At 43.9% G+C, this 113,523-nt stretch overlaps 1 protein-coding gene across 1 annotated transcript; it reads left to right on the top strand.

Moving 5' to 3' along the window:
* The first annotated feature begins 8,660 nt into the window (after positions 1–8,660).
* LOC139530289 (forkhead box protein O1-A-like) lies at positions 8,661–92,471 on the top strand. The gene is made up of 4 exons (XM_071326540.1): positions 8,661–9,902; positions 80,879–81,070; positions 81,356–82,830; positions 82,989–92,471. Exons 1-3 carry the CDS (start codon positions 9,306–9,308, stop codon positions 82,793–82,795), a joined length of 2,229 nt encoding a protein of 742 aa, XP_071182641.1. The 5' UTR covers positions 8,661–9,305; the 3' UTR covers positions 82,796–82,830; positions 82,989–92,471.
* The last annotated feature ends 21,052 nt before the right edge of the window (positions 92,472–113,523 follow it).

Here is a 113,523-nt window from a genome sequence, read left to right as displayed (position 1 = left end):
GGCCTATAACAGTTAGGATCAGCTTGATCTCCCCCTTTAAATAAAGGACGAGCCGTGGCTGCCTTCCAAGCAATGGGAACCTCCCCAGAAAGGAGAGACGGGTTAAAACGTTTGGAGATATGCTTGGCGATGATAGGGGCAGCAACCTTAAAGAAGAAAGGGTCTAAACCATCTGACCCAGATGGTTTTTTGGGGTCAAGTTTCAGGAGCTCCTTTAGCATCTCGGACTCAGTGACTGCCTACAGGGAGAAACTTTGTAGCGGGGCAGGGGAAAAAGAGGGAGAAGCATCGGGGATAGTCGCATTAGAATGGGTGGGAGATGAGGAAATGTTGGACGGGCAAGGAGGCATGGCTGAGTCAAATAGGAATCCTGACTTAATGAAGTGGTGATTAAAGAGCTCATCCATGTGCTTCTTGTCAGTAACAATCACATCATCAACTTTAAGGGACAAGGGCAGCTGTGAGGAGGAGGGTTTATTCTCCAGGTCTTTAACCATTTTCCAGAACTGTTTGGGGTTAGACCCACAGAGAGAGAACTGCTCCTTAAAAAGTAGGTCCAAGCGTCTTCAACAGAGGGGGTCAAGCTGATTCTATACCATTTTACAGAGGCCAGTTCATGAAGGAAGGCTTGCTCATTTAAGTTTTTTAGCAAGAGTCTATGACAAATCAGGACAGGTCTTCACTGAGCAGCCATTACGAACACAGACTGTAAAACAGTGATCACTAAGGTCTTTACAGAAAACACCAGACTGATACCTATCAGGATTATTTGTGAGGATAACATCGAGGAGAGTAGCCTTTTCTGTGTGTTTGGAGTCATACCTTTTGGGATTGGTAATAATCTGAGAAAAATTTAGGGAGTCCCATTGCTTTAGGACTTGCTCAGGTGGTTTAAGCATGTCCCAGTTTAGGTCACCTAGCAGGACAAGTTCAGACTTAGTGTGTCACGTTCCTGACCTTATTTCCTTTGTTTTGTCTTTGTTTAGTATGGTCAAGGCGTGAGTTGGGGTGGGCATTCTATGTTATGTGTTTCTATGTTGGGTTCATTTTCAATTAGCCTGATATGGTTCTCAATCAGGGGCAGGTGTTTTACGTTTCCTCTGATTGAGAACCATTTTAAGGTAGGCTGTTCTCACTGTTTGTTTGTGGGTGATTGTTCCTGTGTCTGTGTTTGTGCCACACGGGACTGTTTTCGTTCGTTCGTTTCGTTTATTTCATTTGTGTGTTCCTTCCTGTTCGTGCGTTCATGTTATATGTTCACAAGTTCAGGTCTGTTCACGTCGTTTATTGTTTTGTAGTTTGTTTAAGAGTTATTTCCGTCTTCGTTATTATTAATAAACAAATATGTATTCAACCCACGCTGCGTTTTGGTCCGATCCATGCTCCTCTTCAGAAGAGGAGGAGAACGAGCGTTACATAGTGTAAGGGGCCAGGAGAGAGCTTAGGGCATGGTAATACCTCCAATATGGTAATAGCTCCATCTTGTCTTCTGATAGGCTAGGTTGAAGATTCACTATATTTTTTATACCAATCACCTCCTCTCATATCTCTACAAGTGCATAGGGTATAGACTCTAGGGGTCCATTTGGGATTGGACCCAAATACTACACTGAGTGTACAAAATATTAGGAACACATGCTCTTTCCATGACATAGCCAGGAGCACCAGTTTGAGTGTGTCAAGAACTGAAACACTGCTGGGTTTTTCACGCTCAACAGTTTCCAATGTGTACCAAGAATGGTCTACCACCCAAAGGACATCCAGCCAACTTGACACAACTGTGGGAAGCATTGGAGTCAACAAGGGCCAGCATCCCTGTGGAACACTTTCGACACCTTGTAGAATCCATGCCCTGACGGCAAAAAGGGTGTTCCTAATGTTTTGTACATTGGTGTATGTGTGCAAGTTTAAGGACCAGAGGCAAATACAGGTTCAGATGTCTGACACAGGTTAACTATTTTAGCCAATGGTGTAATTGCCTGTGTGAGGGCAGTAGAAGTCACAAGGACAGACAGGTACCACTTGTATGGCAGGCTGAGTCCCAAATGGCAACGTATTCCCTACATAGTGCACTACTTTTGGCCAGAGCCATAATCTGCCCTGATCAAAAGTAGTGGGGAATAGGGTGCCATTTGGGACCTAGAGTCTAGACAGGATAATGTGGTCAGACAGTGTGCTCAGGTAATTGCTCTTTGGCAGTGGTAATGTTAGGCCTTATGAAAGATTTTATGCTTACTGAATTCTCTGAGTCAGTCCCCTGTATTCAAGCCTGAGTGCCAGTCTGTTTGCGTTATCATGCCAACTCCTTGTCACTCATTGTCATGCCAAAACAATTGTTTTGAGCAATGGAGTTTGCAAGAGCACAAACAGATCTGGAAACAGGCTAACTGTATTCCCTTTTTTTTCACTCTCCTGTACTTCCTCTTGCTGTCTTACTGAAGAAACCGTGCCTCCAGACTACTACGCTCTAAAAAATGCTGGGTTAAAAACAACCTAATTTGGTTAAATATTGGACAGAACACAAGTTGGGTTATTTTGACCCAGCCAGTTGGGTTACAAACATCTCATTACCATGCCCTGCTCAGATCAGAAGACTGGAGGCGTGGCTTATTAGGGGCGTGGCTTTCAGGTAGTTTTTTGGGAGGACCACCCGTGATAGTAAATGTCATTCCGGTGAATCTGTTCTGTTGTAATGTCAACACTTGTTGTGGTAGAGCACTGACACTTTTATAGCTTTAATAAGACGTACACAAAAGTACGAGTTCCAAAGTGCCTATGCATATCCCAAGCCCCCCCCCCCCCCTTGGATTACCCAAACATGGGTTAATTTAACCATCAGTATGATATTTATTCACTTTCATGCAGGTTTGACCCTGCAGATGGGTATTTTTACAATGTAATCCATAGGTTATTTTCAGGAGGCGTGGCCTACTGGGGTTGTGGCTTTCAGGTATTTTTGGCCACCCGTTATAGTAAATGTCATTACTGTTTATTATGTTCCATTTGTTCACTGCATATTGAAATTGCCCTTCATTATTTTAACCTTTTCACGCACGTGTTTGAAATATCTCTTATGGTCTGAGAGCACGAGTTTTTTTATGTGCTTGATGTCAGAAAGCACTTGTTTCAAAATGTGATTGTAATGCAACAGTTCAGTTATCCTGCACTGCCCTCAAACCAAGGCATGCTGCCTGCTAATTATCTATAGGCTATGTTCGACTTACCAATTTAAAGTTGTTTTCAAACAACAGTTTTATTTTCAAACAACAGTATGAAATGAGGAGGAGATGGCTGCCGTTGTACGGGCTCCTAACCAACTGTGCTATTATGTTCGTTTTTTCGCATTGTTCATCACTCAATTTGTACATAATGTTGCTGCTACCATCTCTTATGACCGAAAAGAGCTTCTGGACATCGGAACAGCAATTACTCACTTCGAACTGGACAAAGACTTTTCATGAATGAGTCCAATGCGAAGAATATACAGCTTTGTCAAGACAAGGCCCAAATTCCTGTCATCAGCGAGAAGAAAAGACAGAGAATAAGGGGGAGGGGGGTGGGGTGCCTTGTAAGAATTTGCAGACGAGTAGGTAAACCACTACTACCCTCGGTATTATTGGCTAACGTGCAATCATTGGAAAACAAACGGGACCATCTACGATTAAGAAAATCCTACCAACGGGACATTAAAAACTGTAATATCTTAAGTTTTCACAGAGACTTGGCTGAATGACAACACGGATAATATAGAGCTGGCTGGCTTCTCAGTGTTTCGGCAGGACAGAGCAGCTACATCTGGTAAGACGAGGGGCGGGGGTGTGTGTCTATCTGTCAATAACTGCTGGTGCGCAATGTCTACTATTAAAGAAGTATCAAGGTATTGCTCGCCTGAGGTAAAATACCTCATGATAAGCTGTAGACCACACTATCTACCAAGAAAGTTCTCATCTATATTATTCGTAGATGTCTATTTACCACCAGAAACCTATGCTGGCACTAAGCCCGCACTCAACGAGCTGTATAAGGCCATAAGCAAACAAGAAAATGCTCAACCAGAAGTGGCGTTCCTAGTGGCCAGGGACATTAATAAAGGAAAAGTTACATTTGTTTTACCTAATATCTACCAGCATGTCACATGTGCAACCAGAGGAAAAAAACTCTAGACCACCTTTACTCCACACACAAAGACTTATACAAAGCTCTCCCTCGCCCTCCATTTGGCAAATCTGACCATAATTCTATCCTCCTGATTCCTGTTTACAAGCAAAAACGAAAGTACCAGTGACTCGCTCAATACAGAAGTGGTCAGATGACGCAGATGCTACGCTACAGGACTGTTTTGCTAGCACAGACTGGAATATGTTCCGGGATTCATCCAGTGGCATTGAGGAGTATACCACCTCAGTCACCGGCTTCATCAATAAGTGCATCGACAACGTCATCCCCACAGTGACCGTATGTACATTTCCCAACCAGATGCCATGGATTACAGGCAACATCCGCACCAGGCTAAAGGCTAAAGCTGCCACTTTCAAAGAGCGGGACACTAATCCGGACGCTTATAAGAAATCACGTTATGTCTTCAGACGAACAATCAAACAGGCAAAGCATCAGTACCGTACTAAGATTGAATCCTACTAAACCGGCTCTGATTCTTGTCGGATGCGACAGGGGTTGAAAACAAATATGGAATACACAGGGAAACCCAGCCGAGAGCTGCCCAGTGACGCGAGCCTACCAGATGAGCTAAATGCCTTTCATGCTCGCTTCGAGGCCAGCAACACTGAAAAATGCATGAGAGCATCAGCTGTTCTGGATGACTGTGTGATCACACTCTCCCTAGCCGATGTGAGCAAAACCTTAAAACAGGTCAACATTCACAAAGCCAGATTACCAGGATGTGTACTTAAGGTATGCATGGACCAAGTGTCTTTACTGACATTTTCAACCTCTCCCTGGCCAAGTCTGTAATACCAACATATTTCAAACAGACCACCATAGTCCCTGTGCCCAAGAAAGAGAAGGTAACCTGCCTAAATGATTACCGCCCCGTAGCACTCACGTCGGTAGTCATTAAATGATTTAAAAGGTTGATCACACCATCATGCCAGAAACCCTAGACCCACTCCAATTCACATTCCCCCCCCAACAGATCCACAGATGACGCAATCTCAATCACACTCCATACTGCCCTTTCCCACCTGGACAAAAGGAACACCTATGTGAGAATGCTGTTCATTGACTACAGCTCAGCGTTCAACACCATAGTGCCCACGAAGCTCATCACTAAGCTAAGGACCCTGGGACTATACACCTCTCTCTGCAACTGGATCCTGGATTTCCTGATTGTCCTCCCCCAGGTGGTAAGAGTAGGCAACAACACATCTGCCACGCTGATCCTCAACACGGGGGCTCTTTAGGGGTCCGTGCTTAGTCCCCCCCTGTACCCTCTGTTCACCCACGACTGCGTGGCCAAACATGACTCCAACATCATTATTACATTTGCTGACAACACAACAGTGAAAGGCCTAATCACCGAAAACGACAAGACAGCCTATAGGGAGGAGGTCAGAGACCTGGCAGTGTGGTGCCAGGACAACAACCTCTCTCTCAATGTGAGCAAGACAAAGGAGCTGATCGTAGACTATAGAAAAAGGAGATTTCTTCTCAAATTTCTTGTTAACAAACTATAGTTTTGGCAAGTCGGTTAGGACATCTACTTTGTGCATGACACAAGTAATTTTTCCAACAATTGTTAACAGACAGATGATTTCACTTAACATTCACTGTATCACAATTCCAGTGGGTCAGAAGTTTACATACACTAAGTTGACTGTGCCTTTAAAAAGCTTGGAAAATACCAGAAAATGTCATGGATTTAGAAGCTTCTGATAGGCTAATTGACATTATTTGAATCAATTGGAGGTGTACCTGTGGATGTATTTCAAGGCCTACCTTCAAACTCAGTGCCTCTTTGCTTGACATCATGGGAAAATCAAAAGAAATCAGCCAAGACCTCAGAAAATATATTGTAGACCTCCACAAGTCTGGTTCATCCTTGGGAGCAATTTCCAAATACCTGAAGGTACCACGTTCATCTGTACAAAAAATAGCACGCAAGTTTAAACACAATGGGACCACGCAGCCGTCATACCACCCTGCATACCACTGTTGGCTTGCTTCTGAAGCTAAGCAGGGTCGGTCCTGGTCAGTCCCTGGATGGGAGACCAGATGCTGCTGGAAGTGGTGTTGGAGGGCCAGTAGGAGGCACTCTTTCCTCTGGTCTGAAAAATATCCCAATGCCCCAGGGCAGTGCCCTGTGTAGGGTGCCGTCTTTCGGATGGGACGTTAAACGGGTGTCCTGACTCTCTGAGGTCATTAAAGATCCCATGGCACTTATCGTAAGAGTAGGGGTGTTAACCCCGGTGTCCTGGCTAAATTCCCAATCTGGCCCTCAAACCATCATGGTCACCTAATAATCCCCAGTTTATAATTGGCTCTTTCATCCCCCTCCTCTCCCCTGTAACTATTCCCCAGGTCGTTGCTGCAAATGAGAACGTGTTCTCAGTCAACTTACCTGGTAAAATAACGGTAAAATAAATAAATAAATAAAAAAAAATACCGCTCAGGAAGGAGACACATTCTGTCTCCTAGAGATGAACATACTTTGATGCAAAAAGTGCAAGTCAATCCCAGAACAACAGCAAAGGACCTTGTGAAGATGCTGGAGGAAACAGGTACAAAAGTATCTATATCCACAGTAAAACGAGTGCTGTATCAACATAACCTGAAAGGCCGCTCAGCAAGGAAGAAGCCACTGCTCCAAAACCGCCATAAAAAGCCAGACTACGGTTTGCAACTGCACATGAGGACAAAGATCATACTTTTTGGAGGATTGTCCTCTGGTCTGATGAAACAAAAATAGAACTGTTTGGTCATAATGACCATCGTTATGTTTGGAGGAAAATGGGTGACACTTGCAAGCCGAAGAACACCATTCCAACAGTGAATTACGGGGGTGGCAGCATCATGATGTGGGGGTGCTTTGCTGCAGGAGGGACTGGTGCTCTTCACAAAATAGATGGCATCATGAGGGGGAAAAATTATGTGGATATATTGAAGCAACATCTCAAGACATCAATCTGGAAGTTAAAGCTTGGTCGTAAATGGGTCTTCCAAATGGACAATGACCCCATGCATACTTTCAAAGTTGTGTGCAACATGGCTCAAGGACAACAAAGTCAAGGTATTGGAGTGGCCATCACAAAGCCCTGACCTCAACCCTATAGAAAACGTGTGGGCAGAACTGAAAATGCGTGTGCAAGCAAGGAGGCCTACAAATCTGACTCAGCTACACCAGCTCTGTCAGGAGGAATGAGACAAAATTCTCCCAAGTTATTGTGGGAAGCTTTTGGAAGGCTTCCCAAAACGTTTGAGCCAAATTTAGCAATTTACTCAAATACTAATTGAGTGGTATGCAAACTTCTGACCCACTGGGAATGTGATGAAAGAAATAAAAGCTGAAATAAATCATTCTCTCTACTATTATTCTGACATTTCACATTCTTAAAATGAAGTGGTGATCCTAACTGACCTAAGACAGGTACTTTTTACTAGGATTAAATGTCAGGAATTGTGAAAAACTGAGTTTAAATGTATTTGGCTAAGGTGTATGTAAACATCTGATTTCAGCTGTATATAGGCTTTTTTTTACTATTTTTTTTACATTTCTCTTTTTTTATGTATATATCTAACAACAACAGATTAGACACATTTTGGCCAAGCTATCTGTGGAATAAGTTTAGAGGGTGTTAAATATTATTACATTGCATTATATTTTATATCTTCAGTTTATGTTCTTAACCCTGGGCAACATTAATGCACTGTAATGTAAAGCTAAAATCCTGAGTTGCCTCATGAGCATAGTTCAACTGTTGTACCCCATCAGAACCCAAATTGTAAGCTTGTGAATGTAAACAAACACTGTATAGCCTCAAAACATTGTTAAAAATATAATTTCGATATCATTGGATGGTCAGTCCTTGCATCCATAGTTCTGTCTATGAATTTGAGAGTGTTTATATTTCTCCAGGCCCATCCCTCAGCTTTTTACTAAAACAGAGGCTTGTAGAATTTCAGGAAATTAGCTTGAAAACTGCAAAAAAAATTCTCTTATGCCAAGAGGTGGGCTTTTAAAATCTTCCTTCCCTGGTCTTAAGACCTGGTTCGTCCGGCCATGCACTGCCGAAGTCATAGTAAAACTCCTTGTATGCTATTCCTATCGCACTCGAGTTAGGGGATCCCTGATGAATTTGCTATCACAAAAGGGGTCCCTGGCCCCAAAAACTTTGAGAACCCCTGCCATAAGTCATAGCAAAATATGTAGAATTTCAGGAAATTAGCTTTAAAACGGCAAAAACGTCTCTCCACCCCATTGCAAAATGTGTAGAATTGCACAATATGTGCTGTAAATTTGCCAATATTTCTCTCCACCCAAACCAAATCTCACTTAGGGCCCCCAAAAGGATAGAGCCAGCCATTGCTATGTGTTATAACTGTTTATTACATATACCATTCTATAAAATGTTTATTACATTTATAAGCTATATATAATAAAGAAAATATAACAGTTAATAGTATATAGACTTGATTAATACTTTTATAAATCCAAGGCTTGTCCAACATTATATAAAGTATCTTAGGCCTATACTTATTAACATTGACACGCCAGACAACTTTCCCCTAAGAATTAGGCAAACAATGTTTTGACAGACATAACTCGAAAACACATTGTTCTAACCCGCTTGCACTTCTTCAACATTTTCCATGTTTAAACGTTTTAATTGCCCTGGCCCCCGTTTTCAGGGTGGGAAATATTGTTCACGTTAGAATAAGAACAGAAACATGTATTATGTCAAAACCAAGTCCTGTTTACCTTATACACATACCATTGGTGGCCGCTGACTGTCACTCAAGGTCTTAGTGGGTGTTACCAGTTGACTTCGTAGGACTTACGAACGTAATAGGTCTGTGATTGACAATAGACAACGACAGTCAGGCGCGATAGACGAACAGAACACAGATACAATCTGCCTGTAACCGCGCTGTTTTAGATAAAGGACATCCAGAGTGAGTTGTATTTTTTATTCCATCATCGCAAACAACCGGTTATCAACTAGTGCCTTCAATCAGAGTTCATGAAGAAGTGACGACGCTTTTTACACTTTTACATTTGGTGCCTGGACGGGACGATTCATTGAGTGTCTTTATGTGACAGTTGAGCTATTTGTCCGTTTACTTTAGAGATGGCAGATTTACCGCTGCCGCAACAGTTGGTTGATATAGACCCGGATTTCGAGCCGCTCTCGAGGCCCCGGTCATGCACCTGGCCTCTGCCTCGACCAGAGTTCATCGAACCGGCTTGCTCAAACACATCTTCACCGGCGCCTTCAGTCAAGCAGGAGCCTGTCGAATACATCAGTAACCTCAGTTTTTTAGAAGAGTCAGAGGACTACCCGGAGGATCAGAAACCGCTCGTTTTGTGCAATGATTTTCAGTGCCAGGGGAACTGCATCCACCCGCAGCAGGAGCAACAACATCCACAGCAGGTACAGCATCATCAGCAGCACCCGTGTCCTCAGCTGCCGCACCAGCAACAGGTGCCCCCGGTTTCATCCCCCGTCGGTTCGAATTCGGTGGCCGCCGCCGCAGCCGTGCAGAGGAAAAGCAGTTCGTCGCGTCGGAACGCCTGGGGCAATATGTCCTACGCGGACCTCATCACCAAGGCGATAGAGAGCTCACCCGAGAAGCGACTCACCTTGTCTCAGATCTATGACTGGATGGTGAAGAGCGTGCCATATTTTAAGGATAAAGGAGACAGTAATAGCTCAGCAGGTTGGAAGGTAAGCAATAATTATCAGTTCTTACGTGATATATATATAACATTATGTAGGCCTATTTTTTAACCAACTCGTTTTTGTAATTAAACCCTGTTTAATTTTTCAAGTCAATAAAATTACGAGGTTTAATGCCAAGAATGGCCCACTTCATTAATTCACTGTGTGCCACAATGTCCTGCAGTGCAGCATCGTGGATAGATAGAGTTATTTGGGGATCACGGAGCAGTGATAAAAGACAAAAACCAAATTGTGTATAATTATGAAGGACGGCTGATATTTCCCCCACCTGTTGCTTGTACATGGTGCCGCGGTCTCACCCAGTGAGTACGGTGAGGTCGGTGGCTGGTTAGGCATAGTCTACTTTATCAAAGCCAGATTTATTCACGAATAAACCTTGATGAAGCCCAAGTTCACCATACAACATATAACTCCAACAACCAGAGTGACATAGGCTATTCACCGAAATCGACAAACAATTTTCACCAAATGTAAATACCAAATGTAAATGTCAAGCTATACAAGAAATAGCCTCTGATGGCGGCATATTTCATAACATCCAACAAAATGACACACTGCTCAACTCAGGTCAGTCATAGAAGGATGTAGCCAATACAGTGCATTCAGAAAATATTCTGACCCCTTGACTTTTTCCACATGTTGTTATGTTACAGCCTTATTCTACAATGGATTAAATCGTTTTTTTTCATCGATCTACACACAATACCCCATAATGATAAAAGCAAAAACAGGTCTTTAGAAATTTTTGCAAATGTATAAACCCCCCGAAATAACTTAATAATTTATATACAGTACCCATCAAAAGTTGGGACACACCTACTAATTTAAGGGTTTTCTTAATTTCTACTATTTTCTACATTGTAGAATAGTGAAGACACCAAAACTATGAAATAACATATGGAATCATGTAGTAACCAAAAAAGTGTTAAACATATCACAATATATTTTATATTTGAGATTCTTCAAAGTAGCCACCCTTTGCCTTGATGACAGCTTTGCACACTCTTGGCATTCTCTCAACCAGCTTCACCTGGAATGCTTTTCCAACAGTCTTGAAGGAGTTCCCACATATGCTGAGCACTTGTTGGCTGCTTTTCCTTCACTCTGCAGTCCAACTCATCCCAAATCATCTCAATTGATTTGAGGTCGGGGTGTTGTGGAGGCCAGGTCATCTGATGCAGCACTCCATCACTCTCCTTGGTCAAATAGCACTTACACAGCCTGGAGGTGTGTTGGGTCATTGTTCTGTTGAAAAACAAATGATAGTCCCACTAAGCCCAAACCAGATGGGATGGCGTATTGCTGCAGAATGCTGTGGGAGCCATGCTGGTTAAGTGTGCCTTGAATTCTAAACAAATCACCTATATTTGGGGAGTTTCTCCCATTCTTCTCTGTAGATTCTCTCAAGCTCTGCCAGGTTGGATGGGGAGTGTTGCTGCACAGCTATTTTCTGGTCTCTCCAGAGATGTTCGATCGGTTTCAAGTCCGGGCTCTGGCTGGGCCACTCAAGGACATTTAGAGACTTGTCGCAAAGCCACTCCTGCGTTGTCTTGTCTGTGTGCTTAAGGTCATTGTCCTGTTAGAAGGTGAACTTTCACCCCAGTCTAAGGTTCTGAGCGCTCTTGTGCAGGTTCGCTACGTTCTTTGCTCCGTTCTCCCCCGATTGCTCAGTTTGGCTGGATGGCCAGCTCTAGGAAGAGTCTTGGTGGTTCCAAACTTCTTCCATTTAAGAATGATAGAGGCCACTGTGTTCTTGGCGACCTTCAATGCTGCAGAAATGTTTTGGTACCCTTCCCCAGATCTGTGCCTCGACACAATCCTGTCTCAGAGCTCCAGGGACAATTCCGTCTACGGACAAGGATGATCAATGGAAACAGGATTCCCCTGAGGTCAATTCGAATCTCATAGCAAAGGGTCTGAATACTTATGTAAATAAGGTATTTCTGTTTTTTATTTGAAATACATTTGCAAACATTCTAAAAACCTGTTTTCACTTTGTCATTATGGGGTATTGTGTGTAGATTGATGAGGGAAAATATGAATTTAATCAATTTTAAAATAAGGCTGTAACGTAACAAAATGTGGAGAAACTTAGGTGTCTGAATCATTTCTGAATGCACTGTATATGGCACATTTCTTCCCACTAGTTTGCAATACAAACACCATAGACAGGTTGGTTGTTTAGCAACAAAGGTCGACCGATTATGATTTTTCAACTCCGATACCGATACCGATTATTGGAGGACCAAAAAAGCCGATACCGATTAATCGGCCGATTTTTATTTTATTTTATTTGTAATGATGACAATTACAACAATACTGAAGGAACACTTATTTTAACTTAATAATATAATACATCAATAAAATCAATTTAGCCTCAAATAAATTATGAAACGTGTTCAATTTGGTTTAAATAATGCAAAAACAAAGTGTTGGAGAAGAAAGTAAAAGTACAATATGTGCCATGTAAAAAAGCTAACGTTTAAGTTCCTTGCTCAAAACATGAGAACATATGAAAGCTGGTGGTTCCTTTTAACATGAGTCTTCAATATTCCCAGGTAAGAAGTTTTAGGTTGTAGTTATTATAGGAATTATAGGACTATTTCTCTCTATACCATTTGTATTTCATATAACTTTGACTATTGGATGTTCTTATAGGCACTTTAGTATTGCCAGTGTAACAGTATAGCTTCCGTCCCTCTCCTCTCCCCTACCTGGGCTCGAACCAGGAACACATCGACAACAGCCACCCTCGAAGCAGCGTTACACATGCAGAGCAAGGGGAACAACTACTCCAAGTCTCAGAGCGAGTGACGTTTGAAACGCTATTAGCGCACACCCCGCTAACTAGCTAGCCATTTCACATCGGTTACACCAGCCTAATCTCGGGAGTTGATAGGCTTGAAGTCATAAACAGCTCAATGCTTGAAGCATTGCGAAGAGCTGCTGGCAAAACGCATGAAAGTGCTGTTTGAATAAATGCTTACGAGCCTGCTGGTGCCTACCATCGCTCAGTCAGACTGCTCTATCAAATCATAGACTTAATTATAACATAATAACACACAGAAATACGAGCCTTAGGTCATTAATATGGTCGAATCCGGAAACTATTATCTCGAAAACAAAACGTTTATTCTTTCAGTGAAATACGAACCCGTTCCGTATTTTATCTAACGGGTGTCATCCATAAGTCTAAATATTCCTGTTACATTGCACAACCTTCAATGTTATGTCATAATTACGTAAAATTCTGGCAAATTAGTTCGCAACGAGCCAGGCGGCCCAAACTGTTACATATACCCTGACTCTGCGTGCAATGAACGCAAGAGAAGTGACACAATTTCACCTGGTTAATATTGCCTGCTAAACTGGATTTCTTTTAGCTAAATATGCAGGTTTAAAAATATATACTTCTGTGTATTGATATTAAGAATGGCATTGATGTTTATGGTTAGGTACAGTCGTGCAACGATTGGGCTTTTTTTTCGCAAATGCACTTTTGTTAAATCATCCCCCGTTTGGCGAAGGTGTCTGTCTTTGTTAGGAAGAAATAGTCTTCACACAGTTCGCAACGAGCCAGGCGGCCCAAACTGCTGCATACACCCTGACTCTGTTGCAAGAGAAGTGACACCATTTCCATAGTTAAAAGAAATTCATGTTAGCAAGCAATATTAACTAAATATGCAGGTTTAAAAAAATATACTTGTGTATTGATTTTAAGAAAGGCATTGATGTTTATGGTTAGGTACATGTTGGAGCAGTCCTTTTTCGCGAATGCGCACCGCATCGATTATATGCAATGCAGCACACGCTAGATAAACTAGTAATATCATCAACCATGTGTAGTTAACTAGTGATTATGATTGATTGATTGATTGTTTTTTATAAGATAAGTTTAATGCTAGCTAGCAACTTACCTTGGCTTCTTACTGCATTCGCGTAACAGGCAGGCTCCTCGTGGAGTGCAATGTAAAGCAGGTGGTTAGAGCGTTGGACTAGTTAACTGTAAGGTTGCAAGATAGAATCCCCGAGCTGACAAGGCAGTTAACCCACCGTTCCTAGGCCGTCATTGAAAATAAGAATGTGTTCTTAACTGACTTGCCTAGTTAAATAAAGGTGTAAAAAAATTAAAAATACAGATTTCCGATTGTTATGAAAACTTGAAATCGACCCAAATTAATCGGCCATTCCGATTAATCGGTCGACCTCTAGTGTGCGCAACTATGGTTTGGACAGGGTTGGCTTAAATTGTTGACAACCTGTAAACTATGTTTCATCGCCGATGTTTATTGAAAACATAAATACATTTGCACAATTTGCACTTGTTGTCTCTCAAATACATTGTAACTGTTAGCTATACGGCAAATTTTAGCCGTATTAGCATTGACATGAAATCAGTCAAAACACCTCAAAAGACATGAAATCAAGAACACGATGAAACTAGCTTAAACAAGTCACTTACAATTCCTCACATGGCAGTTTCTTGTCATTGTTGCTAACTATCTGGCCATCCAGAATCACAACAACACACTGACTTTAAAACATTTAAAACGTCAAAAGTGTCATCAAAACAAAATTCCAGCTTGATAAATCAAATGCATAAAAGCGATGTTGTCTATTCTCATGTTCATTCACAATTGAGAATAGTCTATGCTCAGGCTTAGGCTACAGACCTTTTTTAAAACACCTTCTTAGGATAGAATATTTGGGAAATAAGCTACTGTTAATAACTTTAACTTTAATTTAAGATTTTATGATATGCCTAGTAGGAGGATAGGTTATTGGCCATTTGGTTTTCAACCTTGCGTGGAGGGATTTTCCCGGCCCGCATGGGTCATTATTAAGCCTAAACTTGATTAAACTTGTCATTAAATGTTTCTATAGGCTATTGATATGGTTTGTTCTCTCTAGTTATTAGTCCCATTGCTACCTTACGTTTTTAGGCTATTAAAACAACTTTTTGAGTTCGAACTCTGTTACATTCACAGTTTGATTGGGAGAAAGTCATGCATAAAACAATAAAAGACTAGCCCAACCCGCAACCAAAAATGCATTCGTAAGTCTTTCAGGTTGAACTTCTATGTGATAAAAATGATCAAACCTAGCTTTCATTTGAACACTGATATTGTAAGAAACGACATTCCTCTCATCTCTGACCGGCTGCCTGCTCCAGGTTGCTGTGTCTGTCAAGCCGAGTGTGGTGCCTGCGATCTGATGATATTCTGTCCATTCCTCTGATGAAGGTCAGGACGATACAGCTAATTAGTGACCTTTTTAGTTCATCAATCAAGTACGAGGGAGGAACAAAAATCCACAGACACTCAGCAGAATGACTTTGACACATGTACAAGTGTGTAGTGTATTGTGTAGTGTATTTTTTTTAAACGTATCCTACTCCCCCAAATACACCCTTAGATAGTGGGGTCAAAACTAGGGACCAGCCATTATTGGCAGCAACCCTGGAGCAATTATGATTAAGTGCCTTGCTCAAGGGCAAATCAACAGACTTTTCATCTCGTCAGTTTAGGGATTCAAACTAGCATTTCAGTTATGGGACCAACACTCTAACCACTAGGCTGCCAGGGTACACCAGCACGGAGGCCTAAAACAGCACCTAAAACCTTACCATGCCGTCACGTTAATCTGAGAGAAGTCGTCTGACCTCCCTGTAACGCAAGTCCTGCTAACATGCCCCGTACAGTCACACTAGGCTGTGAGGTCACAGTTTGTCTTGGGATTTAATGATCAGTTTGACGTATTAAGTCTTGTGTGGCCTCAGTGTGTCTGGTGACTGCTACTAGGAATCACAGATTCAGAGGTGCGGATTCGACCAGTCTGACGGATTCGACCAGCCTGACCAGGGATCAATAGCATTCTTCCTGCTTTATGGCTCTCTGGTTTACCATGATGGTTAGCTAGATGGTCATCTTTAGCTCAGTTGGTAAAGCACGGCACTTGCAACGCCAAGAGAGTGGGTTTGATTCCCAGACCACCCATACGTAAAAACATGATGCATGCATGACTGTAAGTCACTTTGGATAAAAGCATCTGCTTAATGGCATATACTGTATGATAATTACATATATATTGTAATTATCAGGGTCTGAGTCAATTCTGAATTGAGTTGCAAATTGCTCTTTTTTTTAATATATGTAAAATACAAATACAATATGTAAAATACATATTTGTATATTTAGCGTTAGAGAAAATGTGCATATTTTCTAAAGTTCTCTCTTGATCAAAACGTTTGCCCCCATTGCTGTCAACGTCTCACAGATATCTAGCTTGGCTTCCTGAAGCCATCTTTTTTAAAATATATATTATTTTTTACCCCCTTTTTCTCCCCAATTTCGATCTTGTCTCATCGCTGCAACTCCCCAACGGGCTCGGGTGGCGAATGTCGAGTCATGCGTCCTCCGAAACATGACCCAGCAAACTGCACTTCTTAACACCCGCCCGCCTAACCCGGAAGTCAGGCGCAACAATGTGTCGGAGGAAACACCATTCAACTGACGACGAGGTCAGCCTGCAGGCACCCAGCCCACCACAAGGAGTTGCTAGAGCACGATGAGCCAAGTAAAGCCCCCCCGGCCAAACCCTCCCCCGATGCTGGACCAATTGTGCGCTGCCCTATGGGACTCCCGATCACGTCCGGTTGTGATACAGCCCTGGACCGAACCCGGGTCTGTAGTGACGCCTCCAGCACTGCGATGCAGTGCCTTACACCGTTGCGCCACTCGGCCTGATCTCATCTTTCATTTCATATTAATCTCTTCCGTCTATGACAAACAGAAAGTGTTTTTTTTGTTTAAAATCGATGAATTATTTTAGATTACTGACAAGAAATTGATCTCTGAATGAGCTACAGCAACGAAACCACTCTAGCCTGCTGCGCTACGGTGTAAGGATTCCAGGCATATATGTTGTTAGTGGCTGTGACTATATTTCAGCCAGGAGTTGATGGGACAGTCGGAAGAGCGAATGAAATGGCAGGAGGGACATCCCAGCTTCAAGTAGTGTCAGATTTCACATCCTGCTTCACATAGGCAGAAGAGACATACTCCTGTGTCTGTGAGAATCAGGGCTACCGCTCAATGCAATCAATTTCGAACTATGGTGTCCAAATATCAATTTTAAAGTGAAAATCTCTATCGGAACCGGTACCAGAACCCAAAACAGGCGATTTTACATATAAGAGAAGTTACATTTTTTATTCAATTCAATTCAATGAAATTCAAATGACTTATTGCCATAGTAATGTTTATTTTGATATGTAGCATAAGGTCATTTTTAAAAGTCATTCTCCTAAAACAGTTTTAAATAATTAAAGTGGTCTGGCAACATTCTAAGATCATGTTGAGGGTTCAGTTGTATATTATAGTTAATAATTCCTTTAATGTTTTGAAATATATACGTTACATATACAGTGGGGAGAACAAGTATTTGATACACTGCTGATTTTGCAGGTTTTCCTACTTACAAAGCATGTAGAGGTCTGTAATTTTTATCATAGGTACACTTCAACGGTGAGAGACGGAATCTAAAACAAAAATCCAGAAAATCACATTGTATGATTTTTAAGTCGAAATTGAGCTCAGGGGCATCCTGTTTCCATTGATCATCCTTGAGATGTTTCTACAACTTGATTGGAGTCCACCTGTCTATATAAGGTCCCACAGTTGACAGTGCATGTCAGAGAAAAAAACCAAGCCGTTAGGTCAAAGTAATTGTCCGTAGAGCTCTGAAACAGGATTGTGTAGAGGCACATATCTGGAGAAGGGTACCAAAACATTTCTGTAGCGTTGAAGGTCCCCAAGAACACAGTGGCACCTAAAGGACTTACGGACCATGAGAAACAAGATTCTCTGGTCTGAATATACCATCAGACCAGAGAATGCCAAGCGTCACATCTGGAGAAAAACTGGCCCCATCCCTATGATGAAGCATGGTGGTGGCAGCATCATGCTGTGGGGATGTTTTTCAGCGGCAGGGACTGGGAGACTAGTCAGGATTGAGGGAAAGATGAACGGCGCAAAGAACAGAGAGATCCTAGATGAAACCTGCTCCAGAGTGCTCAGGACCTCAGACTGGGGCAAAGGTTCACCTTCCAACAGGACAATGCCCTATACACACAGCCAAGACAATGCAGGAGTGGCTTTGGGACAAGTCTCTGAATGTCCTTGAGTGGTCCAGCCAGAGCCCGGACTTGAACCCGATTGAACATCTCCGGAGAGACCTGAAAATAGCTGTGCAGCGACGCCCTCCATCAAATCTGACAGAGCTTGAGAGGATCTGCAGAGAAGAATGGGAGAAACTCCCCAAATACAGGTGTGCCAAGCTTTTAGCGTCATACCCAAGAAGACTCAAAGCTGTAATCATTGTCAAAGGTGCTTCAACAAAGTACTGAGTAAAGGGTCTGAATACTTATGTAAATGTGATTTTTAAGTTTAGGATTTTTTATACATTTGCAAGAAATTCTGAACCTGTTTTTGCTTCATCGCTATGGGGTGTTGTGTGTAGATTGATGAGGGGGAAAAAATGATATAATCAATTTTAGCATAAGGTTGTAACATAACAATGTGAAAAAAGTAAAGGGGTCTGAATACTTTCCGAATGCACTATATTCATTAGATCAAACACTGCTATACGGAAGGGAACAATCTAATATCTCATGACAAAGAAAAATACTGTTTGATATATTTGAGTTGTAAACAAACTAATATTTGAAATGGTATGTGTATTCTTTGCATTAATAAGTGGCATATATCCTTTCGATAAAATATTTGCCAAATTAATGAGATTTTCATGTTTTATGTTGAATTGGTTTGAATTGCTTGTAATTAAATTCAACTTCCTTGAATTCAAATTCAATTCAAATTCTGCTTACTGTGGGGTGGGATCAATTCATTGTTTTAATTGAAGGAAATTTAGAAATTCCGAATTAACCCCAACATTGATAATTATATATTTTTTATTTTTACCCCCTTTTCTCCCCAATTTCGTGGTATCTAATTGTTAGTAGTTACTATCTTGTCTCATCGCTACAACTCCCGTACGGGCTCGGGAGAGACGAAGGTCGAAAGCCATGCGTCCTCCGAAACACAACCCAACCAAGGGTGCATTCTCAGGGATGTGAAACACTCTGATCACCGCAGATAGAAATAGATTGAATAGAGCCAAGACAATTCCCTATTATATTTAGTTGATTCTGTCTACACATTTCTCACAGCTGATCCTTTCCAGTGAAGAACACGTTTCTCCATTATAGGTGAACCAACTTGCTTATCATAAGTGGTTCATAGAATATTCATTAACTATTCAAATGTACTACTTGGGTGCTTCACAAGTCATACAAAAAACAAATGGTAATAAAATGTACAATAAAGCCTTTACAAATGGTTGTTTGCTTAAAGCTGAATCTATGGACAGGAATGGATGCCTACTCACAGGCACAGGTAACTAACTGTGTGTTTAGAACTGCCTCTCATTCACTCCACTACATAGCTGACGTTTTTGCTTATCAGTCTTGAGGCTGTTATGTTACTCTTATGGACGTCAGGCACCCCTCCCTTCTTCAGGCTAAAAATAGCTGTGGAGGATTACCTGGATTTACCAGCGAGACAGATACTCCAGAGGTGTGTTTCAAGACGTAACAGTTATGGTCTGCCTACACGTGCCGCGAAAAAACATCTGCCCTCATTCTCCTCGTTAAAGGTCGGTGTCAACGTTCCATGCGGTCATGGGATGTTTCTTCAGATCCACTTTTAAGCTTTAGCTGTGGGTGTGTGTGTGTCAGAGAGAGAGAGAGAGAGAGAAGAAATCGAGAGAGACAGAGAGAGAGAGAGAAGGAAGAGAAAGAGAGACAGAGAGAGAATAAATAGACAGAGAGAGAGAGAGAGAGAGAAGAAATCGAGAGAGACAGAGAGAGAGAGAGAGAAGGAATAGAAAGAGAGACAGAGAGAGAATGAATAGACACAGAGAGAGAGAGAAGAAATCGAGAGAGACAGAGAGAGAGAGAGAGAAGAAATAGAAAGAGAGACAGAGAGAGAATGAATAGACAGAGAGAGAGAGAGAAGAAATCGAGAGAGACAGAGAGAGAGAGAGAGAAGAAATAGAAAGAGAGACAGAGAGAGAATGAATAGACAGAGAGAGAGAGAAAGAGAGAAGAAAGAGAGAGTAGCATCATTTTTGATTCAGAAAAGACAACCTGCTGCTTAACACTTCATGTTTTTCTGAAAGTTGTGCTACTGCTGTTGTGGTTCACCTTGAGGCAGAGGTTCTCAAACTAGGGTCCGCGCATTGATCTCAAATAATTACAAAAATAAAATAAAACGTTCTATTTTTTATTAATTAATTAAAATAAAATAAAAATAAATAATAATATTACTAACAACAACAGACAAAACACATTTTGGCAAGGGATCTGTGGAATAAGTTTAGAGGGTATAATACAATAAAATGCAATGTAATATTATCAATCGACAATTTATGGTCTTAACCCTTGGCAACATGGGCCTGGGAGGCTCACGGGGATATTGGTAACCACAGTACTCCACCAATTATACATTTTTCAACTCAATACTTGTTGTATTCTCTTCTTGTTTTATACTTCTTTTTTATTATTACATAAATGCATTGTGTTTTAATCTTTAAAACGGCAAAGTCTTCTCTCTGTCTCATGACAAAATGTGTAGAATTGCCAGAAATTAGCTTGAAAACTGCGAGAGAGAAAAATCAGCCTTGCCCAGAAGCCGCTTTTAAAATGTTCCTTCCCAGGGCCTGAGACTTGGTTCGTCCGTCCATGCACTGCCGAAGTTATAGTAAAACTATGAGTGGGTCCCTGATGAATTTGCTATCACAAAAGGGGTCCTCGGCCCTAAAAAGTTTGAGCATCCCTGCTCTGAGGTCCCTCTCTAGTATAGAAAGGCTATTGTATTATGGTCTTCTTTTCATTCCAGCATACAGTTATGATGGACTCAGCTCAGCCAAGACTGAAGAATAGTTTCTCTCCATCATAATAGACTTGCTAAAGAAATGTCCCAAAGTCATTTACACCACCTATACTGTATGCACATTTTATTTCAGAATATTGCATTTACTGTCCTTCTAAAGCAGAATAAATGCTATATTTTCTTAGATAATCCCTTTTGACCCAATTTAACTATGCCTATAGACACAGTGTCTATGATGCTATGGTTTGTTTGTGTGTCAATCCTGAATGTTTGGTTCCTTTTAAGCTCTAACACAAAAACACCTCTGTTTATATTAGTAATGTATTACTCTGTGTACTTGTCCATATTCCTCAACAGCACTGTTTATGTAGCAAAATACCCTGCTGCTGGTGGCTGTGCAAATGTTTATCAGTCAGCATTGATGTGGCTGGTTGCTGGATGAACCTTGGTACCCCAGCAACTTTTGAATTCCAGAGGAGTGAGGGAAGAGAGTGGAGAGATTTCCCCCTGTCCAGTGATACAGCACGTGCTTCAGCCTCCCTCCTCTCTGTCACTCATTTGACTGACTTCTTTCGAAACAAACACGACCTAGAACCTCTGTCGGAAAACTAGAGAGAGAGCCCCGTAGCGGACTTATCTGAAAGTAAACAAAACAGAACACACTATCGGTCGATGCACATGATGATATTGTAGGAGAAGAGGAGCACAACAAACAGTGGAGTGAGTGTGTTCAGAGTTGATCACGGAAAGATTTGGCATTGCGCTGCAGGTTATTGGCACCCAAACGCACTGCCCGACTCTCGTGGACACAATGACACAACTGTAACGGTTTTCTTCCTGGGGTGAAGGAGAGGACCAAAATGCAGCGTAGCCAGTGCTCAACATGTTTAATTAAACAATAACCGTGAACACTTAACAAATAACAAAATAACAAACCGTGAAAACCGAGACAGTCCTATCTGGTGCAGAACAAACACAGAGACAGGAAACAAACACCCACAAAAGCCTACTGCCTATGGCTACCTTAAATATGGCTCCCAATCAGAGACAAATGAATGACAGCTGTCTCTGATTGAGACCCAATCTAGGCAGCCATAGACATAACTAGACAACCTAACAAACACTATCCCATACACATACAACACCCATAGACTAACCAAACACATACAACATACAATGCCCACCCCAACTCACGCCCTGACCAACTAAACATAATCAAAATAACATAAAAATAGGTCAGGAACGTGACATAACCCCCCCCCTCAAGGTGCGTACTCCGAACGCACCACCAAAAGTCTAGGGGAGGGTCTGGGTGGGCATCTGTCCACGGTGGTGGCTCCGGCTCTGGACGCTGTCCCCACACCACCATAGTCACTCCCCGCTTCCGTATCCCCCACCCAATGACCACCCTCCAACTAAACCCACCTAACTGAAGGGGCAGCATCGGGATAAGGGGCAGCACCGGGATAAGGGGCAGCACCGGGATGAGGGACGGCAGCTCCGGGCTGAGGGACGGCAGCTCCGGGCTGAGGGACGGCAGCTCCGGACTGGCTGGCGGATCCTGGCTGGCTGGCGGATCCTGGCTGGCTGACGGCTCTGGCTGGTCATGGCTGGCTGACGGCTCTGGCTGGTCATGGCTGGCTGACGGCTCTGGCTGGTCAGATCTGGCGGAAGGCTCTGGCTGATCCGGTCTGGCGGAAGGCTCTGGCTGATCCGGTCTGGCGGAAGGCTCTGGCTGATCCGGTCTGGCGGAAGGCTCTGGCTGATCCGGTCTGGCGGAAGGCTCTGGCTGATCCGGTCTGGCGGAAGGCTCTGGCTGATCCGGTCTGGCGGAAGGCTCTGGCTGATCCGGTCTGGCGGAAGGCTCTAGCGGCTCCTGTCTGGCGGACGGCTCTAGCGGCTCATGGCAGACGGGCGGCTTTGCAGGCTCATGGCAGACGGGCGGCTTTGCAGGCTCATGGCAGACGGGCGGCTTTGCAGGCTCCTGGCAGACGGGCGGCTTTGCAGGCTCATGGCAGACGGACAGTTCAGACGGCGTATGGCAGACGGGCAGTTCAGGCGCCGCTGGGCAGACGGGCAGTTCAGACGCCGCTGGGCAGACGGGCAGTTCAGGCGCCGCTGGGCAGACGGGCAGTTCAGGCGCCGCTGGGCAGACGGGCAGTTCAGGCGCCGCTGGGCAGACGGGCAGTTCAGGCGCCGCTGGGCAGACGGGCAGTTCAGGCACCGCTGGGCAGACGGCAGACTCTGGCCGGCTGAGACGCACTATAGGCCTGGTGCGTGGTACCGGAACTGGAGGTACCGGGCTAAGGACACGCACCTCAGGGCGAGTGCGGGGAACAACAACAGGGCACACTGGACTCTCGTGGCGCACTCTAGGCCTGGTGCGTGGTACCGGAACTGGAGGTACCGGGCTGAGGGCACGCACCTCAGAGCGAGTGCGGGGAGAAGGAACAGTGCGTACAGGGCTCTGGAGACGCACAGGAGGCTTGGTGCGTGGTGCCGGAACTGGAGGCACTGGGCTGGAGACACGCACCATAGGGAGAGTGCGTGGAGGAGGAACAGGGCTCTGGAGATGCACTGGAAGCCTGGTGTAGGCACTGATGGTACTGAGCTGGGGTGGGAAGGTGGCGCCGGATATACCGGACCGTGAAGGAGGACACGTGCTCTTGAGCACCGAGCCTCCCCAACCTTACCAGGTTGAATGGTCCCCGTAGCCCTGCCAGTGCGGCGAGGTGGAATAGCCCGCACTGGGCTATGCAGGCGAACCGGGGACACCACCTGTAAGGCTGGTGCCATGTACGCCGGCCCGAGGAGACGTACTGGAGGCCAGATACGTTGGGCCGGCTTCATGGCATCCGGCTCGATGCCCAACCTAGCCCTCCCAGTGCGGCAAGGTGGAATAGCCCGCACTGGGCTAAGCACGCGTACTGGGGACACCGTGCGCTTTACCGCATAACACGGTGTCTGACCAGTACGACGCCCTCTCACTCCACGGCAAGCCCGGGGAGTTGGCTCAGGTACCCAACCCGGCTTCGCCACACTCCCCTTTAGCCCCCCCCCCCAAGAAATTTTTGGGTGAGCCTCTCGGGCTTCCAGCCTCTCTTACGTGCTGCCTCCTCAATCCACCGCTCCTGGGCTGTGGCTGCCTCCTTCTCCCGAGAGCGGCGATTCTCTCCAACCCTTCCCCAGGGTCCTTTTCCGTCCATGATCTCCCAAGACCATTCCTCCTGTGTCCAGTAGTCCTGTGTACTGGGCCGCTGCTGCTCCCCGTTGCTACGCTGCTTGGTCCGGGTTTGGTGGGTGTTTCTGTAACGGGTGTCGTCTTCCTCCTCCTCGGACGAGGAGAGGAGAGAAGGATCGGTAGACCAATGCGCAGCGAGGTGTGATGACATAATGATTTATTGAAAAAAACAGACGAACACTGACACGAACTAGACTTCAGAAATAAAAAATAACAAACGGACAACGTAGACGAAACCTGAACATGGAACTTACAATAAAAGACACGAAGAACTCACGAGCAGGAAACAGACTACATCAAACGAAATAACACCGAAACAATCCCGTGTGGTGCGCAGACACAAACACAGGGACAGGAAACAAACACCCACAAAAGCCTACTGCCTATGGCTACCTTAAATATGGCTCCCAATCAGAGACAAATGAATGACAGCTGTCTCTGATTGAGACCCAATCTAGGCAGCCATAGACATAACTAGACAACCTAACAAACACTATCCCATACACATACAACACCCATAGACTAACCAAACACATACAACATACAATGCCCACCCCAACTCACGCCCTGACCAACTAAACATAATCAAAATAACATAAAAATAGGTCAGGAACGTGACAACAACTCCCTGTTGTTGTCAATTCTACAGTGCTCTGAGTTTGTGGTGTCTTACAGACACCCAGGCAATCAGAGAAAGCTTCACTCAGCTCTATTTCTCCACTTAGTGTTGGGTCACACGTGAACGGCAGACAGTGACACTGCACTAGACTAGACGGTTGTAAAAGTACCATAAGCCTCAGTGGAGCTGGTCTGGCACTAGGCCAGTTCAATAAGAGCTATCATAACGCTGGCACGGGAAGTTCTCTCCTTTACTACAGCACTGTGAGCTGAGAGCAGGCTTGGACTCAGACTAGAGGCCATATGTATCAAGCCTTTCAGAGTAGGAGTGCTGATCTGGAATCAGATCCCCCCCCCCTGACCATAACATCTTATCCATTGTGATCTTAAAGGCAAAAATAATCCTTAATCAGCACTCTTACTTTGAGACGCTTGATAGGCTACATATAGCCCCTGGACTAGGGTGATTGACTGCTGTAAGTGTGTGGTTGGAAGAGTAGAGAGAGAGCGAGCAATGAGAGAGCCCAATGGATATTGCAGAATAATAAGAAGAGCATTGCTTTGGGGATTCGTCATAGAAGAATTCTCCTCCTCGACGTTCGCCAAAGACATTCCTTAACGGCTTGTTTGTGCTTTTTAAATAAAATGCCCCACCAAGGTTATTATAGTACACTAAAACGGCATCTTAAACTAATCATGAATAAACGATTTAGTAAACTGAAATAAAATAATGAAGAAACCTGTTTGAAAAAATTAAAGTATACTGAAACTATTATCTTTGAATCCAAAATGAACTAAAATGAACTAAAAAACCATCATGAATTATATTCAGTTCTAGTTCTTTGGGGAACAAAAATCGAATGGGGGTTTCAGGCACATTGAGATTTACTTCATCATTTAAAGATAGACTCAGCGAGATGACGTTGCCACAAGCAGCACCTCAAGATATTGGGAGCGTGTTTGAGTGGTAAGGTTAAAGCAACCGATGGTACACGAAAGCTGAGGGCTGAAGTCGGGGGAGGTGCATCTGCAACAGCTGAACGTCAGAGACTAATGTGGTTTTCTAACAGCAAGGCTCAGATCAACATGGCAGTTTTTGCAATTTTTTTATAAAGAAAATAAATATTATAATGTCGAATTTAACATGTATCTAACCCCCATATCACACATTACAAACTGAAATCATAATATAATATTATGTGTGTACACATTGTACAATCAGTTGGTGAGAGGGAGCTTCCAATATCAAATATTTTTGTATATATCCACTGTACACATAAATAATGGCAAATTGGTTCCTGTTTCAGTCATGGCTTTGCTCACATTTGTGTGGATTAAACAAAAACACCAATGATTGGTTGACAATAGAGCCTTCCACAATGCAGGCGATGGCTGCAGGAGGAAATTGGTGAAGAGCAACTGCAGAAACATGCAGTCGACTGCAGTCAAAACTTCATGACCTTTGATCCCAGGATTTTTGTAAAGTTCCTGCAGTTGAGATGTAGGCGCAAGTCTGACAATTTTATCCCCAGAATGCAACACACTTTGAAATGCTGACTTGACAAAAGTGATCTGCTCAAAGGTGCCCATTAAAGATTGGTATACAGAGTATCTGCGCTACAAAGTGGTAGCCACAGGACCAAAATGTACCCACCACTACTGTTTACTTCATGCATCTATGTCATCTCGCTGAGTCTCCTTTTCAACCTCACCTGACCTATGACCTGACCCGTCACCTTATGCATTACTATCACAAAAAGAACCAAAGCTACACAACACAGGCTCCTAGCCTCCCATGTATAGACTACTTTATGTCCCTAATGCTAAAACTGAAACGAAATAATATAAAAACAAAATATGAATGTTTTTATAAAAGCTAAACTAAATAAAAACGAGTCAAGTGGATCTGAAAACTAACTGAAACTAAACTGAATTTCCTATAGAAATCGAATAAAACTAATAGAAAGAAAAACGAGTATAAAAACACAAAACTATAATAACCTTGGGCCCCACATACTCTATTTTGGGACTCTAAACCAATTCCTCTGTGCAAAAGGAATGTAAAAAAAAATATATATATATAATAATGCACAACAATATTCTTGTATGGACCGTCATTTTCTTTTTCAGTCAAAACACTTGGACTCTTACAAGATCTAATTCATGTTGTTTTTATTAGGCTATCTTGCCAGCGCTGACTGAGGCACAGCCGTGGGTAGGCTATGTGTTAATATGGATGTGTGAGTTTAGATAGGGTTACTTATTATAAGAGATGTTCTGCAACAAAAATGTACTGGAATTGGAATGCCCTGGGCCAAAGTCTGCTGTTGCTGCCGCGGTAGTTAGTCAGCTCAGTGGTGATGATACAGGAGACGAGAGCCGGGGAGAACCGACTCGGGAGGTGAGGAGGTTATGTGAGCTGCGCTACTAATTAGATCAGATACACAGACAGATGGAATAACAAATAGAAAAGGAGATGCAGACGCAGTTAGAAATACAGAATGACAGCTAGCTGTAGACTGACAGACAGTCAGGAAGACAGGCACAGATACGAACATGGACTCATAGAGATTAAGCCTCGCATTTCAACTCATCTCACACATCTTTCTGTGCTTTACTTGTTTTCAATGTACTTTCTGCAGTAAATACCTAGTAGTTGAGTGTTAAGGAAGTTAATGTGCAGACAGAAACACTTCTCAGCTGTAGCACCTCCTCTTTTGTGAGATGAAACGCCAACCTTATGTCAGGAAATGCCTGCAGAGCTATGTGTGACTGACTGGCGTCCGGGGCTGAACAAAATCAGTTTCCCTTGTATGAAAACCGTTCATATACAAAACGGCTTCGACACTGCATGAATTACTGCCCTGTCTATAAAACAGCCCTTTTCCTCCTAAATATGTCTGAAATTCTTCGACATAGCCTGGAGGTGCATCGCAGCAAGGGTAGGGTAGGGACGCTAGGCGCTGCTAGTAGCCACAGACCTTATTTTTAGGCCTGAAAACCATAACTCAATTAAATGTTCTTCTCACCTGCTAAAAAAACAACAGTTTAGACCAGCATATATTTTAAGCTGGTCGGATGCATGTCAAGCTGTTGTGACCAGCATGGTCTAACTGGTGCTGCTGGCCGACCAGCCTTTGTTGTGTTTTCCGCTGGTGATTAGTATTTGCTGTGTTCTCAACACTGGTGACCAGCATTAGCTAGAACAAAACTAGCATCAAGTCACATTATACAGCCTTATGAAGTCATGATTCATTCCTGTTGAAATCCAACCAGCGTGGGTCCCACAAACTGCATTCAGAATGACTGCCAGGATTAGAAAAATACATGAGACTACGTAAACCCAACTAAACTGGAACAACCATTTCAGTAACAGGTGAAATAAGTTAAACTAACACCTTAGATTAGTTTAGAAAAATGTATGTTATTTATATTTGTGTAGTATAAGATACATGAATTGATTAATTAATCAATCAATGTACAGTACATGCAGAACACAGATATTGAAACAAACAATAAAAAAAAATCTAACTGCAATAGAGCATGCTGGGAAATATGAAAATGACAGGTGTGGTTTTGCAGACCAGCAACATTCTGATTACTTGGGAGTCAGCCTCATTTGAGATTGGATCTCACAACTTCTCAATTTCCTGCTTGATAGTAAGTTACCGGCTACAGAGTTGAATGTTGAATGAAGGCGTTATTGTTGTAAAATTACTTTCACTGCTCTTACAAATGTAGGTGAGGGCACTGTGGTGGCTGGGTCATATTAGCATATTTGGGGGCATGGTCTAAAATATGTTATATTTGAGCCAACCGTTAGTGAAAGTGTTGCACCAGTTTAAATGGTTTTATCATTATGTTGATGCAAGTCAAGTGCCTTAGTTGACCACGCTCAGGTCTACAGTCTTGCTAAGAGCTTGTGATAAGAAAGCATTATACTGTTAACCTTTCTGGCGCAAGCGTTCCACTAGCGACCCACCTCGACAACATCTGGTGAAATTCAAATTATAGAAATATTTAACATTCAGGAAAATACAAGTGTCATACATCAAAATAAAGCTTAACTTCTTGTTAATACAGCCGCTGTGTCAGATTTCAAAAAGGCTTTACGGCAAAAGCATACCATGCGATTATCTGAGGACAGTTCAACCAAAAAAAGTTCAACCAGGCAGGTTGAACAGTCAGAAATAGCGATATAATAAAAGCCTTACCTTTGAAGATCTTCTTCTGTTGGCACTCCAAAAGGTCCCAGCTACATCACAAATGGTCCTTTTGTTCGATAAAGTATTTCTTTATAACCCCAAAAACTCTGTTTATCTGGCGCGCTTCATTCAATAATCCACCGGTTTCCCTCCTTCAAAATGCATACACAATGAATCGCAAACATTACCAATAAACTTCTCCAAACAAGTGAAACAACGTTTATAATCAAACCTCAGCTACCCTAATACGTAAATAAACGATAAAATTTAAGACGGAGAATCGTTATTGTCTTTACCCGGAGATAAACAACAAAGAACGCGCTCTCATCCACGAGCATGAAAACACTACAGCCAAAATGGGAGTCACTTAGAAAAATAACAAATTCTAGCTCATTTTTCAAAAAAAAAGCCTGAAACTCTTTCTAAAGACTGTTGACATCTAGTGGAAGCCCTAGGAACTGCAATCTGGGAGGATTTCGCCTCATAATAAACATGACAGCCATTGAAAACAGTGGTAGGCTGAATATTTATTTTTTGGGATGGTTTGTCCTCGGGGTTTTGCCTGCCATATCAGTTCTGTTATACTCACAGACATTATTTTAACAGAAACTTTAGAGTGTTTTCTATCCAAATCTACCAATTATATGCATATCTTAGCTTCTGGGCCTGAGTAACATTCAGTTTATTTTGGGCACGCTTTTCATCCGGACGTGAAAATACTGCCCCCTAACCCAAAGAGGCTTTAGATAACTTTTCATTTTCCAGTAACTTGTAGACATTTTCTATTTTGAACTGAAGGATGTTCAGCTTATGTTTTGTTTCAGGGCTGGGTTTTATTTGAATGTTACCACCTACCAGCGTAGTGCTGTTTATCAATCAGAAACAGCTGCAAAGTTATTCCTCTTTGTGACTGAGATGAGCCAAACAGCCTTGTATCCACTTGGCAACACATTAAAATAGGGGGTGTAAACTTGTATTTACACCTGCACTTTTTTTTACCTGAAAAATATCATAAACCATTGGATAATTTGTAAATATTCATTTTTTTTAGCTATTTTGTATGTAAAAATGATGTATGACCATTTTATAAATTGTAGCCACTGGGATTTTTGCCCATTATTCAAGGCAAAACTGATCCAGCTCCTTCAAGTTGGATGGGTTCCGCTGGTGTACAGCAATCTTTAAGTCATACCACAGATTCTCAATTTGATTGAAGTCTGGGCATTAACTAGGCCATTCCTAGATATTTACATTTTTCCCCTTAAACCACTCGAGTGTTGCTTTAGCAGTATGTTTAGGGTCATTGTCCTGCTGGAAGGTTAACCTCTGTCCCAGTCTCAAATCTCTGGAAGACTGAAACGGGTTTCCCTGTATTTAGCACCATCCATCATTCTTTCAATTCTGACCAGTTTCCCAGGCCCTGCCGATGAAAAACATTCCCACAGCATGATACTGCCACCACCATGCTTCACTGTGGGGATGGTACGCTCGGGGTGATGTGTTGAGTTTGCGCCAGACATAGCGTTTTCCTTGATGGCCAAAAAGCTACATTTTTGTCTCATCTGACCAGAGTACCTTCTTCCATATGTTTGTGGAGTCTCCCACATGCCTTTTGGCGAACACCAAACGTGTTTGCTTATTTTTTTCTTTAAGCAATGGCTTTTTTTGGCCACTCTTCCATAAAGCCCAGCTCTTTCGAGTGTACAGTTTAGTGGTCCTATGGACAGATATTCCAATCTCCGCTGCGGAGCTTTGCAGCTCCTTCAGGGTTATCTTTGGTCTCTTTGTTGCCTCTCTGATTAATGCCCTCCTTGCCTGGTCTGTGAGTTTTGGTGGGCGGCACTATCTTGGCCGGTTTGTTGTCGTGCCATATTCTTTCCTTTTTTAAATAATGGATTTAATGGTGCTGCGTGAGGTGTTCAAATTTTCTGATATTTTTTTTATAACCCAACCCTGATCTGTACTTCTCCACAACTTTGTCCCTGACCTGTTTGGAGAGCTCCTTGGTTTTCATAGTGCTGCTTGCTTGGTGGTACCCCTTGCTTAGTGGTGTTGCAGACTCTGGGGTCTTTCAGAACAGGTGTATATATATACAGATTATGTGACACTTAGATTGCACACAGGTAGACTTTATTTAACTAATTATGTGACTTCTGAAGGTAATTAGTTGCACCAGATCTTATTTAGGGGCTTCGTAGCAAAGGGGGTGAATACATATGCACGCACCACTTTTACGTTTCTTATTTTTAAGAATTTTTTGAAACAAGTCATTTTTTTCATTTCACTTAACCAATTTGGACTATCTTGTGTATGTCCATTCTTTGAAATCTTGAACTATTTTGTGTATGTACATTAAAGCTAGGCCTCAAAATAAAGCCTTAACAGATATTTAAAGTATTGTCATAAAGAGTTTAATTATAACTTTAACATTTGCCTAGGAGCTCACTTGATGAAGGCCACAGGTCTGAAAATTAACAAATTCAACAACCATGTCTCTGTCACTAACAAGTACAGTCATGGGTGGTAACTCCACAATTCACTCAAAAGGGGGGGGAGGGCATCAAACATCCTCGAATTCCAGAGTTGTGTGCTCATATCCCTGCCTTGTCCGTGTCCTCTAGAGTTTCCTGAGCGGATGCCACTGCTTGGCCTTTTAGGTCTGCATCTAGTGCACTGCTTTAAGGGCCCTCGGAGTGTGGGCCCTCGGAGTGTGGTGTCAGGAAAATAACCTCACACTCAACGTCAACAAAACAAAGGAGATGATTGTGGACTTCAGGAAACAGCAGAGGGAGCACCCCCCTATCCACATTGATGGGTCAGTAGTGGAGAAGGTGGAAAGTTTTAAGTTCCTCGGTGTACACATCACGGACAAACTGAATTGGTCCACCCACACAGACAGCGTTGTGAAGAAGGCGCAGCAGCGCCTCTTCAACCTCAGGAGGCTGAAGAAATTCGGCTTGTCACCAAAAGCACTCACAAACTTCTACAGATGCACAATCGAGAGCATCCTGTCGGGCTGTATCACCGCCTGGTACGGCAACTGCTCCGCCCACAACCGTAAGGCTCTCCAGAGGGTAGTGAGGTCTGCAGAACGCATCACCGGGGGCAAACTACCTGCCCTCCAGGACACCTACACCACCGGATGTCACAGGAAGGCCATAAAGATCATCAAGGACAACAACCACCCAAGCCACTGCCTGTTCACCCCGCTATCATCCAGAAGGCGAGGTCAGTACAGGTGCATCAAAGCAGGGACCGAGAGACTGAAAAACAGCTTCTATCTCAAGGCCATCAGACTGTTAAACAGCCACCACTAACATTTAGCGGCCGCTGCCAACATACTGACTCAACTCCAGCCACTTTAAAAATGGGAATTGATGGAAATTATGTAAAAATGTACCACTAGCCACTTTAAACAATGCCACTTAATATAATGTTTACATACCCTACATTACCCATCTCATATGTATATACTGTACTCTATATCATCTACTCCATCTTGCCATCTTTATGTAATACATGTACCACTAGCCACTTTAAACTATGCCACTTTATGTTTACATACCCTACAGTACTCATCTCATATGTATATACCGTACTCTATACCATCTACTGCATCTTGCCATGCCGTTCTGTACCACCACTCATTCATATATCTTTATGTACATATTCTTCATCCCTTTACACTTGTGTGTGTGTATAAGGTAGTAGTTGTGGAATTGTTAGGTTAGATTACTTGTTGGTTATTACTGCATTGTCGGAACTAGAAGCACAAGCATTTCGCTACACTCGCATTAACATCTGCTAACCATGTGTATGTGACTAATAAAATTTGATTTGATTTGATTTGATTTGATTTTTGACCAGAGCCCACAAGTAGTGCACACCATAGGGAATAAGGTGCTATTTGACCAGGAGACCAGGCCCAACCAGGCTCTCTCTCTCTCTGAGAAAGAAGGGCTTGTTGTTGTATCTTTTCCTAGAACTTCCCTTCCCTCTCTGGTTTTACTGTATGAAGAGATGTCTGACTGTATATGTTTAAAGCAGTAAGAGTAGTGTGCAGTGGTTTGGGTTTGTGTAGCATATAGCTTTATTGATAATAAAAATAACAGAGATCTGACAATGCTGATAAGCAGATGACAGTCTCAATGGTGGACTCATGATAATTTTGATTTATTTTTACATGTCTATAATTTGACCTATTTTGTGTATCTGTAACTGTCTGTAACTTGTCTAACCCATCTTTCATAATACATGTTCGATATAACAACATCATGCCTGTATGTCTGCAAATGCGGCCATCTATGTGTCTGACTGTCTGTCTGTAGTGTGTAAGCTGCTATGCGACCAAAAATCAGTACAAGACTCAGTTTAGCAGTGGGACAATCTTGGGGGGTTGGGTGGGGTAAGGGAGTTTGTGTGTGTGTGTGTTTGTGCGCGCGTGCATGCGTGTTGGCCATGGGGTGACAGAGTTGGAGTGTGGTATTGCATGTAGTCACCATGAACTCTAAGGATTGGAATCAAGCACTTTAACCACTCATGACCACAAAGTCTCCTGTCTGAGCATTTAGCCATCAGCCTTGTCCTGCAGTAGAGGACCACTCATATAGGACACACAGGGAGAGCTGCAGCCTGAATGTTTGTGTGGGTCAGTCAGTCTGCTGTGCTGAGAAATCCTTGGCATGAACTGAGGTCATGGCTTTGGTACTACTTTGTTGTCAACAACCAATATATAAAACACAAGAATACTGCTATGACAAATATCGCATAGATTGTGGTTTGAAATATACAAATGTTTGGACACACCTACTCATTCAAGGGTTTTTCTTTATTTTTTATTATTTTCTACATTGTAGAATAATAGTGAAGACATCAAATCTATGAAATAACACATATGAAATCATGTAGTAACCAAAGTATATTTTATATTTGAGATTTTTCAAAATAGCCACCCTTTGCCTTAATGACATTGTTGCACACTCTTGGCATTCTCTCAACCAGCTTCATGAGGAATGCTTTTCCAACAGTCTTTGAAGTAGTTCCCACATATGCTGAGCACTTGTTGGCTGCTTTTCCTTCACTCTGCGGTCCAACTCATCCCAAACCATCTCAATTGGTTTGAGGTCGGGTGATTGTGGAAGCCAGGTCATCTGATGCAGCACTCCATCACTCTCCTTCTTGGTCAAATAGCCCTTACACAGCCTGGAGATGTGTTGGGTCACTGTCCTGTTGTAAACACATGATAGTACCCACTAAGCGCAAACCAGATGGGATGGCGTATCGTTGCAGAATGTTGTGGTAGCCATGCTGGTTAAGTGTGCCTTGAATTCTAAACAAATCACTGACATTGTCACCAGCAAAGCACCCCCACACCATCAATCACACCTCCGCCTCCGTGCTTCACGGTGGGAACCACACTTGCGGACATCATCCGTTCAACTACTCTGCGTCTCACAAAGACACGGCGGTTGAAACCAAAAATCTCAAATTTGGACTCAACAAACCAAAGGACGGCCTCCCGGGTGGCGCAGTGGTCTAGGGCACTGCATCGCAGTGCTAGCTGCGCCACCAGAGTCTCTGGGTTCGCGCCCAGGCTCTGTCGCAGCCGGCCGCGACCGGGAGGTCCGTGGGGCGACGCACAATTGGCATAGCGTCGTCCGGGTTAGGGAGGGTTTGGCCGGTAGGGATATCCTTGTCTCATCGCGCTCCAGCGACTCCTGTGGCGGGCCGGGCGCAGTGCGCGCTAACCGAGGGGGCCAGGTGCACGGTGTTTCCTCCGACACATTGGTGCGGCTGGCTTCCGGGTTGGAGGCGCGCTGTGTTAAGAAGCAGTGCGGCTTGGTTGGGTTGTGCTTCGGAGGACGCATGGCTTTCGACCTTCGTCTCTCCCGAGCCCGTACGGGAGTTGTAGCGATGAGACAAGATAGTAATTACTAGCGATTGGATACCACGAAAATTGGGGAGAAAAGGGGATAAAAAAAAATATATATATATATATATATATATAAAAATAAAAATAAACCAAAGGACAGATTTCCACGGGTCTAATGTCCATTGCTCGTGTTTCTTTGCCCAATCAAGTCTCTTCTTCTTATTGGTGTCCTTTAGTAGTGGTTTCTTTGCAGCAATTCAACCATAAAGGCCTGATTCACGCAGTCTCCTCTGAACAGTTGATGTTGAGATGTGTTTGTTACTTGAACTGCAATTTCTTAAAATAATGATTGACTGTTGTTTCTCTTTGCTTATTTGAGCCGTTCTTGCCATATTAGGGACTTGGTCTTTTACCAAATATGGTTATCTTCTGTATACCACCTCTGCCTTGTCACAACACAAATTATTGGCTTAAACGCATTAAGAAGGAAAGAAATTCCACCAATGAACTTTTAACAAGGCACACCTGTTAATTGAAATGTATTCCAGGTGACTACCTCATGAAGCTGGTTGAGAGAATGCCAAGAGTGTGCAAAGCTGTCATCAAGGCAAAGGGTGGCTACTTTGAATAATCTAGAATCTAAAATATATTTTGATTTGTTTAACACTTTTTTGGTTACTACATGATTCCATATGTGTTATTTCATAGTTTTGATGTCTTCACTATTATTCTGCAGAAAATAGTAAAAATAAAGAAAAACCCTTGAATGAGTACGTGTGTCCATACTTTTGATTGGTACTGTATATCAGGTGATTATAACCTGTTAATAACATAACAACCACTAAAGAAAATGCTGTTTTGTTTGGTTGACTCAACTGCTAGGTGTTGGGTCACTTAGTTGTTTTTTTGGGGGGAGGGGGTATTTTGATCCATTAATATTTGTATTTTCAAAAAGTAAACATTTAAATGAAACAAAGTGGATAAAAATGCATATTTCTTTTAGTTTATCATACTACATTAATCAAAATGTCATAAATTTTAACCACTTATAAATGGACATACAGTGCCTTCAGAAAGTTTTCACACCCCTTGACTTTATCCACATTTTGTTGTGTTACAGCCTGAATTTAAAATGGATTAAATTGAGATGTTTTTGTCACTGGCCTACACACAATACCCCATAATGTCAAGTGGAATTATGTTTTTCGAAATTGTTACAAATTAATTAAAAATGAAAAGCTGAAATGTCTTGAGTCAATAAGTTTTCAAACCCTTTGTTATGGCAAGCCTAAATAAGTCCAGGAGTAAAAATGTGCTTAACAAGTCGCATAATAAGTTGCATGGACTCACTCTGTGTGCAATACTAGTGTTTAGCAGGATTTTTGATTGACTACCTCATTTCTGTATCCCACACATACAATTATCTGTAAATTCCCTTAATCCAGCAGTGAATTTCAAGCACAGATTCAACCAGAAAGACCAGGGAGGTTTTCCAAAGCCATGCAAAGAAGGGCATCTATTGGTAGATAGGTTAAAAAAAAGAAGACATTGAATATCCCTTTGAGCATGGTGAAGTTGTTAATTACACTTTGGATGGTGTATCAATGCCAGTCACTACAAATATATATTTTTGTGATATCCAATTGGTAGTTACAGTCTTGTCCTATCACTGCAACTACCGGTAGACTCGGGAGAGGTGAAGGTCAAGAGCCGTGCATCCTCAGAAACACGACCTTGCCAAGCCACACCGCTTCTTGACACACTGCTCGCTTTCCCCAGGAGCCAGCCGCACCAATGTGTCAGAGGAAACACTGTACAACTGGCGACCGTGTCAGGGTGCATGCGCCCGGCCCGCTACAGGAGTCGCTAGCGTACGATGGGACAAGGACATCCCGGCCGGCCAAACCCTCCCCTAACCCGGACGACGCTGGGCCAATTGTGCACCGCCTCATGGGTCTCCCAGTCGTTGCCGGCTGCAACACAGCCTGGGACTTAATCCTGATCTGTAGTGACACCTCAAGCACTGCAATGCAGTGCCTTAGACCGTTGTGCCATTTGGGAGGCCCGTTGCTACAAAGATACAGGTGTCCTTTCAAACTCGTTTGCTGGAGAGGACGCAAACCGCTCAGGGATTTCACCATGAGGCCAATAGTGACTTTAAAACAGTGACAGGGTTGTGATAGGAGAAACCTGAGGATGGATCAACAATATTGGTGTTACTCCCCAATACTAACATAATTGACAGAGTGAAAAGAAGGACGCCTGTACAGAATAAAAAATATTCCAAAAGTTGCATTTTATTGTCAACAAGGCACTAAAGTAATACTGCAAAACATGTGGCAAAGCAGTTCACTTTTTGTGCTGAATACAAAGTGTTATGTATTCGACAGAGCTTCAATAATTTTTTAAATAATAATGGGCAAATGTTGCGCATTCCAGGTGTGGAAAGCTCTTAGAGACTTACCCATCACAGCTGTAATCACTGCCAAAGGTGATTCTAACATGTTTTGACTCAGGGGGTTGAATACTTATCTAATCATGTAACGACCTGGGTGTCGGGGGGTGTGAAATCAGACGCAGGAACAGCAGAGCTTCAATACGGTGATTTTTAATTCCCAACCGGCAAACCAAAATGTCCAACACGGACTTACTGGGTGTCATAAACACCTGTCTACAAACACGGGAGACAAACCCAGTATACAATACAATAAACCACTCCCGAAATCCACAGCTACAGACGAACAATCCCGCACAAAGAAGCCTACGGGCTGGCTGACTAATAAAGCCACACTAATTAACAACTTAACTGAACACAGGTGATACAAATAAACACATAAGGAGGGGGAGGAAAAAGAGTCAGTGGCAGCTAATAGGCCGGTGACGACGACCGCCGAGCGCCACCCGAACGGGAAGGAGAGCCTGCCTCGGTTGAAGTCGTGACAGTACCCCCCCTCTGACGCGCGGCTCCCGCAGCGTGCCGACACCGGCCTCGAGGTCGACCCGGAGGACGAGGGGCAGGGCGATCCGGATGGAGGCGATGGAAATCCCCTAACATAGATGGATCCAAAATGTCCTCCACCGGTACCCAGCACCTCTCCTCCGGACCGTACCCCTCCCAGTCCACGAGGTACTGCAGGCCCCTCACCCGGCATCTCGAGTCCAGAATGGCCCGTATCGTGTACGCCGGGGACCCCTCGATGTCCAGAGGGGGGGGAGGGACCTCCGGCACCTCACCGTCCTGCAGGGGACCAGCTACCACCGGCCTGAGGAGAGACACATGAAACGAGGGGTTAATACGATAATAGGAAGGGAGTTTTAATCGATAACACACCTCGTTTATTCTCCTCAGGACTTTGAAGGGCCCTACACACTGCGGCCTCAGCTTCCGGCAGGGCAAGCGGAGGGGTAGGTTTCAGGTCGAGAGCCAGACCCTTTCCCCCGGTACAAACACGGGGGCCTCACTGCGGTGGCGGTCAGCGCTCCTCTTCTGCCTAGTAGTAGCTTGTTGGAGGGACTCCTGGACGGCCCTCCAGGTCTCTTTGGAGCGCTGTACCCACTCCTCCACCGCAGGAGCCTCGGTCTGGCTCGGATGCCATGGTGCCAGGACCGGCTGGTACCCCAACACACACTGAAAGGGGGACACATTAGTAGAGGAGTGGCGTAGTGAGTTCTGGGCCATCTCGGCCCAGGGAATGTATCTCGCCCACTCCCCTGGCCGGTCCTGGCAATACGACCGCAGAAACCTACCCACCTCCTGGTTCACTCTCTCCACCTGCCCATTACTCTCGGGGTGAAAACCGGACGTCAAGCTGACCGTGACCCCCAGACGCTCCATGAACGCCCTCCATACTCGGGACGTGAACTGGGGGCCCCGATCAGAAACGATGTCCTCCGGCACCCCGTAGTGCCGGAAGACGTGAGTAAATAAGGCCTCCGCAGTCTGTAGGGCAGTAGGGATACCGGGCAACGGGAGGAGATGGCAGGACTTAGAAAACCGATCCACAATTACCAGAACCGTAGTGTTTCCCTGAGAGGGGGGAAGATCGGTCAGGAAGTCCACGGACAGATGAGACCATGGCCGTTGTGGAACGGGGAGGGGTTGCAACTTCCCTCTAGGAAGGTGCCTAGGAGCCTTACTCTGAGCGCATACCGAACAGGAGGAGACATAAACCCTAACGTCCCGAGCTAAGGTAGGCCACCAATACCTCCCCCGAAGGCTCCCCACTGTCCTCGTCACCCCAGGGTGACCCGAGGAGGGTAGGACATGAGCCCACCGAATCAGTCGGTCCCGAACACCAAGCGGTACGTACTTACGGCCCGCCGGACACTGAGGAGGCGCGGGTTCCGCCCGTAGCGCCCGCTCGATGTCCGAGTCCACCTCCCATACCACTGGCGCTATCAGCCTCGAGGCGGGGATGATGGGAGTGGGTTCGGTGGTCCTATCCTCCGTGTCGTAAAGGCGGGACAGTGCGTCAGCCTTTACGTTTTGGGAGCCGGGTCTATAGGACAACGTGAACCGAAACCGGGTGAAAAACATGGCCCACCTTGCCTGACGCGGGTTCAGTCTCCGAGCTGCCCGAATATACTCCAGATTCTGGTGGTCGGTCCAGATGAGAAAGGGGTGCTTAGCCCCCTCAAGCCAGTGTCTCCACACCTTCAGAGCCCTGACCACCGCTAACAACTCCCTATCCCCCACATCATAGTTACGCTCCGCTGCACTGAGCTTACTAGAGAAGAAAGCGCAGGGGCGGAGTTTTGGTGGCGTACCCGAGCGCTGTGATAGCACGGCACCCACCCCAGCCTCGGACGCGTCCACCTCCACTATGAATGCCAAAGAGGGATCCGGATGCGCCAACACGGGAGCATCCGTGAACAGAGCCTTCAACCTGTTGAAAGCTCCGTCCGCCGCCGCTGACCACCGCAACCGCACCGGGCCCCCCCTTAGCAGTGAGGTAATGGGAGCCGCTACCTGGCCAAAACCCCGGATAAATCTCCGGTAGTAGTTGGCAAAACCCAAAAACCGCTGCACCTCCTTCACCGTGGTTGGAGTCGGCCAATTACGCATGGCCTTTATGCGGTCACTCTCCACCACCACCCCCGAGGTGGAAATGCGATAACCCAGGAAGGAGACGGCTTGTTTGGAGAACACACACTTCTCAGCCTTGACGTATAGGTCATGCTCCAGCAGTCTGCCAAGCACTTTGCGCACCAGAGATACATGCGCGGCGTGAGTAGTTGAGTAGATCAGAATGTCATCGATATACACAACTACCCCCTGCACGTGCAGGTCCCTGAGAATGTCGTCTACAAAGGATTGGAAAACGACTGGAGCATTCTTTAACCCATACGGCATGACGCAGTACTCATAGTGGCCCGATGTGGTACTAAATGCGGTTTTCCACTCGTCTCCTTTCCGAATACGCACCAGACTGTACGCGCTCCTGAGGTCCAGTTTTGTAAAGAACTGCGCTCCGTGAAATGATTCCACCGCCGAAGCGATGAGAGGTAGTGGGTAACTAAACCCCACTGTGATGGCATTTAGACCTCTATAATCAATACACGGACGCAAACCTCCCTCCTTTTTCTTCACAAAAAAGAAACTCGAGGAGACGGGTGAGATGGAGGGCCGAATGTACCCCTGTCCCAGAGACTCCGCGACATATGTCTCCATAGCCAACGTCTCCTCTTGGGACAAAGGGTACACGTGACTCTTGGGAAGCGCAGCGTTAACCTGGAGATCTATCGCACAATCCCTACCCGGTCGATGTGGTGGTAATTTCGTTGCTTTCTTTTTACAGAAAGCGATTGCCAAATCGGCATACTCGGGGGGAATGCGCACCGTGGAACCCTGGTCTGGACTCTCCACCGACGTGGCACCAATGGAAACTCCCAGGCACCTTCCAGAACACTCCTTTGACCACCCCTGGAGAACCCCCTGTCTCCACGAAATATTGGGATTGTGCCGGGCCAACCAGGGAATACCCAGCACCACTGGAAACGCAGGCGAATCAATAATGTATAAACTGATACGTTCCCTATGATTCCCCTGCGTCACCATGTCCAGGGGAACTGTGGCCTCCCTGACCACTCCTGATCCTAATGGCCGGCTATCTAGGGAGTGAACGGGAAAGGGAGAATCTATCGGCACAAGCGGAACGCCCAACTTACGGGCGAGTCCGCGATCCATAAAGTTCCCAGCTGCACCTGAATCGACTAGTGCCCTATGCTGGGAAGAGGGAAAAAAATAAAGGAAAAAAATTTAGACAAACATGTGACCAACAGGGGGTTCTGAGTGAGTTTGGTGCTGACTCACCTGGGGTGATCGAGAAGCGTTCCGCCTGACATCTCGACTCCCAGACAGACCCCCCAGCACCGGTCGACCGTGTGTCCTCTCCGACCACAGTTGGTGCAGGGGAGGCCTCCTCCTCCGGTACCCCTAGGCGCGGCCCCTCCCAACTCCATCGGGATGGAAGCCGGGGCGCTGGGTGGTGGAACGCACAGGACCCTCTCCGAACGCCCGCGGGCAGCCAGCAGATTATCCAGTCGGATGGACATGTCAATAAGCTCATCTAGAGAAAGCGCGATGTCCCGACACGCTAGCTCCCTGCGGACGTCCTCCCGGAGACTACACCGGTAGTGGTCAATAAGGGCCCTGTCGTTCCACCCTGATCCCGCGGCCAAGGTCCGGAACTCCAGCGCGAAATCCTGTGCGCTCCTCTTCTCCTGCCTGAGATGAAATAGTCTCTCACCCGCCGCTCGGTCGTCTGTGGGGTGGTCAAACACGGCACGAAAACTACGGGTAAACTCCGGGTAGTGCTCCTTCGCGGAGTCCGGGCCATTCCAGACTGCGTTGGCCCACTCCAGAGCACGACCCGTTAGGCAGGAGACGAGGACACTCACCCTCTCCGCTCCCGAGGGAGTGGGGCGAACAGTGGCCAGGTATAGCTCCAGTTGGAGTAAGAACCCCTGACAACCTGCCGCTGTTCCATCATAATCCCTCGGGAGCGTAAGACGGAGCGCGCTGGAGCCGGGGGATGGAGAGTCCTGAGGGGGGGGGAGCCGAAGGTGGAGAGAGGAGCCCACTACTCTCCCATCGCTCCATTCTCTCCATCATTTGGTCCATGGCTGATCCGATCCGATGGAGGACGGTGGTGTGGTGGAGAACCCGTTCCTCCATCGATGGGAGAGGGTTGGCTGCTGCTCCTGCTGACTCCATTAGATTGGTGCGGGATTCTGTAACGACCTGGGTGTCGGGGGGTGTGAAATCAGACGCAGGAACAGCAGAGCTTCAATACGGTGATTTTGAATTCCCAACCGGCAAACCAAAATGTCCAACACGGACTTACTGGGTGTCATAAACACCTGTCTACAAACACGGGAGACAAACCCAGTATACAATACAATAAACCACTCCCGAAATCCACAGCTACAGACGAACAATCCCGCACAAAGAAGCCTACGGGCTGGCTGACTAATAAAGCCACACTAATTAACAACTTAACTGAACACAGGTGATACAAATAAACACATAAGGAGGGGGAGGAAAAAGAGTCAGTGGCAGCTAATAGGCCGGTGACGACGACCGCCGAGCGCCACCCGAACGGGAAGGAGAGCCTGCCTCGGTTGAAGTCGTGACAAATCAAGATACTGTATATTCCTTTTTTTATTTTTTTTTATTTTTTTTACAAATTTTAGAATTTTTCTTCCACTTTGATTTTACAGAGTATTTTGTGTAGATCATTGACCAAAAAATTACAATTAAATTAATTTTAGTCACGCTTTGTAACACAGCAAAATGTGGAAAAAGTCAAGGAGTGTGAATACTTTTTGAAGGCACTGTGCATACATAATTTCGAAACTCAATCACAGATAATTTAAAAGCCCATTTCGCAGAGAATGTTACGAACTGGGCTATATGTAATTTACTTTGAAGAGATGGTGATTGGGTCTAAATAGATGTTTGGCATTTGGTAGTCTGAATTAAATGTCCTTGTCTTTAACTTCCATTTCCCGAAAGTCAACACATTTTTCTCAGCCTCAGAAGCATTTGCATTCACCAGATTTTGTGTCGTTATCCTTAGACATATTATCCAGAATTATACATCGGGAATTGTTGACATGTTTTATTTTTGTTAATTGTAGATACCATTTTCTCTGAAAAATGCATAAAATTGTAACGACTCTCGTCGTTGGTTGAAGGAGAGGAGGACCAAAACGCAGCGTGGTATGTATCCATTTTTATTAGAATACTTTTCTAGACGAACAAAACAATAAACAAAACGAAACCAACGACGCTACAGTCCTGAACAAGAGAACAATGAAAAAACAATGAACGCACGAACAGGAACAATCACCCACAAACAAACAGTGAGAACAGCCTACCTAAATATGGTTCCCAATCAGCGACAACGTAAAACACCTGCCTCTGATTGAGAACCATATCAGGCTAGTTAGACAACCCTAAACCAAACATAGAAACACATAACATAGAATGCCCACCCAGCTCACGTCCTGACCAACTAAACAATGACTGAACAAAGTAAATAAGGTCAGGAACGTGACAAAAATATGGATTTTACGTATCTTTATTTAGTATTTTACAGGCAGAAAAATGTAATGTTTTTATCCACAATCCAAAATATTTAGGCTGACTTCATCCAGTGTCCAGAAAAATGGATTTGCGTGATATGCATATATGTGCATATTTAATTAGATATCACATAATTAGCATATTTTGATACAATATTCAAGAAATTGTTCATACAAAAAGTACTATTTTTGTGTCTACACTCATTTTTTAGAGAGTGCTGTGACAAATTACCCTGAAAGACAACCTCAAAGAGCATCATCACTCGTTGCTTGCCAACCGTCATTTTCCTTTAATGTACAACTAAAAAACACAACAAGAGCTTTTCATGTCATGTAATGCCGGCCGGCCCTGGCCCCAGCCGCCAAGCCCCGCACCCAGCCCCGGCCCCGGTCCCAGCCGCCAGGCCCCCGGCCCCAGCCCCCGGCCGCCAAGCCCCGGACGGTGGAACCTTTGGCGATTGGTTATTTTTACCGCTTCCTGTAAAAACAGCAGCAGCTCGGTTGGTGTGTTGGTTCGTCCCCCACAATGAACTATGATGCACATCCTGCTGACTGGCTGGAAAATAACACCGGCCTGCTGTTCACATCTCCTCCCTTCGCCCTGAAAAACATAAGGGCAGGCAGGGAGAGAGGGGAGGGTAGGAGGGAGGGAAGAGGTATGGTTCCTGGCTCAGGCTAATTGTGTGTGTGTGCGTGCACGTGCGTGCACGTACGTGCATGTGTGTGTGTGTTTTCTCTAGCTGCTCTCCATTCTCGTCAACGGTCATTTCCTGTGCTCTCACTGTGTTGTCTATCGCCTTATCAACAGTTTTCTCACTGCTCTAGTAGTGATCATATCTCTAAAAAGGTCATAGGTCAGATCTTATCTACAGTACATATTCGGTATGTACAGTAATTACACTACCATCATTCTGAAACAATATAGGGTGTGGGAAATCATTCCCAAACACCACACCCAGTGATACTGACATAATGATGATAAGGGTGATAGTAGATAGTAGGGTTGGGTGGTATCCAGATGTTCATATCGCCATACTGTCCTTCTCTGATACCTGGATATACATTATTACCCGCTTAGTTTGCATGCGCCATATATTTATGTGGATGCACCATATATTTATGAGGTGGACACTTGATACGGTCACATGATATTGTTGTGGTATGTCACAAAATCATGTTACGACCACACATATCAATATTCATTTTATATATCAATATTTTGCTAAGTCTTGCTAAGTGGATGGATCTCTACAGAAGGTGTAAACTGTACAGCCAAATGGTTACTTGCATTGTAGCAATATCAGAAATAGATAGTCAAAATAAAATCATATCAATAACGATATCAGTGGTAGAGGTAGTTATATGCATACAATCAGGGGTAAAGTGGCTGAGCAGCAGGATAAACAAATTCAAACAGTAGCAGCAACGTATGACGTGTGTGTTAGCAGAGAGTCATTTGAATAGAGCCACTGCAGATAGTGCTGATGACTGGTCCGTCCGAACCACGCATGAACAAGGGAATCTATATTTGGAGAGCCTGTTTCTGTCCTGCCCTGACTTTGGTGCAGGGCATGTGATGTCCATACCCTCTTCGTCGCAAAACTCCCTGATCTTCTCAAAAATATAGTTTGTCGAGCTGTGTCCAGTCCAGGTGGTGCTTGTCCAGGCAGACCATCTATGGAAGGAAGGATGTCAGCGTTGTGCAGCAGCTGAAACCTGGTCCCGACAGTCTGAACGCTCCTTGGTGACAACAACACCAGGCTCCAGAGCATCGAAGCTGTAAAACAGTGAATAACAACAACAAAAAATCCCGCAAAACATCAATTCACTTCCCAAGTTTAGATAAGAAGAATAACCTCAAACAATGAAAATGATTTTCACCTGAAGTGCTGGTACTGCTTGATCTGTGGCAGCGGCCGGAAATACGGAGTCAGGTGTTGTTGCCAGCCATAGCTTTCACTAGCTTCACACCATCTTCCAGTCCAACCAGCTGTGGGATGTTGACCCGTCACAGTGCTGTCCTTCACAACACCAGCAATCTCAGACAAAGTGTTCACTCTGGTCTTTCTGAAGTGCTGCTTGATGAGGCCGAAGCACCAGTCGGGGGCAAACTTGATTTGGCCTGTGATCAGGAAGTGAAGGTCCAGACTGGTGGAGCTTGTGCATGGATCGCCAGGCACAATACCAGAGCACAAACTTGTTCTTGCGTTGGCCACTACAGTTATCACAATTCAGGTCCACACGTGTTTTCCCAACTCCGTAGTCGGTGAAGAAATGGTGCATGTAGTTGATGACTGCTCTGCTGTCTTTGCTTGCTTGGGCCAGCTCTCTTTTTGATGGGAGGCATTAGACCATTCTCCTTGTATGACTGGTGGAGGAGATTCAGGTGTGTTCTACTGATGCTGAAAGACAGATACAAATATTTTAGCATTATTATACAATAGATGTGAAATGGCATCACTACACACACTTCATACACGTAATGTTAGCTAGCTAGCCAGCCGTATAACGTCAGCTGGCTAGCTAACAGCAAGCTTTAACTAGCAATACAAACCGATTGTTACCTAAAGTTACCTAAAGTTAACCAAATAGGTTCAATGTTAGCTAGTTAACATTAGGCTATAACTAGCAATGCGAAATGGCAATTCTGAGAAAACATCACTAATGTTACACACAATTCATACACGTAAATTAATGTTAGCTAGCAATCCAGCCATCTAACCTCAGCTAATATTAGCTAGCTAACAGCAAGTTTTAACTTGGGGTCTTTTGTTTAGACATGTCACGTTAACATTAGCTAGCTAAAAAATTAGCTATAATCCCAATCCATAGAGTAACATTCCTAGCAATACAAACCGATTATCATAGCTAAAGTTAACCAAATAAGTTAGGTTCAATGTTAACTTTAATTACAATGAAAACAACTCTCTGACAAAATTAGAAACTTATATTATCTGAAACCGTAGCTAGATTCTTACCCGTATACATGGATGAAAGCTTCACGGCAGACTGCAATCCCTTTCATTAAATAAGACGTCTTGTGTCATTTCCGTTTAGTTTGCACAGCTTGTTTGGCCCGTTATGTTCCACTGATCAACACCACTGTTGATCGCTGTCTCTTCTCCATCACCGTCATCAGAAAACTTTACAATGTCTTCGTCAATGAAAATGTTTTTACCTAAATCAGGGATTTCCTCATCGTCTGATTCATTTTCAGAGTCAGAGAGAGTCAGCATGGCACGATTGTCCTACAGAAAGTAGTCCATCACAACTTCTCCCACTGACCTTGGTTGATAGCGCCTGATAAATTCAGGGCAGCAATGTTTTTGAGAGCACTAGCAACATATTTGCAGTTCTCCATGGCTAACATTATATCTTTAGAAAAAACAGCGTTAGAAAGGATTGTCTATGCATAACGAGCGGCTCATTTTACAGACACAAGATGCTCCACCGCAGAACAATCTGAAACTCATCTCTCGGCATGTCCAGCCCACTCATTATCTCAGCCAATCATGGCTAGTGAGAAGGTTCCTCTCTTTTTCTTTGGCTAAACCAACTAGGCTCTTAATTTAACAACTTTATTCATATTTACAGATGGCATAAACGTTTGTTAGTAAGGCAGCTGAAAGTTCACATATTCGAGAAGGCATTTCTGCCAAAAAACACATTTTGATTAAAAAAAAATTGTTTACGTTCAAACTGCTCTCCTGTGTAGTCATACGACATATGCCAAGTTTCCTGAATCGTGTCACATCATTTTTTTATTTTTTTATAATAATAATACTGTCGCCGAAACAAAGACGATTCTGACGAGTTGTCCTGCAGAGTTATTCGAGGAAGGAAAGAGAAGAAGACTCACATCACTCTCTCACTTGATCTAATTACTGCTCTTTTTGTAGCTTTGGCAACTATGTGTGTGTTTTCTATACCTATTTGCTTATCTCCCTGTAGGCTTTACAGACGCTCCCCACCCCTTGGCTGCAACCCTTCTAATTTAGTGTACCCTGCGCGCACAACCCATGTGGAATTCCGGGTCTCTGGCAGCGTTTGGAACTGCCGAGCTGCGGTCAAGAACGGCGAGTTAATCTCAGCCTATGCTTCCCTTCAGTCACTTTACTTTTTGACACTGACATAGATCACTCCAGAGAACACGGCTAATCCAGCTGCTCTCTTCCTCTGACTATGTTTTCTCTCATAGTCCGAGAGGGGTGGCAAAGGGCTACTCATTTCTCCTGAATTGAGATTCTCTATTTTTTCCCTCTCCCACCTGTCCATCTCTTCATTTGAATTCCATGCTGTCGCTGTCACTGTAACTTGTCCACTCAAACTTGTTGTCATTTAGCTTATCAAAGTTTGACACTTTATTATTTTATTATTAAGTTATTTTCCTGACGATGGCTCAATGCTCTTCCTACTTGGCGACTTCAACCTCCTGACGTCGGCCTTCGATCCATTTCTTTCCAACTCACACTTTCCCCGTCCTTGCCTCTTTTGACCTCACCCTTTCCCAATCCCCTCCAACTCGAAAGGCAGGCAATATGCTTGACCACATCTTTACTAAAGGTCGCGCGCCTACTAATCTCACTACTTAGTTTCCTTTTCTGTCTCCCTTTCCTCCAACCCTAACCACTCAGCCCCTACCCAGATGGTCATGCGCCATCACAATCTTCGCTCTATCTCTCCCACTACTCTCTCTACTGCAACTCGCTGTTGGCTGGGCTCAATGCTTGTGCCATCAAACCCCTGCAACTTATCCAGAACGCTGCAGCCCCCCTGGTTTTCAACCTTCCCAAGTTCTCTCATGTCACCCCGCGCCTCTGCACACTCCACTGGCTTCCAGTTAGGCTCACATCCACTTCAAGACCATGGTGCTTATTTACGGAACAGCAAGAGGAACTGCCCCTCCCTACCTTCAGGCTATGGTCATTGGCCCTCCCACCCCTACAGGAGGGTAGCTCCCGCTCAGCCCAGTCCAAGCTCTTCTCTGTCCTGGAACCCCAATGGTGAAACCAGCTTCCCCCTGAAGCTAGGACAGTAGAGTCCTTGCCCATCTTCCAAAAACATCTGAAACCCTACCTTTTCAAACAGTATCTTAAATAATCCTCCTCCTCACCTCACAAGAAAACCATCACTTGCACTTGTCCTCCCGCCCCCTTCTAGCTCTGACTCTACTGATATTTCTATGCCTGTGATATGTGGTTGACCCACCTAGCTATCTAACTGTTAGTCGCTCTGGATAAGCGCGTCTGCTAATTGACTAAAATGTCAAATGAAAATGAAGCTATTTAATGCCGAATGTGTTGCATTTCTGTGAAGGAAAACTATAGTTGCACATCCCTGATTATTCTATTGAAGCATTAAATCAATACACAGCTTGACTCACCTGCTCCCGCTTTCTCCTATTGTGCTATTTACAAACAAACACGTGACTGGCTTAACTGTTCTGGGGAACTACGGTAAGCTTCATCATGTAAAGTAATGTTACAGGTGAAATGAAGAACGCAATCTGCTTCATCTCCTAATCTATTGCACAAGTTGACTTCAGGTATTGACTCAAAAAGTAGCTACAAATATTAAAATGTATTGCAAAACTTCAAAGAAATTGTTTCAATGGTATTGACGTATTGAAAAACCATCCCGTGGCTATTTCCAAATACCCCGGTATACGGTATATGGTTGATTTTGCAAATATGGCAACTTTTGGATGTTAAATGTTTTGGAGAGTTAAACCTCTTTTTGTCTATCTGAATATTTTCGTCACTCTGTCTGGAAACAAGATCTAATAGTGGCTGAGACCATACTATTTAAGAATATAAAGATTTTTATTGGTCTCCCCAAATACCCGAGGGGAAATGTCACTACCAACACGTCTCAAAATTTGCTATTGAAATGGAAATGACAGAAATTCAATTGTAAGGCAATTCTGCATTGGGGCAAGTGTCGTTCTCCTGGCATACGCCAAACCCAGATTCGTCTGTCGGACTACCAGATGGTGAAGCGTGATTTATCACTCAAGAGAACGCGTTTCCACTGCTCCAGAGTCCAATGGCCGCTAGCTTTACACCACTCCAGCTTGGCATCGTGCATGGTAATATTATGCTTGTGTGCGGCTGCTCGGCCATGGAAACCCATTTCATGTAGCTCCCGACGAACATTATTTTTGCTGACGTTGCTTCCAGAGGCAGTTTGGAACTAGGTGGTGAGTGTTACAACGTTGGACACATGATTTTTACGCGCTACGTTCTTCAGCACTTGGCACTTCCGTTCTGTGAGCTTGTGTGGCCTACTACTTCTAGGAGAGGGAGAGATAGAAGGAGGAAGGGATGGAGGTAGATGGGATGGAGAGAGGAGAGGAGAGAGGGAGAGGTGATAGAAATAGAGAGGGAGAGAGAGGCTTGGTGAAGGGGAGAGAGGGAGTGGAGAGGGAACGAGAGAGAGAGGGGCTTGTGGAAGGAGAGGGAGGGTTGGGAAATGGGCTTTCACAGGGGGAGAGAGACTTAGTAGGACGGGTGTCTGTCTGGAACTGTCAGCTGACTGCTGTGGTTTAGAGCTCAGGGGCTGAGGAGGGCTAAGGGTTTGAGTACAGTGCAGGGTCTGTGTGTGTGTGTGTGTGTGTGTGTGTGTGTGTGTGTGTGTGTGTGTGTGTGTGTGTGTGTGTGTGTGTGTGTGTGTGTGTGTGTGTATTTGGGTGTGTATTTGGTGCAGGGTCTGTGTGTGTGTGTGTGTGTGTGTGTGTGTGTGTGTGTGTGTGTGTGTGTGTGTGTGTGTGTGTGTGTGTGTGTGTGTGTGTGTGTGTGTGTGTGTGTGTGTGTGTATTTGGGTGTGTATTTGGGTGTGTATTTGGGTGTGCATGTGAGGCTGAGGTCTGAGTGTGCATGTGAGAGTTCTGAGTGTGTGTGTGCGCGTGTGTGTGTCTGCCTGCATCTGTGTCTATGTGTCTATGTATCTATGTGTGTGAGGTTGAGGCCTGAGAGGGGCTGTGCAGAAGCAGTACAGTGCAGGGTCTATGGTCCAAGAAGCAGACTGTGTGAGGCTGTGGAATGTGTGGCACGCTTGGCCGCTGCATTGTCCTCCAGTTCCAGCCAGCCAGCGACAGGATAATCACCTCCCTTACACTACACCCCACCCCTCACTTCCCCCTCTATTCGGGACACTGGGGGGCCTCTGGGCCACCACTAACAATACAACACACATCATATAGCTGCAAGTATTTAAGAGGATTCATCGGGCTGGCTGGGGGCTGTTGTAGGGCAGACAGACTGGAAGAACATGGGGTGGTTTCTATAGTAGTAGGGAGGACGGATAAACTAGTTGGAAATTGTTTTTACTGTTGTTGTTTTTGAACTCAGTCAGTGTGCCTGCCTGCCTGGGTGCATTTGAGGTGAAACAAAGCAAGTGGAAATAAAAAGGCAGGCCAGTTCTCTGAGTTTTCCTGCTTCCAACCTCTTCCTCTACCAAACTCCTCAGCCATTCTCCAATGCTCTCAGTACAGATTCCCACAACTCTTCAAAGTTTAAGTGGGCATCAGCACATGTCATCCTAACCCATGTTAGATATTGGAACGTCATATAGATATCTGCAGATGTTGTGATGACTAGTTGACCCTATCAAATCAAACATTACTGGTCAATATTGGACCAATACAACAAGTGTTGACCTTACTGTGAAATGCTTACTTACAAGCCCTTAACCAACAGTGCAGTTCAAGAAAGAGTTAAGAAAATATTTACCAAATAAACTAAAATGGAAAGTAACCTGTTATAATAACAATAACAAGGCTATATACAGGGGGTACCGGTACCAAGTCAATGTGCGGGGGTACAGGTTAGTCAAGGTAATTTGTACATGGAGGTAGGGGTGAAGAGGTGAAGCTCACATTGAGGGAGAGGTTGTTGTCCTGGCACCACACTGACCTCTTCCCTATAGGCTGTCTCATCGTTGTCGGTGATCAGGCCGACCACTGTTGTGTCGTCAGCAAACTTAATGATGGTGTTGGCCACGCAGGCGTGGGTGAACAGGGAGTACAGGAGGAGACTAAGTACATAACCCTGTGGGGCCCCAGTGTGGATCAGAGTGGCAGGTGTGTTGTTGCCTACCACCTGGGGGGCGGCCCGTCAGGAAGTCCAGGATCCAGTTGCAGAGGGAGGTGTTTAGTCCCAGGGTCCTTAGCTTAGTGATGAGCTTCGTGGTTACTATGGTGTTGAATGCTGAGTTGTAGTCAATGAACAGCATTCTCACATGGGTGTTCCTTTTGTCCAGATGTGAAAGGGCAGTGTGGAGTGCAATTGAGATTGCGTCATCTGTGGATCTGTTGGAGCAGTATGAATTGGAGTGGGTCAAGGGTTTCTGGGATGATGTTGTTGATGTGAGCCATGACCAGCCTTTCAAAGCACTTCATGGCTACAGACGTGAGTGCTACAGGGCGGTAGTAATTTAGGCAGGCTACCTTCTCTTCCTTGGGAACAGGGACTATGGTGGTCTGCTTGAAACATGTACTTAGCTATTACAGACTCGGTCAGGGAGAGGTTGAAAATGTCAGTGAAGACACTTGTCAGTTGTTCTGCGCATGCTTTGAGTACACGTCCTGGTAATCCGTCTGGCCCCGCGGCTTTGTGAATGTTGACCCGTTTAAAGGTCTTGCTCACATCGGCTACCAATATCACACAGTCGTCCAGAATAGCTGGTGCTCTCGTGCATGCTTCAGTGTTGCTTGCCTCGAAGCGAGCATAAAAGGCATTTAGCTCGTCTGGTAAGCTCGCGTCACTGGGCAACTCGCGTCTGGGTTTCCCTTTGTAGTCCGTAAGTTTTCAAGCCCTGCCACATCTGACGAGCGTCAGAGCCGGTGTAGTAGGATTCAATCTTAATCCTGTATAGATGCTTTGCTTGTTTGATGGTTCATCTGAGGGCATAGAGGGATATCTTATAAGCATCCGGATTAGTGTCCCGCTCCTTTCAATTGGCAGCTCTAGCCTTTAGCTCAATGCGGATGTTGCCTGTAATCCATGGCTTCTGGTTGGGATATGTATGTAGGGTCACTGTGGGGACGATGTCGTCAATGCATTTATTGATGAAGCCGATGACTGAGGTGGTATACTCCTCAATGCCATTGGATGAATCCCGGAACATATTCCAGTCTGTGCTAGCAAAACAGTCCTGTCGCGTAGCATCCGCGTCATCTGACCACTTTCGTATTGAGCGAGTCACTGGTACTTCATGCTTTAGTTTTTGCTTGTAAGCAGGAATCAGGAGGATATAATTATGGTCAAATTTGCCAAATGGAGGGTGAGGGAGAGCTTTGTATGCGTCTCTGTGTGTGGAGTAAAGGTGGTCTAGAGTTTTTTTTCCTCTGGTTGCACATGTAACTTCCTGGTAGAAATTTGGTAAAACGGATTTAAGTTTTCCTGCATTAAAGTCCCCGGCCACTAGGAGCACCGCTTCTGGATGATCAATTTCTTGTTTGCTTATGGCGTAATACAGCTCATTTTTTTATGGCCTTATGGAGTTGGTTTGAGTGCGATCTTAGTGCCAGCATCGGTTTGTGGTGGTAAATAGACGGCTACAAATAATACAGATGAGAACTCTCTTGGTAGATAGTGTGGTCTACAGCTTATCATAAGGTACTCTTCTTCAGGTGAGTAATCCCTCAAGACTTCTTTAACATTTGACGTCGCGCACCAGCTGTTATTGACAAAAAGACACACACCCCCACCCCTCGTCTTACCAGACGTAGCTTCTCTGTCCTGCCGGTGCATGGAAAATCCCTCTAGCTCTATATTATTGGTGTCGTCGGTGAAACATGAGATATTACAGTTTTTATGTCTAGTTGGTAGGATAATCATGTTTTATTTTATTTTATTTTCCAATGATTGCACGTTAGCCAATAGAACGGATGGCAGTGAGAGTTTACTCGCTCGCCTACGAATTCTCAGAAGGCATTCCGACCTCCGCCCCAGTTTATCTCCGTTTTATCTTCACGCAAATGATCGGGATTTGGGCCTGTTCCTGAGAAAGCCGTATATCCTTTTCGTCGGACTCGTTGAAGGAAAAAGCTTCTTCCAGTTCGAGGTGAGTAATTGCTGTTCTGATTTCCAGAAGTTATTTTTGGTCATAAGAGACGGTGGCAGCAACATTTTGTACAAAATAAGTAAAAAAATAAGTTACGAACAACGCAAAAAAACAAACAAAACTACACAGTTGGTTAAGAGCATGTAAAACGTCAGCCATCCTCTCCGGCGCCAAACATGCATGTTTCTTCAGCTGATGTGGCCAAACTATTTCCCTCACTCACAGAATCTCTCTCCTGTGATTGGAGGTTTGGTTTTAAGAGGCTGTTTTGGAAGGATGTAGACCCACGTATTCTCTAAGAACATGAAGTATGGCTGGCATCTTCAAAAGGCAGCAGAGGTCCCTTCTTCCTGACTCGTTAGACGTTTCCCCCTGACTTCACTGGGACGCACGCACACTCACTCGCACATGCACAAACACACGAACACATGAACACACACACACACCCACACACTTAGGCCCAGTGTGTTCATGGTGCCCTTTAGGGGGCCACTGTCTTCTGTGTTTGGCAGTCAGACAGGCCATATCAGCACCAGGCAGCACTTCCTGAGCGGATATGATGGAGAAGGGAGTGCAGTGCTCTGACTGAACTGCCCACTAACAAGCCCAATGGGACACTGAGGTCTCTCGCTCTCTCTCTGTTCTCTCTATTCTCTCTCTCTCTTTCTCTCTCTCTGTTCTCTGTTCTCTCTCTTTCTCTCTCTCTCTGGCATAACACTGCTCTGGCTTCGTACAGAGTACTGCAGACTATCATAGCACACACACACACTTAGTCATGTACTTACGTCCAACACACATACACCCACCCACACCCACATACACACACAATCTGATCTTCAAAAATCCATTATATAAATCACAAAGAGAGAGAGAAAAAAAGAGAAAGAAATGGTGAGAAATAGAAAATGAGACAGAGAGAGGGAGGGAGGGAGAACGAGAGACAAAAAGAGCGAGAGAGGCAGGGCAGGGAAGGGGGACAAAGAGTGCGACATGGTGTGAAGAAAAATAAAGAAATTAGAGTTAATTCCTGTTAAGACTATTTGGCCTTTTTACCCTGTAAGTAGATGCAGAAATGTGAGTCATTAATTTTCAGATTAGACCCAGTCAGAGATTACAGTTCATAATATCTCTGTCTAGAATTTATGCCTAAATTTCATACTGTGGAACTATTACAGGTCTGAATATATCTGTCATAGCTTCAGCCCGTGGAACTAAGACTGAGTCCTTATTATCGTGCAAATAGACCTACACTGAGAATATAAAACATTACGTACACCTGCTCTTTCCATGACATAGACTGACCAGATGAATGCAGGTGAAAGCTATGATCCCTTATTGATGTTACTTGTTAAATCCACTTCAATCAGTGTAGATGAAGGGGAGGAGACAGGTTAAAGAAGGATTTTTAAGCGTTGAGACAAATGAGACATGGATTCTGTATGTTTTCCATTCAGAGGGTAAATGGGCAAGACAAAATATTTAAGTGCCTTTGAACAGGGTATGGTAGTAGGTGCCAGGCGCACCGGTTTGTGTCAAGAAATGCATAGCTGCTGGGGTTTTCATGTTCAACAGTATCCCGTGTGAATTCAGAATAGCACACCACCCAAAGGACATCCAGCCAACTTGACACAACTGTGGGAGGCATTGGAGTCAACGTGGGCCAGCATCCCCGTGGAACGCTTTCAACACCTTGTAGAGTCCATGACCCCGACATATTGACCCTGTTCTCGCAAGACTGACCTGAAGATACCTCTGTATCCCAGTGAAATCGGTGCCATGCAAGGTTGCCATGTCTGCAGCTTTTCTAGACAAAATGGGGCTACTTTAAAAACAATGTTGTAGGTGAAAATATTTTGGTCGAGAATGGCAGGTTTTGGGCTACTTCTAAGTTGCACCGGGGCCACCATCGCATTTCTCTCTCTCTCAAAAAAAAGATTTCACTGTGACCTGCTGCTGCTGACTATCAGGCAGTGAGCAGGCTGTTGCTGAGTGAGTGAGTGTGTGGTGGGGAGGGCTGGAGGGGTGTGTGTGTCTGTGTGTGTGTGTGTGTGTGTGTTGAAAGCGCTGATTGAGAGTCACATGACTGAGGAGACGCGAGTGAGGAGCCTGGCGCACTTCGTGCCAACTTTTTTACCGGTTGTAGGTAGGCTATTCAAATCAAATGAAATGTTATTTGTCACATGTGCCGAATACCACAGGTGTAGATCTTACAGTGAAATGCGTATTTACAAGCCCTTAACCAACAATGCAGTTCAAGAAAGAGTTAAGAAAATATATACGAAATATTTACTAAATCAACTAAAGTAAAAAATACTCAAAAGTCACACAATAAAATAACAATAACGAGGCGATATACAGGGGGTACCGGTACCGAGTCAATATGCGGGGGTACAGGTTAGTCGAGGTAATTTGTACATGTAGGTATGGGTAAAGTGACTATGTATAGATAATAGACAGCGTGTAGCAGCAGTGAAAAAACTAATGGAGGTTGGGGTGTCAATGTAAATAGTCCGGGTGGCCATTTTGATTAATTGTTCAGCAGTCTTATGGCTTGGGGGTAAAAGCTGTTAAGGAGCATTTTGGTGACTTGGCGCTCCGGTACCGCTTTGCCGTGTGGTAGCAGAGAGAACAGTCTATGACTTGACAATTTTTGGGGCCTTCCTCTGACACCACCTGGTATAGAGCTTCTGGATGGCAGGAAACTTGTCCTCAGTGATGTAATGGGCCGTACGCAATAAACCCTCTGTAGCGCATGGTCACAGCGCTATCGCAAATGTATCATTCTCCACGTTTAATGTCAGTTTCATTGTGTACTTTTCTCTGAAATGAGATGTAGGCCTATCAGGGGCCATAGGCTACCTGCATCTAGCTCAGCAAACCATGGCAACATGTAATTACAATCATAAACCCAGATTTTAGTCAGTAGCCTATGCCTATTGAAATTACAAGTCAATCTCGCAAATAGTCCATTTATAACGGCTTATGGTCTTTAACATCTGGCACATAATAACAGCACAATTGCCAGAAAATAGCCTAACGTTTGTTTTTTGAGTTTTGTCCAATTTACACAGAGATTTTCGAGATCCTCTCTCCAACTTTAGTCACTCAATCTCGCCCGTCAGATTTTTCTATAGTTATGCACCTGCGCAAACAGGATTTGTTTACAATCATAGGAGTCAAACGAGTTCAGTCAACATCCACTGATGGAAAATGATCTGGCGAGGTTAATAAAGGGAAATCATGTTTTCTCTTCAGACATATTCAAATTCCTTTAACGTCACGCTTAAGCTTGCAAAAAAATATTACTTTGACGGAAAACCACATTTAGCTTCGGACGTTGTTAGGGATTACAATCGATATTCCTTCTTAATCCACTCGATAACATTTTGGAAAAAAGGGTTTATTGGATAAATGTGGCAACTCCTCTCTTGCTGCACAAAAAAAAAACACGTTCGGATAGTTTTCAGGCCTTGTGGAAATGTTTTGCTAGACATGGCAACCCTGGTGCCATGAATAGGCCAGGATAGTCCACAGTGCATTCGGGAAGTGTTCAGACCTCTTGACTTCTTCCACATTTTGTTACGTTACAGCCTTATTCTAAAATGGATTTAAAAAAAAATATTCTCTCATCAATCTACACACAATACCCCATAATGATAAAGCGAAAACAGGTTTTTAGAAGTTTAGCAAATTTATTCAAAACGAAAAATGGAAATACCTTATTTACATAAGTATTACGGGCGGCAGGTAGCCTAGTGGTTAGAGCGGATAGAATCGCCGAGCTGACAAGGTAAAAATCTGTGGTTCTCCCCCTGAGCAAGGCAGTTAACACACTGTCCCCCCCGCACCGAAGACGTGGATGTCGATCAAGGCAGCCCCCGGCACCTCTCTGATTCAGAGAGGGTTAAATGCAGAAGACACATTTCAGTTGAATACATTCAGTTGGACAACTGACTAGGTATCCCCCTTTTCCCTATTCAGACTGGAGTTGAGATTGGAGTCAACTTGTGGTAAATTAAATTTATTGGACATGACTTGGAAAGGCACACGCCTGTCTATATAAGGTCCCACAGTTGACAGTGCATGTCAGACCTTGGAGTTTGCCAAAAGGCACCTAAAGGTTCTCTGGTCTGATGAAACCAAGATTGAACTCTTTGGCACGAATGCCAAACGTCACGTCTGGAGGAAACTCCATATGGGGAATCATGTTGGTGGCAGCATCGTGCCGTGGGGATGTTTTTCAGGGACTGGGGCTGTTAGAATAGTCAGCATCGAGGGAAAGACGAAAGGAGCAAAGTACAGCAAGATCCTCGATGAAAACAACGCAAGGAGTGGCTTCGGGACAAGTCTCTGAATGTACACAGTACATTTTACATACAGGTGGTCCCAGAAATCAAACCCACTATCCTGGCTTTGAAGTGCCATGCTCTACCAGCTGAGCTACAGAGACCTGGAATCAGACATGATGAGTTGTTTTATGAAGAACTGTTACCTCGGCTACTGTTAATACAGCATGTAGATATGAGCAGCAACACGAAGTGTAAGACTGTCTGCGCTAGTAAAATGGGACTCTCTAGGTCCATTATGAAGCTTTGTTGTTTTCAACCTGACTACGCGCTCACTCAAAAAGCAAATTAGCAGGCCTGGAATGAAAAGGTCACTCATCATGTTGCTTAGTGTTCACAGAGGAGAGGACGCAACACAAATGGCAAATGGCACCATATCCCCTGGCTCTGGTCAAAGTAGTGCACTACATAGGGAATAGGGTGTCATTTGGGACGTAGACGTCACGTTGCTTAGTGTTCACAGAGGAGAGGGCTGCACTACACTAGGACCATTAGAAGTCCTTCCCAAATGACACCATGTTACCTTTGTAGTGCACTACTTTTGACCAGAGACCATAGGTGCCATTCAGCTCTCTCTCTCTCTCTCGCTCTCTCTCTCTCTCGTGCAAGAAGAGTGATGTTCATCTGCACCCACTGTGCACATGCCTCACTACTGGCCTCTTTACAGGCCCGTAACACCAGCCAAGACTGCTCTCTCTCTCTCTCTCTCTTTCTGTTTCTCTTTGACTCTGCTTTCTGCTCAACTCTCATTTTGTAATTTTTCAGTTTGCTCCTGGGCTAGCTAATGTGTGGAGTGAGAGAAAAAAAAGGTCGGTGGTGGAGAGTGTCAAGGGGGAGAGAGACAGAGAACGATAGAAAGCTTGAAAGGGAGAAAAGAGAAAAGAGAGAGAGAGAGAGTTACGTACAGGAAGAGCACATAAGGATGTGGTTAGCCCATTCAGCCTGTCATTGTGAACGTATCTGTACGCTCTGAATATGTCCTCTTGCTCTCTCTCGTCTCTCTCTCCATTTATTATCTTATCTCCGTAAGACTCCGGTTCTCTTAAACGTCTTAAACAAATCTCAGCAATGTGAACCCGCTTGTCGTTCTAACCATGACCGTCTGACCCACTTGAAAACGGACACTGACTACTGTATATCTTAAAAAGCCGGAATGTTCTTTGTGCTGTTTTGCTAACACTCTTATGGTTGTCGGACCAGGCTTATAGGCAATGTGACCTTACAATGTGGTGTTTGTTGATGTGGCGGTTCGTCTCCTGGAATGACAATCTCCTAGGGATACTTTTGGCAGTGACAATTAGTGTGGTTGTGATGCTTCTGTCAGTCAGTATTCTCTCTGTAGATAGATCAGTCGGTATACCCTCTATTAGCTGTCGAGGCTGTTCGGTCACCCGGGGTGCACCTGGCAGTATCTGGGTCTTGTTGTGACCCGTGACCGTTAATGTGATCCTCCTCACACCTCACTAGTCTCCCTGGGCCAGCCTCAACAGCTGGGACCATGAACTGGTTATTCATATGAGAAAGATGAGGATTGTGTTGTCGTTGTTGGAAAACAGGTCAGTTCATCATTAAGACTTACATATGTTGGAGCACTTGAGAATCACCGCCAAGACTGATGCCTTAAATCGAGACATCTATCTCCTGGATACATCATAGAGTATATATCATCTCTTTCGAGGTCACCGTTTACTCACGGACGTATTTATAGACTCACAGAACAATGGGTAGAATAGGGAAGAGGAGAGTGTCCATTGGTCATATGGTGAGTGGTGAGATGTAAAGATGCCTACCACTGGTTAGCAGATTCTTAACTGTCTCAGATAAACAGATGGATGGATGGATGGTCGGGCAGACAGTCAGACGGTCAGACGGACAGACAGACAGACAGGAAGCAGATGGGACCAGGGCATCAAACCATCAGATGTGATGACAGTGAGAGGTGAGAGGGGGATGCCTTTAAATCCCATTGGCTGACTGCCCTCTGCTAACTTTAAACCCCACACCATGAGCATACACACCACTGGCATCTCTGACTTGTTGTGGGCAACACTGGAAATAGACCAGAGACATTCTCCTACAGCACTATGTGTCCTTTCTTGTACATGATGTCAAATTAACCTACAGTACAACAACCTGTTTATTTCCTGAGAGCACTTTTGAATTGTAAATAGCACTAGACGTTTGTCACCAGTAGAACTGAAGGTGTCAGCAGCAGGCCTGCCTCTTTAAGTGCCTGTAGATTCAGCAGACAGCTAGATAATATATACATGCCATTTAGCAGAGTTACAGTCACACATGCATACATTTTACGTATGAGTGTCTCCAGCAGGAATCTAACCCACGACCCTTCACACTGCAAGCGCCGTGCTCTGCCAACCGTGCTACACAGGACCAGAGACACAGATAAATAGAGCAGATCATATCTAGGGAAAACAGCGGGTTATGTCTGTAGGGAAACACAGATCTAAGGGACGGAGTTCACACAGCTGTCATTTATGGCTCCACTTTGGTTTTGAAGACGGGGTGCCTCAAATGACTCACAGGGTATTTTTTGGGGCAGGGTTGACATTTCAGGGTATTGTTTCTGAAGAGGAGTGGGAGGAGGGGACACCCCCAGCCCAGAGTCATTGAGGTTGTTGAGGTCTCTTCTGCTGTGTCCTGCAGAGAGACCTGTTTCAGTTTTAGGGATTAAAAAAATGTGTATTTCACCTTTATTTATCCAGGCAAGTCAATTAAGAGCAAATTATTATTTACAATGTCGACCTGTCAGCGAGCGCGCGGGCGCGCCACGTATAACACACAAGTAGGTGAAACAATATCATCCAAACAACAATACACATAATGAACAGTCAGCAATACATTTAGTAATAGGCGGGATTTAAAAGGCAGGGGGAAAACACATGCAGTTATCAGATTAGCCCCGCAGAGGAACGGCCATCTCTCCATGGATCCCCCCATGGCTGCCACTGCATTCACCGTGGACCCTTTAATGCTACGGCATTCATACATAGTCATGCACATACGCACGCACGCACGCACGCACGCACACACACACACACACCTGCACAAAGTAACACACACACTGTCATGTTACTATCCTTGTGGGAACCAAAAATTATATTTTCCCTAACCCTAAAACAATTTTTATTGAATTTTAAAACATACAATCTACTTGCAGTGAAGACACTCAACATTTATATTACATTCCAGTCATCTAACAGACTCCTTTCCGGAGCGACCCACAGGAGCAACAAGTCACGTCGACAGGTCTCCCACAAGGTAAAAAACGGGGACCCGAACCAGCAACCAGTCAGCCACCGGCCCAAGCTCCCAACCGCCAGGCCACCATCTCTCCAAGATCATCCCACAGTTTCCCGAGTGCTGCCCCTCAACCATCCAAGCCCCCCACCACAGTCCCCCCCCTTAGAAAAAAATAACAATCAAATAAAATGATTCCATTTCCTCTCCCCAAAGACCCCACCCCCATGCACCAACATCCAACAAAATGAACAAAAGAGAACAAATGAAAACAGAAAACAACAATACAACAAAAAAATCATAACAGCAAGACCAACTGAATATGTTTGAGTGCATGTATGGCACTATTTACATGTGTGTATGTTTGTGTGTGTGTGTCCGTGTATGTGCATGTGTGTGCGTTTGAATGCATGTGTGTGTATATGTGTACACGTGTACAAACACCTGCGCGGCATCAGCCTCAGGCAAACAGGCATTAGATGGAACAACTTTGCCCCTCAGTATTCAAACATACTTTTTTTTTTAAGTACTTTTTTTTTCAAACATCCTATCCCCCGCCCAGCAACTCCTCTCCCGCTTGTCTCCAATTCCACTTCCCAACCCTCAGCTTCCCTCAACCCATCCCACCTATCTCTGTTGGCCACCCTCTTCTGAATTCTATGCACCATATATCTTTCGACTATGCTGTGATGTTTAACATACAATTTTTATCTATCTAATCAAATAGAATACACATATTGTGAGTTAAATAACTATTTCTAATCAAATCAAATCCAATTTTATTGGTCACAAACACATGGTTAGCAGATGTTAATGCGAGTGTAGCGAAATGCTTGTGCTTCTAGTTCCGACTGTGCAGTAATATCTAACAAGTAATCTAACAATTTCACAACAACTACCTTATACACACAAGTGTAAAGGAATGAATAAAAATATGTACATATAAATATATGGATGAGCGTTGGCCGTGCGGCATAGGCAAGATGCAGTAGATGGTATAGAGTACAGTATATACATATGAGATGAGAAGTGTAGGGTATGTAAACATTATATAAAGTGGCATTGTTTAAAGTGACTAGTGATACATTTATTTCATCCAACTTTTTATTATTAAAGTGGCTAGAGATTTGAGTCAGTATGTTGGCAGCAGCCACTCAATATGAGTGATGGCTGTTTAACAGTCTGATGGTCTTGAGATAGAAGCTGTTTTTCAGTCTCTCGGTCACAGCTTTGATGCACCTGTACTGACCTCGCCTTCTGGATGATAGCGGGGTGAACAGGCAGTGGCTCGGGTGGTTGTTGTCCTTGATGATCTTTTTGGCCTTCCTGTGACATCGGGTGGTGTAGGTGTCCTGGAGGGCAGGTAGTTTGCCCCCGGTGATGCGTTGTGCAGACCTCACTACCCTCTGGAGAGCCTTACGGTTGTGGGCGGAGCAGTTGCCGTACCAGGCGGTGATACAGCCCGACAGGATGCTCTCGATTATGCATCTGTAAAAGTGTGACAAGCCACATTTCTTCAGCCTCCTGAGGTTGAAGAGGCGGTGTTGCCCCTTCTTCACCACGCTGTCTGTGTGGGTGGACCATTTCAGGTTGCCCGTGATGTGTACGCCGAGGAACTTAAAACTTTCCACCTTCTCCACTACTGTCCCATCAATGTGGATAGGGGGGGTGCTCCCTCTGCTGTTTCCTGAAGTCCACGATCATCTCTTTTGTTTTGTTGACGTTGAGTGTGAGGTTATTTTCCTGACACCACACTCCGAGGGCTCTCACCTCCTCCCTGTAGGCCCTTGTCGTTGTTGGTAATCAAACCTACCACTGTAATGTCGTCTGCAAACTTGATGATTGAGTTGGAGGCGTGCATGGCCACGCAGTCATGGGTGAACAGGGAGTACAGGAGAGGGCTGAGAACGCACCCTTGTGGGGCCCCAGTGTTGAGGATCAGCGGGGTGGCGATGTTGTTTCCTACCCTCACCACCTGGGGGCAGCCCGTCATAAAGTCCAGGACCCAGTTGCACAGGGCGGGGTCGAGACCCAGGGTCTCAAGCTTAATGACGAGTTTGGAGGGTACTATGGTGTTAAATGCTGAGCTGTAATCGACGAACAGCAATCTTACATAGGTATTCCTCTTGTGCAGATGGGTTAGGGCAGTGTGCAGTGTGATTGCGTCGTCCGACGCTATTGGGATAGGGATTGATTGAATATGTCCGTAAACACACCAGCCAGCTGGTCTGCGCATGCTCTGAGGACGCGGCTAGGGTTGCCGTCTGGGCTGGCAGCCTTGCGAGGGTTAACACGTTTCAATGTTTTACTCACGTTGGCTGCGGTGAAGGAGAGCCCACAGGTTTTTCTGAGCCGTTGAATTGTGACTACTTTGTCTCTATACTGACGCTTAGCTTGTTTGATTGCCTTGCGGAAGGAATAGCTACACTGTTTCTATTCGGTCATGTTTCCGGTCGCCTTGCCCTGATTAAAAGCAGTGGTTCGCGCTTTCCGTTTTACTGAAAGTATTAGTAATTGACTGACCAGGTGTCTCCAGATCTCCCAACAATGTTATTTTTAGGGTCAATTTTAGATTAATGTTATGCTTTTTCAGCCATTCCTGAACCTGAGACCATAAACATGCTACCTGAAAGCAATACCAAAACAAATGGTCTATTGATTATGTATCCTCACAACAAAATCTGCAGAGCTGCAATGATTGTATTCACCAAATATTCAACATTTTGTTGTTGGCAAGAATACTGCACAATAATTTTTGCTGAAAAACACTTCTTGAATTTTGCGTCATTTTATGTTTCAACTCATACACCCTGTACCACATGTCTTTTATCAAACAGCACATTTGAGTTCAACCGTAATATTTGTTGTAATATTTGTTCTATCTTTTCAGGGGGATGAAATTCAAATTGTAACCAGCTCTGCAATGCTTGTTTGAAAAAGAGAGATACTTTGAAAAAGGTTTCATTTTCAATTCATCGAAAATGAGACATGGCAATCTTTAAACAATGGATGAGCTTTTCTTAGTAATCCACTTGAGAACCATTTAGGGTTCAGGTAAAAACATTTGTATAAGTGAAGCTTTTAAAGAGAGGTTTATTGCTTTTATATTTAATCATCTCAACCCACCCGGTTCATATTCATTATATAGATGGGCACGCTTTATCTTGTCTGGTTGAGCATCCCAGATAAAGCAAAATGTTTTTTGCTCATATCATTTGAAAAACCAATCATCAGGAGTAGCCAGTGCCATTAGTAAGTGAGTAAACTGAGGTATTACTAAGGAGTTAATCAGTTTTTTACTAGTTGTCTATTGAAATTCATTGTGGAGAGCTCATTGTGGAGAGCTCATTTATATATTTTGTGATATGAATACCAAGTATGTCTACTTCACCATCAGCCCATTTTATAGGTAAACTGCAGGGTAATGTAGAAGTTGTATTTTTTTAAAGATCCAATATTGTACACATCATAATTAGGTTTTAGTCTAGAGAATACAGAAAAGTTATTTAGATTTTCAATGAGAATCGGATCTACCTTGCGGACTTAATATAAAACTTGAGACATCGGCATACATGGACACCTTTGTTTTTAAGCCTTGGATTTCTAATCCTATAATGTTGTTATATGCACTGCTTTTAATAGCTAGCATTTCGATGGCCATAACGAATAGATATGGTGACAGTGGAAACCCTTGTTTAACTCCTCTTGACAATTCAAAACTCTCTGAGAAGTAGCTGCTATATACTATTTTACACCTGGGGTTGCTATGCATTACTTTAGGCCATTTAATAAGAGACTCATCGAAATTGAAAACATTTATGAATTAAATCCAATCTTACTTTATCAAAGGCTTTTTCAAAATCCACTATAAATACCAGGCCTGGCTTCTTAGATGTTTCATGTTGTTCTATTATTTCTAGTAGTCGTCGTATATTATCTCCAATGTATCATCCATGTACGAAACCTGTCTGATCAGGATGAACAATACCTGGTTAAACCGTTTTATTTCTGAGTGCTATGCATTTCGCAAATATTTTTGCATCACAATATTGAAGTGTAAGGGGCCTCCAGTTTTTTAGATAGACTGGGTCTTTATATTTGCCATCTGGGTCTTGTTTTAATAATAGAGAAATCAGACCTGCCTGCTGAGTACCTGATAGACTCCCATTTCTATAGGAGTAGTTAAAACAAGCTAATAAGGGAGCTTTTAGTATATCAAAAAAGGCTTTATATACCTCTACCGGAATATCATCAAGCTTGGGTTTTTTCCAGACTAAACGGATTTAATAGCCTCAAAAAGATATTCCTCTGTATCTTGGCCTTCGAACTGATCTTTTTGTACATTTGTAAATTTTTTATAATCCTTTGGAAAATTTGTCATTTAGAGGGTGAGGATGAGACAGAAAAGATAACATCTATTTAAAATATTTAGCTTTCTCTTTTAAAATATAATTAGGAGAATCATAGATGACTCTGTCTTTAGTAAAGAGTTTCTGCAAATTATTTTTGGTTGTGTTCCTGTGTTGGAGATTCAGGAAGAATTTGGGGAATTTTTCTCTATATTCCATCCAGTTTCCTTTATTTTTTTAATAGATTACATTAGATCGTTCTTGAATAAGTTCCTCCAGTTCTTTTTGTTTTTCCTCTAACTTATTTTGTATCTCCATACTACAGTTTTCATTGCTATCTACCTGTACTATTAGTTCATGGATTTCCTTTTTAGTCTTGTCTCTTTAGACAGGAACTACTTTTTTATTATTGATGCGTATTGAATTGAATGACCTCTGAATGACATCTGAAGGTACAGTACATTTCAAGGTATCCAAAACAACAAGGGGACTTTGATTACATTTCCAATAACCCCGTCCACGTGGAAATTCTGTAAGAGTTATGTGAAAGCCAATTAGATGTCAGGATGAGTAAGACTATAATGTGTGATGTCTAAATAAATAATAACCCAGCCATTTTGCATGGTTGATTGTCTATGTGTGTAACATGAAGTGAGTATAGCCTTAATATTCAGGATGATAATTGTACTCGTTATCATATCACCATCATAGTTGCATCATATTTACATTAAACATAACTCTCATAGAAAAAAGCATTCCAGTATTTCCATAGCAATTGACGTTTCACATGATTATGAAAGAGACCTTGCATTACTCTAGAGATGGCTTCACTACAGTACAAATGTATCTCGTACAATATGTTATTATTTCCCAACATCCCTGTTCTGATATCTTCCCATTGCTCGTTGTAAACATAGATAAACATGTAGGCAAAGACATACAAAAAATAGGCAACCAAAAAACATATTAAATTATAGAAATGTTCTCAGCAATAGAGAGAGAGGAGAGAAGATAGAGAGAGTGAGATAAGAGTGAGAGTTCAAGTGTGTGTGTGTGTGTGTATGTGACCGTAAGCGAGCGTGTAATTGAGTGTGTGTGCACGTATCAACTTCATAGTGTTCAGATATTTTTACAGTCCCCATTATTTTTTCTGGAGCCTGATGTCCCCGTAGAATTTAGTACAGCCACGGTGTTATGGAGCTGTCCATCTATAAAGAGTTTGTTCACAATGAGAAAGGCACGCTTGCCCTTCTCCCTCTGTTGCTTTTACGGCGTTCGTTTATCTCCCTTGGAAATTGGTAATTGAGACCGAATTTGGTCCCTTTAAGCTCCCTTCCCCTGCTTTTGATCAGCTCCTTTTGTTGGTAGTGTTCAAATTTTGTGATAATCTGTCGGGGACCCTTGGTCTTGTCGCTCCGAGCTCCAAGTCTGTGCACTTGGTGGAAAGCCACCTTGTTTACGGTCTCTAGAGGAAGTTTCGAGGCGGATTTAGTGAACTCTCAACAGGTAGAGTGCTTGCTGCGTAGTCTGGTTCGAGTGTTATGATCCCTGGACCTGGGAATCCAGGTCCCAAATGGCTGCCTGCTGCACCAAAGCCCAAGAGCTAGACTGTCCCTTTTTATAATTAATTCAATATAATATACATTCATACCATTCTCATTCTCCAAGTGGAAATGTTGTTTGGATAGTTCAGAAACTGCACAATACTTGTGATAAATAACTTTTGGTTTATTTAATTTCATTTACTAGTTTACTGTCAATTTCTTTGTTGTTTTTGTTTGGAGAGCATGTGTCCGGTTTGTCTGTCATGTTTAATGTTGTGTGAACGTGCACGCTTTAGATATGTGCATAGATATACCTGGCCTGCGCGCCAAGAATAGGTGTGGCCAAATGTACACTACATGACCAAAAGTATGTGGACACCTGCTCGTCGAACATCTCATTCCAAAATCATGGGCATTAATATGGAGTTGGTCCCCCTTTGCTGCTATAACAGCCTCCACTCTTCTGGGAAGGCTTTCCACTAGATGTCGGAATATTGCTGCGGGGACTTGCTTCCATTAAGCCCCAAGAGCATTAGTGAGGTCATGCACTGATGTTGAGCAATCAGGCATGGCTCGCAGTCGGCGTTCCAATTCATCCCAACGGTGTTTGATTGGGTTCAGGTCAGGGCTCTGTGCAGGCCAGTCAAGATCTTCCACACCGATCTTGACAAACCCTTTCTGTATGGACCTCACTGTGTGCACGGGGGCATTGTCATGCTGAAACAGGAAAGGGCCTTCCCCAAACTGTTGCAACAAAGTTGGAAGCACAGAATCGTCTAGAATGTCATTGTAAGCTCTAGCGTTAATATTTCCCTTCAATGGAACTAAGGGTCCTAGCCCGAACCATGAAATACAACCCAAGACCATTATTCCTCCTCCACCAAACTTTACAGTTGGAACTATGCATTGGGGCAGGTAGCTTTCTCCTGGCATCCGTCAAACACAGATTCGTCCATCGGACTGCCAGATGGCGAAGCGTGATTCATCACTCCAGAATATCCATTTCACGAAACTCCCGACGAACAGTTCTTTGCTGACGTTACTTCCAGAGGGAGTTTGGATCTCGGTAGTGAGTGTTACCACTGACAGATGATTTTTACGTGCTACGCGCTTTAGCCCTCGGCGGTACGGTTCTGTATGCTTGTGTGGCCTACCACTTTGCATCTGAGCCGTTGTTGCTCCTAGACATTTCCACGTCACAATAACAGCACTTACAGTTGACTGGGGCAGCTCTAGCAGGGCAGAAATTGGACGAACTGACTTGCTGGAAAGGTGGCATCCTATGACGGTGCCACGGTGAAAGTCACTGAGCTCGTCAGTAAGGCCATTCTCCTGCCAATGTTTGTCTATGGAGATTGTATGGCTGTGTGCTTGATTTTATACACCGATCAGCAACGGGTGTGGCCAAATTCACTAATTTGAAGGGGTGTCCACATACTTTTGTATATAGAGTGTTTTTAAGTGCCCATTTGAGGATGTTCCAGCTAGGTAGTAACGTTTTGGGTAAGGAGAGGCAGTATCTGAGCCTGGTAGAGTCCACATGTGCTTTGTTGGTTAAGACAGGTGTTGTCTGATGAGAGGCTTTTTCTTTTGATGGCTGACATTTTGATGTCAGAACTTTGTAAATATTACCGTCATCTTTGAAACACCGGCGCTGTGTAAATACATCCAACACTCATTTGCACCTCTACTGTACCTGCATGCCTCCTGCTGAATCTTGTACTTGAATGCCCTTATTTTACGCTGACACAGCGCGGCGGAGATGGGCTACAGATTTCACGCCAACCTGTCACTTCATAGGCACTCAGTGGTCTCGGAGTCTCTGCATTTCAACTTTATGTTTATTGTGGTGTAGTGTGATATAAGCAGAATTCAATAGAATTCCAATGCAAGAACCCCCCAAAATGTAGCCCTCTCGTTGATTTCATCTGCCCCCTGGTGCCGGGTCTGACCTGGTGACCGAACAGGCTACCATGTGCAGCTGGCGGGAGATCCCTTGAGGGTGGGCTGAGCATTCATGGCCGGTTTGGCGGAGACCCAGGAAGGGGGGGCCTCGGAGTACCTGACCACCACACAGGCCTGTCTGTCGACATAAGCCCCACACACCACAGGGTCGTCGGCCTGCCAGGGGTGGTCAAATCTCCCATCCCCCAAGTTGAACTTTAACCGTTAATAACTGGCACACAAGAGCATGTCTAGACGTGCATTTTCCCATAATCAAATCCATTTTGGGATAAAGTGTAATATAGGATAAGGTGAGGACAGCAGGGGTGGAGGAGGTGGGGGGAAGGCGTTCCGGGGGGGGGACAGGTCCGGTTCGAACGTTGGTAACTGTAGGGTGAGACCCAGAGAGGGGCACTCCATCCAGCCAGCTTCCTGCCCTGACCCACGGAACTTACTCTGCCCCCCAGAAGGAAAGTGTCACTCACCCAGTCGCCTAGCTCTAGGCCTCAGCCAGCGCTCCACTCACTAGAGGCCCAGTAAGCCAGAAAAAGGGGGAACAGAACAGCCAACCTCCACAGATGCTGCCTGCTCTGCTCTCCTGAAGGACAGTGTCACACACACCTGGCCTTCCCTCTCCCTGGGCCTGAGAGTCCAGCTTCCTCCCTGGAAGCCCAGACCTGCAGGCCTCCACACCTACTCTCCCGTCCCAGTCCAACACCCCTCTCTCTGGGCATCACCCATGACCAAATAACTGTATGTATTTAACAGTGGATGAAGGATGTGTTGCTGCCTCGATCAGAGCTCTGGCCTGACTTGGCTTTTTATTTGCAACTCTGCCTAGAAGGCCAACATCCCGGGGGTCGCCTCTTCACTGTTGATGTTGAGACTGGTGTTTTGCGGGTACTATTTAATGAAGCTATCTGTTTCTCAAACTAGACATTCTAATGTACTTGTCCTCTTGCTCAGTTGTGCATCGGGGCCTCCCACTCCTCTTTCTATTCTGGTTAGAGCCAGTTTGTGATGTTCTGTGAAGGGAGTAATACACAGAATTGTACGAGATCTTCAGTTTCTTGGCAATTTCTCACATGGAATAGCCTTCATTTCTCAGAGCAAGTATAGACTGATGACTTTCAGAAGAAAGTTATTTGTTTCTGGCCATTTTGAGCCTGTAATCGAACCCACAAATGCTGATGCACCAGATACTCAACTAGTCTAAAGAAGGCCAGTTGTATTGCTTCTTTTATCAGCACAACAGTTTTCAGCTGTGCTAACATAATTGCAAAAGGCTTTTTTAATGATCAATTAGCCTTTTAGAATTATAAACTTGGATTAGCTAACACAACGTGCCATTGGAACACAGGAGTGATGGTTGCTGATAGTGGGCCTCTGTACGCCTATGTAGATATTCCATAAAAAAATCTGCCATTTCCAGCTACAATAGTCATTTACAACATTAACAATGTCTACACTGTATTTCTGATCAATTTGATATTATTTTAATGGACATTTTTTTTTGCTTTTCTTTCAAAAACAAGGACATTTCTAATTGACCTCAAACTTTTGAACGGTAGTTTATATTGACTCTATGCACAATCACAGGACTCTACACACACACTGACACTCCAACACAAACACACACTTAATTTTCTCACACACATAAAACGCACAGACATTCATACTGACTCTACACACACCCACACACACACACTCACATATAATCATCATATACGCTGCTGCTACTCTGTTTATCATATATCCCTGTTCACAGAGAGTGGTGCGACAAACAAAAAACATCCAGTCAGCAGCAGTCCTGTGGGAGAAAACAAGCCCAGTTCCTGTTGCGTCATGCTGATGACAGAGTCAGGATTTGATGTAAACAGCATGAGTCCATGGCCCCATCCTGTGTGGTGTCAACGCTACAGGCTGGTGGTGTAATGGTGCAGGGAATGTTTTCCTGGCACGCGTTAGGTTCCTTGATACCAATTGAGAAACGTTTGAACGCCAAACCTTGTAGAATACATGCCCCGGAGAATTCAGACTGTTCTGTAGGCAAAGGGGTGTCAAACCTGATACTAGATGGGTGTACCTATAAAACTGGCCTCTGAGTGTATATTTGATTATTTTTTATTTTATTTATGCACTTTGAGAATATTCTTGTATAATGAAAAGCACATTTTACGAATTTAATACATGATTATTATTATTATGTATCTTACCACTCCAGTATCCCTGCACATTGTAAATATGGTATTGGCACTGACCCTGTATATACACTATAAACAAAAAAAGAAACGTCCTCTCACTGTCAACTGCGTTTATTTTCAGCAAACTTGTGTAAATATTTGTATGAACATAACAAGATTCAACAACTGAGACATAAACTGAACAAGTTCCATAAACATGTGACTAACAGAAGTGTCCCTGAACAAAGGGGGTGTCAAAATCAAAAGTAACAGTCAGTATCTGGTGTGGCCACCAGCTGCATTAAGCACCGCATTGCATCTCCTCCTCATGGACTGCACCAGATTTACCAGTTCTTGCTGTGAGATGTTACCCCACTCTTCCACAAAGGCACCTGCAAGTTCCCTGACATTTCTGGGGTATTGGCCCTAGCCCTCACCCTCCGATCTAACAGGTTCCAGACGTGCTCAATGGGATTGAGATCCGGGTTCTTCGCTGGCCATGGCAGAATACTGACATTCCTGACTTGCAGGAAATCATGCACAGAACGAGCAGCATGGCTGGTGGCATTGTCAAGCTGGAGGGTCATGTCAGGATGAGCCTGCAGGAAGGGTACCATATGAGGGAGGAGGATGTCTTCCCTGTAACGCACAGCGTTGAGATTGCCTGCAATGACAACAAGCTCAGTCCGATGATGCTGTGACACACCGCCCCAGACCATGACAGATCCTCCACCTCCAAATCGATCCCGCTCCAGAGTACAGGCCTCGGTGTAACGCTCATTCCTTCGACGATAAACGGGAATCCAACCATCAGTGAAGAGCACTTTTTGCCAGTCCTGTCTGGTCCAGCGACGGTGGGTTTGTGCCCATAGGCAACGTTGCCGGTGATGTCTGGTGAGGACCTGCCTTACAACAGGCCTACAAGCCTCTCTCAGCCTATTGCGGACAGTCTGAGCACTGATGGAGGGATTGTGCGTTCCTTGTGCGTTCCTTGTTGTTGCCATCCTGTACCTGTCCCGCAGGTGTGATGTTCGGATGTACCGATCGTGTGCAGGTGTTGTTACACATGGTCTGCCACGGCTAGGACGATCAGCTGTCCGTCCTGTCTCCCTGTAGCGCTGTCTTAGGCGTGTCACAGTACGAACATTGCAAATTATTGCCCTAGCCACATCTGCAGTCCTCGTGCCTCCTTGCAGCATGCCTAAGGCACGTTCACGCAGATAGGCAGGGACCCTGGGCATCTTTCTTTTGGTGTTTTTCAGAGTCAGTAGAAAGGCCTCTTTAGTGTCCTAAGTTTTCATAACTGTGACCTTAATTGCCTACCGTCTGTAAGCTGTTAGTTTCTTAACGACCGTTCCACAGGTGCATGTTCATTAATTGTTTATGGTTCATTGAACAAGCATGGGAAACAGTGTTTAAACCCTTTACAATGAAGATCTGTGAAGTTATTTGGATTTTTACGAATGATCTTTGATAGACAGGGTCCTGAAAAAGGGACGTTTAGTTTTTTGCTGAGTTTATATACAAAAGTATCTGGACAACGCTTCAAATGAGTGGATTCAGCTCTTTCAGCCACACCCGTTGCTGATAGGTGTATAAAATCGAGCGTACGCCCATGCAATCTCCATAGACAAAGATTGGCAGTAGAATGGCTTTACTGAAGGGCTAAGTGACTTTCAACGTGGCACCTTTCAAACAAGTCAGTGTGTTAAATCTCTGCCCTGCTAGAGCTGCCCCAGTCAACTGTAAATGGAAATGTCAAGGAACAACAGCAGCTCAGCTGCGAAGTGGTAGGCCACACATGCTCATAGAACGGGACTGCCGAGGGCTGAAGCACGTAGCGTGCAATAGTCGTCTGTCATCGTTTGCAACACTGACTATGGAGTTCCAATCTGCCTCTGGAAGCAACGCCTGCACAAGAACTGTTCGTCGGGAGCTTCATGAAATGGGTTTCCATGGCCGAGCAGCCGCACACTAAGAGTGGTGTAAAGCTCGGCGCCATTGGACTGTGGAAACGCGTTCTCTGGAGGGATGAATCACGCTTTGCCATCTGGTAGTCCACAGGACAAAGCTGGGTTTGGCGGATGCCAGGTGGACACTACCTTCCCCAATGCATAGTGCCAAATGTAAAGTTTGGTGTAGGAGGGATAATGGTCTGGGGCTGTTTGTCTTGGTTCAGGCTAGGCCCCTTAGTTCCAGTGAAGGGAAATCTTAACGCTACAGCATACAATGACATTCCAGAAAATTCTGTGCTTCCAACTTTGTGGCAACAGCTTGCGGAAGGCCCTTTCCTGCATGACAATGCCCCCGTGCACAAAGCCAGGCCTAATCGCCCAACATCAATGCCCGACCTCACTTTTGCTCTTGTGGCTTAATGGAATATTCTAACATGTAGTGGAAAGCCTTGCCAGAAGAGTGGAGGCTGTTATAACAGCAAAGGGGGGACCAACTCCATATTAATGCCCATGATTTTGGAGTGAGATGTTCGATGAGCAGGTGTCCACATACTTTTGGTCATGTAGTGTAGCTTACTTCCTTTCTCGTGTTCGTATTTCTATTTCTCATCTGCTTTTGTTCTACTTTATTTTATAGTACTACTGTTATTGATTACTGCATTGTTGGGAAAGAGCATACAAGAAAGGCATTTCCCTGTGCTTGTGCACGTGACAATACAACTTTGGAACTTAACTTGAGTATATGCTGTCGTTGCCCCTTACATCCTTCTGCTGACCTTACAGTTTGCTAGAACAAAAAAAGAGAACGGTGGTCATTGAGTGTGTGTGTGTGTGTGTGTATTCGTTCTCTTTAAACTCTTCCCAGCAAGCAGGGGACGTCCTGATGACATTTGGTGATGTTCCCATTTGGTCCCTTAAGGGTTTCGACGTGATGTTATCCCAATGACGTTCTGAGATTTTATTTTATTTATTAAGATTGTTCTAAGAACATTGAGTAATAGTCCCAAGCGAATGTTCTCTGGGGACCTTTGTGATCTTCCCTGTAAGTTCTCAGTGTGTCACTGAGGACCATGTCAGGACCTTTTTAGGACGTTCTCACAACTTTAATTTTACTAGTCCTTAGGATGGTCCGAAGGCAACATTCTCTGGGGGACCTTTATATAGTTCCCGGTTTGTCCCAGGGGAGTTTTGTAGGATTTTCTTGGGACGTTGTGCTATGATCCCCTTAAGGTCACATGAACTTTCTTGGTAGGTTTTGTCTAGATCCCCGGTTTGTCCCGAGGACGTTTTTAGGACGTTCTTGGGACGTTTGTGTCATGGTCCCCTGAAAGTTTTTTGGACGTTCTGTCATTGTCCCCTGGAGGTTTTTGTCACGTGATGGTCCCAGGTGTCCCAAACCACATTCATTACTTATGATACATCTCTGCACTTAGCAAAATAATGTCATCTGCACTGCTATTTTAGTTATCAGATCATCTGACTATTCTCTCACTCATTTCAGCTATTTGAGTTTGGGGTTTCAGTAGAGTTGTTGGTGGGGCTTATTATTCCGTTTTAATGTTACTCCTGAATCACTATGATAAATTTAATAGTTTTTCTTCAGTGTATTTTTTACCAGAGCTGAGATTTACTTAGATGTGAAACGTGTAAGAAAAGGCCATCAGTCATTGATGCAGACATGGTGGTGTAGCAGGAGGATTGGAACACTGTGAATCAAGAGGTTATGAGTTCAAATCCCAGGTGAGGACATGTTGAATAATACGGGGGGGGGGGTTTCTTTGTAACCATCAGGTGACAAAGACCTCCAGGGGACCATGACACAGTGTCTCAAAAATGTCCCTGGGACTAAACTGGGAACTAGGCAAAACCTCCATGCAACCATGACAAAAAGTCCTGATGACTTTCGGTGGCCATTTTGTGACATCCCGGGGACGTCCTAATGCCTCATTATTGTTTGCAGGGTTACTCCACTACTTACTGTCTTCAACTCAACTCAAGCCACACACACAGCAGGGAAGTGAGTCATGTGGAGACAGCGTTGCTCAAACCCCTCTGAGTAAAGCCAGGCTAATCAGATCTTACCTCACAAAACCCATTGGCCTAGCCAAGTCGGGCTGGAAGAGAGGAAAAAAAAGTTGTATTTTCACATACACCAGATAGGACTAACTATTCACCTGTCATTGTCACTTCACCAAAAAACGATAACGTTGTTTTCATACAGTGTATATTCTCTTGTGACTGAAAAACATTGCCGTTAATGTTGCGATGTGTTCTTTACTTGAACTCTGTGAAGCATTTATTTGGGCTGCAATTTCTGAGGCTGGTAACTCTAATGAATTTATCCTCTGCAGCAGAGGTAACTCTGGGTCTTCCATTCCTGTGGCGGTCTTCATGAGAGCCAGTTTCATCATAGCGCTTTATGGTTTTTGTGACTGCACTTGAAGAGACTTTAAAAGTTCTTGAAGTTTCCAGATTGACTGACCTTCATGTCTTAAAGTTATGATGGACTGTCATTTCTCTTTGCTTACATGAGCTGTTCTTGCCATTATATGGACTTGGTCTTTTACCAAATAGGGCTATCTTCTGTGTACCCTTGTCACAACACAACTGATTGGCTCAAACGCATTAAGAAGGAAAGAAATTCCACAAATTAACTTTTAAGAAGGCACACCTGTTAATTGAAATGCATTCCAGGTGACTACCTCATGAAGCTGGTTGAGAGAATGCCAAGTGTGTGCAAAGCTATCATCAAGGTGAAGGGTGGCTATTTGAAGAATCTCAAATATAAAATATATTTTGAGTTATTTAACACTTTCTTGGTTACTACATGATTCCGTATGTGTTATTTCATAGTTTTGATGTCTTCACTATTATTCTACAATGTAGAAAATAGTAAAAATAAAGAAAAAACCTTGAATGAGTTCTAAAACTTTTGACCGGTAGTGTATGTGGTTGTGAAATTGTAACTCAACTTACTGTCATCTAGCTATATTGTTTGTCAGTTATGTTCTTCATTGTGTTTTTGACGGAGAAACGATTTGTGTGGGGAACTATTTCCATTGTCGTTTACTGAGCTCTTCAAACTGTTTCTCTGGGTGTCTTTTGTAATGTTGCCCGGCCCGCCTGTAAAAAGAAAACCTTTTTTGGATATTTTCCCCTACCTTTGTTCTTTCTCTCTGTTTTCTCTATGTTTGATGGTGTTGGCAGTTAGGGTGTGTGTGTGCGCGCATGTGCATGCGTGTGTGTCTGAGGGGGAGTTGATAGATGAGTGCGAGAGGGTTGTACAGGTGAAACAGGGTGGAGCTCTACAGGAAACGTGTTACTCAGAGCTATTGTGAAAAGGATTACAACCATTGGTTGTGTGTGTATGCATATTCGTGTGTATGTGTGCTGTGACTGAAATGTAAAAAAACCCCACTATTTTGCTCTCTGTTTTGTTTCTTTTTAAATCACACCGCAAGGCTAGCACTAGCACCTCCCCTCCCTCTCTGGTTCAAAGTGCACACCTCAAAGATCTACACATATTTTTAGATTATATACAAGGCTCTAGACCTTTTCAACTGTCAAAACAATAACATGTTCTATATGCAAGCGCAACCAAGACGTTCCCCAGTATACATCCAATCCTGCAGCTCACCATAATTGCTAACTACCTAGTTAGTTGGCTAGCTAGCACAAAATGATAAGTTAGTATTTATTGATCCAACCCCAAAATGTAACAAATGAATTATATACACACACATTGACTTGTTGCTACCAGATCCACTAAACAAAATCATCAGAAAATCTTTATTTCCCATTTATTATCCGTTTAATCTGATGGTGTTACATTTGGCTAGCACAGCAAATAACCAGAGCTAGCATTGTGAAGGTAGACAAAGATCAGTTTACCTTGTTAGCCAGCTAGATAGATGAATTTTCTCACAACAGCCAACAATATAACTAAACTAAATGTAGCTAGCATACGAGTCCAATGTTTAACGGCCACATTGTTTAGCTACATCAAAGTTAGCTAGCAGCAGTAATTACCCCACTATCGACCTCTCTCTCTCTCCCCCTCACCAATCTCTCTCCTAGCTCTTCATCTGCTTCCTCCAAAACGCAACTATATTTTAACCAGATGTACTGCCCACTTAGTTTCAATTAAGAAACATACTGTGGTTTTAATGAACCGCTAGCTTGTGCTAGGCATGTATTATAAACGTCACGTTACGAGACCAAGCTAGTTGTTGGTTTACATGTAGTAAAGCTTATAATACCAATGCTAGCGCTGTTACCTTGTGGTGATAATGTTGAACTGCATATTAATTACACCAGGATGATGCATGACACGAAGCAAACAAATTGCAACTTTATTTCAACCATCATGTATTTTGAAATTAAATAAAATGAACCTTAAAATATTCCTTTATGCACACCTTTATGATAGTGACATTTGCTAATAATGTCTCTGTACTGAGAAAGTCATCCTTAAGACCTACCTTTTACATGGGCTGCAAAGCAGCTTGGTAGTAATGTGTGAGTTCCATCTTTGTATGGCTGACCGGGCCAGGACACAAACCCTAATCAAATGACACTTGTAGCTAGCATGCTAACCACTGGAGAAGGAGGACAATGAGTGTAGCAGAATGAAACAAATCGGTGCAAAGTTGCAGGAGGAGATCCTCCCGCAGCCGAGATGCTTACAGTATTAAAATATAGACACCGTCATGATAGACAGGAGGATACACTACTTCAAGTCTCAAGGGGGATGACATCACATTACATTGACTACTAGAACTCACATGCAGCTCACCTCCCACGACAGTCACAACCCTTTCACCTCCTCCTACGCCAGCGACAGTATAACTCAGCCACCGACCGTGTGATCAGAGTCAACGTAGCAGAATTAAATACCCACAAAATTAATTATGTGGGTGCTAGATTGACTCAGTTCACACAGTCTGCTCTGCTGGCTGCTGAGGTTGATGCGGAGGAGGACGAGGTCAGTGAGTGTAGAAGAGGGTTGAGTGTGTATCACATGTGAGCTAGTTGACAGGTGAGTGCTAGGCTCTTTCTCAATTCATCCTTACTCGATTCCTCTCCTAGTCTCCTTCTAAAAACCCATTGGAGAAGAAGGTCAGAGGGGAGGGACTTTGTACCTTCTCCTCCAATACAGTTGCAATACAATACAGTCGAGGAGATAGGATGCAAATAATCAAGGAAAGACAAAGTGAGAATGCCCTAGTAGCCATGGTGTGGTGATGTCACCCGCCCTGAGACCTAAGGTACTGTTATCCTAGCCCAACCAAGATCAAGGTTTTGGTATAATAATAGACGCTGCTTTGTGGGTATGTAGTGCTGTCGTGGACCGGGGTTGCGTCGTAGGTTAGCCATACAGGGATTGTTACAACCACAGCAATGGTCAAGGACATCAGCTGCAGCTGCAAATCTGTGCAATATCATCAGACAAAACGAGAGTGAGTGACAACCAAATAAAACAGAAACAGTGAATGTTCAATGACCCAAAAAATCCACTATACTTAATTAAACACTTTATTTCATATCATACAAAGAACGTCTATGTAAATCGTTAGTGGGTTTAGACATGAATCTTACTCCAAAACAAGAGAATATTGAATAGTTCAAATAATAGTGTCTAATAGAAATAATAAGCAGAATATCAAGGATGGTCTGGAGCAGAAACCGGAACACCCGGTAGCTAGATCAACATGCATGTTCTAGGTCTATGCATTGTTTCTTTTAAGAGTATTTTTTATATTCCTTACAACCAATTACAACATTAAACCAGTAGTATACAGTATATATCCCATTGGCGATATACCCTTCAGTCTCTCCAGGACTTGGGACTTTCGTTGGGTCCTTTAGCCGCAGTCAGGGTTTACCATCTTTCATAGGTCTGTGTATCTGAGGTTAGGAAATATAGAAATTAGGCCAGTCATCATAGTTCTCTCTTTGGGACTGGAAATCAGTTCATTAGCAAGTTAGCTTAGCTACCTGACATGACCTAGAATAGATTGTTAACTTGATAAACAAGCTTCAATGCCATACAACACTCCTTCCGTGGCCTTGAACTGCTCTTAAATGCTAGTAAAAGTAAATGCATGCTCTTCAACCGATCGCTGCCCGCACCTGCCCGCCCATCTAGCATCACTACTCTGGACGGTTCTGACTTAGAATATGTGGACAACTACAAATACCTAGGTGTCTGGTTAGACTGTAAACTTTCCTTCTAGACTCACATTAAACATCTCCAATCCAAAATTAAATCTAGAATCGGCTTCCTATTTCGCAACAAAGCATCCTTCACTCATGCTGCCAAACATACCCTCGTAAAACTGACTATCCTACCGATCCTTGACTTCGGCGATGTCATTTACAAAATATCCTCCAACACTCTACTCAGCAAATTGGATGTAGTCTATCACAGTGCCATCTGTTTTGTCACAAAAGCCCCATATACTACCCACCACTGCGACTTGTATGCTCTCGTTGGCTGGCCCTCGCTTTATATTCATCGCCGAACCCACTGGCTCCAGGTCATCTATAAGTCTTTGCTAGGTAAAGCCCCGCCTTATCTCAGCTCTCTGGTCACCATAGCAGCACCCATCCATAGCACGCGCTCCAGCAGGTATATTTCACTGGTCATCCCCAAAGCCAACTCCTCCTTTGGATGCCTTTCCTTCCAGTTCTCTGCTGCCAATGACTGGAACGAATTGCAAAAATAACTGAAGCTGGAGTCTTATATCTCTCTCACTAACTTTAAGCATCAGCTGTCAGAGCAGCTTACCGATCATTGCACCTGTATACAGCCCATCTGTAAATAGCCCACCCAACTACCTCATCCCCATATTGTTATTTTTTTCTTCTCCTTTGCACCCCAGTATCTCTACTTGCACATTCATTTTCTGCACATCTATCACTCCCGTGTTTAATTGCTAAATTGTAATTATTTCGCCACTATGGCCTTTTATTGCCTTACCTCCCTAATCTTAATACATTGTTCACACTGTATATATATTTTTATATTGTGTTATTGACTGTACGTTTGTTTGTCCCATGTGTAACTCTGTGTTGTTTGTGTCGCACTACTTTGCTTCATCTTGGCCAGGTCGCAGTTGTAAATGAGAACTTGTTCTCAACTGGCCTACCTGGTTAAAGAAAGGTGAAATAATATTTTTTTTTACTCCCTCCCTCCCCTCACCAGAGAGGCCCAGTGGGGGTTCTGCCAACAGGTCTCATCAGGGTGGATAAAGCTGGCTAGACAAAACATCATTAGGAAGGATGTGTGTATATACATGTAGCGTAGAGCAGGGCACTGTCCGTCTGTCTGTCTGGCCTGTTTATTTTGATTTCACTCCCACCGCCTTCTCGTATGAAAATAGGCCATGCCAATAGGCCATGCCTTACCTATGTAGCTCATATTGAGTGGCTGGGACTGTGGCAGCCCTTGTGTGGTCTCTGGATGTGTGTGTGTGCACGTGTGTGTGCACATGCGTGCGTGTCTACGTATGTGTGTGATGTGGTGTTTGTGTGTGGCGTAACGAGGCAACACTTGATCTACAAGGAGTTGGAATTGTCTCCTCAAATACACACTGACATGTCACACCATTTAGTGTTTCGTAGGGACATTAGGTCAGGTTAGATATGGATTATTTAATGGAAGAATACTGGGGAGGAAGACAAAGTTACACCATCATCGGAAATCAGAGGACAGACTTTATTTGAGTATAGAGTATATCCTGAAATGTTGAAGACAAGTAAAGCCTGAATGGTGTTATTACCAATTACCAATTTTGATGTTAAATCAAAACTCTCCCTCCCTCTCTCTCTCCTCCAGAACTCCATCCGCCACAACCTGTCCCTCCACAGTCGCTTTGTCCGTGTGCAGAACGAGGGGACGGGGAAGAGCTCGTGGTGGATGCTGAACCCCGAGGGAGGTAAGAGCGGGAAGTCCCCCCGACGTAGGGCTGCCTCCATGGACAACAACAGCAAGTTTACCAAGAGCAGAGGGCGGGCTGCAAAGAAGAAGGTAGGAAGGAGCAGAACAGTACATACACTGTCTATCAGTAGCTGTATTTCAGCACCTCTACAGTGTTTGTTTGTCAATATGGAAAAGTGAATAGGCTTGGGGCTCATCACTTAGACCATTCTAGGTTAATATGAGGTGCCACAAAGTGCTGAAACTAAAACAATCTCTACTTTTACCTACTGTGCAGAGTTGTTCTGCACGTCTGTCAGCTTTGTGTCAGTGGCCTGTCCACCTGTGTACCTTTGTCTACCTGAGCTCACCTCTGTCCCTCTCCCGTCTCCCCAGGTGGCTCTCCAGGACGGGGTAGTTGGGGGTGCCGACAGTCCGGGAGGCTCCCAGTACTCCAAGTGGCTCGGCAGCCCCAACTCCCACAGCCACAGCAACGATGACTTCGAGGCCTGGACTACCTTCCGGACGCGTGCCTCCTCCGACGCCTCCACCCTCTCTGGCCGTCGCTCTCCCTTCCTGGAACAGGACATCGACCTATCAGAGGCCGACGTCCATATGGGCTACCCTGGAGGGGTGGGGCCTAAGATTACCTCCATGGCCACCCTGCCCAGCCTATCAGAAGTGGGCCTGGCCGGCTCCATGGGGGGTCATCATCATGGTCACCACGGAACAGAGAATGTCATGGAGAGTCTCCTTGACAACCTCAACCTGCTGTCCCCCAAGAATCAAGGCCAGCTGGTGGTATGTGGGGGGCCTGGGTCTGGGCCCGACTCCTCCCGGTCCTCCCCCTCCTCCATGCTTCAGAACAGCCCCTATAGCTCGCCCTCCATGAACCCCCAACCCCAACAGCAGGACTACAGGAAGTGCCTCTATGGCCAGGCTGGGCCAGGCATGAACAGCCCGCATCTCTCCCCCATCCCCATGCAGACGCTGCCAGAGAGCAAGCCTCCAGGGTCCTTTGCACCCTTCCGGAGCCATTACAACTGCCCTGCTGGGCTCCTTAAGGAGCTGCTGACCTCTGACGTAGCTGACCCCCATGGTCTGGGTGGGGGTGGTGGGGAGGCCATGCCCACCATGGAGACAGTAGTGTCCCAGTCAGGGAGAGGGCGAGGAGGAGGAGGGCGGATGCTGCCCAACTACAGCAGCCAGGGGCAGGTGGGACAGGTGGGGGGGCACGGAGGGGTGAAGATGATGAGACCCCCTCCTCAGCAACACCCACAACAACCTCAGTCCCACACTCACAATCCACACCCTCACCCTCACCTGCAGCCTTTCCACAGCCAGGGCCAGTGCCCTCCCCTGTCTCGGCCCTCCATGAACGGCTGTGGCCTGATTCCCCTGACCAGCCTCAACCACGCTGGAGGCCCAGCCCGTCTAGCCAGCCTCAGGACACACATCCACCAGCTAGAGCAGCGGCCCCACAGTGGTGGTGGTCACCCAGTCTCAGGCCATCACAACCACAGTCCCCACCACAGCGGAGCTCCTCCACCCGGCTACGGCAGCAGTGCTAATCGCTATGGGAGGCCAGGTCCAGGTCCCAGCTCTGCTCATCCCCAGTCCCACCATCACCACCACCATCATCATCAGGAGAGGCTGCCTAGTGATCTAGACGACATGTCCATCGAGAGGTTTGAGTGTGACATGGAGTCTGTTCTTCATGACACGCTGATGGATGGAGACTCGTTGGACTTCAACTTTGACCCCATGGTGACAACCCAGGGGTTTAGTCAGGGGGTTGGGGTGAAGACCACCACACACAGCTGGGTGTCTGGCTAAGACACACACACAGCTCTCCGACTCAGAGCAGACAGGTTAGTGTAAAGAGATACAATATAATACAACAGTGTAAATATAATATAATATATTTACTATTAAATTGTGTCTCAAACCATGTATGGTAAATGGTTTTGAAATCCTTTAATACATTAATTATGCAGTTATTGATGGTTTTACATTTTTGATTTTTCAGATTTTTCACCGTTCTCCGCTGGCCTTCATTAAGAGAATGGACAAGTCTAAAGAAACCATTGCCCCTCTCCAGAGGACTATCATCAGCCTGTCCCAATTCTGTCACTATCCATTGAAGATATGTAAGGTGGAAGAAATAAGGTGCAAGCTCCATCATTAAACTGTGTTTACATATCTAGACCCTTTAGATGTGCAGAGATCAAGGGGTACGGAGGGACTGCGCTGGCTGAGACTGTGAGGGAAAGGCTGGTCTGAAGTTAGACTCGGCACAACATCATTCACTTCAACAGTACTCGGAAGAAGCTGGAGACTTATTTTACAGACTCTTAAAGCAATGTTTTGTTGTGAATTTTTTTTAGTATGTTATTTGAGTTTTTTGGATCTCACATTATGTTTTTTGCGAGCGTGTATTTATTTTTGTTATGTTCAAAATCGGGGCTGGTTTTAGCGCTTCAAAAACAACTGGAGTGAAGTGGGTTCTATTTCGCATTCAAGTGGGGTCTGTCCCACCCTCCAAGGTGCTTTTCAACAAGGTTGTCAAAAAGAGTTTGACATATTATGTCTGAATAAGATATTATCGATGTAAATATGCGACTATACTTCAAACATACAGTGCATTCGGAAAGTATTCAGACCACTCAACTTTTTCCACATTTTGTTACGTTACATCCTTATTCTAAAATGGATTAAATCGTTTTTTGCCCCCTCATCAATCTACACACAATACCCCATAATTACAAAGCAAAAACTGTTTTTTGGACATTTCTGTAATTGTTTAAAATAAAAAACTGAAATGTCACATTTACATAAGTATTCAGACCCTTTACTCATTACTTTGTTGAAGCACCATTAGCAGTGATTACAGCCTTGAGTCTTCTTGGGTATGACACTACTGTCACGTGTGCTCCCTCTCCGGCCTCTAGGCCACAAGGCTGCTCATTATGGCGCACACCTGTCACCATCGTTACGCGCACCTGCGCATCATCAGACTCACCTGGACTCCATCACTTCCCTGAATACCTTCCCTATATATGTCACTTCCTTTGGTTCCTTCCCCAGGTGTTATTGTTTCTGTTTCAGTTTCATGTCTGTGCATTGTTCGTGTTTCTTGTTTTGTATTATGTTTTCATTTATTTATTAAATTATTCACTCCCTGAACTTGTGACTCCCAGCGCACACATTACAACTACAAGCTTGGCACACCTGTATTCTTCTATTTTCAGGTCTCTCCAGAGATGTTCGATCACATTTAAGTCCGTGTTCTGGCTGGGCCATTCAAGGACATTCAGAGACTTGTCACAAAGCCACTTCTGCGTTGTCTTGGCTGTGTGCTTGGGTCGTTGTCCTGTTGGATGGTCAACCTTTGCCCCAGTCTGAGGTCCTGAGCGCTCTGGAGCAGGTTTTCATCAAGGATCTCTCTGTACATTGCTCAGTTCATCTTTGCCTCGATCCTGACTAGTCTCCAAGTCCCTGCTACTGAAAAACATCCCCACAGCATGATGCTGCCACCACCATGCTTCACCGTAAGGATGGTCCCAAGTTCCTCCAGACGTGACTCTTGGCATTCAGGCCAAAGAGTTCCATCTTGGTTTCATCAGACCAGAAGATCTTGTTTCTCATGGTCTGAGAGTCCTTTACGTGCCTCTTGGCAAACTCCAAGTGGACTGTCATGTGCCTTTTACTGAGGAGTGGCTTCCGTCTGGCCACTCTACCATAAAGGCCTGATCTGTGGAGTGCTGTAGAGATGGTTGACCTTCTGGAAGGTTATCCCATCTCCACAGAGGAACTCTCCAGCTCTGTCAGAGTGACCATCGGGTTCTTGGTCACCTCCCTGACCAAGGCTCTTCTCCCCCGATTGCTCTGTTTGGCCGGGCGGCCAGCTCTAGTAAGAGTCTTGGTGGTTCCAAACTTCTTCCGAGTTTCGAGACTCATAGCAAAGGGTCTGAATACTAATGTAAATAAGGTATTTATGTGTTTTATTTTTAATACATTTGCTCAAATTAAAACAAAAACTGTTTTAATTTGAGCAAACGTTAATTTCACTTTTTCATTATGGGGTATTATGTGTAGATTGATGAGAAAAGAAATGTATTTAATCCATTTTATAATAAGGCTGTAACGTAACAACATTTGGAAAAAGTCAAGGGGTCTGAATACTTTCCAAATGCACAGTATATGCTATGTGTATATTTGTGATACAGAATATTCCTACATTTTTTCATATTTCCCTAAAACCAGAAATGTCTTAGTTTCTCTCAGTCTATGCATTAAAAAGCCTTTCAAACTGCCGATATTCTACGTTGAACCATGTACCCAGGAACCAGTCCAGCATAGGAATAGCCGTAATCACAGTGATTGTATATCAGTGATAGTACATATCAGACTAGTTCCGTGATAGTAGATTCAGTGTATTTCAGTGACAGGACAAATCAGGGGTTACTCATCCAACATCTTAGGCTATTCTCACTTCAGCCTTTCATCGGTCTTCCATTCTCTCCCTCTTCAAGTCAATCCTGAGTTACGATTCCTAATTCCTTCTACTTTTCTCTCATCTAATACATTTGACAATCAAACTCTCCCTTCCTGGCCTTTCTCCAATCAGCTCACTTCCCGATGCACTACTTGTTCTCTCTCACTTCCAAAATATCTCCCCTCCCACTCTCCTGAATTGTATTTCACTCACCTCTCTTTATGCCTTAATATTCTCTCTCACTTAATCTCTACTCCTTCCTTCTCTCTCTCGCTCTCTCGCCCTCTCTCTGTCTGTCTCTCCCTCCCTGTCTGTGGGTGTGAGGGCGCTGTCTGCTTTCGTGGTAATTTGAAAGGCTGATAATGGAACCTAGTTTAACAGAACACAGAACACAGGATTTGAGCTATTTTCTTCCATATGAGCCCTGCATCTTTGCTTCCCTGTTTATCACGGACCACAACGTGGTACCCAACTAACCTGATGTTTTGGGGTCAGTGTACTTATTCTACAGGTAACTGCCAAAATAATAACACACAAGTAAATGTGGGATGCAAAGTAAATTGAAAGCAGGTGCTTCCATACAGTTGTGTTTCCTCAGTTAATTAAGCAATTAACATCCTATCATGATGAGGAACATTATTTTGGCTACCATAGGATGACAAATCCCCCATCCACATGGCACGAGTGGTCACTGAATGGTTTGATGAGCATGAAAACGACGTAAACCATACGCCACGGCCGTCTCAGTCACCAGATCTCAACCGAATTGAACACTTATGGGAAATTCTGGAGCGGCACCAGAGACAGTGTTTTCCAGCACCATCAACAAAACACCAAATGATGGAATTTATTATGGAATAATGGTGTCGGATCCCTCCAATAGAGTTCCAGCCACTTGTAGAATCTATGCCGAGGTTCATTGAAGGTGTTCTGGCTCGTGGTGGCCCAACAACCTGTTGAGACACTTTATGTTTGTGTTTCCTTTATTCAAGTTTTATTAGTTGTATGTTCCTTCTCGACAATGCAACAACAATAAAAAATTATCAAAAATTAGAATATGTTCATAAAGTAAATTGCTCAGTGGAATAAATGAACATTTTAGCATAAGTATAATACAGGAAGGCACAATTTATAGTCCAATATTTACACGTTTTGGAGACGGGGGGATTGGGGGGGGGGGGCAAGTGTTTAAATTGTGCAGTATTTATCAATAATAATTAGAAGCTTGTAAGCAGCAGTTGTGATATGTGTAGCATGAATGTGTGTGTGAGTGTGTTTGTTTGTTGGTGTGTGTGCGTGTGCATGTCTGTGGGTGAGTGAGTTGCAGGTTGCAGGTCATTGCAGGTTGTCAGTTCAGTTCAAGTGTTCCGCAGTCTGATGGCTTGTAGATAGAAACTGTCTCTGAGCCTGTTGGAATCAGACCTCATGCTGCAATACTGTCTGCCCAATGGTAAGGAAGTGAACAGCTCGTGGCTGGGGTGTGTGGGGTCTTTGACGATGCTGCAGGCCTTCCTCAGGCAAGTAGATGTCCTGCATGGGCGGGAGCACGGTCAGGCCTTCCTCCTCACGGTCCAGGTGATTTATGTTGGCAGTTACCTGTATATAGTCTCACATTTTGTTTAAAATAGTTGTTACTATTCTGTTCCTATTCATTTAGAACATTATTTTCCCGAGATGTTGTGCGGTCCTCCCATTACGGCACGTCGGGAAAGCATGACGTTAATTAGGCTACAGATTAAATAAGGAATAATGAACTTCACAGGGTGGTGAAAGTGCAAGGTGATGAGCTTGATGATATTTTTCAATAAATATTGGGGGTCTTATTCTGGAGACATGATCAATGATGCCGTTTGGTAATCTCTTTCTTTTGTCCATAATCATCTCATCCTGTAGGCTATACCCGCACTGTATCTGCAAGCTGTTGGCTAGAGCGCAAGTGCCAATATCAGAGTGGGCACGTTTGGCTATATAGCACAATTTGTTTTGTGGGAACACCATCAGTAGATTTAAAATTGAGATGGAAATCAATTGAACTTGTATTTTTTAGTCTGTACAAAGTTCTCATGCACAGCCTTTTATCCACAATAAGTAAATGATGGAAACGTCTCTGTTAATGCACATATAGATTTTTATGCAGATTTTTTAATATTTGCAGGATAATCAGTCGCCAATTGGATGGAAACCTAGCTAGTGACAGTCACCCAATTAGCGTTTAAAAAAAAAAAGTTAGTCTAGTCTCCAGCTATCTAATCATGATTGATTTCCTGACCGGGGAGCCCCTATTGAGTGTGTTAGTCACTCTCCCTCGGGGATCATATTAAAAACTACAAACATTTCTCTCCGCCCCATGGCAAAATGTGTAGAATTTCAGCAAAATGTAGCTTAGGGCCCCCAAAAGGCAAGGGCCAGCTCTGATTGCATGTGTGGGAATGGATGTGGGTAAGCAGACCCGCGAGCCACTGCGGCCTCTCATTGTAAGTTTTTCTTGACCCCACCCCCATGAAAATTGCCCATCCCTGATTTAGAATCGACGTTTGGAAAAGTGAATGGTTAGATGTTATTTGTTAGTGGACTTAGCATTGTAATGTATAGTAATTCCCAGAGTAACCTGTTAGAGTCTAAGTCTGCATTCCAAATGGTACCCTATTGGTGCCTTTTGGGACATAACCTTAATCAGCAGTCTCAAATTGCAGGCCCGGGAGCGATATCAGGCCTGCAAGATGAGTTATTGCACACTCACACACTCATACCTCGACTTTTTACCTCTCAACATCTTGAAGGGATTTATTTTTTATTTTTTTTGCATGTCTTTTTTCTGTCACAGTACGTAGGGATTGTGTATGGAAAATATGATACAAACTTCTTAATTTACAGTATGGATAAGTTGTTGATGCTAGAATAGACTGTTCACAAACCTTACCAGCCATGTGTGTACTGAGTTTTTTTTTGTTGTTGCTTATTTCAAAATAATAGCCATTACTAACTTTCAGCATATACTGTATATGTGACCTCACTGTAAATAATAATACATGAATATGTTGATTGTTTAAAATGAATGAAAAGTTTAAGATAGGGTATGCAGTATCTACAGAGATCTTATCGTGAGTGACTCCGTCCCAAATAGTACCCTAGTTTCTATATACAGTGCATTTGGAAAGTATTCAGAGCCTTTCACTTTTTCCACATTTTGTGACGTTACAGCCTTATTCAAAGTGTATAAAATATTTTTTTTACTCATCAATCTACACACAATATCCTATAATGACAAAGCGAAAACAGGTTTTTAGACATTTTTGCACATTAAAAATAAAACAGGAATACCTTATTTACATAAGTATTTAGACCCTTTGCTATGAGAATCGAAATTGAGCTCAGGTGCTCCCTGTTTCCATTGATCATCCTTGAGATGTTACTACAACTTGATTGGAGTCCACCTGTGGTACATTAAATTGATTGACATGATTTGGAAAGGCACACACCTGTCTATATAAGGTCCCACAGTTTACAGTGCATGTGAGAGCAAAAACCAAGCCATAAGGTCAAAGGAATTGTCCTTAGAGCTCCAAGACAGGATTGTGTTGAGGCACAGATCTGGGGAAGGGTACAAACAATGGCTGCAGCATTGAAGGTCCCCAAGAACACAGTCGGCTCCATCATTCTTAAATGGAAGAAGTTTTGAACCACCAAGACTCTTCCTAGAGCTGGCTGCCCAGCCAAACTGAGCAATCGGGGGAGAAGGACCTTGGTCAGGGAGGTGACCAAAAACCCGATGGTTACTTTGACAGAGCTCCAGAGTTCCTCTGTGGAGATGGGAGAACCTTCCAGAAGGACAACCACCTCTGCAGCACTCAACCACAATCAGGCTTTTATGGTAGAGTGTCCAGACGGAAGCCGCTCCTCAGTAAAAGGTACATGACAGCCCGCTTGGAGTTTGCCAAGAGGCACCTAAAGGACTGTCAGAGCATGAGAATCAAGATCTTCTGGTCTGATGAAACCAAGATGGAACTCTTTGGCCTGAATGCCAAGCGTCATGTCTGGAGGAAACCTGGCACAATCCCTATGGTGAAGCATGGTTGTGGCAGCATCATGCTGTGGGGATGTTTTTCAGCGGCAGGGACTGGGAGACTAGTCAGGATCGAGGGAAAGATGAACGGAGCAAAGTACAGAGAAATTCTTGATGAATTTCAAGGACCTCAGACTGGAACGAAGGTTCACTTTCCAACAGGACAACGACCCTAAACACTCAACCAAAACAATGCAGGAGTGGCTTCGGGACAAGTCTCTGAATGTCCTTGAGTGGCCCATGATAGAAACTTCCCAAATACAGGCGTACCAAGCTTGTAGCGTCATACCCAAGAAGACTCGAGATTGTAATCGCTGCCAAAGGTACTTCAATAAAGTACTGAGTAAAGGGTCTGAATACTTATGTAAATGTGATATTTCATGTTCTGTTTTTTGTTTTCATTTTTTAAATATTTTTTTTAACTGTTTTTGCTTTTTCATTTTTGGGTATTGTGTGTAGATTGATGAGGGGGGGGAAATAAGGTTGTAACATAACAAAATGTTGGAAAAGTCAAAGGGTCTGAGTACTTTCCCAAGGCACTGTAGTGCACTTTTTTGGGCTAAATTTCATAGGGATTAGGGTGCAATTTGGGATGCAAACACTTTTGTAAATACCAGCTTTAAGATCATCATCCCTGAGACAATTATATTGTATAAAATATAAACTTTCTGTTACTATTTTGGTTTTGATTCAAGTGCTGGTTTTTTTTTCGTAACAGATATTTTTTACGTAGCTGCTGTTTGTATATAAAAAAAACAATAACTAAAAGTAGAAATGTTAAAATTGACTTTATCAACAACATACACGGCAGGTAGCCTACTGGTTAGAGCCAGTAACCGAAATGTTGCCAGATCGAATCCCCGAGCTGACAAGGTAAAAATCTGTTGTTCTGCCCCTGAGCAAGGAAGTTAACCCAATGTTCCTAGGCTGTCATTGTAAATAAGAATTTGTTCCTAACTGACTTGCCTAGTTAAATAAAAAAATACACAAAAGATAAGTTGAATGAATACAAGTAGGACCAATTTTCATATAAGATGTTGCACTTCTAAAGTTTTGTAGCTGCTCAAGTGTTTCATATAATTTGTTTTGATTAAAAAGATTTGACAGAAAAAGGCTTATCCTCAAACATAAAAAAGTGTTTGGGCCGGTTACATTTCTTAACTTATGTACAGAAAGCAAAATGTATTTTGATATACAGTATGTGTGAAATACCATAAAAGTATAATATAATTATTCAATGCGATTTGTTTATGCATTACAGATGATCTATATTCAGAATATATATTGTAAGGTATCTGTTGCTGTTTGTTATATAGAGAATTTACTGTTTTGTTAGTTATGATTTGGAGCGAGGTAGAATTGTTAACTGTTGATATGATTTGTATCATATTTTGACAATGGAAAATCTTTAAAGTCAATGGATTTTGTTCAATGTTAATTCGGACCTTAAAATCACTGTTGATGAGTTGGTGTTGACTCTGACTTGAAGTTGTTTCTGGTAAGTGTTCATTACATGTTAATGTTATTGGTAAATGTTTATTCTGCCATGTAAATGTTGTCTGGAATTATTTAGCCTTGGCGTTAAAAAAATACATCCAACCACCCTCCTAGAGTCGATGTCCGAGCCCCCACGGAAATCGAATTAGCATAAAACTAAAATCCCCATCAAAATCTGTCTGTCTAAGGTGAGATGTGTTTTCTTGCATAGGCTGCATATCAATCCACTGAATCCCTCTATGTCAGCCTTCCACCGCAGATGCGGAGCTACAGCGGTGTTTGTCAGACCAGGAGACATCTAGAAAATCGGTATTCTCACGGAAATGTCTAGCGTCCGAATGCTTTGGCCTCACAAGACTCGCCCGGTACAAACAATGTATGGGAGTATATACAGTGCATTCGGAAGGTATTCAGACCCCTTGACCTTTGCCACATTTTGTTACGTTACAGCCATTTTCAAAAATGTATTAAATCGTTTTTTCCTCGTCAATCTACACACAATACCTTATAATGACGAAGCAAAAAACTAGTTTTTAGAAATTGTAAAGAAAAACCAGACATATTTTCAGGTCTCTCCAGAAAAGTTTGATCGGATTCACGGCCCTGGCTGGGCCACTCAAGGACATTCAGAGGCTTGTCCCGAAGCCACTCCTACGTTATCTTGGCTGTGTACTTAGTGTCGTTGTCCTGTTGGAAGGTGAACCTTCACCCCAGTCTGAGGTCCTGAGCGCTCTGGAGCAGGTTTTCATCAAGGATCTCTCTGTACTCTACTCCTTTCATCTTTCCCCTCAATCCTGACTAGTCTCCCAGTCCCTGCCACTGAAAAACATCCCCACAGCATGATGCTGCCACCACCATTCTTCACCGTAGTGATGGGTCTGAATACTTTCCGAATACACTGTATGAAAGTACTTTAGTGCCAAAAAAGGGGTTAAATATGGGCATTAAAAAAGTTGTATTTGCTGATCTTTCTTATATCTATCAGATATAGGACAGACACTTCAAAATATGCTTCCTTCTGATTTATTTGGGGAAAATCTGTTTTGCCATGTATGAATATGTTATTCAATGCATTTACATGGGCTAATAGCAGGAAGGCCAATTTGAATGTTTAATCAAATAATAAAACATTTAAAACTAATTATTCTTGGAGGGGTCCTACATTTCCAAATCAAATAACTAAATGATCCTTGATATGACCATCTTAAACGAATTCCATGTGTTAGCTTAGTAGAAATCCAGCCCCAGGCCTTTAGACATTAGTAGTCATATCTTTAAATGACAACCCAGACCAGCTAGCTACACCACAGTGCTTTCTTGGAACCTCTCCTCGAGGAGCAAGTGCCTGACACTATTCTATTTGCGCCATATTTACAATTTAAAAAATGCAACAAGTTCAATTTTTGCAAATGTTGGTTGAAGCCATATATGTATATAAATGATCTTACTGAAAATATTTGTAGCTGTCTCTTCATTGTATAGTTGGTGACCGTCTCTCTTTGTAACCCCTATATCAAAGGCCTGATACTAAAAGGCTGCTTTTAACTACTTACTGTACTTTCCACCTTGCTACACCCAACCCCTTAGCCTCTAATCTACAGTAAATTTTTACTGTAATCTTTTCCAGTTATTTGCACAATGTTTATAATCACATACTGTAGCGATAACGGTGCTAGATTCATTTAGATTGTACAGGCTCTTGTGATTTGTTGTAAATCCATGCTGAATGCGTTTTCAGAACTACACCCCCTTACCAAAAAAAAAACAGGCTTCTGGACAACAGTTGTGGCAAAACTTTGGCCAATTTCCTGCAAATTTGTGGCAAGCTCATAATTTCACATGCAAATTAGTTTTGTGACATACTGATGCGGTAAATTTGCGGCAACTTGTGAACTTCCGGGAAACTTCCGGGAAAGGTTTTTGGTTACTGTGTGTTATACAACATTGAAATGTATCTACATAAACAAAATCACATAACTTTAAGTGAACGTACTTCAGCGTAAAAAACATACTAAATGTAGTAAATATACTAAACAACATATATTCAATGACTTTAACAGATAAAAATCAATTCTAAAATACAACTGAAATCACCAGCATGGTAAATGAAGAAAATAGCAAACTGTATATTTAGCAAATGAATTGTTTAATAAAAACAACATTTACACTATGGGGATGATGAACGTAGGATGTTTAAAGGGACAACTACATAATTATTTACACGAGCCAAGTGATAGCTGAGCAATAGATTAACCAATGGAAGTTTAAAAGATAATAAATGTAATAAAATCAACAACAAAAATTTGAGTTCGGAGGCGGCGGCAGTCCTTCGTTCAAAGCTTATTGAATCCAGACACTGAAACAATCAGAAAACTAAATAAAATGAGGGTACAGAAAACAATTTATATTTTGGCATCTTAAAAGATATAAATTGAGCTATGTCTAATATGGCAATTCATATAATATTTCCAAAATGAATTAGTTACTCTAAAAAATGCTGGGTTAAAAATAACCCAATTTGGGTAATTTCGACAACGCAGCGCTGGCTCAATATTGGTCAAAAAATATTGACGGTCGACACGTCCCTAGTGTCCTACGTGCCAAAGAAAGGGACAAATGTGGTACTCATGAGTATGTTGCATAGGGATGGGAGAATCTGTGGCCCGGAACATCAAAAAACAGAAATCATAATGGATTACAATGCCACAAAAGGAGGGGTGGACAATTTAGAGACTGGCTACAGCTGCAAAAGATGAACCCTATGCTGGCCACTTGTGATATTCTTCAACATCTTGGACATCTCGATGCCCGTTTGTCATCTGGATGTCGTTGAACCCAGATTGGAATAGAGGGAAGCTCCAGAGGAGACGGCTCTTTCTCGACGAGCTGGTAAGACCTCATATCCAGAGAAGGCAACATATCCCAAGGACCCCAGCTTCTGCAGCCATCGTGCGGAGCATTCAGGAGAAGGATGCTGGTGTGTAGGCCGGCCTTCATTTGTTTTCAATGGGACTCATTTATCATTTCCATAAAATACTGTGTGTAAAATTTGTCCTTCCAATTTGTTCAGTTCAAAGCAATAAACATCAATAGTGATGAAAACCTTGTTTCATTTATATTTGTTCAAGAGAAACATGATTTATTCCCCCCATGTCTTGATTTTAATTGATTGTTTTTTACAAAAATCACAATTTATGAAAAAACTAATTGTGCTTTTATTGATAAATGTGATCTAGCAGAGGTAAATGGCAAATATGAACCATGTATGCTGTCTATATTGCTTGTAAATGATATAAGTCAACATCAAATCAAATCAAAGTTTATTTGTCATGTGTGCCGAGTACAACAGGTAGGCCTGATCACCGACAACGATGAGACGGCCTATAGGGAGGTCAGATAACTGGCAGTGTGGTGCCAGGACAACAACCTCTCCCTCAATATGAGCAAGACTAAGGAGCTGGTCATTGACTACAGGAAAAGGCTGGCCAAACAGGCCCCCATGAACATCGACGAGGCTGTAGTGGAGCGGGTCGAGAGTTTCAAGTTCCTTGGTGTCCACATCACCAACAAACTATCATGGTTAAAAATATACCAAGACAATTGTGAAGAGGGCATGACAAAACCTTTTCCCCTCAGGAGACTGAAAAGATTTGGCATGGGTCCCCAGATCCTCAAAAGGTTCTACAGCTGCACCATCAAGAGCATCCTGACCGGTCGCGCCACCGCCTGGTATGGCAACTGCTCAGCATCTGACCGTAAGGCGTTACAGGGGGTAGTGCGAACAGCCCAGTACAGGACCTATATAATAGGCGGTGTCAGAGGAAAGCCCATAAAATTGTCAGACTCCAATCACCCAAGTTATAGACTGTTTTCTCTGCTACCGGGGGGGAGCAGGCGGTTCCGGAGGACCAAGTCTAGGACCAAGAGGCTCCTCAACAGCTTCTACCCCCAAGCCATAAGACTGCTGAACAATTAATAAAATCGCCCCCCCCCTCCCTTTTGTACACTGCTGCTACTCGCTGTTCATCGTCTATGCATAGTCACTTCACCCCGACCTACATATACAAAATACCTCAACTAACCTGTACACCCGCACACTGACTCGGTACCGAGGCCCCCTGTATATAACCTCATTATTGTTATTTTATTTTAGTCTGCTTGGTAAATCTTGGCCGGATCCAAGATGGCGTAGCAGTGTAGGCGTGTTTTGTTCGTCCTCCCGTGTACTTTTGTATTTTTCGTATTTTTTGTATATATTTTAATTTTTTTTCTATCTCTTTTCGATTTTTAATTCGATTATACCTTCCGGTAACCTGCCTCACCCAATGTGATACGGAATCGCTATTATTTTTAACTTTGGAACACATTCAAGAACCTCCAGTAGCTAACCAGCTAATCAGCTACAAGCTATTTAGTCATTCTTAGCCACTGCTAGCGGCTTTAACCTTCTGCACAGACACCAGCCCTGTTCTTAGCCTGGATATTACTCGCCAATCTACCAGCATCGGACTGTCTCTCCACAACAACGCCGGATTCCTGCCGTAATCCCTGAGCCACTACTTCTGATCCTCACAGCTAGCTTGCAGCTAGCTAGCTCACAGCTTGCAGCTGGCTAGCTCACAGCTAGCTTGCACCCTCCGTGGCACCCAGTACCGAAGCTATCCCTGAGGCCCACCCCCGGCCTACTCAGCTGTTTACCCGAACCCCACTCATACACGACTAGAGCCAAATACTCCACTGGATCCTTGCTGTTAACTCTGGACCTTGGCACCGGATATCCACTGCTACCGATTGGCTATAGTGGCTAACGCCACTGCCACGAAGCTATCACCAGTTAGCAAACAAAATTCTACAATACCTCTTTCGCCATCTGGCTTGGATTCTCTGTCGACACGGCGCCCCGCCGCACCACCACGTCTGGTCTGCCGACGAATACTCCATCCGCTGTGCCCTCAACCGGCCTCCGTCTGAGCAGACCACCCCCGGGCTACTAACTTTAAACGCCGCGTGCTAGCGTGGTGACGGCTTCCCTGTTCCATCCACTGCTCCCCCCTGGACACTATGATCACTTGGCTACATAGCTGATGCCTGCTGAACTGTCCATTAATCACGGTACTCCATTCTGTTTATTTGTGTTTATCTGTCGGACCCAGCCTCGAACTCAGGCTCTGTGTGTAGTTAATCCGACCCTCTCTGCCTAGTCATCGCCATTTTACCTGCTGTTGTTGTGTTAGCTGACTAGCTGCTGTTGTCTCACCTGTTGTTTTAGCTAGCTCTCCCAATCAAGACCTGCGATTACTTTATGCCTTACTATATGTCTCTCTCAAATATCAATATGCCTTGTATACTGTTGTTCGGGTTAGTTATCATTGTTTCAGTTCACAATGGAGCCCGTAGTTCCACTCCTAATACCTCTGATACCTCCTTTGTCCCACCTCCCACACATGCGGTGACCTCACCCATTATAACCAGCATGTCCAGAGATACAACCTCTCTTATCATCACCCAGTGCCTGGGCTTACCTCCGCTGTACCCGCACCCCACCATACCCCTGTCTGCACATTATGTCCTGGATATATTCTACCACGCCCATAAATCTGCTCCTTTTATTCCTTGTCCCCAACGCTCTAGGCGACCAGTTTTGACAGCCTTTAGCCGCACCCTCATCCTACTACTCCTCTGTTCCTCGGGTGATGTGGAGGTAAACCCAGGCCCTGCATGTCCCCAGGCACCCTCATTTGTTGACTTCTGTGATCGAAAAAGCCTTGGTTTCATGCATGTCAACATCAGAAGCCTCCTCCCTAAGTTTGTTTTACTCACTGCTTTAGCACACTCTGCCAACCCTGATGCCCTTGCCGTGTCTGAATCCTGGCTTAGGAAGGCCACCAAAAATTCTGAGATTTCCATACCCAACTATAACACTTTCCGTCAAGATAGAACTGCCAAAGGGGGAGGAGTTGCAATCTACTGCAGAGATAGCCTGCAAAGTTCTGTCATACTTTCCAGGTCTATGCCCAAACAGTTCGAACTTCTAATTTTAAAAATGTTTCTCTCCAGAAATAAGTCTCTCACTGTTGCCGCCTGCTACCGACCCCCCTCAGCTCCCAGCTGTGCCCTGGACACCATCTGTGAATTGATCGCCCCCCATCTAGCTTCAGAGTTTGTTCTGTTAGGTGACCTAAACTGGGATATGCTTAACACCCCGGCAGTCCTACAATCTAAGCTAGATGCCCTCAATCTCACACAAATCATCAAGGAACCCACCAGGTACAACCCTAAATCCGTAAACATGGGCACCCTAATAGACATTATCCTGACCAACTTGCCCTCCAAATACACCTCTGCTGTCTTCAATCAGGATCTCAGCGATCACTGCCTCATTGCCTGTATCCGCTACGGGTCCGCGGTCAAACGACCACCCCTCATCACTGTCAAACGCTCCCTAAAACACTTCTGCGAGCAGGCCTTTCTAATCGACCTGGCCCGGGTATCCTGGAAGGATATTGACCTCATCCCATCAGTTGAGGATGCCTGGTCATTCTTTAAAAGTAACTTCCTCACCATCTTAGACAAGCATGCTCCATTCAAAAAATGCAGAACTAAGAACAGATATAGCCCTTGGTTCACTCCAGACCTGACTGCCCTCGACCAGCACAAAAACTTCCTGTGGCGAACTGCAATAGCATCGAATAGTCCCCGCGATATGCAACTGTTCAGGGAAGTCAGGAACCAATACACGCAGTCAGTCAGGAAAGCAAAGGCCAGCTTTTTCAAGCAGAAATTTGCATCCTGTAGCTCTAACTCCAAAAAGTTCTGTGACACTGTAAAGTCCATGGAGAACAAGAGCACCTCCTCCCAGCTGCCCACTGCACTGAGGCTAGGTAACACGGTCACCACCGATAAATCCGTGATAATCGAAGACTTCAACAAGCATTTCTCAACGGCTGGCCATGCGTTCCTCCTGGCTACTCCAACCTTGGCTAACAGCTCCACCCCCCCCCCGCTGCTACTCGCCCAAGCCTCCCCAGCTTCTCCTTTACCCAAATCCAGATAGCAGATGTTCTGAAAGAGCTGCAAAACCTGGACCCATACAAATCATCTGGGCTTGACAATCTGGACCCTCTATTTCTGAAACTGTCCGCCGCCATTGTCGCACCCCCTATTACCAGCCTGTTCAACCTCTCCTTCGTATCATCTGAGATCCCCAAGGATTGGAAAGCTGCCGCGGTCATCCCCCTCTTCAAAGGGGGAGACACCCTGGACCCAAACTGTTACAGACCTATATCCATCCTGCCCTGCCTATCTAAGGTCTTCGAAAGCCAAGTCAACAAACAGATCACTGACCATCTCGAATCCCACCGTACCTTCTCCGCTGTGCAATCCGGTTTCCGAGCCGGTCACGGGTGCACCTCAGCCACGCTCAAGGTACTAAACGAGATCATAACCGCCATCGATAAAAGACAGTACTGTGCAGCCGTCTTCATCGACCTGGCCAAGGCTTTCGACTCTGTCAATCACCATATTCTTATCGGCAGACTCAGTAGCCTCGGTTTTTCTAATGACTGCCTTGCCTGGTTCACCAACTACTTCGCAGACAGAGTTCAGTGTGTCAAATCGGAGGGCATGTTGTCCGGTCCTCTGGCAGTCTCTATGGGGGTACCACAGGGTTCAATTCTCGGGCCGACTCTTTTCTCTGTATATATCAATGATGTTGCTCTTGCTGCGGGCGATTCCCTGATCCACCTCTATGCAGACGACACCATTCTGTATACTTCTGGCCCTTCCTTGGACACTGTGCTATCTAACCTCCAAACGAGCTTCAATGCCATACAACACTCCTTCCGTGGCCTCCAACTGCTCTTAAACGCTAGTAAAACCAAATGCATGTTTTTCAACCGGTCGCTGCCTGCACCCGCACGCCCGACTAGCATCACCACCCTGGATGGTTCCGACCTAGAATATGTGGACATCTATAAGTACCTAGGTGTCTGGCTAGACTGCAAACTTTCCTTCCAGACTCATATCAAACATCTCCAATCCAAAATCAAATCTAGAGTCGGCTTTCTATTTCGCAACAAAGCCTCCTTCACTCACGCCGCCAAACTTACCCTAGTAAAACTGACTATCCTACCGATCCTCGACTTCGGCGATGTCATCTACAAAATAGCTTCCAATACTCTACTCAGCAAACTGGATGCAGTTTATCACAGTGCCATCCGTTTTGTTACTAAAGCACCTTATACCACCCACCACTGCGACCTGTATGCTCTAGTCGGCTGGCCCTCGCTACATGTTCGTCGTCAGACCCACTGGCTCCAGGTCATCTACAAGGCTATGCTAGGTAAAGCGCCGCCTTATCTCAGTTCACTGGTCACGATGGCAACACCCACCCGTAGCACGCGCTCCAGCAGGTGTATCTCACTGGTCATCCCTAAAGCCAAAACCTCATTTGGCCGCCTTTCCCTCCAGTTCTCTGCTGCCTGCGACTGGAACGAATTGCAAAAATCTCTGAAGTTGGAGACTTTTATCTCCCTCAACAACTTTAAACATCTGCTATCTGAGCAGCTAACCGATCGCTGCAGCTGTACATAGTCCATCGGTATATAGCCCACCCAATTTACCTACCTCATCCCCATACTGTTTTTATTTATTTACTTTTCTGCTCTTTTGCACACCAGTATCTCTACTTGCACATGATCATCTGATGATTTATCACCCCAGTGTTAATCTGCTAAATTGTAATTATTCGCTCCTATGGCCTATTTATTGCCTACCTCCTCATGCCTTTTGCACACATTGTATATAGATTCTCTTTTTTTTCTTTTTTTCCCCTACTATGTTATTGACTTGTTTATTGTTTACTCCATGTGTAACTCTGTGTTGTTGTCTGTTCACACTGCTATGCTTTATCTTGGCCAGGTTGCAGTTGCAAATGAGAACTTGTTCTCAACTAGCCTACCTGGTTAAATAAAGGTGAAAAAAATAAAAAATAAACTTTTTTTTTCTTAACTCTTCTTGAACTGCAGTGTTGGTTAAGGGCTTGTGAGTAAGCATTTCACGGTAAAGTCTACACTTGCTGTATTTGGCGCATGTGACAAATAAAGTTTGATTTGATTTGTGGGGCCCCCGTGTTGATGATCAGCGTGGCAGATGTATTGTTACCTACCCTTACCACCTGGGGGCGGCCCGTCAGGAAGTCCAGGATCCAGTTGCAGAGGGAGGTGTTTAGTCCCAGGGTCCTTAGCTTAGTGATGAGCTTTGAGTGCACTATGGTGTTGAACACTGAGCTGTAGTCAATGAAGAGCATTCTCACGTAGGTGTTCCTTTTGCATAATCTGATTGCATAATCTGTGGATCTGTTGGGGCGGTATGGAAATTGGAGTGGGTCTAGAGTTTCTGGGATAATGGTATTGATGTGGGCCATGACCAGCCTTTCAAAGCACTTCATGGCTACAGACGTGAGTGCTTCGGGTTGGTAGTCATTTAGGCACATTACCTTAGTGTTCTTGGGCACAGGGACTATGGTGGTCTGTTTGAAACATGTTGGTATTACAGACTCAGACAGGGAGAGGTTGAAAATGTCAGTGAAGACACTTGCCAGTTGGTCAGCACACGTCCGGGTAATTCGTCTGGCCCTGCGGGATTTCTTATAAGCGTCCGGGTTAGAGTCCCAGCTCTACCTTTTAGCTCAGTGCCGATGTTGCCTGTAATCTGGGGCTTCTAGTTGGGGTATGTACTTACAGTCCCTGTGGGGACGACGTCATCGATGCACTTATTGATGAAGCCAGTGACTGATGTGGTGTACTCCTCAATGCCTTCGGAAGAAACCCGGAACATATCCCAGTCTATGCTAGCAAAACAGTCCTGTAGCTTAGCATCGGCGTCATCTGACCACTTCTTTATTGATCGAGTCACTGATGCTTCCTGCTTTAGTTTTTGCTTGTAAGCAGGAATTAGGAGGATAGAATTGTGGTCAGATTTGCCAAATGGAGGGTGAGGGAGAGCTTTGTACATGTCTCTGTGTGTGGAGTAAAGGTGGTCTAGAGTTTTTTTTGAAAGAACCAATCAAATCCTGTTGCACAATTTATTAGCGAATATTACATTAACAAACGTCCTCTTTTCCAGACCAGTGTGGTCACAGCTCTCCCTGCGCTGTGAGTCACTTCAGCCAGGCTAGTTAATCACAGCAAACAGAATCAAATTCAGTCTAATGTTTTTGTAAAAAAGGTAAGACACAATGCCTGGAGTACACAGCAGACTCTCAGACTATTTTGACTGTCTTGGCCCCATTCTGTCTGGTCCACTGAGCCCTCTGGATTGCGGCCAGATGTTGTTCAGCCACTTGGTCATCTGGGCTGCTCTCTCACATTTGACTCTGTTGTGAGCACAAAGTACTCAATGAATTATAAATTCCTTTTAACAATCAATTTTCAAAATACAAAACAAATCTTTCAACATGTACCTGGCAAGACCCGGCTACTGATCAAGCTTGGTCTGTCCACATTCCTATGTTTTCACGTGTGTGTCTCAAGAACCTCCCCTCGTGTATTTACGGAATACTCACTGTGTGTAAGGCTTTTGTTCTTCTTTAATTTCAAGCTATAGTTGTGCAAAAGAAAGTGTGTTTTTGCACCTTGCTGGCTCTGGGATTCAAACCAGCGACATATTAGTTACTGGCCCAATGCTCTTAACCGCCTGGCTTAGCCAGTAGTGGGGAGTTTTTAAGGGATAGTTTCACCCACATTTCTAAATTAAATACTTTGAGGGAAGGGTTGATAAGCCAGGTCAAATGGTTGAACAAAAGCAAGGGAGTGAGGAAAGAGCAACATTTATAGGTGTGGCAGTAGCTTCGAGGTTAGAAAGGCAGGCCGATATTCGAACGCCCGAGCTGCCTGCGGGGGAATCTGCAGGGAGTGATCTGTCAGCCAGGGGGTTACCATTTATAATATCTCTATGCTACCTACTGATGTTGAGGAAGTGCCCATGAGCTGCTCCAAGCCTGTGATGTGTGTAGTGTGTCAGGTTGGAATCAAAGAGGCAAGGTTCCACTCATTCAGTGTATGTTTACAAAGCCGTCCATTCATTGGTCTTGACCTCTGCATTGCCAGTTGAGGACTTGTGACGCATCTGTTTCTCAAACTAGACACTCTAATGTACTTGTCTTCTTGCTCAGTTGTGCACCGGGGCCTCCCACTCCTTTTTCTATTCTGGTTAGAGCCAGTTTGTGCTGTTCTGTGAAGAGAGTAGTACACAGCATTGTGCGAGATCTTCAGTTTCTTGGCAATTTCTCGCATGGAATAGCCTTCATTTCTCAGAAAACTAATAGACTGACGAGTTACAGAAGAAAGGTCTTTGTTTCTGGCTATTTTGAGCCTGTAATCGAACCCACAAATGCTGATGCTCCAGATACTCAACTAGTCTAAAGAAGGCCAGTTTTATTGCTTCTTTAATCAGGACAACAGTTTCAGCTGTGCTAACATAATTGCAAAAGGGTTTTCTAATGATGAATTAGCCTTTTAAAAGGATAAACTAGGATTAGCTAACACAACATGCCATTGGAACACGGGAGTGATGGTTGCTGATAATGGACCTCTGTACGCCTATGTGGATATTTCATAAAAAATCTGCCGATTCCAGCTAAAATAGTCATTTACAACATTAACAATGTCTAAACTGTATTTCTGATCAATTTGATGTTATTTTAATGGACAAAAAATTTGCTTTTCTTTCAAAAAGAAGGACATTTCTAATTGACCCCAAACTTTTGAACGGTAGTGTCCATATTACCTCTATTACCTCGACTAACCGGTGCCCCCGCACATTGACTCTGTACCGGTACCCCCTGTATACTGCCTCGCTATTGTTATTTTATTGTTGGTCCTTAATCATTTGTTGCTTTTATTTCTTGTTTTTTACTTATCTATTTTTTACTTAACACATATTTTTCTTAAAACTGCATTGTTGGTTAAGGGCTCGTAAGTAAGCATTTCACTGTAAGGTCTACTACACCTGTTGTATTCGGCGCATGTGACAGATAACATTAGATTTGATAACCTGTTATAATATGGTCATAACACTTTCATGACTCATATATTTAGACCTGTTATGACGTATATTGCATTATTTTATGGCTGGTAATGACACCTACATAAAAGTGTCAAAACCCACATTTATATATATTTAAAACAATTCTGACAAGAACTTTCCTTTAGTTTCAAAGTTTGTATCTTAAATCCTTTGTTTTTGTTTGAATTAATTCTTCATAGTTTTTTTTCATCATATTTTAAATAACTGGTAGAAAATACACTTTATGACACTGTCAAGAAGCATTATGACCATCCTGTGTCACTTTATTTGGACTGAGAACATACCCTTTATGACACTGTCAAGAAGCATTATGACCATCCTGTGTCACTTTATTTGGACTGAGAAAATACCCTTTATGACACTTTGACACTGTATATATGACATACTGTTTATGTGTGTTTTGACACTCTTATGTAGGTGTCATTACCAACCATAAAATAACTTAATACATATCACAACAGGTCTAAATATATGTGTCATGACAGAGTTATGACCATATTATAACAGGTTATGCATGAAAAGTTATCTCAGCTGTTTTGACATATTATGACATGGTTAAGACCATGTCATAGCGTGTTATGAAGCTGGGTGTCAAGTAAAGTGGTACCCAATTTTGTTTTGCTCATTTCAGTTATATTGTTTGTCCCTCCTCTCTTATTAAGAGATGGAGTCTATAACAGGCTACTCTAGGAAACTTTCTGAATGGACATAGAGAGAATTAGCTAACTTCCACACACACAACCACCCTAAAAGGACCCGTCAATCAAAGCCACCAGCGCATCTCAGACACACACAAATCACATTTCCTAAAAACGTGTTCAAAAACATGGGCTCACCTTCAAATCTGTAGTCCATCAGAAAGTAGGCCTTGGCTACATTAAGCATAATGCAGCCAGGGTGATATTAGAGAACTATACATTTTTATTGCACATTTAAGTAAACTGACGCATTTGGTGATGTTCAACTTCAATTAATTGGCTCATATGTTTTTGTCCCTGGCTTGCATAGCACAAGTGATGGTCGCCTAAATTCACTATAGTAGGCTAGCATACAAATGGTGGATGAATAGTCCAGCCTATGAATCAATTCCTAATTCACACGTGTCTTCAGTGTTCCCTGCTTGCGTAATTCATGCATCTCCACTGGCCTCTCTATCTTCCATCCTCTCTCTATTCCTCTTATAGCTCTTGAACCAACCTAGCTGAATTTCATTTGACCAGGCAAGTCTGTTAAGAACAAATTCTCATTTACAATGACGGCCTACACCGGCCAAACCTGGACGACGCTGGGCCAATTGTGCACCGCCCTATGTGACTCCCAATCATGGCAGGTTGTGATACAGCCTGGATTCGAGCACTGAGATGCAATGCCTTGGACCGCTGCGCCACTCGGGAGCACCTAGTGTCCCAGAAGTAGCAATATGGCAACTAACTTTGAGCAATTAAAAAAAATATATATTCCAGGAAAGAAGCACCTTGCTCTTGCTTGCTGGATATAAAATAGGCCACAGCCTTCACAATGAACTGTCCGGGAAGTTTGAATGGCGAGAGCTTCTCTGGCTTGATGTGATCACATTGACTGGTGGTAAAAATGCAATAAATGGGAATCCTCTTTCCCCGTGCCCAATACATACAATTTAATGTATTACGTCAGAATGCCCAATTGTAGAATGTTTCCAATCAAATATATGAATTTATCAGTCTAATCTTTATAAACATGGTGATTGAATGATAGCTGTGAGGGTTCTCAAATTAGGATCAAGTCCTTAGATGTTCATATTTGAAGATTGACAAAAGGCCAGCCTCTTTGGCAAATGACAGGAGTTGCAAGGAGTGGAGTGTAATAGCAGAGACGGCAACCAGGCTATTCCAGACCTGCATTGTTTGTTGAATTGACAGAATTATCACAATAGGGAACCGACAGTAATGCTCTAAAAGAATGCTGTATTTGAGTTCAACAGTAACTGCACTTAGTTGCTTTACAGTGTTAATTCAACACTTTCCTTGGAGTTCCAGTATGACCTCAGTGAAGCCTTTGAAGTTTTGCCCGTGCGGTGTGGTCACATTTGATGGAAATTCCTCTAAAGTTTGGAAATTCAATATGGAGAGTTTCCTGTTTCACAGTGTGAGCCACTCCAGAAGTCCATCATGGTATGCAGCACGCTGGGAATAGTCTCTTATTCACTCTGATCACCCCTTCTCACCTCTCTGACTCAGAGGGGTTGGGTTAAATGCAGAAGACACATTTAGGTTGAATGCATTAGGTTGCGCAACGGACGAGGTATCCCTTTTTCCCTTTCCCTTTCAACGCGTGTGTGTTTGTTAGAGAATTACTAACTGAGTCAGGTGAGTTCAGCTAACCACGCTCATCGTGTCTCGTGTCCTGGCTCTAGTCACAAGCTATCTGTATCCACCAGCAGCCATCCCCATATGACTCTGCCCTCCCTTCAGCCCACTGACGCCCAACATCAGTATCAATGGGTAGTTTAGTTTTCTTAAAGAGCGTGGTCACTGTGTTTACTTCATATGAGGAAGAGCGAGAAGTATCTTTAGAATCTTCTCGTGGCACGAATGGTTGTTTTGTTTTTCTGTATCTGACATAATGCCAGAGAGGTTTCGTAATCTGTGCCACCCATCAATGACTGGGCCCAAAGTTTTAAGCACATGGCCTGTTTTTGATGAGGAAGTGAGAGTGTGTGTCCCTCGCTTGCCAATGCCACCAACTTGCCCAATACACTTTTTTAGCTGTTTGGGCAGAAAGAATGTCCATTGTGGTGAATGCATGAGATGCCACCATTGTTACCTGCGCCACACAAATGTTATCTGTGCCACACAAATGTTACCTGCGCCACACAAATGTTACCTGCGCCACACAAATGTTACCTGCGCCACACAAATGTTATCTGTGCCACACAAATGTTACCTGCGCCACACAAATGCAGACATTAAGTATTTTGATTAATTTCCTCTATTCCATGGATAAATTCAGTTTTGTTGGAAGCTGTTGTGTTATGAATTGGCCAAGGAACCTCCTGTCTGTCTGTCTGTCTGTCTGTCTGTCTGTCTGTCTGTCTGTCTGTCTGTCTGTCTGTCTGTCTGTCTGTCTGTCTGTCTGTCTGTCTGTCTGTCTGTCTGTCTGTCTGTCTGTCTGTCTGTCTGTCTGTCTGTCTGTCTGTCTGTCTGTCTGTCTGTCTGTCTGTCTGTCTGTCTGTGTCTTTGTGTGCAGCTGTACTCTGCTTGAAATATGTCAGGCCATATTGAGACCATTAACATTATTCTATTGTCTTTATAGGTTTCTTATGTTTTATATAACAGCTATTCTGAGCTTTCGTTCTGTTTTTAGTGTTTTGTGCAGTTCAGCATACGTACACGGCTACATGACTTCCATTGGAAGACCAGCAGTGGCCTTGTGAATTTGAAAAGCGTTTAAATACTTATACATTGTAAAACTTTGTCTCTCTCTCTCTCTCTTTCTGGACTTTGATATTTACTTCTGTTTGATTGAGATTCCAGTTTTGTTTTTTTGTATCATAAAAAGGCTGAACAAGACAGACAGAGTAAAGCAGGAACAGTTGGTTTAGCTGCATGTTGGTTCGTTGCGCGCGGTGTCGCTTCTATTGTCTTATTATGTGTTGACCGGGATGAAGAATGAAATGATTAAACTGCATCATTTCAAATGACAAGGGGAAGTTAGACAGAGGCCATAAGATGATCATCTCATCTACAGTACAGAATGCGTTGGAAAACCCTGGACCAGAGCCAAATCATTTCTAAGCCTATATCAAAGATTGCAGAATGAAACTGATATTCCACCATTGTCTAACAACCTTTTTGTTTGGATGTTGCCTGAGTGTAAGTCAACCTTACAGATAGATGGCTGGTTATTACCGACCTATGATGTCATGGAAAGATGTGCCGCTCGCCTATGGTGGAAAATAGTGCCAAAGTCTGTCGTTTAATGAGGATTTAGAGTGTGGGGTATCCCTGGTGATACAGGAGGACAGCAACATGTATGGTGTTGGTGGTGCAGGTGGTGTGGGTTAATGGCAGCAAGGTGATGGATGCAAAGATATACGTTTACTCTCGTCTCTTCTCCTCTCCTCTCTGCTCCTCTCCCCTTTCACTGTTAACGGAAAGCTTAAGGTCTCTATTAAGATACTGTATGTAAGTTGTAAACATTGACAGTGTTCTCCCTGTTTTTCCTAATGCAGGCATAATTTCATAGACCAAAAAATATTGCCCTTTGCCTATATATCATGAAAATGTAGCTTTATGTCAAACTGTTTTAATTACTTATTTGAAGGGAAGCAGTGAAAGGACAGTATAAAATGTGCTTTTATTTCCTTACAATCTGTGCCATGTAAAGAGACACGCTGTATCGCAGACTATTCATGTGACTAAAATGAACAAATAGAACATAAGATAACGTAAGATTTCTATAAGACAACAGGGAAACCATTCCTTCTAAGTTTGGAAAAACACAAAGAGCTTCATGGTATAATGCCTTAGAATAACATATAGAAATGAATAGGAAAATCTTTACCATTTACATAAAAAAATACTAATGGACTCAAGAGGTGAGCAAATAACAAGCAACATTGATCTATCATCCATCTCCAACAATTAAAGAAAAAGAGAGGGTCAAATGACAGATAATTTCAGTGTGCTCTTTAAAGGGGGAGTAAAAATGAGAAAGCCTTGGTATTAAAGCACTACTCACCCTCACTTACCAGTCTATCACCCCAGCTTTCCCACTGCTCTATTTCTCTTTCTCTCCATGAAAACATTCCCTCCCCCTCTATTTCTCTCTCCCTCACTATCTCGCTCACTCTCTCTCTTTACCGCCCTCGATCCCTCTTTAACTTCCCCACTCTCTCTACCCCCTTCCTTCCTTCCCTCACTCTCTCTCTCTCTTTCTCTAATCGTCAGATTACCAGATGCTGCCAGTTTCACACTCAATTAATCCCGGTAAGATTGGTCAATCAAGTGGACTGAGAGCCATTTAGCAGCGGGGGGCGGATGACAATAAAATCCCTTAATTGGTTGCTGTTCCCAGAGACGGGGGTGCCCCCGGGTGGATCCAGACCTCTGATTGGTCCAAGAACAAGTAAGTGAGTGATGGGGGGAGAGGGGTTGGGTGGAGGTGGGGGTGGGTCATACACTCTTAGAAAAAAAGGGGCCAAGTAGAACCATATAGAGTTCTTTGGTTTATCCCCATAGGGGAACCCTTTTTGGTGCTAAGTAGAACCATTTAGAGTTCTTTGGTTTGTCCCAATAGGGGAACCCTTTTTGGTAATGGGTAGAATCATATAGAGTTCTTTGGTTTGTCCCAATAGGGGAACCCTTTATGGTGCTGGGTAGAACCATATAGAGTTATTTGGTTTGTCCCCAGAGGGGAACCCTTTTTGGTGCTGGGCAGAACCATATAGAGTTTGCAGGGTTAAATCAAAACTTAAAGAGTTAATTTTAATACTATCTCAGAGTACATATGGTCCCACTCTACAGAGTGTAAAAAGTACTCTGATTATAGTGTTACATTTTGAGTGTTAATGTAACACGCCATAGTTTAAAAAAATGACCACTGCATTACACTTGCCAATGTTACTCAAATGTATGGGGTAATTAACACTCAGTGTTATTTGTATTCAACACTAGTATTGATCTAGAGTTAACTCCTATTAGTGTTAAACAAAAACACTGTTACCGTAAGTCATTTTGGGGATTGTTTTAATTTTAACACTGTATGTTGTAAAGCCTAATTTGCATATTTCCAATGGTTCCTTTTCTTTTCGAATGATATGTAGAGTTACCACCCATGACTGTATTTGTGAGTGACAGAGACATGGTGTGACGTCCCTCCCACTCAGTCTGCTGGGTTCTCCTGTTTGGTAGTGTGCTTGTTGCAGGAGGCCAGTGGGCAGACTGTTTTCACCATACAACACCCTCTCTACATACGGCACACACTACTGATACTATGGATGTCCACAACTCATGTTACATTTTTGTATTTACTATTATTTGTTTAATAAATGTACAGTTGAAGTTGGAAGTTTACATACACCTTAGTCAAATATATTTAAACTTAGTTATTCACAATTCCTGACATTCAATCCTAGTAAAAATTCACTGTCTTGGGTCAGTTAGGATCACCACTTTATTTTAAGAATGTGAAATGTCAGAATAATATTAGAGAGAACTATTTATTTCGTCTTATATTCATCTTTTGGCAAACACCAAACGTGTTTGCTTATTTTTTTCTTTAAGCAATGGCAATGGCTTTTTTTTGTCCCCTCTTCCGTAAAGCCCAGCTCTGTGGAGTGTACAGCTTAGTGGTCCTATGGACAGATACTCCAATCTCTGCTGTGGAGCTTTGCAGCTCCTTCAGGGTTATCTTTGGTCTTTTTGTTGCCTCTCTGATTGATGCTCTTCTTGCCTGTGTCGTTAGTTTCCCTCTCTTGGCAGGTTTGTTGTGGTGCCATATTCTTTCCATTTTTTAAATAATGGATTTAATGGTGCTCCGTGGGATGTTCAAAGTTTTTTATATGTTTTTATAACTCAACCCTGATCTGTACTTCTCCACAACTTTGTCCCTGACCTGTTTGGAGAGCTCCTTGGTCTTCATGGTGCCGCATGCTTGGTGGTGCCCCTTGCTTAGTGGTGTTGCAGACTCTGGGGCCTTTCAGAACAGGTATGTATATATGCTGAGATCATGTGCCAGATCATGTGACACTTAGATTGCACACAGGTGAACTTTATTTAACTGATTATGTGACTTCTGAAGGTAATTGGTTGCACCAGATCTTATTTAGGGGCTTTATAGCAAAGGGGCTGAATATACACTGCTCAAAAAAATAAAGGGAACACTAAAATAACACATCCTAGATCTGAATGAATGAAATATTCTTATTAAATACTTTTTTCGTTACATAGTTGAATATGCTGACACAAAATCACACAAAAATTATCAATGGAAATCAAATTTATCAACCCATGGAGGTCTGGATTTGGAGTCACACTCAAAATTAAAGTGGAAAACCACACTACAGGCTGATCCAACTTTGATGTAATGTCCTTCAATCAAGTCAAAATGAGGCTCAGTAGTGTGTGTGGCCTCCACGTGCCTGTATGACCTCCCTACAACGCCTGGGCATGCTCCTGATGAGGTGGCGGATGGTCTCCTGAGGGATCTCCTCCCAGACCTGGACTAAAGCATCCGCCAACTGCTGGACAGTCTGTGGTGCAACGTGGCGTTGGTGGATGGAGCGAGACATGATGCCCCGATGTGCTCAATTGGATTCAGGTCTGGGGAACGGGCGGGCCAGTCCATAGCATCAATGCCTTCCTCTTGCAGGAACTGCTGACACACTCCAGCCACATGAGGTCTAGCATTGTCTTGCATTAGGAGGAACCCAGGGCCAACCGCACCAGCATATGGTCTCACAAGGGGTCTGAGGATCTCATCTCGGTACCTAATGGCAGTCAGGTTACCTCTGGCGAGCACATGGAGGGCTGTGCGGCCCCCCAAAGAAATGCCACCCCACACCATGACTGACCCACCGCCAAACCGGTCATGCTGGAGGATGTTGCAGGCAGCAGAACGTTCTCCACGGCGTCTCCAGACTGTCACATCTGTCACATGTGCTCAGTGTGAACCTGCTTTCATCTGTGAAGAGCACAGGGCGCCAGTGGCGAATTTGCCAATCTTGGTGTTCTCTGGCAAATGCCAAACGTCCTGCACGGTGTTGGGCTGTAAGCACAACCCCCACCTGTGGACGTCGGGCCCTCATACCACCCTCATGGAGTCTGTTTCTGACCGTTTGAGCAGACACATGCACATTTGTGGCCTGCTGGAGGTCATTTTGCAGGGCTCTGGCAGTGCTCCTCCTGCTCCCCCTTGCACAAAGGCGGAGGTAGCGGTCCTGCTGCTGGGTTGTTGCCCTCCTACGGCCTCCTCCACGTCTCCTGATGTACTGGCCTGTCTCCTGGTAGCGCCTCCATGCTCTAGACACTACGCTGACAGACACAGCAAACCTTCTTGCCACAGCTCGCATTGATGTGCCATCCTGGATGAGCTGCACTACCTGAGCCACTTGTGTGGGTTGTAGACTCCGTCTCATGCTACCACTAGAGTGAAAGCACCGCCAGCATTCAAAAGTGACCAAAACATCAGCCAGGAAGCATAGGAACTGAGAAGTGGTCTGTGGTCACCACCTGCAGAACCACTCCTTTATTGGGGGTGTCTTGCTAATTGCCTATAATTTTCACCTGTTGTCTATTCCATTTGCACAACAGCATGTGAAATTTATTGTCAATCAGTGTTGCTTCCTAAGTAGACAGTTTGATTTCACAGAAGTGTGATTGACTTGGAGTTACATTGTGTTGTTTAAGTGTTCCCTTTATTTTTTTGAGCAGTGTATATGCACACACCACTTTCCATTTGAATTTTTAAATTTTTTATTTCACTTCACGAATTTGGACTATTTTGTGTATGTTCATTACATGAAATCCAAATAAAAATCAATTTCAGTTGCAGGTTGTAATGCAACAAAATAGGAAAAATGCCAAGGGGGATGAATACTTTTCCACTTTATCTGGGCAAAGTGGTTGGTCAGGGTGTAGTTCGCCCAGTGCATGTCAAAGTTGAAGCAGTGTCCGCCTCCCATGACTAAGCACTTTCTTGGTATGGTTGGTTATTATCGAAGATTCTGTAAGAACTTCTCCTCAGTGGTAGCACCCTTGACCAACTTGCTTAAGGCTCAGGTGAAGTATATTTGGTCGGACAGATTTCAAGCTGCTTTCGAGTATGTAAAGTCTGTTCAGCCCCAGTGCTTGTTGCTCTTCATTTGAGTGATCCGTTCATACTCCATGTAGATACTAGTAATGTAGGTGTTGGTGCTGTTCTGTTGCAGGAGGTCCAATTACTTACTTCTATAAGAACTTTAACTCGTACCAGCTCAATTATTCTGTGTGAGAGGAGGAAGCACTTTTGCTTATTTGGGCTCTCCAACATTTTGATGTGTATGTTGATTCAGGTGGCACCTCTCTCTTGGTGTACACAGATCATAATCCCCCGATGTTTCTGCGGTCCTTGCAGAACCCAAATCAGAGGATATTGAGGTGAGCGCAGCCGTACCCCAAAAAATATGTGTTCTGTCCAATGTTTACCCAAATTAGTTTGTTTTTAACCCAGCATGTTTTAGAGTGTGGGGAAGACCATGGTGGGAACCCGGTGTAAATCAGTGAGCCCTCACAACATGTCAAACCAATCAAATGCCTTGCTTGGATGATGGGTTTTCAAAAGCAGTATGTGGTTCCTGTCACACATATAAAAGAAGTGCCAATGACGTGGGAAGAATTGGATGTTTTATGAGGGAAAGAGCAAATTCGAGAGTTATAACGAAAAGATGTGTCTGTCTGGAACCCGAGATCCCCAAATCCTATTGAATGTATTTAACTGTCAAGTTACCAGCTTGTGACCATTATTAAATCTTTCAAACAGCATGATATAAGCGTACAAAATAAAATTACACATTTGCAAATCATACTTGCAACCACAAATATCAATGTGTGACCACACATTTCAAAATACAAGAAAGAAAGACAATAGTTGAACATTTTTGAAAAGTATATAAAAGTATAAAAGTAGCAGAGAGAGAGAGAGAGATGTCGTTGTATTTTTTCTCTCACTTTCATTTACACTAGTTACTGCAGCTCAGTTATTTAAGTGACTTTTTCAAACTTTTCTTTTGTGTTTATGACTGTACGTTTGTTTATGTGTAACTCTGTGTTGTTGTTTTTGTCGCACTGCTTTGCTTTATCTTGACCAGGTCGCAGTTGTAAATGAGAACTTGTTCTCAACTGGCCTACCTGGTTAAAGTAAAGGTGAAATAAAATAAAAATAAAAATTCAAATCATCATTAGTCACATCATGCAGTCTTACAATGTATTACAAATCTAAACAATACAGCCCAACATTTTAGAACAACTAAAGTTACATTAATAACTATTTGTTAACCACTCAACACAGAATAGCCGCATGTGCGCACTCCCTTAAATCGTTTAGAGAAAATATCCTTTCTATTTTATTCAGTTTTGTTCAGCTTTGTTCGTGTGTCTGCTAAATGAACTAGTGTAGCCCACAGCCATATAGCATAGCCAGATCAGGACCTAACATAAGGACAACTCAGACTATGCTATTCTGTTCTTCTAAAATAGACTACATTTTCTTCATATCATGTTTCTTTAGACCTGTCAAAAATAAATAGATTTATTGTGAAGGTGTAGGCTATATTACATGGATTTCTAAGACTTTTTAAATTGATTATATTTTTATTTAACCTTTATTTAACTAGGCAAGTCAGATGCAGTGCCTTAACCGCTGCGCCACTTGGGAGCCCGGAGTAGCTGTTCCAAAGGTCTG

This window comes from Salvelinus alpinus, chromosome 9 (assembly GCF_045679555.1).
Source record: "Salvelinus alpinus chromosome 9, SLU_Salpinus.1, whole genome shotgun sequence".
In the NCBI taxonomy this organism is placed as follows: Eukaryota; Metazoa; Chordata; class Actinopteri; order Salmoniformes; family Salmonidae; genus Salvelinus; species Salvelinus alpinus.
Note: the sequence above shows the minus strand (reverse complement) of the source record. Positions and strands in the feature narration are given on the sequence as shown.

What these genes read in the sequence shown, in the direction of transcription:
- LOC139530289 (XM_071326540.1), top strand. Translation starts at nt 9,306, where the DNA reads ATGGCAGATTTACCGCTGCCGCAACAGTTGGTTGATATAGACCCGGAT. An exon ending in ATAGCTCAGCAGGTTGGAAG is followed by an intron (nt 9,903 to 80,878) that starts GTAAGCAATAAT and finishes TCTCTCCTCCAG; the next exon opens with AACTCCATCCGCCACAACCT. An exon ending in GGCGGGCTGCAAAGAAGAAG is followed by an intron (nt 81,071 to 81,355) that starts GTAGGAAGGAGC and finishes CCGTCTCCCCAG; the next exon opens with GTGGCTCTCCAGGACGGGGT.